General features: G+C 42.0%; 1 protein-coding gene and 1 long non-coding RNA gene across 2 annotated transcripts; both read left to right on the top strand.

Moving 5' to 3' along the window:
• Nucleotides 1–34725: 34725 nt before the first annotated feature.
• LOC132870504 (uncharacterized) lies at nucleotides 34726–50357 on the top strand. Its single transcript, XR_009651124.1, has 3 exons — nucleotides 34726–38557; nucleotides 41437–41715; nucleotides 42172–50357. It is a non-coding gene; the product is annotated as an uncharacterized LOC132870504 (long non-coding RNA).
• A 171-nt stretch (nucleotides 50358–50528) lies between these two features.
• On the top strand, nucleotides 50529–117791 carry LOC132885483 (E3 ubiquitin-protein ligase TRIM39-like). The gene is made up of 10 exons (XM_060920191.1): nucleotides 50529–50545; nucleotides 50666–50727; nucleotides 61177–61209; nucleotides 64227–64259; nucleotides 77477–77509; nucleotides 79833–79883; nucleotides 82455–82487; nucleotides 85599–85625; nucleotides 87018–87044; nucleotides 116898–117791. The coding sequence occupies exons 1-10, from the start codon at nucleotides 50529–50531 to the stop codon at nucleotides 117440–117442; spliced, it is 861 nt and encodes a 286-aa protein (XP_060776174.1). The 3' UTR covers nucleotides 117443–117791.
• The last annotated feature ends 20920 nt before the right edge of the window (nucleotides 117792–138711 follow it).

Genomic DNA, 138711 nt, shown 5'->3' with positions numbered 1-138711 from the left:
CACCTTTACCTCATAAACACCATTAACAAAAGGCTTGACTAAACAGATACCGTATGTTTTCAGCCTAGACTTAAACGCTGAGACTGTGTCTGATTCCCGAACACTACTTGGAAGGATGTTCCATAACTGTGGGGCTTTGTAAGAAAAGGCTCTGCCCCCTGATGTAGCCTTCACTATATGAGGTACCAGCAGATAGCCTGCACCTTTTGATCTAAGTAGGCGTGGTGGGTCATAGAAGACCAGAAGTTCACTCAGGTACTGTGGTGCGAGACCATTCAGTGCTTTAAATGTCAATAGTAGTATTTTATAATCAATACGAAATTCGATTGGGAGCCAATGCAGTATGGATAAGATAGGGGTGATGTGGTCATATTTTCTAGTTCTAGTAAGGACTCTTGCCGCTGCATTTTGAACTAACTGGAGCTTGTTTATGCACTTATTGGAACATCCAGACAGTAAGGCAATAATCCAACCTGGAGGTAATGAGGTAACGAAAGCATGAACTAGTTTTTCCGCATCATGTAGTAACATTACATTTCTTATCTTAGCAATATTTCTGAGATGAAAGAAAGCTATCCGGGTGATGTTATCAATGTGAGTTTCAAATGAAAGACTGGGTTCAATAATCACTCCGAGGTCTTTTACTGCTGCACATGAAGAAACAGAAAGGCCATCCAGAGTTACTGTGTAATCAGAAAACTTACTTCTAGCTGCATGTGGTCCTAGTACAAGCACTTCAGTCGTGTCAGAGTTAAGCAGAAGGAAATTAAAAGCATCCAGTGTCTAATGTCCTTTACACATTCCTCAATTCTATTAAGCTGGTGTCTCTCATCAGGTTTTGCAGAAACGTATGTGTCATCAGCATAACAGTGGAAACTAATACAATGTTTATGAATAATATCACCCAGAGGTAACATATATAAAGAAAAAAGCAGTGGACCCAAGACAGAACCTTGTGGAACACCAAACTTTACCTCAGTACATCTAGAAATATCACCATTTCCAACAACATACTGATAGCGATCAGTTAAATAAGACCTGAGCCAGGAGAGGGCCGTTCCCTTAACTCCCACAACATTTTCTAGTCTATCCAGAAGAATGGAATGATCAATGGTATCAAATGCTGCACTAAGGTCAAGCAACACAAGCAGCGAGACACAGCCCTGATCAAACACCAACAGTAGGTTGTTTACTACTTTAACGAAAGCTGTCTCTGTGCTATGATGAGGTCTAAATCCTGACTGATACATTTCATGGATGTTATTCCTATGTAAATATGAGCATAACTGCTGTGCCACAGCTTATTCAAGGATCTTGGAGATAAAGGAGAGGTTTGATATTGGCCGATAATTGGATAGCTGACAGGGATCAAGGTCAGGTTTTTTAATCGGGTTTGATAACTGCTAGTTTAAAGGATTTGGGTATATAGCCAATCCTAAGAGAAGAATTTATTTTTAGAAGCAGTTCAATTACTTGGATGATGGATGGATGGATTCTTAGTTTCATATACTGTAATATTTGACATGCTTATTACCTTGTTATTCTATCATTTGAGTTGTTTACTTACAATAAATGGTAAACCAGTCCATGTTATACAAATAAATGTCTGTTTATAGCCCTGTGATGACCTGGCGACTTGTCCAGGGTGTACCCCGCCTTTCGCCCATAGTTAGCTGGGATAGGCTCCAGCTTGCCTGCGACCCTGTAGAAGGATAAAGCGGCTAGAGATAATGAGATGAGATGAGACGTCTGTTTATCTCCTGATGTGATTTTTTTTATGATGCTTCTGGATTATGTAGCTTGAAGCGGCTTCTCCTTTGCTGGACGAGTTCTTGGGTTGGTGGAGGTGTCGATGGAGCTATGGTGGCCTTTATACATCTTGGGTCATCTTCACTTATTGTCACTTTTGAAGATAGTTCTGATGCCATGAGCAGTTTCCACATACCCTTTATCATTTCTGGTATATAAGTTTTGTTTTGTTTTTTTGGTGTCTTGCATGGCACAGCAATGCCAATGCTGAGCACTCTTTGAATACATTCTGTTCATCCTGGGGAAAAAAAAGAACAGTTAGCAGGAAATAATCACATTAGTATGTTTCATGTAATTGCTGACCTGTTTTTATTATATGCTGCATGCTAAATAGATTGTGAAATTATATTGGATAAATCATTTTGTTTACAGCAAAAAAAATAAAATGGTCAGATTTGTTCAAGTGATCACTGACTTTCCAGAAATTCATGTACTTTGGGAACTTTCTTTGTGGATTTTTCCAAAATTGTTTTCTATGTTTGCAGGAAGTGGAAAGAAAATTATAGATGTTTCATGTGCTGTCCCCATCTTCAGATTTGCCCAAGAACACACTGCTTCCATCAAGAGCTCTTCAAGATACCACCAAGACTGGAGGGAGATATATAGTTCCAAGGTTCATTTGTGTGCCTAAATTTACCAAGTTTCAGCCTGATCGAGTGAGCACAAGCGTGATTTCAGAAGATCTTGAAATTCAAGATGGCTGCCATGACCTTTTAGTCCTACATGAAAACAAATTCACACACTCCGAAAACTATATAAAACTGGTTTCAGCCTGATTGCTTAAGTGCAATTCCATGTAACATTGTAGTTATAATCATGAGGTTTCAGGTTCATTAGAACAGTCAGAATGTGAGAAACGCAAGAAAGAAAAGAAAATGCAAGATGGTCACTGTGACCCAATTACTTTTTCAAGGATTGTGCAACTCTTGCACCAAATTGAAAGTAACTGGACAAGTGTTTCCAGAGTTATTTCAGCAGTGAACTTATAGTTTGCTCCATAGTGTTGTGCCCTTGACACATAGCCACAAAGAGTCATTAAAAATTGTCACAGGTGCAAGTCATTACAATTTTGAAGTAGATCCCCCCCCAATGGTTTTTGAATGGTCACCATTAGAAAGTGTGGCAGGGTAAGGATGCCACATGGAATGACAACACTCCTCTGACCTGAAGGGCCAAGGGAAAAAACCAAGATGACTGTCAGAACCCAGTTTTTTTTTTTTTTGATTGATTGATTGCTACCACAAGTTAGTCTGCAACCTGGATACCAAATTTGAACACAACTGGACCAACAGTTGCATACATGCATTCACAGCAGCCATCATGGTGGGGACAGAAACCAACTGAAAGCATAAACTTAGCAGTGGCAGAGCTGCCAGTTTGCCTTGGTAAAAACATCTGGAAAGCTGTGCATCCTTGAAAAAAAAACCAAGCAAGACCAGGAATTTCCCTGTATTTTTGGAAGATCTGAATTCTGGAAAAGCTGAGAAATGAGCACCCCCATTTGGTTTCAAAAGGTAAATTCTCACAGTGCCTTGGTACTGCTGACAAATTTGACCTTACTGAACATATTAATGGAATACTTATGGAATACTTACACAACTTATCCCTTTTTGTTGTGCATGAGTGGTCTATTGAGGTGAGCGTTGTAGTCTATGGCTGGAAGAAGACGTATTGCCTTGTAGCCTGGATATCTGTACACAAAGTCAAATTATACAGTGGGGCAAAAAAGTATTTAGTCAGTCACCAATTGTGCAAGTTCTCCCACTTAAAAAGATGAGAGAGGCCTGTAATTTTCATCATAGGTATACCTCAACTATGAGAGACAAAATGAGTAAAAGAATCCAGAAAATCACATTGTCTGATTTTTAAATAATTTATTTGCAAATTATGGTGGAAAATAAGTATTTGGTCATTAACAAAAGTTCATCTCAATACTTTGTTATATACCCTTTGTTGGCAATTACAGAAGTAAAACGTTTTCTGTAAGTCTTCACAAGGTTTTCACACACTCAGTGCGTTTACATGCACATAGAGAGAATCGAATTCCTGCCATTACTCGACTGAAATCGAAGTTCAAAATGCCATGTATACACCTTAATTCGGCTGAAATTAAACCGAACTTGATTTCTCGGAATCGAGCTACACAACCTAGATTATGCGATTTCTGCCGAGCTACTTAGTGCATGTATACCCTATTGAGCTATGTATTCGAGCTACTTACTTCAGCACTGCCCCTTCCGGAAGTGACGAGACCACAAGGGAAACACAACAGCCTCAGTCGGCCTGACAACGAATCATGACAACGGCATGAATCTTTTCTTTTTGTGGCATTGTTTGCACTGTTAAAATTTAGCTCACTTACTGTATCACCAAATACATCTGTACACCTGTTGCATAGCTGTGAATTGTGTACATAAACAAGTCATTGTATTTGTGTGTGTGTGTATATACACACACAAATATATGTCCAACATCTGAAGAATGTCAATAAAAACAAAACAATTGAACTTTTTGTGTGTTTATTAAGACATAAGTTAAATTGTAAGCAAAAAAAAAAATTTTTTTTGTAAGCAAAAAATGGACTTTAGAAAAATATTATTGTGCAAAATAAGTTGTCTTACAAAACAGTGGTCTGCGCCGGACAGTTTGTAGCCATACAGTCTGTTAGAGCAAGCCTAACAGCTTGAACGCGGAACTGCCAGTGTTGCCAGATTGGGGGGTTTTAAGTGCATTTTAGCGGATTTGAACATGTTTTGGGTTGGAATACGTCAGCAGTATCTGGCAACACTATAGCTCTTCTTCATGACGACAACCGGAAGTGTACCAACACGATGGGGCGTGTAGCGCCACGTGTGGCTCGGGTGCACAATGCACCTTGCACAATAGCCCGATTTCACTTGTGCATGTAGGATTGGATTTCTCTGGCACCCCTGCTGGGACCTTTTGCTCGATTACCGACAGTAGCTCGATTTGGACGTGCATGTAAACGTACTGACTGTTGCTGGTATTTTGGCCCATTCCTCCATGCAGATCTCCTCTAGAGCAGTGATGTTTTGGGGCTGTCGCTGGGCAACATGGACTTTCAACTCCCTCCAAAGATTTTCTATGGGGTTGAGATCTGGAGACTGGCTAGGCCACTCCAGAACCTTGAAATGCTTCTTACGAAGCCACTCCTTTGTTGCCCAGGCAGTGTGTTTGGGATCATTGTCATGCTGAAAGACCCAGCCACATTTCATCTTCAATGCCCTTGCTGATGGAAGGAGGGTTTCACTCAAAATCTCACGATACATGGCCCCATTCATTCTTTCCTTTACACGGATCAGTCGTCCTGGTCCCTTTGCAGAAAAACAGCCCCAAAGCATGATGTTTCCACCCCCATGCTTCACAGTAGGTATGGTGTTCTTTGGATGCAACTCAGCATTCTTTCTCCTCCAAACACAACAAGTTGAGTTTTTACCAAAAAGTTCTATTTTGGTTTCATCTGACCATATGACATTCTCCCAATCCTCTTCTGGATCATCCAAATGCTCTCTAACAAACTTCAGACGGGCCTGGAGATGTACTGGCTTAAGCAGGGGGACACATCTGGCACTGCAGGATTTGAGTCCCTGGCGGCGTAGTGTGTTACTGATGGTAGCCTTTGTTACTTTGGTCCCAGCTCTCTGCAGGTCATTCACTAGGTCCCCCCGTGTGGTTCTGGGATTTTTGCTCACTGTTCTTGTGATCATTTTGACCCCACGGGGTGAGATCTTGCATGGAGCACCAGATCAAGGGAGATTATCAGTGGTCTTGTATGTCTTCCATTTTCTAATAATTGCTCCCACAGTTGATTTCTTCACACCAAGCTGCTTACCTATTGCAGATTCAGTCTTCCCAGCCTGGTGCAGGTCTACAATTTTGTTTCTGGTGTCCTTTGACAGCTCTTTGGTCTTGGCCATAGTGGAGTTTGGAGTGTGACTGTTTGAGGTTGTGGACAGGTGTCTTTTATACTGATAACGAGTTCAAACAGGTGCCATTAATACAGGTAACGAGCGGAGGACAGAGGAGCCTCTTAAAGAAGTTGTTACAGGTCTGTGAGAGCCAGAAATCTTGCTTGTTTCTAGGTGACCAAATACTTATTTTACCAAGGAATTTACCAATTAATTCATTAAAAATCCTACAATGTGATTTTCTGGATTCTTTCCCCCCATTCTGTCTCTCATAGTTGAAGTGTACCTATGATGAAAATTACAGGCCTCTCTCATCATTTTAAGTGGGAGAACTTGCAATAATTGACAAACAGATGAAGGAACAGTCAAAGCTAATACTACAAATAATATAAGCTTGGTCATGAAAATCTATGAAAAAGCTTACAGAAAGAAAATATTGTACCACTGGAACAAGACCACTGTGCAGGTTTTAGTCTATCACAAGGCATTTATTGTAAAATTCAGCCTGACTAACATACAGTGGTGCTTGAAAGTTTGTGAACCCTTTAGAATTTTCTATATTTCTGCATAAATATGACCTAAAACATCATCAGATTTTCACACAAGTCCTAAAAGTAGATAAAGAGAACCCAGTTAAACAAATGAGACAAAAATATTATACTTGGTCATATATTTATTGAGGAAATTGATCCAATATTACATATCTGTGAGGGGCAAAAGTATGTGAATCTTTGCTTTCAGTATCTGGTGTGACCCCCTTGGTCAGCAATAACTGCAACTAAACATTTCCAGGAATTTTAGCCCATTCCTTCATACAGAACAGCTTCAACTCTGGGATGTTGGTGGGTTTCCTCACATGAACTTCTCGCTTCAGGTCCTTCCACAACATTTCGATTGGATTAAGGTCAGGACTTTGACTTGGCCATTGCAAAACATTAACTTTATTCTTCTTAAACCATTCTTTGGTAGAACAACCTGTGTGCTTAGGGTCGTTGTCTTGCTGCATGACCCACCTTCTCTTGAGATTCAGTGCATGGACAGATGTCCTGACATTTTCCTTTGGAGTTCACTGGTATAATTCAGAATTCATTGTTCCATCAATGATGGCAAGCTGTCTTGGCCCAGATGCAGCAAAACAGGCCCAAACCATGATACTACCACCACTGTGTTTCACAGATGGGATAAGGTTCTTCTGTTGAAATGCAGTGTTTTCCTTTCTCCAAACATAACACTTCTCATTTAAACCAAAAAGTTCTATTTTGGTCTCATCCATCCACAAAACATTTTTCCAATAGCCTTCTAGCTTGTCCACATGATCTTTTGCAAACTGCAGATGAGAAGCAATGTTCTTTTTGGAGAGCAGTGGCTTTCTCCTTGCAACCCTGCCATGCACACCATTGTTGTTCAGTGTTCTCCTGATGGTAGACTCATGAACATTAACATCAGCCAATGTGAGAGAGGCCTTCAGTTGCTTAGAAGTTACCCTGGGATCCTTTGTGACCTCGCTGACTATTACACGCCTTGCTCTTGGAGTGATCTTTGTTGGTCGACCACTCCTGGGGAGGGTAACAATAGTCTTGAATTTCCTCCATTTGTACACAATCTGTCTGACTGTGGATTGGTTAAATAAATGACCAAGTCTAATATTTTTGTCTCATTTGTTTAACTGGGTTCTCTTTATCTACTTTTAGGACTTGTGTGAAAATCTGATGATGTTTTAGGTCATATTTACGCAGAAATATACAAAATTCTAAAGGGTTCACAAACTTTCAAGCACCACTGTAACTGCTGATAATAAACTGTCAATCAGTGGCAGCTGGTGAAAAAAATTCTTGGTGGGGCTGGTGTGCCAATAGATTTCCCTGCCTAGTCCAGTATAAGCATTCAAATAAACAGTCAGAAAATGACAACAATTCCACTTAAAATCAGCAGTTTCATAGATCAAGTAAATTAACAATTTACAGCTATATTAGGCTCCATTTATGCTTTGGAAAGGAACGGTATCAAATACAATACAATACTTAAGTTCTTGAGAGGAGTTTACAGCAAGGGTATGATTTCAGCTGAATATATACAAATCAACAGTGTGTGTGTGTGTGTGTGTGTGTGTGTGTGTGTTTGATTCTAAAGTGAGTGTAAGATTTCTGTGTGAGAGAGTGACTATGAAATGAGGTGTGTGTGTGTGTGTGTGTGTGTTCTGAGCTAGGTGTATTTCTGTGAAATGATAGAGAGAGGGGAAGTGAAACACAGTGTTGACACTCTTGTTGTGAATACACACTATGACAAGAAAGATGTGTGATTATTGTCCAGTATGAACCAAAAGTCTAGTTTTGAACATCACCTCTAACCAGAGAGAGAGATATTTTCTGTAGCAGGGGTGAAATTTCCAGCGCCCCAAAACCATTAAATTCGGCGATGCTGATTGGCCAAATATTTATTATTTTTCCCTAGCAACCATACACGATTATTTCGCTGCACTTCTGGGGCGCTTTGCTGACCGCCCAAGAAGAGAAATCATACGAGTCTGTCGGTGGAAACTCACTGTTGAATGAGAGTCAGTTGGTGGAAATGGTGTTTAAGTAATTCAGATTGCATGTAGGCACACACTCTCTCTCATTATCTCTAGCCGCTTTATCCTTCTACAGGGTTGCAGGCAAGCTGGAGCCTATCCCAGCTGACTACGGGCGAAAGGCGGGGTACACCCTGGACAAGTCGCCAGGTCATCACAGGGCTGACACATAGACACAGACAACCATTCACACTCACATTCACGCCTACGGTCAATTTAGAGTCACCAGTTAACCTAACCTGCATGTCTTTGGACTGTGGGGGAAACTGGAGCACCCAGAGGACACCCACGCGGACACGGGGAGAACATGCAATCTCCGCACAGAAAGGCCCTCGCCGGCCACGGGGCTCAAACCTGGACCTTCTTGCTGTGAGGCGACAGCGCTAACCACTACACCACCGTGCCGCCCCATCTTATTATCATTCTCTCATATTCTTCTCAGAAGCTTATTTTCAGAATGGTCACAGGTACATGTTTGCAGGTATACATACCTGAAATTTGCAAAGTAGGGGAGGGATTTCATGAATCTGCTGTCATAAACAATGCTTGCCACTGCCCTGTGCGGTGCAGATCCAAGTTCTCACCACTCTATCTCGCTCTTTATCCTCAAGCAAGCCATGTTCACATTCTCCAAGAGCCCAACTGTGTTGATTGGTAATGTGAGGGACCAATCCAATCCACTTTTTCTGACACAAAATAAATATGAAGTGAGCACAAAGTGAGTTCTTTGACAGTACCATGTCTTCGTGATTTTTTTGGAAAGCCTATGTAATATTTTATATATGATTTCATCTGCTGTGTGAGCCAGATAAAATCAAGGCGAGATGGAGACAGCACTTCAGTGATGTCTTAAATCGTGAGTCTGTAGTCAATCCTGCTATTGTTGAGAAACTTGCACGAGCACCTATCATCCACCAGCTCGATGAGCCACCCATGAATGATGAAATAATGGCCGCTGTAAAGTTGATGAATTCCGGAAAAGCACCTGGGGATGATGGAATACCTGCTGAACTACTTCAGCAAGGAGGCGACGTAATCTCTAGTCATTTGTATACAATATTTCATGATGTGTGGGTGAGAGGTGCAACTCCACAGCTATGGAGAGACGCCATTCTCATTCCACTTTATAAGAAGGGACCCAAAGATGTATGTGACAACTATCATGGGATCTCTCTACTGTCAGTTGTTGGAAAAGCGTTTGCCAGAGTACTGCTGCATCGTTTGCTGGATCATTTTGCACCAAACATTCTGCCTGAGTTGCAATGTGGCTTCAGACCGAATCGAGGAACAACTGACGTGATCTTCACAGCCTGACAGGTTCAAGAGAAGTGTAGAGAGCAACAACTGGATTTGTATCAGTGTTTCATCGACCTCACGAAGGCTTTTGACACTGTGCATAGGCCAAATCTTTGGGGTATTCTTCTTAAGCTTGGGTGTCCAGAGAAGTTCACGGGGCTCATTCACTCTCCTCATGACAATATAAAAGCGTGGGTCTGTGTCAATGGTGAGCTCTTAGAACCTATCCCAGTCGAATCTGGAGTGAAACAAGGTGATATTCTGGCACCCAGGGCCGTTGACAGCTTTGGCTGGGCCCGGGACTAAATAATCTGAGTGGGCCCCCCCCAAAATAATCTGAGTGCCCCCCCCCACACACACACACACACATACGCGCGCACGCACATCGCCACACAGCAACCACCCACACCCAACCCCTCTTTTCACAGTCTCCATTCACTCCAACCCTTAAATAACAGGTATTCCAAGCCCATTATAACAGTCAACCATTTTATTTCAACATTTCAACATATTTACAGTTTGAACATTTCCTTAGTCTGCAACTATTCAGGTGCAAAATGCAATGCGCCGGACTTTTGCTGTGGCAAAGTCGTCAATAAGGTAATTGAAGTCCAGCTTCTTTGCAAGTTCGCGCTCTATAGAGAGCATAGCCAGCCCATTGAGCCTCTCCTGTGACATGTTTGAGCGCAGGTAGTTGATAAACCAAAATGATTGTTTACGGGATGGAACTGGGCCTCAATGAGAACGGAGTTATGGCTTTCCCAAAATCTGAACATAGAAGCATCACCACTAGTGATGTGTACAGTGAGTTTTTCAGTGTATTTTTTTGTCTTGTTTTTCATAAACATCCTTTCCATACTCGATTTAGAATGTTACAAAAAAAATTGACACCCTCCCAAGCACGTAACATTAGCCTATCTGACCTGGGGGCTGACACGTTTATTACGGATAAACCAAAAGGATTACAACGTCCCCTGGATATAGAACTGGACCGAGAAGATTTCAAAATCTTAACGTGTAAGCAACAACAATAAAACAGAGGTTGTTTTATTCATTTAGGGCTTATTAGGCTACTTTCATTAATTGCGCTTTTCATACAGGCCTATCATTTTTCACTTGAGCAAGGGAATTGTTTGAAGAGTATCCAGTCTAAGCGAAAGTTTAATGTTTTGCAACAGACTAACCTCAAAACACCCCATTTATAGCCCATTCGTTACATTAAACTCTATCTAGCTGGCAATTTCACATGCCGTCGTATCTACACGGGATGATTTCCAACAAAATAAGGTTTAATTAACAAGAGGCAGCGTTCCACGGGCTTTCAGCTAACCGGAGTCCAGCTCAGCGCAGCTCAGCAAGCGTGCCTAAAACATTTGGATATGATTGCGGGCCAATGTGCTATTCTTTGCTTCATTGAGATATATGCAACACAGTGTTATTAAACCGATATGTTTATGAAATAATTCAATGCCCTGTGCATTTCAGTGTTCACTCAGTGTACCTTGCTATCCCCTACTTTATAATTATGAATGGCGCGTCGCACGTGCTGGGGTTACATTACGGGGCTGGAAAAAAGTTATCTGTGTCTTACCTGGCTCAGCTCTAAAATATCTATGCAGTGAGCCCCTGAGGCTCTTGGCTTCTTCATCTCTTTTTCTCTTTTCTTTTCTTTGCTCCTGACTTGTGCATGTTGGCAAACGGGCTCGCACGCTTATTGTCGAAGCGTTATGATGGAATAGTGCCGTGTTATTTGGCGCCTTAATCAAAGACCAAACCATTTCTGCATTAGGGCTGGTAGGTGGGTTCTTGAATCTATTTTTGAAGACAATAAAGGCAAAAGACCCAGAAATCATTCATTGAATGCAAATATAGCACATTTTTCTCCCCCAAATCAACACATTTTGAAATGAAACAGAATGATTAATGGCATCTTCATGAGGGACCAGTTCTGGGCCCCCCCTCATGCCTGGGCCCGGGACAAAATACCCGGTTGTCCCCCCCTGTCGACGGCCCTGCTGGCACCTACGCTATTTGCTATCTTTTTTGCCATCGTGATTATGCAGGCTTTTTCACAAAGCGATGCTGGTATATACATTCGATATCGCACAACAGGAAGGCTTTTCAACATCCATCGATTCGCTGCTGTAAATAAGACATCCGTGGCTCTGATTCGGGATCTCCTTTATGCTGACGACTGTGACCTTATTACCCACAGTCAGTGCGTTTACATGCACATAGAGAAAATCGAATTTCTGCCGTTGCTCGACTGAAATCGAAGTTCTAAATGCCATGGAAACACCTTAGCTAGGCTGAAATTGAACTGAACTTGATTTCTTGTAATCGAGCTACACGACCTAGATTATGCGATTGTAGCCGAGCTACTTAGTGCATGTAAACCCTATCGAGCTACGTAGTCGAGCTGCTTACTTCAGCACTGCCCCTTCCGGAAGTGACGAGACCACAAGCGGGAAACACAACAGCCTCGGTCGGCATGACACTTCACCTTAGCCGCCACTTTATTAGGAACACTTGTGTCTGGGCATGCACGCACCAATTTTCAATTAGTTGGTAAGTTATTAGCATGTTAGCAGGCTAACAGTTAATATGTTCACCATTACAGATCAACTTCAACTTCGTGGCCATTTTATTAGGAACACTTCTGTTCGTACATACAAACACTCTTCTTGTGAACACGGAACTGATAACTTTGTTTATACTCTTGAATAGCTCTTCTTCATGATGACAACCGGAAGTGTACCAACACAATGGGGCGTGTAGCGCCACCTGTGGCTCGGGTGCACAATGTACCTCACACAATAGCTCGATTTCCTTGTGTGCATGTAGGATTGGATTTCTCTGGCACCCCTGCTGGGACCCTTAGCTCGATTACCAACAGCAGCTCGATTTGGATGTGCATTTAAACGCACTCAGTGAGAGAGATTTGCAGATCCTTATGGACTGCTTTTCAATCACCTGTGATGAATTCAGACTTACTATCAGTCTCAAAAAAACAGTTGTCATGCTGCAACCAGCACCAGGCAAGCCATACACCCCGCCATCGATATACGTCAAGGGTAAACGACTAGAAGTCGTAGACACATTTGCGTACCTCGGTAGCACATTATCTAGATCCAACACACTTGATGAAGAGATCTCTTATAGACTCTCGAAGGCATGCGATGCATTTGGTAAACTGGAATCAAGGCTCTGGTCACAATCAGACATCAAAGTAGCAACAAAAGTTGATGTGTATCATGCATGTGTGTTAACAACCATGCTGTACGGCTGTGAGACATGGACAACTTACCGCAGGCATATACAATGTCTTGAGCGTTTTCATCAGCGTTGTCTGTGTAATATTCTAAAGATCTCATGGTGATCTCATATGCCTGATACAAGAGTGCTGCAGTTGGCGAATACAACAAATATTGAGTCCATGGTTATGAAACATCAACTTAGATGGTCTGGTCACCTTGTCCGCCTAGAAGACACTCGCATGCCTAAGCAGTTATGTTTGGTGAGTTAGCACAAGGAAAATGACCGCAGTGCAAGCCCCACAAGCAGTTTAAAGACAATCTCAAAGACACACTCAATAAGACACATATCGATGTAGACACCTGGGAAGACCTTGCATCAGATCGGCAGGTGTGGAGAAATCTCATTGCTACTGGTGTCAAAGATTTCAAGAACAACAGAGTAGAGTATGCACAACAAAAACGTGCAGGCAGATATATGAGAGCAGGGCTCTACACTAACTTTTTTTTTCAGGAGGCACACGTGCTCCTAAGTCAGTGGCGATCCTAGAGTGATTTACTCCCCGGGCGAAACCCCCTGCTGGCCCGCCCCCCCCCCCCCCCCCCCCACCCCCCCCCCCCCCCCCCCCGGCCCGTCTTTTTTTTTCGGGGGGTTTTTTTGGGGGACCTTTTTTTTTGGGGACCGTTTTTTTTTTTCGCCCCCCCGCGTTGGGCTCTGTATTAGCCAACAGAATGTTAGCTTTACATGGTCATTTAAACATTTCTCGTCGTGTGTTGTACGTCGCGACACGGCCCATTATAAATTTGCTGTTACCAGAATGGCAATGATCAAGTCGTAATGTATTACTTAAGACTCTGTGTAATGTCCTAGTAGTGTAGTACTATGGTAGTAAAGTCTTTTTGATGACTAGTACAACGTTCTGCTGGCGGGATTGTGCATATTATGGGGCTACGACAAGTTAGGCACACACGCACACACACTGATGACGTCACCTGCGCAACTTTGGTATCGAGGGCTACCGCATGACGTCACTGCGCGCGAGATTTTGTTAAGCGCCATATTGGAAGACCAAGTACACATCTATGCAAGTACATACATTCATAAAACAAACTACACCTGAAATGTAGCCAGGGTCGGTTCTGCCCTAATCTGGACCCAGGTGCAACATCGCGCAACCCCCCCCCCCAAAAAAAACCCAGTCCTAAATCAGGACAACCATCACATAACTATAACTATAAACATTTTATATCAACTATTTTAACTAAATGGGCTATAATAAATAAGCCTGCAGGCAGCCACGGCGGCTGCCTCAGAAAAGTAACCATTCAATGACACAACTGAAAGCCTGCAGCCACGGCGGGCTGCCTCAGAAAAGTAACCATTTGTCCTACCTTAAAACTCGTTTTGCATTTTCTGCCTCCTTTTGTGTATTTTCGACCCTCCGTTTATTTTCTTTCTTTTTCTGAAAACCCGATTTGTGTCCAGACATTTTGTTTTGCTACCAACGAACTAACTCGTCAGGTCTCGTCTCTCGAGCCCGCGATGATTCCCGTGGGAAGGGCAACAATTGATACATTTTTACAAACAACCAATAAACAGCCAATAGGGAGGTTGCAACGTTCAGGGCTCTCGTTGCTCACAGACACTCAGTAATGCACTTTTTCTCTGTCTCCTGGCAGAAAGCTCCTTGGTTTGCTTGTGTCTCAAATCACAGCTGGTATTCTGAAGAACGACTTCTTTTCACCTTTCCCATCAGCTTTGTTTGGAACACCCGAACACAGCACAAAAGTTTACCATTGTAGGTTTATGATGAATCAAGTGCCTCATGGGTTTAAATTCCACGCGCTGCCGTTATTTCCCCCAGTCACGAGTTTGTTGGTCTTCCAATGTGGCGCAGGGTTTGTTTACTTCCGGTTTCCGGTGACGTCAGTGAAAAGGGTCTATTGGGCTTCCCCATCCAAAAATGTAAAATGTTCACACACACACACACACGCCCGTCTTGTTTTTTTTTTTCGAGGTTTTTTTTTGGGGGGGACCTTTTTTTTGGGGGGGGGACCGTTTTTTTTTTTTTTTTTCGCGCCCCGTGCTCGTGCCGCCCCCCTCCCCCCCCCGTGATGCCGCCCCCGGGCGGCTGCCCGGTCGGCCCGCCCCCCAGGACCGCCGCTGCCCTAAGTTAAAAATTTTAGGAGCACAGGGAAAAAAATGGGGGCACAAGCACAAGTAGGTTTTCATTTTAAAGGTTTATTGCAGCACAAACCTTCGCCACACCCAACACATAAAACGCAAAATCAATGAGAATGAATGAATGAATGAATGAATGAACAAACAAATGAATAACGAACAACTGAATGAATGAACAAACAGTAGCTAAACAGAGAGCAGAGCTCAGCAGAGATAACAACATCATCAAGGACAGCTCCCACCCTGGCTCTGAGTTCTTTGACTTGCTGCCCTCAGGCAGCGTTACAGGTACATCAAAGCAAGGACCAACAGACTCAAAAACAGTTTTTTCCCATAGGCCATAACCACCTTGAAACAATTAGCCTTTTTCACATTACGTCACTTGCAGGGGAACTCATATCCGTTTTCAGCCTTTTGAATGGAAGAAGAGGTATACGGCGGCAACATATGTTAACAAAACTGTGTCATTCACAGATAAGATTGATAATAATATTGCGCATTGTTGTTTATCATTACATATTGTTAGCGACCATTCCAGTCACCTATCTGCCTTGTTTTGGAAAGGAAGTGTGGCAGCGGGGGCATGGTCTAGCATCGGTCTGTGACAGGAGGGCGGAGTCAGGGAAGGTAAGTGGCAGAATCACTACACCTGTGGTTAATTAATGTGTTTGTGTGTCTTCCCAGTGACCGCGCCCTATTTAAGGAGAGAGAGCGAGAGCAGAGGGAGCTCTCTCCACAACCAGACGGCTGATGTGTGTGCGTGTGTCTGAGTGTGTGGGAATAGATATAAATGCTGAAAAGCTGAATAAAAGAGAGTTTTGTGAAATCAGTTCTGTCCTGCCATCCTTCTGTGCTCCACCCACCTACCTGAACTGCTACAGTGGTGCCAAAACCCGGGCACGCGCACAGAAGACAACAGCCCCATGGAGTCCTCCACCTTCGCCGACCTGATCCACGCCCTCGCCACAGCCCAACAGAGCCAGCACCAGGCGCTGCTCGCCCTCCGAAAGGAACAAGAACAACGGTTCGAGGCCCTGGTGCTGGCACAACAGGAAGATCGTCGGGCGTTCCAGCACCTCCTTGCGTCGGCGGGGTCCACCATCTCCACCGCCGCGGGCCCTTCCCCCCTCACCCTCACGAAGATGGGCCCGCGGGACGACCCTGAGGCATTCTTCACGTTCTTTGAGCAGGTAGCAGAGACCTCGGGGTGGCCGGTGGAACAGCGCGCGGCGCGCCTCCTCCCCCTGCTAACGGGAGAGGCGCAGCTGGCCGCGCTACAGCTCCCCGCCGACCGCCGGCTGGCCTATGCGGACCTTCGCCGGGCCGTCCTCCAGCAGGTGGGACACACCCCGGAGCAACAACATCAGCGTTTCTGCGCTCTGCGCTTGGAGGAAGTCGGCCGGCCGTTCGCGTTTGGCCAGCAACTCCGGGACACCTGCTGGCAGTGGTTGAGGGCCGACAGCTGCGACGCCAAGGGACTCATCGACCAGGTGGTACTGGAGCAGTTCGTCACGCGTTTACTAGTGGGAACCGCAGAGTGGGTCCAGTGCCACTGCCCGGCGTCGCTGGATCAGGCAATCGAGCTGGTGGAGGATCATCTGGCAGTTGTCCCGACAGCAGGACAGCAGACGACCTCTTCTCTTCTCTCCTCTCTCTCCCCTCCTCCTGTGTCTTCTCCTCACCCCATTCCCCCACCGCGGAGGCGGGGGCCGGCGCCACCTCAGCCGGCCCGCCACACCCGCGGTGCCCTTCCGTGTCTCCCTTCTGTGTCTGTTTCTCCTCCCCCCTCAGGTGAGTGAGCCGCAGAGCACTAGTGCAGAGAGGAAGCCTGAGCCGGTTTGCTGGCGCTGCAGGGAACCGGGCCACCTCCAACAGCAGTGCTCGGTAATGGAGGTGGGCGCGGTGGTTCGGATCCCCAATGCGCCAGGAGCCACCTTCGATCGGGCTGGAGTGTATTGCATACCGGTGAGTATCCAAGGAGATACTGTACATATCAGGCGTTGGTGGATTCTGGCTGTAATCAGACCTCAATCCACCAAAGCCTGGTGCAAGACGAGGCAGTGGGGGGAGCACAATTGGTGAAGGTGTTGTGTGTGCACGGGGATGTACACAACTACCCTTTAGTGTCAGTCCACATTTTTTTCTGAGGGGAAAAATTTATAGTGAAGGCGGCGGTTAATCCTCGCCTTACCCACTCTTTAATTTTGGGGACTGATTGGCCGGGATTTCGGGATTTAATGACACACTTAGTGAAGAGTGGGTCCTGCCATTTGACAGGGGGAGGTCCGGAGGTCCCGGTGTCGCTTTGGCGGGAGCAGCTGTCACAGAGCCGTCTACATCATCTCCACGTCAGAGTGAGGAGCCGCCGGCCCCTCCTCTCTCTATTGGGGAATCCCTCGCAAATTTCCCATTACAGCAATCGCCAGACGAGACTCTGCGGCATGCGTTTGACCAAGTGAGAGTAATCGATGGTCAAACGCTCCAGCCGAACGCCACCCCGTCCTTCCCCTACTTCGCGATTATGAAGGATAGATTATACCAAGTGACACAGGACACTCAAACTAAAGAGCGAGTCATGCAGCTTTTAATTCCGAAGAGCCGCCGGGAACTGGTATTCCAGGCAGCTCACTTTAATCCCATGGCTGGACACTTAGGGCAGGATAAGACACTAGCCCGAATCATGGCCCGATTCTATTGGCCGGGGATTCGTGGCGATGTCCATAGGTGGTGTACGGCATACCGCGAATGCCAGTTAGTAAATCCAGTGGCCATTCCAAAAGCGCCTTTGCGCCCTCTGCCGTTAATCGAGACCGCGTTCGAAAGAATTGGGATGGATCTCGTCAGGCCATTAGATCGGTCAACACGAGGGTACCGCTTTATATTAGTTCTGGTGGACTATGCAACGCGACACCCGGAAGCAGTGCCTCTTCGCAATATCTCAGCACGCAGTATTGCGGAGGCGCTCTTCCGCGTCATCTCCCGAGTTGGAATCCCGAAAGAGATTCTGACTGATCAAGGCACCTCGTTTATGTCACGAACACTGAACGAACTGTATGGGTTATTAGCACCCACGTGCAATGAACCGGTGCTATCGGTGCTCTAAGCCCTGCCCCTTTTCTGTTTGCTGTCCAAAGTGCCCTTTTCATAGGGACTGTTTTGTTGTTGTTTTTTTTAATATTTGTAAAAGATAAGTTAGCTCCAACATCAATATTCTCTACAATTTGACAATAATATATGAAATTATAGATTTATAAAATAACGTTTTTCTATGTAAATGCGGGCATCAATCCATGACGTCATGCATTCAGTGAGCCTCCGTGCAGAAAGCGCATGCAGGCGGTTGACAGTGGAAGACAGTGCGAGGAACGGCATGGTAAGGTCACACTGAAAGTCTCCTTTCATTTCTTATCTGAACATGCAATATTGTGCAGCTCAGAACACAACAGTAAATGCATAGGGTTGTTTATCATTTAATGAAGCTGCCTAGGCTATATTTAAACCGTTTGCTCCATCCATTTCATTAACGTGGCAGATTCGGAAACTTTTGTTTGAACGACGGCGTTAATAACATTCTAGCAGCTTCGAAAACTTAAGGCTGAATGACGACGTCCACAACATATTTCTGGGCTGTCAGACCTTCTTCTGATGGCAATTGAGAAAGATATTGAATACAGTGTTGTCATAGACATTTTCAAGAACATGGTAAACCGAAGACTGCTGCTTTGAAGAATACTGCAGCATTTAGATGGATCTCACACACACACACACACACACACACACACACACACACACACACACATCAGAATGTTCAGCTGCAATTGAAATTTAGTTTTGAATAAAGTTAACTCACTCATCTCATCTCATCTCATCTCATCATCTCTAGCCGCTTTATCCTTCTACAGGGCTGCAGGCAAGCTGGAGCCCATCCCAGCTGACTATGGGCGAAAGGCGGGGTACACCCTGGACAAGTCGCCAGGTCATCGCAGGGCTGACACATAGACACAGACAACCATTCACCACCCACATTCACACCCACGTCAATTTAGAATCACCAGTTAACCTAACTGCATGTCTTTGGACTGTGGGGAAACCCACACGGACACGGGGAGAACATGCAAACTCCGCACAGAAAGGCCCTCGCCGGCCACGGGGCTCGAACCCGGACCTTCTTGCTGTGAGGTGACGGCGCTAACCACTACACCACCATGCCGCCCATAAAGTTAACTTGTGTGAAAAATTTGTTCCAAGTGCCTTTTTTGAATGTTGAGCCCCTGCCCCTCCAAAGGTCTTTGCACGGCCCTGGTTATTAGGTATTAAGCTGATCCGCACCAGCGTGTATCACCCACAAATGGACGGTTTAGTGGAACGGTTTAATTGCACCCTTAAAAACATAATTAAAAAATTTTTAAGTGAGGACACGCGTAACTGGGATAAATGGCTCGAACCCTTGCTCTTTGCAGTGCGAGAGGTCCCCAAGCCTCCACGGGGTTCTCCCCGTTGGAATTATTATATGGGCGTAAGCCGCACGGCATTTTAGATGTGCTGCGAGAAAATTGGGAGGAGGGACCTTCACCAAGCAAAAATGAAATTCAATACGTTATTGACCTGCGTGCAAAACTCCACACACTCACACACCTAACCCAGGAGAATTTGCGGCAGGCCCAAGAACGGCAAACCCGCCTGTACGACAAGGGTACGCGCCTTAGAGAGTTCGCACCGGGAGAGAAAGTACTCGTACTGTTGCCCACATCGAGCCCTAAATTAGTCGCCAAGTGGCAAGGACCCTTTGAGGTCACACGGCGAGTCGGGGACGTCGACTATGAGGTGAAGCGAACGGACAGGGGTGGGGCGCTACAGATTTACCACCTCAACCTACTCAAACTCTGGAACAAGGAGGTCCCCGTGGCGTTGGTGTCGGTGGTTCCGGAGAAGGCGGAGCTTGGGCCGGAGGTTCAAAAAGGAACATTAGCATCACGTCCTTCTCCGGTCCCCTGTGGAGACCACCTCTCCCCGACCCAACTCGCGGAGGTTGCCCAGTTGCAGACCGAGTTTTCGGACGTGTTCTCGCCCCTGCCCGGCCGCACTAACCTCATAGAGCACCACATTGAGACGCCTCCAGGGGTGGTAGTGCGTAGCCGCCCTTACAGGTTACCCGAACACAAGAAAAAAGGTGGTTCGGGAAGAACTCGAGGCCATGCTCGAAATGGGCATCGTCGAGGAGTCCCACAGTGACTGGAGCAGCCCGGTGGTCTTGGTACCCAAGGCCGACGGGTCAGTCCGGTTCTAGAAAAGTCAACGCGGTGTCTAAATTCGATGCGTACCCAATGCCTCGTATTGATGAGTTGCTCGATCGGCTAGGCACAGCTCGTTTTTACTCGACACTGGATTTAACAAAGGGTTATTGGCAGATCCTCTTGACTCCATTATCCCGGGAAAAAACGGCCTTTTCCACACCGTTCGGCTTACACCAATTCGTCACACTTCCTTTTGGGCTGTTTGGGGCGCCCGCTACGTTTCAGCGGCTGATGGACAGGGTCCTCCGCCCCCACGCCACCTATGCTGCCGCGTACCTAGACGATATCATTATTTATAGTAATGACTGGCCGCGGCACCTACAACATCTGAGGGCCATCCTTAGGTCGCTGAGGCGGGCGGGTCTCACAGCCAACCCGAAGAAGTGTGCGATTGGACGGGTGGAAGTACAGTATCTGGGTTTCCACTTGGGCAATGGGCAGGTGCATCCCCAGATTAACAAGACTGCAGCGATTGCGGCCTGCCCGAGGCCCAAGACCAAAACGGGGGTGAGACAGTTCCTGGGGCTGGCTGGCTATTATCGTAGGTTTATACCTAATTATTCGGACGTCACCAGCCTGCTGACTGATCTGACTAAAAAGGGGGCACCAGATCCGGTCCAGTGGACGGAGCAATGCCAGCGGGCTTTCTCTAAGGTAAAGGCTGCACTGTGTGGGGGGCCACTTTTACACTCCCCTGACTTTTCTCTCCCCTTTATGTTGCAGACGGATGCGTCGGACAGAGGGCTGGGGGCTGTTTTGTCTCAGCAGGTGGAGGGGGAGGATCGCCCAGTCTTATACATTAGTCGGAAGCTGTCGGTGCGTGAGGGGCGCTACAGTACCATCGAGAAGGAGTGCCTGGCGATCAAGTGGGAGGTCCTCGCCCTCCGGTACTACCTGCTGGGACGCCCTTTAACCCACTGTTCGGACCACGCACCCCTCCAGTGGCTCCACCGCATGAAGGATGCCAACGCGCGGATCACCCGTTGGTATCTGGCACTCCAACCCTTTAACTTCAAGGTGATCCACAGGCCGGGGGCACAGATGGTCGTGGCGGACTTCCTCTCCCGTCAAGGGGGGGGGGGAGTCGGCTGCGGGCCGGACGGCTGCCCGGCCTGAGTCGGGCGGTGGGGGTATGTGGCAGCGGGGGCGTGGTCTAGTATCGGTCTGTGACAGGAGGGCGGAGTCGGGGAAGGTAAGTGGCAGAATCACTACACCTGTGGTTAATTAATGTGTTTGTGTGTCTTCCCAGTGACCGCACCCTATTTAAGGAGAGAGAGCAAGAGCAGAGGGAGCTCTCTCCACAACCAGACGGCTGATGTGTGTGCGTGTGTCTGAGTGTGTGGGAATAGATATAAACGCTGAAAAGCTGAATAAAAGAGAGTTTTGTGAAATCAGTTCTGTCCTGCCGTCCTTCTGTGCTCCACCCACCTACACGAACTGCTACAGGAAGTTTACTGACTTTCTATGGTTGCTACTTGTTAGCCAGCAGATTAGCATGCCGCCTCTTCTTCCATTCAAAAGGCTGAAAACGGATGTGAGGTTCTTCTGCAAGTGACGTGATGTGAAAAAGGCTAATTACATGCACTGACTGATACCACTTCTGGCAGGTGCAACAATGCACCAACAAGGACCTAAAAGGACAATATTCTCACACTTACCTGATACAGTGCAATACTTATTACAGTGCAACCTCACAGAGCCACTTTTTAGTTTTTATAGCTTTTGTATATTTTATATTAATATTTCTACACTTTTACATCCATACCCAATACAATGCAATACCAAATACAGTGCAATATCCTGAGTTTTGTAGCTGAACTGAGTTTCTATAACTAACTAGAGACAATAGACCCCTTCACATGTTTGTAAACAAACCGACCGTTGCTAGGATGCGCGCGCAGCCTGGACTCAGAAACAATGACACTGCCCATAGACCAGCATTATGAGCTGTCAGATTATGCAAAACAATTGTCATTACAAGATCGAGAATGCTACATAAATAAGTTAACTCTAACAAGTGGACATTGCCTACTGGATCCGTATTTAATTAAAGAGTAGACAGACGATGTTAGTAAGTTTTCCTCTGATACCTGAAGGCAGTCATACTATTTACAAAAAATGTCAAACTCAAAAAAAAAAAACCTATTTACAAAAGTAGCCTACCATAAACATTCTGGTTACAGCGAGACTACAACTTGATTAACAATGGGACATTCATATTCATTTTGTTTTAATCAAATTATGCCAGTGATGTGATGGCAATGTGGCTTTAGCTACAACAGCAAATACCAACACTAAACAGCATTTTGCAGGAGGTAATGGCATGAAAGGAATGATAGTGTAAAGAGTGCAGCTAAGAGAAATCAGAGCTGCGTAAAAAGTGAGAGGCAGAGACCAGAAATGAAACTGAACGGGGCGGGAGCTAGGTTAGAGCAGTCAACGTAAGTTGGCATTTAGAGTGAGGGCACACAATTTTACCTTTCCATCCTTGCTTTAAAATTGTGATTTTCGGCATACACAAATAATGATGGCACAAAATCTGGACTGCTTGAGTCAAGCGAGACCTCTCCTACAAACAAAATTGCATGCAAAGCTAAGTTAACATGCTAACAATATTCATTACATTGTGTAACTATGACCCAGCTAATCAAACAAACGTTACCAAAGTATTTTGCTACATCAATAAACGAAGACTAGAAAGAATAAAAAAGAAAGATTTAATAAATAGCCTGATCTTGCCTGTGATGAAGTGGGCGCTGCAAACCCGAGCATTTTTGATAGTGCTTTCATCCCAGTCTACACGGTTGATGGCTTGTAGCCATAGACGTCGGCGATTTTTTTGGAATGGGTGAGATCCTGCTGGAATTCTGTACATTTTAACCCCATCACTGCTACGATTCTGACACCCGACAACACAACAACTAGGCATTTGCTGAGTCTTTTTTGAGTCCAGGCTGCACGCGCAATTTCCTCTTACGTATGAATGACATTTACTGCGAAGGGGTCTATTCCCCTGGGGGAAATTGTGAGAGTGATGCAGTGCGCGTAGCAGTCACAGTTGCAGGAGCTGAGCTGTACTGTGTGAATGTGTGACTTGCCCTGATGCTACAAGCCTGTGTCTCTCTGAGAGGGAGCAGCCCTAGCCTGGGCCCGCCCATCCTAAGCGTGACGCAACACGAGGGCCTGTTCCGAGCTTAGTCTGGCCAGGCAGGCTATCTACAGCATTTCCAAGCTCCCAAAAAATCGGGAACCAATCAACTTTGAGCATCTCCAACAGCCCTGGGTAGAGGCGTGTTCAAGGCAGTGACGTAGTAGAACTGCGACCGGAAGCCATAGATTGTTTACAGAATCTATGCCGGAAGCGCTTCATTCACATCACGAACATGGAGCAGCGGCAAGCCTTTAACACAGCGGTAGATGCTGTATTGAAAGCATTCAACGGGAAGTTCTCATTGAAAATGGAGCAAAGAGCAGCCCTGGAGGTATTTATTGAAAGGAAGGACATTTTCGCCTTGCTCCCGACCGGCTTCGGTAAGAGTTTAATCTACCAGTTAGCCCCGTCGCGTCACATACGTCAGAGGAAAGAGTGATGTGATTGGTTTAAGCTTCATCACAGCCTTTTCTGGCTTCGACCAGTAGCAAACTGAGGCATTTCAGGGAGGCGGGTCAACCATGGGCTCTGGGAAATGGTTTGGCTTAATAGCTTGGCCAGACCAAATGCTCGGAGAGCTTTGAAGTCGTGTTAGCAAGGCTAGAGCAGCCCCTCCCTCATGTGTGTGTGTGTGTGTGTGAGAGAGCGAGCAGCCCCTCCCCCACCTGCGCGCTCAGAGCAGAGACACAAAGAGGCACACAGAAACAGTGTTGCCAGATACTGCTGACGTTTTCCAGCCCAAAATATGTTCAAAACCTGCCAAAATGTACTTAAAACCACAACAAATCTGGCAACACTGCACAGAAAGTGAAGGATTTTCTCAGAGTGCTCCCTCCAAACAACGGGGATAAACACGAAAATGGAAGGAGATATTCACAAAATTCTTTCACATTGAGCACTACAAGGCTCTCCTGAACACAGTGATGTAATTTTCTTGTCTCTAGTGTAAAAAATTATATTAGGTCGGCTATCCAGCACTGGATTTACATACTTTGCAGTTTAAAGGAACAGTCCACCGTACTTCCATAATGAAATATGCTCTTATCTGAATTGAGACAAGCTGCTCTGTACCTCTCCAAGCTTTGCGCGACCTCCCAGTCAGTCAGACGCAGTCAGACGCACTGTCACTCCTGTTAGCAATGTAGCTAGGCTCAGTATGGCCAATGGTATTTTTTGGGGCTGTAGTTAGATGCAACCAAACTCTTCCGCATTTTTCCTGTTTACATAGGTTTATATGACCAGTGATATGAAACAAGTTCAGTTACACAAATTGAAACGTAGCGATTTTCTATGCTATGGAAAGTCCGCACTATAATGACAGGCGTACTAACACCTTCTGCGCACTTCGGCAGCGCATTGATATCTGAGCTCCGTATCAATGCGCTGCCGAAGCGCGCAGAAGGTGTTAGTACACCTGTCATTATAGTGCGGACTTTCCATAGCATAGAAAATCGCTGCGTTTCAATTTGTGTAACTGAACTTGTTTCATGTCACTGGTCATATAAACCTATGTAGACAGGAAAAACGCAGAAGAGTTTGGTTGCATCTAACTACAGCCCCAAAAAATACCACTGGCCATACTGAGCCTAGCTACATTGCTAGATGTGGGATCCACATGTGTTTCCTGATGGGAAAAGCGAGGGTTGCCCCCTTAAAGCAACTCACAATACCGAGACTAGAATTAGCAGCGGTGGTGCTGTCTGTTAAGGTGGACAGGCTGTTGAGGGCTGAATTACATCTCCCCTTACAAAGCTCCACGTTTTGGGTTGACAGTCAAGCTGTATTGAAGTATATAGCCAGTGACAGTGCTAGGTTCCACACCTTTGTTGCAAATAGAGTTTCCTTTATCAGACAGAACACCAGCATTCAGCAGTGGAAGTTCATTGAAAGCAAGTACAACCCAGCAGACGATGCCTCCAGCGGGCTCAGTGTACAGAAATTCCTGGACAGCAAGAGATGGCTTTGCAGCCCTCAATTTCTCTGGGAACAAAAGCACACCTGGCCCACGGAAACTGCCAACTCAGAGTCTCTGCCACATGATGACCCAGAGGTCAGATGTTCCATTGCATGCAATGCTGTAGTTCAAGATCCATTCAGCCCAACTAATAAGCTTCTCTCTTTCTTCTCAGATTGGATCAGGTTGATGAAAGCTGTCACCTGGTACCAAAAACTCAGGGACAGCCTGTTGGCACTAGTTGCCAAAAGAAAACAACTTTCCACTGAGGTAACCACCCGTTCTCGCCAACAGAATGCAACATCTCTGCTGCACGCCTTCAAGTTGAAGCTTGGTGGACAGTGCATATCCCTAGATGACCTTGAAAGGGTTGAGAAAGGAGTTTTGTCATTTACTCAAAGACAGGCATTCCCTGTTGAATGTGAAAGGTTAGCAACAATGCCACCTTGTGTTCCTAAATGGAGCAAAATTTACAGGCTCGATCCTGTCCTCAAAGATGGGCTGCTCAAAGTAGGTGGACGGTTGTCCAGAGCAGCTATGTCCGAGACGATGAAGCATCCCATCATTCTCCCAAAACAGTCTCACATTTCCAGTCTCTTACTTTGCCATATCCATGAAAGGTATGGACACTGCGGCAGAAACTATGTCCTCAGCCAATTGCGAAAGAAGTACTGGATTGTTAGTGCAAACAGTGCAGCAAGAAGGGTCATCTCCAAATGCATAAACTGCAGGCGCTTAAAAACAAAAACAGCAGAACAAAAAATGGCAAATTTGCCATTTGAAAGAACTAGGCCTAACCTCCCTCCATTCACCAATGTTGGCATGGACTATTTTGGTCTAATAGTGACGAAGAGAGGTAGAAGTCTACTAAAAATATATGGTGTACTATTTACATGTTTGTCTTGCAGAGCCATCCATCTCAAAATGGCTTACTCTCTTGACACTGATTCCTGCATCCATGCTCTAAGATGATTTGTATGCAGACGAGGCCAGGTACGGCATATCTGGTCCGACAATGGCACCAATCTAGTTGGTGCTGAAAAGGAACTGAAACAGGCTCTGTCTAGTCTAAACAACGACAAGATCCAAGATACTTTGCTGAAGCGAGGAATAAGCTGGACCTTCAATCCACCAGGAGCATCTCACCATGGTGGGGTATGGGAGAGACTGATCAGGTCAGTGAGATGGGTCCTGAACATTCTCCTTCACCAACAACTCCTAACTGATGAAGGTCTCCAGACATTGTTTTGTGAAGTTGAGGCCATTCTTAACAACCGCCCAATCACCACAGCATCCTCTGACCCTTTTGATTTGGAACCACTTACCCCAAACCATATCCTTCTACTCAACACTCAACCCGTGCTCCCTCCTGGTGAGTTTTCCAAAACCGACTTGTACACCAGGTGCCGGTGGAAACAAGTACAGTATCTGGCAGATTTGTTTTGGAGACGATGGACACAAGAATACTTGACACTCATGCAAGAAAGACAGAAGTGGTCCAATGTAAGAGAAAACCTCAAGATTGGAGACATTGTGGTGATAGTTGACCCTACTTCCTCAAGATCTTCATGGCCTCTGGCAAGAATTCTTGAAACAAAGCCTGATTCCAGTGGACTGGTCCGGTCAGTCAAACTCAAAACCAAAATGGGTGTTATAGAGAGGCCAATTACTAAACTGTGCCTGCTCTTAGAAGATGCACATTAATGGCCAGATCAAAGAACATGTAATGTATGCATTTCCTTATCATTTCTATTTATAGGCTCCTTATATTATATTAAGTAATTGTTTTATGTTAAGCCTAAAACATTAGGGGCTGGATGTGTAGGAGCCAAAAACTTATTTTCTCTATTCTGTCTTGTGCAAGTCCCCTTCTCTCCTCCCTCTAGTGGCCAAGTGGCCATCTTTGCTTTAAATGCAGGTGATGCTACCTGAGTGGGTGTGGCTGGAGCAGGAAGTAATGGTCTTTGACCAGACAACCAAGAAGAAGCTGAACACAAACAATCTTTAGTTTATCTTGCTAATCCCAAGTTATATTGAAGTTTTATACCTTGTGAGCTTGATATACTCTTTTTTGTTTTCAATAAATTCTACAATACTTTTGGACTTTACTCATTTGGATCAGATTTTTAACTTGGACGTTTGAGTCAGACTCTCCAGCTTGGCCACCAGAGTGGTTATCAATAGGACAAAGAAATAACCACTACACATAGCCTTCTGAGAAAATGTAATTAAATAGCCTACATTACGTATCAAAATGTTGATGATTCCTTACATCTAAAATCTTTTGATGAATTAATTAAAATAGTTCCATATGCCTATCTACTGGCTACAGTTTCATATGTAACCTACCCTTCAAAACCCTGTTTGACTGAGGGTTTTTATTTTTTTATTTTTTATTTTTTTTATTTTTTGGGGGGGGGGGGGGTTGTTTTGTTTTTTGTTTTGTTTTTCATGTGCAAAAATTGTTTTCTATGCCTGCTGGGTTTTCATTTCTCAAAGGAGATGTCAACAAAACAGCCATAGAGGCAGACAAATTAGGATGTCTATTATGTCTATGTCTATTATGTCTATTTTCAGCCATTCCAAACTCTTTCTCTTTAACTGGATGAGATTTGTGTACAGGTTAGTTGAAGAAAACAGGTTTTTTTTTCTTTTGTTATGTCTGTGTAACATATCAGGACCCAAGTCACAATCAGGATATTTCACCATCTAATGTCTACAACCATGTATTCTTCATCTTTTTGCACTCTTTTTTGCATTTTCTCATGTATTAAGGTTTTCTTAAGGACTTAGATTTCATCAAATTGACATGCTAGAGGATGACATAGCAGGGCAGCTAGAGGATGACATCTGCATCCCTGACCAAGATGGCAAAAAAAATGTCAGAGAAGCTTGTGTGGTTGTGATGGAAAGACTGAGAAGGCGCACTGGACAATGTCTAGGTGGACGTAGGCAGTTCATCGTAATAGATGAGAGCCATTTCTGACATAAAAGAAAGGTAAGAGCAATAATTATTACATAAGTACTACTATTTAATAACAAATTATTCAATATATTTTATGTATTTTATATTGTACTATGATCTGTGAACATTAATTCAAATATGTGTTCTATGAATGGCTCATTTCCTTTTTCTTATAAATTTTTCACACAGTACAGGCGAGGTAGAGTGGCTGGTGCATGGAAAAGGAAGAAGTGGGTATTCGACATGCTGGGGGTTTTGTACAGTGGAGGCACCTCTCCAAAGCTGGTTCTCCACTTGGTTGAGAGGAGAACAAGAAGAAAACTGGTTCCTCTCATAGCTCACCATGCTAGGAGAGGAGCCATCATCCTCAGTGATGAGTGGTGGGCCTACAAACATGCTTTGCCCCAGCTAGGCTACAGGCATTATTCTGTAAATCACAGTGTAGCATTTGTTGATACCCAGACAGGAGCTCACACTCAACACTTAGAGAGGGCCTGGAGAACTTATAAAGAGACTGTGTGGAGGCTCAGGGGTAACCGGACAGAGGAACTACTGGTGGACCACCTTGCAGTGATTGAGTGGCATGGACAGCTGCCAAAAGACCACCGAAACGGACCCCTAGGCTGCTTCATTCATAACACTGCACAACTTCATAGATCAGTGTAACGTCTGGTGTACTGTAGCATGTTCAGTTAAGCACAAGAAGAAAAAAAAATGTTAAGCTTAGTATGATGTGGCCAGATTTTTGTGTATCACGTTAAGTTTGATTTGAATATGATTTAATTTCCCCTGTTAAAAAGTATAAGAAGTTGAGAGAATTAAAAGGAAAAACCATTTTTACTCTTTGTTTAAGTAAGGTTTTGGGTGGATGAGAAACCTACCTGTCTATTGACGAATAGCAGTAAGTAATCGTGATCACAACACATTTTTGGTGTAAAACGTGAGAGTAAAACATGGTCTTTGCATGGTAAAATGGGACAGAAAGGAATAAAGCAGTCAGAAACTGAAAAAAACTCCTGAAACCTATCCCTTTTGTCCAAACATCAAATTTATGATAACCAATTATGGACTGGACTTGTGTAAGCAACTTAAGATGTGGATAGAATGATGCGGATTTCCAGAAGGAGGTAGTTTAAGTCTATTACAGATACAGAATCTTTAGGAGAGGTTGAAATGAGTAAAGGAAGATAATGGAAGAAGAAGAAGAAAGAATGCAGGTTGATTGGGGTGCATTTAGAATGTGGCAAACGGAAGCTGTGGTAAGAGATAAATGGGCAAATTCACATACACACCAGGGTCAGGTAGAATGGCAGGGAACTAATCAGAATTCTAGTGCTTTTACAGCTTTAGCTCCACTCTCCCATGCGCCTGGAGCCTCGCAGAGGAATGCTGCCATTCATCCAAAACTCACCCCGATGCAGGATTCCTTTCCTCCCCCTCTTCCTCCATCTTCTTCTCAGCCTCCAGAAATGGCACCTATGCCAGTAGTTGCTGTGGCCAGGCCAGAAGGCCCAACTATGGTCTCCTGTGCCTGGAGTTCAGAGGAGATTATGCGAATGGCTGCAGAAATAAAGGATCCTAGGCAGTGCCAAGGAATTTGACAGCTTCTGTAAAACATACATCCCCACCAGCCATGAACTACGCTGAGTGTTTGCAAAGGAACTAGGTTTGGACTTCAGCAAGATTCAGGACAAGTTTCCTGCAGAAGAGAAGCATGCAAACCATCCAGATTGGATGCACGCCAGTAACAGGACCTACCGAGAGTTCGTTACTGGATTGCAGAATGCTGTCAGAACAAGGTTTCCAGTCCAGATGGACATCACACAAATAACTTGTAAGCCTCGGAAAGAGAAGATGCAGCAAAGACAGAGGGAAAGAGACAACACTCTGCACAAGGCCATTTTTACAATGGTCTTGGAGGTGCAAGTCACGCAAGTAAATCAGCAGCATGGAGTGGGACATGCAAGAGCATGTGGAAGAGATCGTGGGGGTGAAAGAGGTTGACAGTGCCAAGATCCCAACTTTCAGCGCCCCTGGTCCTACAACAAAATTTAGTCGAGGCATCATATTTTAAAGGTAGATGTAAATGTAGTAAAAAGTAACTGCCTGGATCATAATCCGTGGTTCAAAAGCCTGATGGAAATATAGAGGTAGATGGTGATTATAATCCATGGTTCAAAAGCCTGATGGCCAGGGGGTAAAAACTGTTTGTCAGTCTAGTAGTCCTTGCTTTCACACTCCTGTAGCGTCTGCCAGATGGTAGGAGTGTGAATAGTCTGTGTTGTGGGTGTGTTTGGTCCCTGATGATGCTCTGTGCCCTTTTTGTGACCTGGGTGTTGTAAATGTCCTGTAGTAGGGGGAGAACAGCTCCACAGATGAACTATGCCATTTTAATGACACGCTGGAGAGCCTTTCTGTCTTGAGTTGTGCAGTTCCCATACCATACAGTGATGGAATTTGTCAGGACACTCTCCACTGTGCACCTGTAGAAGTTGCTGAGGAGTTTGGTGGACAGTCCAAATTTCCTCAGCTTCCTCAGGAAGAAGAGTCTCTGTTGAGCCTTCTTGATGGTCTGCTGTGTGTTGTGTGTCCAGGTGAGATCCTCACTGATGTGAGTTCCAAGGAATTTAAATGTTTTCACCCTCTCCACCTGTGTCCCATTGATGTGCAGCGAGGCGTGCTGGTCTCTCCTCCTCTTCCTTGGGTCAATAATCATCTCCTTGGTCTTCTCAGCATTCAAGGAGAGGTTATTTTCCCGGCACCAGGAGACCAGCTGAGCTACCTCCTCTCTGTAGGCTCTCTCATCTCCGCTGGTGATCAGCCCAATGACAGTGGTGTCGTCAGCGAACTTGATGATGGAAGTGTTACTCTGGGTGGGGGTGCAGTCATAGGTGAAGAGGGTGTACAGGAGTGGACTGACCACACAGCCTTGGGGGGGTCCCTGTGCTCACTGTCTTGGTGCTGGATGTTCTGGTACCGACTCTGACAGCCTGGGGTCTGTTTGTGAGAAAGTCCAGGACCCAGCAGCAGAGGGAGGATATCAGTCCAAGGGTGGAGAGCTTCTCAGTCAGTCTGCTGGGGATGACGGTGTTGAAGGCTGAACTGTAGTCCATTTCGAGCAAACTCCAAACATTTTTTCTTAAGCAATTACTTTTTTTCTGGCTATTCTTCCATAAAGCCCCACTCTGTGGAGTGTACAGCTTAAAGTGGTCCTATGGACAGATACTCCCATCTCCACTGTGGATTTTTGCAGCTCCTTCAGTGTTATCTTTTGTGTCTTTGTTGCATCTCTGATTAATGCCCTCCTTGCCCGGTCTGTGAGTTTTGGTGGGTGGCCGCCTCTTGTCAGGTTTGTAGTGGTGCCATATTCTTTCCATTTTGCTATAATGGATTTAATGGTGCTCTGTGGGATATTCAAAGTTTGGGATATTTTTTATAACCCAACCCTGATGTATACTTCTCGACAACTTTGTCTCTGACATGTTTGGAGGCTCCTTGGTTTACATGTTGCTTGCTTAGTAGTGTTGCAGAGTCAGGGTCCTTCCAGAACAGTTTGATTTATACAGATATCATGTGATACTTTGATTACACACAGGTGGATTTTAATCAACTAATTATGTGATTTATGAAGTGAATTGGTTGGACCAGCTCTCATTTTAGGGGTTTCATATGAAAAGGGGTGAATACCTATGCACACTCCAGATTTGTGTTTTTTCATCTTAATTATTGTTTGTGTCACAATAAAACAATTTGCACCTCTTAAAGTGGTAATCATGTTGGGTAAATCAAATGGTGCTAACCCTCCAAAAATCCATTTTAATTCCAGTTTGTAATGTGACAAAACCAGACAAACACCGGGGGGATACTTTTGCAAGACACTGTATATCTACTTTTCAGCTGAGGGGATGCGTGAGGGGAGATAATCTCTTCTCTCTTCCTGCACCTTTCAGAGTCAAACTGTTTTTGGACCATTTATATAAAAATCATTGAAGGTGCTCTTGCACATCTGAGATCAGAATGAGGTTTATTACATTTATCATGTTTGCATCAAAATACCAATTTAATTTGTTTTTCTGTCTAAGTTGACATGAATGTTTTGATATTCTGTCTTTTGACAATACTTTTAATAAAGACAATAATGAGAAGCAAGACAGGTTTGGACAGAAGTTATGTTTATCTTTATGTTGACAGGTAGGGACTTGTATAAGGAATGACTCTAACAGCAGGATCAGTTCTATCTGAGCTGCTGTATGATACAGACTATGTGACTTATTTTATAAGATTCTTCAGCTCAAGTACAGATGCATGAAGATACATGTTCTCATGTGACATCAGTGCATTATATTCTTAAAGTCACAGTAAAACATTACACCCTTCATTTTCTTTGAATTGTGAATTCCCCTCTGGTACGAGTTCTACCTGGTCACCAAACTCAGGAAGTTCCTGGTGATTTTGTAATAACATTAATACATAATATGCTGAAGAGAGCATTTTATTTAGTTGTTCACTTTATCTCACAGTTTTCTGATGCCCAAGAAAAATAAGAAGACTATTGTGGGAAGAGAAAGGTTTTCAGCTGAGACAGAGAACTGACTTGTGAACATGTAGTGAGGATTTGTGTACAGTGATATTCACTCCTCAGACCTCACTAAGCACTTACTCAGATTGTTGCTCAGGAGTTATGCATGTGCAAATAGTTTCTACATGGCAGATCTTAGTGATGTGTTATTGTGACCCTGACAGTAAACCCATTTACCTTCTGTGATTTCATCTCGAGTGAGGAGCAGCGAGTCCAGCACCCTGTCTGACAGTTTGAATTAATCACAACATATCTCTCTGAAATTTACATTTCAGAAATTATAAAGACACTCAATAAACCTAGGTGATGCCAGTTGAGCCAACATTAGGTATGCAAAGACTTATTAAGTCTAAAAAGACCATTAATTAATTAATAATCAAAGTCCCTTTGAAGTCAAGAAAAACTACACAGGGAGATGGCATCAGAAACATCACTTATCACAGAGATTGTATTTTCTCTATAGAAAACTGCAAACAAAACTTAAATTTAACAATCAAGTTAAATATTTATACAATGTATTAAAGTTTATTAATTTAAAAAATTCATTGCTGTGTGAAAGCAGATGAGTGCTTCTCCTTTAAAGTGGGGCTTCACAGCAAACAGGTTCCAGGTTCAAACCTGGCAGTTGACCAAAGGCCTTTCGATGTAGAGTTTGTATGTTCACTTTGTGCTGACGTGGGTGTCCTCTGGGTGCTCTGGTTTGGCATAGGTGAGTGTGAATGGCTGTCTGTCTCCCTGTGTTTGCCCCGTGATAGCCTGGTGACCTGTCCAGGGTGAACCCCACCTCTCACCAGAAGTCAGCTGGGTTTGGCTCCAGCTCACCTACAACCTGCACTGGATAAGCAGGATAGAAAATGGATGGACTGACAAATGGATATAACATTTGAGAGAACAGAAAAAGCACTATTTACCAGTCAGTCCTCATTTTGTATTCCCCAATTGTTTTCAGGCGTAAAGGCAAGTTCTTGCCCTGGTGAAAAAAAAAAAGTACTTTATTGTATTTAAAGTATATTCATATTTTCAATAGTATATTGAAAATGTACTTACACAAATTGTACTTTTTGTAAATATATAAAAAGTATACTAACATCACGCTTTCACACTAACACTTTTAACACACTTTAAAATAATTATACTATATTACACTTTATAGAAATATATTATACTAAAATATACTTTAAGTGAAAGTTGTGTAATTTCTAAAGTGTACTTATTTGAAATTTGTTTTTACACATATTTTTGATATTTTAAAATGTATGCTCAAAATTATCAATGTAACATACACTGAAAGCATATTTTAAAAGTACACATTTTTAAAAGTACATATATAATACAAAGTACACTTTAATTTGACTAATTAAGCATATATTAGTACATATAAAGTCATATACTTAAAGTATACAAAATATACTTTAAGTTGTTCCACTTTAGCACATAAAAGTACACTAAATACGCTTCAAGTTGCACTTTTCTACAATTTAATTACAATTAAAATATATTTAGTACAAAATTAGTTGTTCCAAAATAGCATGCCTCAAGTTAACTAATCATAAACACACGAAGTATATTGATGATTAGTGTGGCTTCAAGTACACAAAAGTATGCTAAATTTTAGTACACTTAGCACATTTGTTTTTCACCAGGGTGTGTTTAATGATGGTGCTCTAGATGCTTGTGGAAAAATATGGGAAGCTATTACAGACGAAGTATCTCTCTCTCTCTTTCTGCGCATGTGCGGTGCGAGTGGGTGGAGTGGAGCGTGTGTGAGTGAGTGAGTGCTGAAAGTTTGGCCGCCGTGCCATAAACTTTTGTCCTTTTTTCTACCTTTTTTCTATCTTTCTATTTTTTTTTGTATACGGTTTGTTAGTTTATTGTTGTTTGAATTTTGTTAAAAGTGCACGCGCCAGGCGTCTGCTTCCTGTTGGAAGTATGGCGGCGCGAAGTGCATCTGAGCAGCGTTTTGGCTTTCTAACGAGGAAGCATGGGATTAAAATAGATTCACCTCTTTCAGTGGAGGAGATCAGTTTGGCTGTGGGAGGTTTAATTGGTCATGACAATGTTTTGTCTGCGTCTCGCATGAACAGGGCAGTGGTTTTATTCCTTGCTTCTGTTGATTTGGTAAACGAAATGGAGGAGACTGGGGTAGTGGTTGAGGAGGTTTTTCTCCCCGTTTTACCTTTGTCGAGCCCTTCAAGAAAAGTAATGCTTTCTAATGTGCCCCCCTTTATTAGCAATGATGTGCTTACAGAGGTCTTATCTCGTTACAGAAAAGTAGTATCTCCCCCAAAAATGATACCGATGGCAACCAAATCTCCGCTATTAAAGCATGTTGTCTCGTTCCGAAGGTTCGCTTATATAATTTTGAAAGAAGGGAGAACTTGAAATCTCTCTGAATATTAAGGTGGATGATTTTAAGTACATGATTTATGTGACCACAAATACAATGAAATGTTTTGGATGTGGACAGCTGGGGCACCTGGCGCGTAATTGTCCAGATAAGGTGAAACCAAATAATGTGAATTTAAAAGAGGGTATCCCCAGTGACGAAAGATCTCAGGAAACACCCAATACTGAGAATGATGAGGCACCTACGGGTGAGGAGAGTGAAGGTGCGGGTGATGGGAATGGTGAAGGAGAGGTAGCCCCTCCGGCTGAGACACCAGAAGATGGTGACTCAATGGATCTCGTTTCGGAATCTGAAATGCCCGCTGCTTCGCAGGGTAATTACACAGATCTAGTGGAATAAATCTTTAATGAAGTTATTAACGAACATAACCCTCCTATAGAAACTGAAAATGTTTTTTAAATGCCGTCTAAGAAAAGGGGTCATCCAGGCTCTAAAGGCAAAGCAAAGAAGAGTCTGACAGTTGATGTGCCCGATAGTGAGAGTGATTATGCATCTGACTGTAGTGTTACCTGCAGTCTACGCACAAGTGGCTTTTCTCAACAGAATTAGTGTCGAAGATATCAAAGCGTTTTTAACCAAAACCAAACATGCTAGGAATGTAAGGATTGATGATCATTTTGCAGATGTTGATCAGTTTATTGGGCGGCACGGTGGTGTAGTGGTTAGCGCTGTCGCCTCACAGCAAGAAGGTCCTGGGTTCGAGCCCTGGGGCCGGCGAGGGCCTTTCTGTGTGGAGTTTGCATGTTCTCCCCGTGTCCGCGTGGGTTTCCTCAGGGTGCTCCGGTTTCCCCCACAGTCCAAAGACATGCAGGTTAGGTTAACTGGTGACTCTAAATTGACCGTAGGTGTGAATGGTTGTCTGTGTCTATGTGTCAGCCCTGTGATGACCTGGCGGCTTGTCCAGGGTGTACCCCGCCTTTCACCCGTAGTCAGCTGGGATAGGCTCCAGCTTGCCTGCGACCCTGTAGAAGGATAAAGTGGCTAGAGATAATGAGGTGAGATCAGTTTATTGCAAAGACCAAACTGTTTGTCAGAAGGGGGATTTACCGATCAAGAGGGCTTCCGTTTAAAAAAGATACTGGGCAAGTTAAACGATAGTGATGTTAAAAATCAATTGTAATTCTTCTCTATGATCATTATGTATCTTAAGTTCTATATTTTATATTTCCTTTTGTGTGAATTTCTACGGAGCCGTAGAGGGGACATGGTGAATAAAAAAATAACAAAGCGTGGGAACGACTTATAAGGCGTGTGCACGAGATATTAATGCGCGCGCACGAGTTATAACCCGTGCGCACGCTTTGCGTTAAGGCGTGCGCTCGGGTAGTCAAAAGTGAGGGGACGAGTTACAAATCGTTCCCTCGCTTTCATTAAGGCGTGTGCACGAGATATTAAATCGTTCCCTCGCTTTCATTAAGGCGTGAGCACGAGATATTAATACGTGCGCTCGAGTTATAAAGGCGTGCGCACGGGTTATTAAAAAGTGAGGGAACGTCTTAAAACGCGTTCCCTCGGTTTATATCCAAGGCGTGGGAATGATATCCTATGTCGTTCCCTCGACTTATTAAAATATTCCCACAATATCCTTGTTTTCGTTGATCTCGTTGCCTACACACACACACATACACACAGGCTGTAGGTCACCATGGTAGCTCCGGAAATACTAGACGCTATTTTATTCTATTTTAATACTGGACTCAGATACACAGAAATCCTCGATGCACTTGCATCCCAATATGGCTTTATTATCAGAGGTGTCAAATAACGAAGTACAAATACTTCGTTACTTTACTTAAGTAGAAATTTTGTTACTTTCTACTTTACTGGAGTAATAATTTTTCAACCTACTTTTTATCTCTACTCGTTACATTTTCAAGCATTTACTTTAACTTCGTTACGTTTATAATAGTCTCGTTACTTACATTTCATTGCGCCAATCTTTATATTACTTATATTACTTTGTCCACCTAATAAACTGCCACTCAGGGCACTCCAAGCACACAGCAATCAGAGCTCTGACTTCAACACCGTTAGTAAATTGCGGGCTCTCGTTCGTTTGTCAGGAGTGGAATCCCCCCCACGAACCATGCGGCATTCTCTTTTCTGAGTCAGGTTAAGTTTACAAACGCAGTTATGGTATCTTGGTGGGGGTTAGTGAGTAAAGTGAGGTCTTAGCTTAGTAAACGTTATATTAGCTTGTAGTGTGTCGGCATTCCAGCGGCCGCCCTTTCTCTCCTCGCCTGTGTTCAGCCTCGCATTGCTGGAACACAAACATTCTGTTGACTTCTCTCGGTGAGCCAGTAACTAGTAGGGATGAGAAAGTGTTTTTCTTGCATTTTAACTGGAACCTGCTGCCTCTACTGTACGTCCCATATGAAAAAGAGAAAAACTGTAATTTTACAGTAGTGTTAGTGTAGCATTCATTCATTCATTCATTCATAGCATTCAAATACTGTATTATTACTGCTGTTTAGACAGTGAATGCAATGCAACTTTGGACACAAAATGATTGCCAGCATACTGCAAAAATATTGCGTTATACAATATTTTGGACATTACAATGCTGCAATCTTTTCAAATAAATCGTATTACTTTAGTTGTTTTTTCCATCTGTGTGGATCAGTAGGATGGGGTGATGTGGTCGAGACGTGTGTGTGTGTGTGTGTGTGTGTGTGTGTGTGTGTGTGTGTGTGTGTGTTTTAATATATACATTTTCAATAAAAATGTATTGATAACTTACTTCTGAGGTATGAAGTTTTACACCATTACAACACTTTCAGACAACAAGTCATTATTACTTGTGCTCCATGAAACACATTTTAATGGGTCAGAAGAATGTACTGTATGTGGACTTCTAGGCTGCGCCTTTGTCCTTAATAGCATTTTTTCCTCTTTCATTACTTTTACTTTTGTACTTTAAAGTAGTTTAGAAATCAGTATACTTTTTACTTTTACTTGAGTAAAAAGCTTCAGTTGATACTTTTAGGGGAAACCGGGTATGGTTGTAACACGGGGGGAGTTGTAACCACTAATTCCACCAATCAGGGATAAGATACAAGTCATGTGGCAATTAGAATCTCTTCATAGTTCCTTTTCGACCACGCATGGACATTTGGAAATCGTTGGCGCAAGTTCTCACGGAGAGAAGTGAAAAAAACAAAGTCTGAGGTAAGAAAGTAACTTTTTTTTATATTATTTTTTTTCTTAGTGCTTTGTATGAGTTATATCAGGTCAAACTACAGTCTCTAAGGTAAAGAATGGTGTACTTATCCCCTGCTAATGTCAAAGCACCATGCTAATACAGCTAGCTAAGCAATGGATGACAGTGGTGGGGTAGGTTGTAACATTAAACATTAAATGTAAACATTATGCTTTTTATATTTTGTTTATAACATTAATATGATATTAATTTTCAATATGGAGAGTGGATTGTATGTCATACAACATAGTTGGTGAATCTATTTTCCATGTTCATGCAATAAATCGGCATATGAAATGGACTTCTGTTGTTTTTTTTCTGTGTTTTAACTACCTGTTACAACCTACCCCAATACGTGTTGCAACCTACCCCAGTAGTGGGGTAGGTTGTAACAAAGGTACACTCTGTATTTGACATAATCAGACAAATTTTGTGATGTAGTTGAGGAGATTTAAATGGTTGCAAACTGCAGTAGACAAATGTGGGTACTTTGCCTAAAAGTTCTACAACTGTAGTTTAAAAAGAAATGAGTTTTTTATGTGCTGAAGAAAAATGTGTTACAACCATACCCGGTCTCCCCTACTTCATGAAAAGTATTTCTAAACCATAGTATCTATACTTCTATTTGAGTAATAAATGGTAATACTTTTGACACCTCTGTTTATTATAAGTCTGAGACACCTCAAGAGAGTTCTGAGAGAGAATGGGCTTCGCCGTCGTAGTTTTTCTGACCTAGGAACGACTATAGATTTCATCATCAGCCAACTAAATAGCCCAGGTCGCCTCCACGGGTACCGCTGGATGCACGCAAAGTGCCTGGAACATGGTATTCAGGAAAAAACAGAGGATGTACGGATTATCCTTCAACTACTGGACCCAGAGAGCGTTGCGCTACGCCGTCGTCGTACACTTCAGCGCAGACAGTACTTTTCCAAAGGACCCAATTTCATTTGGCATGTCGATTCTTATGACAAACTAAAACCGTTCGGAATCTGCATAAACGGATGCATAGACGGGTTTTCCCGTAGGATCGTCTGGCTGAAAGCCGCACACACAAGTAGTAACCCGCGAGTGATTGGCAGTTACTATGTGGATGCAGTGGAGAGGTTAGGTGGATGCCCGAGAATCGTACGAACTGATTTTGGAACTGAGAATGTGACTGTGCGAGACATCCAGAAGTTCTTCAGCTCTCCGAAGAACTCGATCCAGTATTCAGCCCCTTGTCTACGCAACTGGCCCCACCAAGATTCAATACGCTGATTTGCAGTGCTGGCCCCGGAGATGTAGCTTCGGTCCCCTGCCCTGTCGTCTTCTCCGTCACGCCTGAAGAACTTCTGGATGTCTCGCACAGTCACATTCTCAGTTCCAAAATCAGTTCGTACGATTCTCGGGCATCCACCTAACCTCTCCACTGCATCCACACAATCACTCGCGGGTTACTACTTGTGTGTGCGGCTTTCAGCCAGACGATCCTACGGGAAAACCCGTCTATGCATCCATTTATGCAGATTCCGAACAGTTTTAGTTTGTCATAAGAATCGACATGCCAAATGAAATTGGGTCCTTTGGAAAAGTACTGTCTGCGCTGAAGTGTACGACGACGGCGTAGCGCAACACTCTCTGGGTCCAGTAGTTGAAGGATAATCCGTACATCCTCTGTTTTTTCCTGAATGCCATGTTCCAGGCACTTTGCGTGCATCCAGCGGTATCCGTGGAGGCGACCTGGGCTATCTATAGTCGTTCCTAGGTCAGAAAAACTACGACGGTGAAGCCCATTCTCTCTCAGAACTCTCTTGAGGTGTCTCAGACTTATAATAAAGCCATATTGGGATGCAAGTGCATCGAGGATTTCTGTGTATCTGAGTCCAGTATTAAAATAGAATAAAATAGCGTCTAGTATTTCCGGAGCTACCATGGTGACCTACAGCCTGTGTGTACGTGTGTGTGTGTAGGCAACGAGATCAACGAAAACAAGGATATTGTGGGAATATTTTAATAAGTCGAGGGAACGACATAGGATATCATTCCCACGCCTTGGATATAAACCGAGGGAACGCGTTTTAAGACGTTCCCTCACTTTTTAATAACCCGTGCGCACGCCTTTATAACTCGAGCGCACGTATTAATATCTCGTGCTCACGCCTTAATGAAAGCGAGGGAACGATTTAATATCTCGTGCACACGCCTTAATGAAAGCGAGGGAACGATTTGTAACTCGTCCCCTCACTTTTAACTACCCGAGCGCACGCCTTAACGCAAAGCGTGCGCACGGGTTATAACTCGTGCGCGCGCATTAATATCTCGTGCACACGCCTTATAAGTCGTTCCCACGCTTTATTTTTTTATTCACCATGTCCCCTCTACGGCTCCGTAAAATCCTGACTGATACATTTCATGAATTTTTTTTCCTGTGAGCATAACTGCTGTGTCACAGCCTTTTCTAGGATCTTGGAGATAACTGAGAGGTTTGATATAGTTGGACAGCAGACGGGTTGAGTCAGGATTTTAAATCAGGGGTTTGATAACTGCTAGTTGAAAGGATTTAAGTCCATAGCCAGTGCTGAAGGAAGAACAGATTATTTTTAGAAGAGGTTTGACTGCTCCTGGTATTATCGGTTTGAAAAACATGTAGGTATGGGATCTGGTACGCAAGTTGGTGATTTTGATGAGGAAATTCGTGAAATTAGTAAAGTTTTATATTTAGTGTCACATTTCATAGTATTCTCTTTGACCATGTTAAGAACAGTCTTTAAACTGAAAATGAGCATAAAATAATCACCTCTATGGGGGTTAACAGTTGAACATGATGTCAGTATATTTAAAGCAATACTTTGTTGATTGCCTGTAGCTCAGGGAAGCCACCCAGTGATCATGATGGAGAGTTATGATCACTCAGGAGGGATTAATCTAGTGTGTGAGTCCAGAGGCTGGAAACCTGAACCTGAGGTTGTGTGGCTGGACAGAGAAGGAGCCGCTCTGCCTGCTGAAGATACACAGACACACAGAGACACCGAGACCTTCAGTGTGAAAAGCCGCACCACTGTTTATGATTATAGCGACTCCAACAGATATTATTGCAGACTTCTACAAGAACATCACATGATGGAGACAGAGGTCATCATTAATCGTAAGTGTCTATGATTAAAAGCTCTTATATTTATACTGTAAGATTCTACTGTCATCATCACAGATGAGGTGATTAAAGATGAAGCATGAGCATGATGAACACACGATTTTTGCATTATTTTTATTCCTGTATATCCATTGGATATTTTGTTACAATTCTGTCAGTAAGTGTGTATTTAGTAGTTATCAAATTCTTCACAAATTCTTGCACGGTTTCTTAAAAATATCTCTACACTGTAAAAAATGATTTGTTGTTTTAACTTAAAGTTAGTGTCTAGGCTGCCTTAAAATTTTGAGTTCATTGAAATTCATATAGTAAGTTAACTTGTTCGCCTTATTATGTTAACTTACTATATTAATTTCAATGAGCTCAAAATTTTAAGGCAGCCCGGACACTAACTTTTTTAAGTTAAAACAACAAATAATTTTTTACAGTGTATTCTTGCTCTCATTTTAGGTAAAGTCTTTGATGCTTGGAGGTGGGTTGTCGGTGTTTCAGTTTCAGCATGTCTTATTGCTGTCGGATCGATAGTAACTGCAGTTATCTGTTACAAGAAAGGTAATATTTCAATCATTTTCCATTGTAATGTCTCCAGCTTCAATCAGTTTATCCCGGAGCTTTAGTCCACAGATTCCCAGCCCTGGTCCCGGAGAAGCCCATGTCCTACACATTTCAGTGTTTTTCCTGCTCTAACACACTCACTTTAACTCAGGAAGAGCTGTTAATGAGCTGATCGTCTGGATCAGGTGTGTTAGAGCACAGAGAACACTAATATATGTGTCGGACAGTGGGTTCTCCAGGACCAAGGTAAAGAACCTGTGCTTTAGTCAGCAGTCCACAGGAGTCCAGTTGGCCGTGCTGTCTGTGAAGAGGATGATTTAATTCAGTCCTGTCTCAAACTCTCACCTCTATTTCTTAATCTATTCACTTCAATTACCACAAACCCTTTCTGCAAAAGTGAAAAGTAAAAGGACAAGGAGGTTTACAGCACATTTCACTTGAAAAAGTTATGTAGTTATACCTTAAATTTTGAAGTTAAAACAAAAGCTCTTAATTTAAAATGTCATCAGTGTTGTTTAACTTTAACTGAGCTTTGGTGAATTTAAAAAAAAAAAACTTGGCACTTCTAAGGTAAAGTCAAACTCTCAGATTATTGGTTTAAACATTGATGACCAGATCTGTTTTGATAAGACCAAGGTAGCAGAGAAATTCAATAACTTCTTTTCAACCACTGCATCATCTCTGGAACTGCAGTTACCATCCGGATGTGGAAAATACGGCCCTAATCATGTGTATAAGTGCTATGAACAGGTGCGTCTCTCTGGCTCTCAGTTCTCATTTGAACCAATCTCTGAGGAATTCATCCAAAAGACTCTCCTCAATCTAAATCCGAATAACTGGACTGGATCAGATTCCCACACATCTTTTAAAAGATGGAGCTGAGTTCATAACCTCTCCACTCACTCATCTTCTAAATCTGTCCCTTTCTACTGGTAAGATCCCTTCTGACATTAAGTCTGCTAAAATTTCCCCGATCTGTAAGAAACATAGCAAAGCTGAAGCTGGCAACTATCATCTGGTCTCAATCCTCAGTATTGTAAGTAAGGTTTTGGAAAAAGCTGTATCTGTACAACTTATTAATTATCTCACAGATCACAGGCTCAACAAGTTGTCTCTGCACCTTGGCAAGACAGAATCCATACAGTACTTTTTGGCTCCAAACACAGACTTAATAGTAACGAATCTCTGGACATCACATGTAATGGTCAAAAAATTACCAGTAAATCCTGTGTTAAATACTCAGGCGTTGATTTAGACCAGTCTCTTAGTGGTAACCGTATAGCTGAAAATATTATACGCAAGGCCAACGCCAAACTCAAGCTTCTATATAGGCAGGCCAGGAACCCCGATAAGGGGTGTGTGTGTGTGTGTGTGTGTGTGTGTGTGTGTATATCAAATACTCTGTGTGTGTGTGTGTGTGTGTGTGTGTATATCAAATATACTGTGTGTGTGTGTGTGTGTGTGTGTGTATCTCCAACCAAAAGTGGCTGCAGTGATTTAAAAAAATATATACAGGGGTCACCAAACACACACTGTTTGTCCATGAGCTAATATACGAGTGTACTAGTGAACTTCAGCTTACATTCAGCAAAATCCCCAGTGTTGAATTAACACCCAGAGTGTTTATATATGTCCAACTGGTCACAAATTAACTCTGAAAGTGATAATTCAACACTGGGGAGCAGTAATCAGGAGCTGGAACAACTGTGAGTTGAGAGCATGTTGTTGTGTCTGTCAGCACTGCATGCTACTGCTGCTGATCCTCCACATAGCCGAGCCACTGCCACAGTGGGCAGCTCTGAAGTTTCTCAGCACAGCAGTCACAGTGTTGCTGTCCAGTGCTTCTGTGGCTGACTGCATTATAGACGCAGCACTGCAGACTTATTAAAGAGCTGCAGACAGAGAAATCCAGAAAGCAGAATTTAAAGAGAATATGATCTTCAAAAACCATAAACTGATGGATAAACACAAAACAGTAGAACAGATGATATATCAGTAAATCCACAACTGAATTCACAGAGAATTTCAGCAAGGCTTCAGATCACTCACGGTATATGATATTATTTACTCTGGAATTAATTGACTAATGTTTGTTTCTTTGTTTGTTAAAATAATGAACCTGTTTTCTCCTCAGAGCTTCAGAAGCAAAAAGCAGGGAAGAGTGAGCTTTTTGTCCTTTTAAAATCACACTGATTAATTAATTGAAAGAAACTTAAAGGTGTTGACTGCAAAGTCATCTGAAATTTTCAGGTTTTTTTTTTTTTTTTAATCGTGCATGGCATTTTCCTGTGTCTTGCGAGAACAAGATCACGTGGATGAGATGTGATCATTCTGATGCGCTAAGGCGCTGTTTACACATACCCGGGTATTTTTAAAAACGCATATTTTCTAAACTCCGTTTTCCAAAATAACTTCGTGCACACAGCTGCGTTTTTTTTTTAATTCCGTTTATATTGATCCGCATAAATACGCTGTCAAGAGCTGTTAAACTACGCGAGTGTGTGTGTGTGTGAGAGAGAGAGAGGTGTTTGTGTGTGTGAGCAGGGGCACCGCTAGAAATCTTGGGCCCTATGAAAGATTACAATTTAGGGCCCCCCCGGTAAAATTTTCAAGCTCAAGCAACTGAATTTGAAGTCTGTTTTTGGCTGGCACTTCTACTTTACTATGCATGTGATCAGCTACCTATCAAGTTTAGGTGATACAATTATTTGGTATATGAACATTTTAAATGCAGAACTGTCAGAATTAGACTGAATAGACTGTTGCCTTAAAATGAAAATTCCATGATATATATGGAAGATATATATATTTTCCTTTTATGAGCAACTATTATTAGGCCACTCAGTAGCCTATGGAGTTCATTCAATCCAAATGTTTGTGTTGAGAGAAATTGCATGCATCACTGTATCAGTATGGATTTATAACATTCTGTATGCACATTATGGATACTCCAGAGCCCTCCAGCAAACATCATCAATAATCAGGATTACAAAATGTATTCCTTTGTTTCCTCCATTTATTGACTTATTGTATGTGATCAAATGTACGCCTTGATGAATAACTACACTAGTTTTTTGATACAATTACAGAGTGCACTGCAAGAAATCCACTAAGTGTTTTTGGTTTCTTTTAGGCATCACACATTTATTAGAAAACACAGCAAATGTTCAAATATTCAAGTTAAATACTTAGCAACAGTATCAATAAATCCACGCATGAACAATAGCAATGATCTCTATGACCACAGCTAATGTGCAAAATATTAAAGTTAAATACTTAACGATATCAACAAATCCACACATGAACAATGGCAAAACACCTAGACTTAATTATACCTAAGATACCTATGAAATATACCAAAGATACCTATGAAAAAAGGTGAATTTTTTTCACACACAGTGTGATATCCGGACTTCATAATTTATCACACCTGCTCCTGCTTCGCAACTTCTAGAATGTTCACCTCTGTTGCGCACGTAGAAAAACTGCCAGCTGCTGTGAGTTGCGCTAATAGCGGCGCTGCGCACACACGGAGCTACACATTTCACGCGTCCCGCGCCCAGAATCAGACTGTACCATTAGTAAAAAAGGGTGGAGGGGTGAAATGACAATATCATAAATAATTCAAGAAAAATGTTATAGCAAATCATAACCATGTATAATTTGCATATTTTAACAGATGAAATATTTTATTTCAAAAACTTACACAAGGCAATACTATTAAAATAATATTAATATCCCTCACAGGGCCCCCTGTCAGTGCCAGGCCCTTAGAATCGTCCTAACTTTCCCCCCCTAGCGGCGCCCCTGTGTGTGTGTGAGAGAGAGAGAGAGAGAGAGAGAGAGTGTGTGTGTGTTCTGGCTCTTTTGGTCACCAGAAGCTCCGCAATTGCTGCCCTCCGAGCCCTAATGCGTCTCTGCTGGTCAATGAGCTTTATTCTCAAAAGCAAACAGGCGAATATAGCTCTTAATAACAGAAATGCTGCTACTCTGAGTGTTTCCATGCTTGTCATATGTACAATGGTCGCTCTTTTGTGGCACGAAGATTGCCTAAAACTCCGTTTTGGTCTCTTTACACACAAACGCAAAACGGAGTTTTCAAAAAATCTCCACTTTTGCCGGGGTTTTTAGAAAGAATCGTTTTCAGAGGAAAAAACTCCGTTTGTGTATAAACGAAAGGCACAAACGAAGGCAAAGGTCTGCGTTTTTAAAAATACCCGGGTATGTGTAAACGGCGCCTAAGAGTCACTTTTCTCCATTTTGGAACTGTTTTCCTACTTCTTGAGGTAAACAGTACGACCCCACGGAAACAGCCGAATGTGAGGAGCTGTTTAATTAGCATAACTATGGAACTGCGTCACGCCAAGATCACACAGAAAACACTGAGGCTACATCCACATGACAGTGGCAACGAGATTTTTTTAAAAAAATATCGCGTCCACATGGGCAACGGATCAGTAAAATATCAGGTACATATGGCAATGCAGCGCTTGCTGAAAATGATGCAATACACATGCCACACCTCTACGTGCGCTGTAAGATGGTCCCATCGGAGACACCAGAACAATAGAAGAAGTACGGTGCATGCGCATAAACCCCTTCTTCTACCCGGCGTCATAGACATATAAACACAGACGCCGCATTGAGCCTGGTGGCCTGTTGTTGGGATACGTCAGAGTGTCCGCCATATTGGATGTGGCAAATCTTCCCCGTAAACCAATGCAAGTAAATGGACTGAACTTCATAAAGCCCCTTTCTATAATAATGTTTACCTCGATGCCTTTTATTCACCCATTAAGAGACACACGTATATATTTGGGAAACAAACAGGCATCAAAACAACATGTATAACTTTTAATGTGATGGTTATAAATAGTGTGCGAAATACCCGTCAATATTCCGTGGGAGGTGTGACCTAAATTTCCTCAACATGCAGCAGGCCTATACCGGAATCAAGCTATCAGAAACTTTTGTTTTTTTTTATTCCGCTGCTACTATCGTAGGCTACTAATGATAGCTACACATCAAGGCATGTTTTGGAGCTCAGCAGGGATCGTGTAGAATAATGTGCTGTGCTTACGCTGCTGAAGCCGTGCCGTCTCCGCATCACTTTCATTAAACGCCGTGCAGATAGGCTATAAAATGTCTCCAAAAACAATTTTTGCAATATACAGTGCTATATGGAAAAAATTCAATTAAACCATATTACAATGGGATTGCTCCATGTGATTGCTTCACAGTCTGACATGCTTCCAATCTCTTCTATTTTTGAGTGTGCCATCACCATCTGACAGCTGGTGGTGAAATTGGTTGGGTGGGCTATGAAATAAATTATAAATTTATTTATAAATTATAAATTGTTTGGAGACAAGTTTCACCGAGCGGCTATTATGCGCGAGACTTCATATTAGCCACAAAGTCAGAAAAATCTGTTCGTAAAATTACGTTATAATGACCAAATACAATGAAAAGTATTTTTCCAGTCTCACCTGTGAAAGGTAATCCCATGTGATCTCGTTTGGACGGTAAACCTGTTGGTACAGTTAAACGCAGCACATGAATGAGGCATCTTTATTCTCCGCTTTGCCCCATCCAATATGGTGGCGAGGATGACGTATGATTCTACGCGGAAGGCGGCGTCTATGTTTATATGTCTATGCCCGGCGTGAAGCACTCACAGTCATGTGGTTGTGACGTCATCGTAAACAAATCCGTTCTACTCATCCAGACGACTTCGCAACGGCGCCGTTGCCAGATCTTTCCACTCTGGAACCCGTTCTCAAAAGATTTCGTTTTGGGGCACCCAAAACGCCGGTGCCGTGTGGATGCCAGGCCAAAACGATAAACAATTTTATCAGATTCACCTGAATCCGTTGCCGTGTGGACAGGGCCTCAGTCTACATCGACCTCAGAGAGTTTTGAGTAACAGGGATGTAATTTGTGGTTGAATAGAAGCTATTCGCGAATGTCAGTCACATGACTTTTGCTTGTGAGTTTACTTCGGGGTGAATGAAGTGGTGGTCAGACAAACCAATTTGGCTGCCATTTTGTAAAGAGCTAGTGAAGCCGTCTCTGATTATTTTTGCAGTTCAGAGGCCAATACACGGTCAAGATACCTTCAGAAAGTTGCTGTTTGCAATGGGATAGATCCTAACTCGCAAGTAAAGAAGGATTTTTCCTCTGAGTTGGAAAATTATCCATCCATTGAGTTCCCCAACATCTCAAACACCCTGGTGCTGCAGACATCGTTCTACACAGACAAACCGATGAAAACCTGGAAGAGCATGGAGGAGAACAACTTTTTATATGTTGTTGGGTTAAGGATCTGGGGATCAGGACACTACAGTATAAATCCTGTATCATTTATGCCCGGGTAAGGAGGAATTTTGTGGCTTTTTGTACCCATCTTTGCGATGGTTGCTAGGACGCTACAAGTTTTAGTATGGGGTGTAAACAAACCACAGCCACTTGATTCTCAATCCTCCCTGCTCTTCTCTTCCAGCAAACAATACATTTTTTTTTATTAAAACAGAGAAAGTGCAATGAGAATAAATAAATGCTGCATATTGTCAAGATTGTGAGGACATCCTGATAAATAAAGTGGAAACATATGTATTAGTTTACAATATGGAGACCACGATCAAACAGTAACCAAAAACACACCTGAGGACTGAAGCATCTCCTCAACTTCAGAACACCAAGAAATAACAGAAAATGGTGAGAAGAGTCATTTGCGAATCCAAACAAAATAAATCCGAGGAATTTACCAACCTTTCCCAAAGTGATCACTGCAAACTGGAGCGTTCTTCGTCTCTGTTCCCATCGATTGCAATGAAACATTAAAGAGCCGCCTCTCTCATCGTCTTTTGATAAAATCCTTTGCTCTTTCACCCTTTATCACTTCACGGGGAACCCAGAAGAAATTTATCAGTTGCATGGTTTGTTCGATTTGAGCAGCCCAAAACAATGCAAGTGTCGGGCATTTTAACGACTCGCAAGGTGCCCCAGTGATAGTAACGCTTTGTAAACAGTGAGCTTCGCTGACCACCACTTCATGTCTTGCATATCTAATGAGGCGGATGTGATGTCGGATGCAAGCAACCTATAGATCCGTGAAACAAAAGAGGAATCTCTCTTTTCTCTGTTACTGTTTTCCTCATTTCTTTCTCTGTAAGACCAAAACATTAGGTGTATAACTCCATATTCGCTACCATGGAGTCGAGCCCACTCATTCTAAGGCTAAGATCGCTAAGCGCTAGCTAGAATAATTTAGTTATCTGTCCAGAAAAATGATGTCATCTAATCTTGCTCTATCTTGCAGTTGCACTCACTAGGCAGAATTTCCTTTTCTTTTCCGCTGGCTTTTAGCTGGAGGGAGAGTCGAGTCCACCATGTTTGCCCACACTGACTTGTTTTGGTTAAAAGTAGGTCAGACACACCCCACAGTGGTCACGTGATATTGTTGCTCACTTGCGTTGGCAGTCTCTGGAATCATAAAATGCGGGACACTTTTTATCTCGGCAAAACATTTACATACAGGATACACGGCGTGTGCAGCAGCGAAACATCTCCAAACTCCAACAGCAGCAGAAATAAAACATTTTAGCCAGAATTCAACTTTGTAGTCAGAGCCTTGAACAGACCACATTATCCTGATCAAATATAATCACAAAGGTAACTGGGAGGTTGTTACACTGTTTGGGCCTCTGACTTAGAGACACAGTTTAACATGGTGAAGGTTCATGAGAAGGTGCAGATCAGAGCAGAGGGCAGAAATTACAGCTGCTTCTCGTGATTAATGAAATGAATGCTACCAGATTATGGGCAGCTCAGGTCATGTATCCAGATTTGGACAACAGGAAGTAAACAGGAAGCAAACAGGAAGGAGGTTTATGGAGTGAAATCAGCGTTAGCAGAACCCGATATTATACTACATCATTTTATTACGACCTGAATTCTTGAAACCAGAATTTCTGAAACCTTGAATTTTGTAACCTAAATTTTCAGTGTCAGAATTTCAGATGGTTTAATTTAGGACAAATATATTCAAATATCTTAAGATTCACACTCTCACTTTTCAATCATCACATTTACACATTTCTTTTCAAGCATTACAAATTCAGGTTGAGTTTCTACTGACTCTGATTTCACTCCATCGAGGGTTCTGTAAGAAGAGCAGAGACACAAACACATCACTCACAATACATTAAATGACTTGTTTTCTGTTGGAGTCATAACTGACCTGTAACATCATGTTCCACTGTGTGAAGTGTGCTTCATCATTTAACAAATATAGAACATCAGAGGACACTTACGTTTCATAACCGCAATCTGATGTGTTGTTCATTTACTTTATCACTATATTACACTGCTTCATCGATTTATACAGAATACTCAAAACTATTTTCTCTGTTTCAGCCTCAGAGCTTCAAAAGGAGAAGCAAAATGCAGGTGAGAATAAACTGTGTGTGTGTGTGTGTGTGTGTGTGTGTGTGTGTGTGTGTGTGTGTGTGTGTGTATGTGGGGCCGGAAAGGAATTTCAGTAAATACACAAATTTCTGATATGAATGATCATTTTAACATACAACATTAGCTCTGCTGTGCACTACATGGCCAAAAGTATGTGGACACCCCTCCTAATTCAGCTGTTTCAGCTGCACTCATTACTAACAGGTGAATAAACTCAAGCCCATAGCTGTACAATCTCCACAGACAAACACTGGCAGTAGAATGGGTCGGACTAAAGAGCTCAGTGACTTTAAACACGGCTCTGTCAGAGGATGCCGCTTTTACCACAAGCCAGTTTGTGAAATTTCTGCTCTGCTAGATTTGCCTCAGTCAGCTGGAAAGATATGTTCACACTCACGAGCAACAAAGCAACAGGCAGCCATTCATGTTCTCTATACACACGTGACACAGAGCTGCGATTTCAGCGACAGTGACAACGCAACAAGCAACATGTGAGTTTACATTTTCTCAACTTTATGCAAATTAGGTATGAAGTGGTAAATCCAAACAACTGGCTCAAACGATTCCTCAGACTAATCGTTTGGGACACGTAGTACAATATTTTTTTTCTTTCCTGCCTCATTTTATTTCCGACCTGCAATTAGTTCCTATGTACTGCTTAACTAAACTAAAATGGGGGGGGACCTCTTCACAGTGGATTCAGGCTACATCCACACGACAACGGCAACGAGATGTTATTTAAAAATATATCGCGTCCAAATGGGCAACAATCAGTAAAATATCAGGTCCATATGGCAACGCAACGCTTGCTGAAAACGATGCAATACACATGCCACACCTCTAGGGGCGCTGTAAGACGGTCCCTTCGGAGACACCAGAACAATAGAAGTAAGGACGCATGCGCATAAACTATTATGCGCAAGACTTCATATTAGCCACAAAGTCAAGAAAATCTGTTTGTAAAATTACATTATAATGACCAAATACAATGAAAAGTATTTTTCCAGTCTCACCTGTGAAAGGTAATCCCATGTGATCTCATTTGGACAGCAAACCTGTTGGTACAGTTAAACGCAGCTAATCTTTATTCTCCGCTTTGACCTCTCCAAAATGGCGGCGAGGATGACACATGATTCTACGCGGAAGGCGGCGTCTTTAATGGTCCGGAATAAATTGAATGATACACGTTGATGGATTAATTTGTTGTTTCTCACCTGTGAAAGGTAAGCCCATATGATCTCGTTTGGACGGTAAACCTGTTGGTACAGTTAAAGGCAGCACATGAATCTTTATTCTCCGCTTTGACCTATCCAATATGGCGACGAGGATGACGTATGATTCTACGCGGAAGGCGGCGTCTTTAATGGTCTGGAATAAATTGAATGATACACGTTGATGGATTAATTTCTTCTACGCCCTTTTTGAGGAATGTATTGTAGGACTTAAACCCACATCTGAAGAGGTGAGATCGCTCCTTTTTTTTTCCTTATTTTTGCTGGCGGGATTGACTCTGCCCTAAGGGCTATTTTCTCTCTCTCTCTCTCACTCACTTTGCACCATTACACAATAAATATTCACAGTGAAAATATTTTGTAAGCGCGTTTCATGAACCAAGTTATAGGATTTGTTGACAACTCGCATCGAGTTCGTTACACTTCTACCTGGCGTGAAGCACTCAGTCATGTGGTTGTGACGTCATCGTAAACAAATCCATTCTACTCATCCAGATGACTTCGCAACGGCAACGTTGCCAGATCTTTCCACTCTGGAACCTGTTCTCAAAAAGATTGCGTTTTGGGCACCCAAAACGCCGGTGCCGTGTGGACGCCAGACGATAAGCAATTGTATCGGAGTCACCTCAATCTGTTGCTGTGTGGACAGGGCCTCAGTTTAACCTGTCCTTTAGGATTTCTCATTAAACCTGTATCGAGACATTACAAACAAAACTAGCTGGTACAGTTAGCTTGTGTTGCTAATATGTGTGTGTGTGTGTGTGTGTATATATATATATATATATATATATATATATATATATATATATATATATATATATATATATATAATATTTCATACGGACAGATGGACATTGTACAGTCAAAAGCCATCAAAAATCAGGTCGATGCATTCCCATATTCTCTTAAGTATGGAGCTCTGTCCCGCTAATACAAAAATGCATGTTATACAGCGTACAACAAACACACAATTCTCACTTTTTCCACTTTGATAAAATGTTACAATTAAAAGTATATTTTCAATACAAGTAAATCATATCTTGGAGTAAATTGTGTGCTGGAGGCGACATTTTGTTCAGGACTCCTCCTCATTGGAGCTGAATGGACGGTACACACCCAACGGCGACAACAGTAGTGCTCGCTCCATCCCCACACGAGACAAACTACAAGTGACATGAGTGACTTGTGACATCAGGGGCCATAGGGCTAGTGTTATTATTGTGAATCGTCAAGGAGCAACAACAGTTCAAGCACGAAGTGACAGTCCACACAAACTCCCAGAGCAGGGCCGCTGAGTGCTGAAGCACGTAGTGCAGAAAAACCCTCTGCTGCATCACTCACTACAGAGATCCAAACTGCCTGTGGAAGCAACATCAACACAAGAAATGTGCATCAGGAGCTTCATGAAATAGGTTTCCATGGCCAACAGCTGCACACAAGCTTCAGATCACTATGCGCAATGCCAACCCCATATTAACACCCATGGTTTTGGAATGGGACGTCCAACAAGCTCAGATACAGGAGGTGTGATGGTCAGGGGTCCACATACTTTTGTCCATATAGTGTATATAATATTATCCATATGAACCCATTCATGTGTTCAACACCACATTTTTACTCTCTATAAAATGTATAATCATGAAGTAGAAAGCTCAAGTTCAGTCAAGTGAAATCTGGTTTTATTCAACACGGACAATGAACACCATGGGAAATAATAAAGGCTAAAGTCCTTTCCCGCACCATATGGCGCATAGGGCGGCGCCGATCTCTGTTTCTGTAGCCCTCGGCCTCTTGCCTGTTACATAGCTAGGGTTACAGTGGGAGGCTAGTCCTCTGGTAACCGCGAGAGTTTGGGGAAATAATAACAGTGTATTAAACAGGATCCTACAAGTGTGTCTTGTCTCGAATTTGAACTTTTGGTTTGTAGTGTAAATATTATTCACATGGTACACTACACACATTTTTGTTATTGAATCTAATTGTATTTGTTGAAAATAATTGCTGCCAGCTGAAACATATTAATGACCTCAGTAATTATCCGATCAAAGGCTCTTAAGCATTTACTAATTTAAATCCAAACTGTGACTTTTTTTTTTGTCCTGGTAGTGTATTTGATGATTTTCTATCATATTGTGCAGCAGTAAGGCACTGTGTGATATTAAATATGGTAGTGACTGTGCTGAACTCGCACTAACACTGACTCAGTAGTGTTTTATCAACCCCTTCCCCTCAGTACCCAGGACTTATAGAGACACAGTTTAACATGGTGAAGGTTCATGAGAAGGTGCAGATCGGGGCAGAGGGCAGAAATTACAGCTGCTTCTCATGTTTAATGAAATGAATGCTACCAGATTATGGGCAGCTCAGGTCATGTATCCAGATTTGGACAACAGGAAGTAAACAGGAAGCAAACAGGAAGGAGGTTTATGGAGTGAAATCAGAGTCAGCAGAACCCGATATTATACTACATCATTTTATTACGACCTGAATTCTTGAAACCAGAATTTCTGAAACCTTGAATTTCGTAACCTAAATTTTCAGTGTCAGAATTTCAGATGGTTTAATTTAGGACAAAAATATTCAAATATCTTAAGATTCACACTCTCAGTTTTCAATCATCACATTTACACATTTCTTTTCAAGCATTACAAATTCAGGTTGAGTTTCTACTGACTCTGATTTCACTCCATCGAGGGTTCTGTAAGAAGAGCAGAGACACAAACACATCACTCACAATACATTAAATGACTTTGTAACAGTCCATGTAGGTGGGTGGAGCACAGAAGGACGGCAGGACAGAACTGAGTTCCAAAACTCTTTTTATTTGCACTTTTCAGTCGCAAAACCACACTCTCCCAGCCACACGCATGCATACACACAAACACACATACACACACAAGTCATCCTGTTGGGGAGAGAGAGCCCCCCCTGCTCTCGCTCTCTCTCCTTAAATAGGGCGCGGTCACTGGGAAGACACACAAACACATTAATTATCAACAGGTGTAGTGATTCTGCCACTTAACTTCCCCGACTCCGCCCTCCTGTCACAGACCGATGCTAGACCACGCCCCCGCTGCCACATACCCCACCGCCCGACTCAGGCCGGGCAGCCGTCCGGCCCGCAGCCGACTCCCCCCCTTGACGAGAGAGGAAGTCCGCCACGATCCTCTGCGCCCCTGGCCTGTGGATCACCTTGAAGTTAAAGGGTTGGAGTGCCAGATACCAACGGGCAGGGGTGTCGCCAGAAATGTTGGGCCACATGAAAGATTAGAATTTTGGGCCCCCCAACTTTGCCCACCCTCGTCACAATTGCACTATTGTCATTATTTGACTTTTGATAGCCCATGGACCTTGAGTTTGTGACTTTGTTATTACATTTTATGTATTAACCTACCAGGGACTAGATGAAAACTGGTCAGTGACTAATTTTGGTGCATTTACAATCACAAATGAAAATTCAAGATTTTGCCACATGCCTTCTTGTGCTAGGACAATTGGTAGTGAAATGTGTGATGTGACTGCTCTATCCCTCTTTTATGTGTGCTGCTCTTTCTCCAGCTCCTCAATTTGAAACCAATGGTTTAGAGCGTGTGAACATTCCACACACATAACCATGTCAAACACTTGACTGGTGTCCGTTATTAGCAACACTTTAATCTAGCAAACTGTATATGGTGCTCGCTCATTAAAAACTTCAATCCTAAAGCATTTATGGGTTGTATTGCTGCTTACCTCCTTCTCCAAAGGGGGGGTTCAGTGGTTTGGTAGGGCGGAGGTCCCCCTGAGGCTGAATCTGTGCATATTTAGGGCACCCCATTAGTTATGAAACTGGTTATTAGCACTAGTTATTAGCACCAGCATAACGTAATATTTCATCTTGTTTATCACACAAGTCAGTTCAGTTATTAAAATGGAAAAAATGTCACTGTACAAACTGTAAAAGTGTTCTCTTGATAGGCTAATCCAACCTTGTTCATACTGTTCATTTACCATTCGCTAATATTTTGAACACACATGTGAGCGATAGCTAACTTTCTTTGGGAAAAACGGAGTGACCAGTTGCCTGCCTCTCCGGTCCCTCTCAGCTTTCAGCTGCCTTTCTTTACGTTTTTGACAGCCACTCTTCATATTTAGCGATCATAGACTGTACGCACTCCACTGCTGGCTGGCTGGCTGCTGCACCGCGACACAGCAGCAAGTAGCGTTGCACTGATCAGCACACAGATTTAACGCATCAGGCTTCTACCAGAACTGGACTGTACCATTTCGCAAAAGGGGGAGGGTTAAATGACAATATGTTGAAGAACTCAAGAAATAGACAACCTTGTTCAATTAGCTCATTTTACCAGATAGAATATTGCATTGTTGTTATTTCAAAAGTCTTATTAAAATCATTAAAAGCATATTATCAGCCCCTGAAAGGGCCCCATGGCAGTGCTGGGCCCCTAGAATTGTTCTAACCTTTCCCCCCCGGTGGCACCCATGCCAACGGGTGATCCGCGCATTGGCATCCTTCATGCGGTGGAGCCACTGGAGGGGTGCGTGGTCCGAACAGAGGGTGAAAGGGCGTCCCAGCAGGTAGTACCGGAGGGCGAGGACCACCCACTTGATCACCAGGCACTCCTTCTCTATGGTACTGTAGCGCCCCTCACGCACCGACAGCTTGCGACTAATGTACAAGACGGGGCGATCCTCCCCCTCCACCTGCTGGGACAAAACGGCCCCCAGCCCTCTGTCCGATGCATCCGTCTGCAACATAAACGAGAAAAAAGTCAGGGGAGTGTAAAAGTGGCCCCCCACACAGTGCAGCCTTAACCTTAGAAAAAGCCCGCTGGCATTGCTCCGTCCACTGGACCGGATCTGGTGCCCCCTTTTTAGTCAGATCAGTCAGCGGGCTGGTGACGTCCGAATAATTAGGTATAAACCTACGATAATAGCCAGCCAGCCCCAGGAACTGTCTCACCCCCTTTTTGGTCTTGGGCCTCGGGCAGGCCGCAATCGCTGCAGTCTTGTTAATTTGGGGACGCACCTGCCCGTTGCCCAAGTGGAAGCCCAGATACCGTACTTCCACCCGCCCAATCGCACACTTCTTCGGGTTGGCCGTGAGACCCGCCCGCCTCAGCGACCTAAGTACGGCCCTCAGGTGTTGTAGGTGCCGCGGCCAGTCATTACTATAAATAATGATATCGTCTAAGTACGCGGCCGCATAGGTGGCGTGGGGGCGGAGGACCTTGTCCATCAGCTGCTGAAACGTAGCGGGCGCCCCAAACAGCCCAAAAGGAAGTGTGACGAATTGATGTAAGCCGAACGGTGTGGAAAAGGCCGTTTTTTCACGGGATAATGGAGTCAAGGGGATCTGCCAATAACCCTTTGTTAAATCCAGTGTCGAGTAAAAACGAGCCGTGCCTAGCCGATCGAGCAACTCATCAATATGAGGCATTGGGTACGCATCGAATTTAGACACCGTGTTGACTTTTCTATAGTCGACACAGAACCGGACCAACCCGTCGGCCTTGGGTACCAAGACCACCGGGCTGCTCCAGTCACTGTGGGACTCCTCGACGATGCCCATTTCGAACATGGCCTCGAGTTCTTCCTGAACCACCTTTTTCTTGGAATTCAGGTAACCTGTAAGGGCGGCTACGCACTACCACCCCCGGGGGCATCTCAATGTGGTGCTCTATGAGGTTAGTGCGGCCGGACAGGGGTGAGAACACGTCCGAAAACTTGGCCTGCAACTGGGCAACCTCCGCGAGTTGGGTTGGGGAGTGGTGGTCTCCACAGGGGACCGGAGAGGGACGTGATGCTAATGTTCCTTTTTGAACCTCCGGCCCCAGCTCCGCCTTCTCCGGAACCACCGACACCAACGCCATGGGGACCTCCTCGTTCCAGAGTTTGAGTAGGTTGAGGTGGTAAATCTGTAGCGCCCCACCCCTGTCCGTTTGCTTCACCTCATAGTCGACGTCCCCGACTCGCCATGTGACCTCAAAGGGTCCTTGCCACTTGGCGACTAATTTAGAGCTCGATGTGGGCAACAGTACGAGTACTTTCTCTCCCGGTGCAAACTCTCTAAGGCGCGTACCCTTGTCGTACAGGCGGGTTTGCCGTTCTTGGGCCTGCCGCAAATTCTCCTGGGTTAGGTGTGTGAGTGTGTGGAGTTTTGCGCGCAAGTCAATAACGTATTGAATTTCATTTTTGCTTGGTGAAGGTCCCTCCTCCCAATTTTCTTGCAGCACGTCTAAAATGCCGCGCGGCTTACGCCCATATAATAATTCAAACGGGGAGAACCCTGTGGAGGCTTGGGGGACCTCTCGCACTGCAAAGAGCAAGGGTTCGAGCCATTTATCCCAGTTACGCGCGTCCTCACTTACAAATTTTTTAATTATGTTATTAAGGGTGCGATTAAACTGTTCCACTAAACCGTCCGTTTGTGGGTGATGCACGCTGGTGCGGATCGGCTTAATACCTAATAACCCATACAGTTCATTCAGTGTTCGTGACATGAACGAGGTGCCTTGATCAGTCAGAATCTTTTTCTGGATTCCAACTCGGGAGATGACGCGGAAGAGCGCCTCCGCAATACTGCGTGCTGAGATATTGCGAAGAGGCACGGCTTCCGGGTATCGCGTTGCATAGTCCACCAGAACTAACATAAAGCGGTACCCTCATGCTGACCGATCTAATGGCTCGACGAGATCCATCCCAATTCTTTCAAACGGGGTCTCGATTAATGGTAGAGGGCGCAAAGGTGCTTTTGGAATGGCCACTGGATTTACTAACTGGCATTTGCGGCACGCCATACACCACCTACGGACATCGCCGCGAATCCCCGGCCAATAGAATCGGGCCATTATTCGGGCTAGTCTTTTATCCTGCCCCAAGTGTCCAGCCATGGGATTAAAGTGAGCCGCCTGGAATACCAATTCCCGGCGGCTCTTCGGAATTAAAAGCTGCGTGACTCGCTCTTTAGTTTGAGTGTCCTGCGTCACTCGGTATAATCTATCCTTCATAATCGCGAAGTAAGGGAAGGACAGGGTGGCGTTCGGCTGGAGCGTTTGACCATCGATTACTCTCACTTGGTCAAACGCATGCCGCAGAGTCTCGTCTCGCGACTGCTCTAATGGGAAATCTGCGAGGGATTCCCCAATAGAGAGAGGAGGAGCCGGCGGCTCCTCACTCTGACGCGGAGATGACGTAGACGGCTCTGTGACAGCTGCTCCCGCCAAAGCAACACCGGGACCTCCCCCTGTCAAATGGCAGGACCCACTCTCTACTAGGCGTGTCATTAAACCCCGAAATCCCGGCCAATCAGTCCCCAAAATTAAAGAGTGGGTAAGGCGAGGATTAACCGCCGCCTTCACTATAAATTTTTCCCCTCTGAAAATAATGTGGACCGACACCAAAGGGTAGCGGTGAACATCCCCGTGCACACACAACACCTTCACCCCTTGTGCTCCCCCCAATGCCTCGTCTTGAACCAGGCTTTGGCGAATTGAGGTCTGATTACAACCAGAATCCACCAACGCCTGATATGTAGCCACTTGGATACTCACCGGTATGCGATACGCCCCGGCCCGATCGAGGGCGGCCTCTGGCGCATCGGGGATCCGAACCACCGCGCCCACCTCCATCGCCGTGCACTGCTGTTGAAGGTGGCCCGGCTCCCCGTGGCGCCAGCAAACCGGCCCGGGCTTTCCCTCTGCACCGGTGATCTGGGGCTCACTCACCTGAGATGGGGGAGAGACAGACACAGAAGGGAGACACGGGAGGGCACCGCGGGTGCGGCGGGCCGGCTGGGGTGGTGCCGGCCCCCGCCTCCGCGGTGGGGGAACGGGGAGAGGACGGGACACAGGAGGAGGGGGAGAGAGAGAGAGGAGAGAAGAGAAGATGCCATCTGCTGTCCTGCCGCCGGGACAGCCGCCAGATGATCCTCCGCCAGCTCGATTGCCTGATCCAGCGACGTCGGGCATTGGCACTGGACCCACTCTGCGGTTCCCGCTGGTAAACACGCGACAAACTGTTCCAGTACCACCTGGTCGATGAGTCCCTCGGCGTCGCAACTGTCGGCCCTCAACCACTGCCAGCAGGCTTCCCGGAGTTGCTGGCCAAACGCAAATGGCCGGCTGACTTCCTCCAAGCACAGAGCGCGGAAACGCTGATGTTGTTGCTCCGGGGTGCGTCCCACCCGCTGGAGGACGGCCCGGCGAAGGTCCGCGTAGGCCGGTTGGCGGGGAGCTGTAGCGCGGCCAGCTGCGCCTCTCCCGTTAGCAGGGGGAGGAGGCGCGCCGCGCGCTGTTCCACCGGCCACCCCGAGGTCTCTGCTACCTGCTCAAAGAGCGTGAAGAATGCTTCGGGGTTGTCCTGCGGGCCCATCTTTGTGAGGGTGAGGGGGGAAGGGCCCGCGGCGGTGGAGATGGTGGACCCCGCCGACGCGAGGAGGTGCCGGAACGCCCGACGATCTTCCTATTGCACCAGCACCAGGGCCTCGAACCGTTGTTCTTGCTCCTTTCGGAGGGCGAGCAGCGCCTGGTGCTGGCTCTGTTGGGCCGTGGAGAGGGCGTGGATCAGGTCGGCGAAGGTGGAGGACTCCATGGGGCTGTTGTCTTCTGTGCTCGGGTCCCGGGTTTCGGCACCACTGTAACAGTCCATGTAGGTGGGTGGAGCACAGAAGGACAGCAGGACAGAACTGAGTTCCAAAAACTCTTTTTTATTTGCAATTTTCAGTTGCAAAACCACACTCTCCCAGCCGCGCGCGTGCGCGCGCGCACACACACACACACACACACACACACACACATAAGTCATCTGGTTGGGGAGAGAGAGCCCCCTCTGCTTTCGCTCTCTCTCCTTAAATAGGGCGCGGTCACTGGGAAGACACACAAACACATTAATTAACAACAGGTGTAGTGATTCTGCCACTTAACTTCCCTGACTCCGCCCTCCTGTCACACACCGATGCTAGACCACGCCCCCGCTGCCACAGACTTGTTTTCTATCGGAGTCATAACTGACCTGTGACATCATGTTCCACTGTGTGAAGTGTGCTTCATCATTTAACAAATATAGAACATCAGAGGACACTTACATTTCATAACTGCAATCTGATGTGTTGTTCATTTACTTTATCATTATATTACACTGCTTCATCGATTTATACTGAATTTATACAGAATACTCAAAACTATTTTCTCTGTTTCAGCCTCCGAGCTTCAAAAGGTGAAGCAAAATGCAGGTGAGAATAAACTGTGTGTGTGTGGGGGGGGCCTGAAAGGAATTTCAGTAAATACACAAATTACTGATATGAATGATCATTTTAACATACAACATTAGCTCTGCTGTACACTACATGGCCAAAAGTATGTGGACACCCCTCCTAATTCAGCTGTTTCAGCCGCACTCATTATTAACAGGTGAATAAACTCAAGCCCATAGCTGTACAATCTCCACAGACAAACACTGGCAGTAGAATGGGTCGGACTAAAGAGCTCAGTGACTTTAAACATGGCTCTGTCAGAGGATGCCGCTTTCATCACAAGCCAGTTTGTGAAATTTCTGCTCTGCTAGATTTGCCTCAGTCAGCTGGAAAGATATGTTCACACTCACGAGCAACAAAGCAACAGGCAGCCATTCATGTTCTCTATACACACGTGACACAGAGCTGCGATTTCAGCGACAGGGACAACGCGACAAGCAACATGCGAGTTTACATTTTCTCAACGTTATGCAAATTAGGTATGAAGTGGTAAATCCAAACAACTGGCTCAAATGATTCCTCAGACTAATCGTTTGGGACACGTAGTACAATATTTTTTTCTTTCCTGCCTCATTTTATTTCCGACCTGCAATTAGTTCCTATGTACTGCTTAACTAAACTAAAATGGGGGGGGGACCTCTTCACAGTGGATTCAGTTTAACCTGTCCTTTAGGATTTCTCATTAAACCTGTATCGAGACAACACACACACGCACACTGTATATGGCACTGCCCAACAGCGGTGCTCCCGATTAGTGTAAAATATGATTGTAGAGTTATTTTTTCAAAATCAAATTAAAAATAAGCACTGGGAGGAAAAATCAGTCTTATGTAAATAAAGATACAAATCTCGTTGTCTGGTGGTCAAGTGTTCATGAGATGTTCATACGGACAGATGGACATTGTACAGTCAAAAGCCATCAAAAATCAGGTCGATGCATTCCCATATTCTCTTCAGTATGGAGCTCTGTTCCGCTAATACAAAATTGCATGTTATACAGCGTACAACAAACACACAATTCTCACTTTTTCCACTTTGATAAAATGTTACAATTAAAAGTATGTTTTCAGTACAAGTAAATCATATCTTGTTGTAAATTGTGTGCTGGAGGCGACATTTTGTTCAGGACTCCTCCTCATTGGAGCTGAATGGACGGTACACACCCACCGGCGACAACAGTCGTGCTCGCTCCACGCCCACAAGAGACAAACTACAAGCGACATGAGTGACTTGTGACATCAGGGGCCATAGGGCTAGTGTTATTATTGTGAATCGTCAAGGAGCAACAACAGTTCAAGCACGAAGTGACGGTCCACACAAACTCCCAGAGCAGGGCCGCTGAGTGCTGAAGCACGTAGTGCAGAAAAACCCTCTGCTGCATCACTCACTACAGAGATCCAAACTGCCTCTGGAAGCAACATCAGCACAAGAAATGTGCATCAGGAGCTTCATGAAATAGGTTTCCATGGCCAACAGCTGCACACAAGCTTCAGATCACTATGCGCAATGCCAACCCCATATTAACATCCATGGTTTTGGAATGGGACGTCCAAGAAGCTCAGATACAGGAGGTGTGATGGTCAGGGGTCAACATACTTTTGTCCATATAGTGTATATAATATTATCCATATGAAACAATTCATGTGTTCAACACCACATTTTTACTCTCTATAAAATGTATAATCATGAAGTAGAAATCTCAAGTTCAGTCAAGTGAAATCTGGTTTTATTCAACACGGACAATGAACACCATGGGAAATAATAAAGGCTAAAGTCCTTTCCCGCACCATATGGCGCATAGGGCGGCGCCGATCTCTGTTTCTGTAGCCCTCGGCCTCTTGCCTGTTACATAGCTAGGGTTACAGTGGGGGGCTAGTCCTCTGGTAACCGCGAGAGTTTGGGGAAATAATAACAGTGTATTAAACAGGATCCTACAAGTGTGTCTTGTCTCGAATTTGAACTTTTGGTTTGTAATGTAAATATTATTCACATGGTACACTACATACATTTTTGTTATTGAATCTAATTGTATTTGTTGAAAATAATTGCTGCCAGCTGAAACATATTAATGACCTCAGTAATTATCCGATCAAAGGCTCTTAAGCATTTACTAATTTAAATCCAAACTGTGACTTTTTTTGTCCTGGTAGTGTATTTGATGATTTTCTATCATATTGTGCAGCAGTAAGGCACTGTGTGATATTAAATGTGGTAGTGATTGTGCTGAACTCGCACTAACACTGACTCAGTAGTGTTTTATCAACCCCTTCCCCTCAGTACCCAGGACTTATAGAGACACAGTTTAACATGGTGAAGGTGCAGATCGGGGCAGAGGGCAGAAATTACAGCTCCTTCTCATGTTTAGTGAAATGAATGCTACCAGATTATGGGCAGCTCAGGTCATGTATCCAGATTTGGACAACAGGAAGTACGTAAAAAGGAAGGAGGTTTATGGAGTGAAATGAGCATTAGCAGAACCCGATATTATACTACATCATTTTATTACGACCTGAATTCTTGAAACCAGAATTTCTGAAACCTTGAATTTCGTAACCTAAATTTTCAGTGTCAGAATTTCAGATGGTTTAATTTAGGACAAATATATTCAAATATCTTAAGATTCACACACTCAGTTTTCAATCATCACATTTACACATTTCTTTTCAAGCATTACAAATTCAGGTTGAGTTTCTACTGACTATGATTTCACTCCATCGAGGGTTCTGTAAGAAGAGCAGAGACACAAACACATCACTCACAATACATGAAATGACTTGTTTTCTATCGGAGTCATAACTGACCTGTAACATCATGTTCCACTGTGTGAAGTGTGCTTCATCATTTAACAAATATAGAACATCAGAGGACACTTACATTTCATAACCGCAGTCTGATGTGTTGTTCATTTACTTTATCACTATATTACACTGCTTCATCTATTTATATTTTTATATAGAATTTACACAGAATACTTAAAACTATTTTCTCTGTTTCAGCCTCAGAGCTTCAAAAGGAGAAGCAAAATGCAGGTGAGAATAAGGGTCATTCCACGAAATCGTTATCTTTTCAACTTTGAAAAATTTAAATATAAAATCTCTTTTTTCTCAATTTTTAAAATACCTATGGAAAGAAGACATCTTAAAGTGACAATAAATTATATGGTGCCATCTCAGGCTATTTATTTTATTCATTTTATGACGTTATGTACTTCCTGATACGATTTATCTGTCAACCCTGTTATAGACAAAATGGTTACTATATAAAATATTTAGAATTTGAATTGTGTAATATTTTACACGTGTATGAGCAGCACATCAGTCCCTCTTTTCACTAGGATTATTGCAGATTTTGAATATAATTCTAAATATTATATTTTATCTTTCAAATGACCAAGAAAGTCTAAATTGAAAAAGTAGACCACATATAAATTAAGATATATAAGTATTTTTATGAGAGAGGTATTGAATCAAATGTATTTTCGAAAATGGTTTACAGTCTTAACTGGAATGATAATACCTGGCTGGCCCTTCTAATTGTCATTTTTACATTTTTATCAAATTAATGACAACAGGACTGACCTATGAAGTAACAGGACTGACAAGAGTAACAGGGATGATGAGACACAATCTTCAGCACATTGTACATATTTGTATCTTTTAAAAACATTACTGTATGTATTATTGTTATTATTATGCTTTATAAGTAACAGTATCTTTGAAATAGTATTTGCATGGAATTTGAATATTTATAATAGTGAAGCACATTGAATTCTAAGAAATGTAATGTTTTGAGGGATTTGTAGTTGGAATCATGACTTCTAGACAAAGTTCTTTTAGCTGATATTTGGTTTCATATTCTTTAACAGATAGAGGTGTGTCATTGCATTTACACATCATTAACAAGAGTTTTAGAAGAATGTTACTTTAATTGAAACTGATCTTCAGTAAAACCAGACCATAAAGACCGATCACACATCACAAATCTCTGAAGTATCAAAATTCACACTGAGTCGGGTAAAAACTCCACCAAATTGGTTAACATGGTGAACATGCAACATCACCAGACCGTTAACACTTATCACATGTTACATGCCTCATTGAAGATGTGTGAAACACTGAGAACAGCAATAGCAATCAGCACATATGAAAGTGTATCATCTTCACATCAAAACTGAAAACATAGACTTTAAGGGTAGAATGAAAGTAAATGCATAAAAATCTGAGAATGTATGGCAACTGTATTGTGTAGCAGTTTAGAGACTAACAGCTGTACAAACATAGTATTAGAAATGAAAACTTTCCTGCCATTGAGGGAGGTAGCACCATAGGAAAATGAGATTTAAAACTCAGAATGTAACCATACTATAATGTTAATAAGAAATGGAGCTCAGAGAAATGCAATGAATTATTCATAGATAACAATTTCTATGGTGCAGCAATATAGAATGAAATGCTGTCGGAGCCATCGTGGATTTTACAATGGCATAGAACGTGATTCAATCAATCACAATCAAGGACCGGAACTATCAGTTTTAGAAATACACATATATATAATGTACTTGTTCTGTGTCTGTTCTTGAATGCATTCTTCCATGCAGAATTGCACTGCTTCTAACACTCTTTATCTGTGTATATGTATACCTGCATGTACACCTGGCTTATAGTGACTTATTTTTTTATTGTTCTGACCTTGAAGGACCAGCTTCTTCTTGATTTGCCTGTTCTGGGCTCACTGGAGGAGTTGCTACACTACTGAGTGCAACTGAAACTGCCTTTTTTGGTGCTCTGCTCTTTGCCTGGGCTTGTCTCCATTTTCTCCACTGTAACCTCTGCTCTCTCTGACTGCACTCATGTATGGATTTCTTCTTTCCCTGTTCTCTGTCTCTCTTCCATTTCTTCCTCTCCCACTCAAGGTACTTGGCCCTTCTCTCAGGATCTTGGTCTCGGCGAGCGCGATAGCGCCTTTGCTTTTCTGCTGCACTTAATGGCATACTAATAGCATCTGTAAAAGTGTATCGAAGCATAAATATAAACAAATAATCAAAACAACAATATTACATTATCTTTAGCTAGCAAATAAGACAGCAACCTCAGTAAGTCATTAAATATTAAGCACTACTAGCAAATGTTACCAAGACTGTAATAAGCGCTCATAAGCAGCCACACTGCATAATATGGGCATCATCTCAGTGATACTTGAATGAAATTTTTAAAAATACACAATAAAACTTTTTAAAAATGATAGCAATTTAACTAAATAAACTTTTAAAACTGTGTGACTAGAGTGAAACCTAATCAATGTCACTCCTGTTACTTAGATGTCAAACCTGTTACTCTGGGGAGAGTAACAGGACTGACAGTAACAGGATTGATGATTTTAAGCTAATTTGCCCCTAGCTAGCTAATGTTCAAGGTCACAAGAGCAGATGTCATACAGTTTGAAAGGAGATTACTTGTAGATATGGTAAACATCAAGATATGAAAATTATAATTTTAATTAATATGTAAAAAATTGGTAACAGTAATGCTGTATGATGTCCTCACCCCCAACAATCTCATAAAACGATAAAATTTTACATTATAGAAGAGAGAAACTTATTTGTCTTTCAAAGATTGTTAAGCCTCTTCTTGTAAATGATGTAACTTCCTGTGAATGATGTCACTGCTGGAATGTGCCATTATTTTACAGGGGTGTTTTTGTGTCAGTAACAGTGTTGACTTGAAATCAGGGGACACTGATAAAATAGGGTGACCAGACGTCCCGATTTGGGGTTGTGTGTCCCGAGTCCCGACAAAAGTCTGTCGGGACACGGATATGTCCTGGTTTTTGCCACTCGCGACGTTTGCGACTGAGCAGCGTGGGAATCATTAGCGGAGAAATGTCTGCATTTACTATTTTGATGAATTGACAGGAATCGCAAACTTTCCTGGTTACTGCCTCCTGGCCCTGTGGCATGGGTGTTTATTTAGCCACATTATTCCAGACAACAGAAAGTGTTGCCATGCAACAATAAAATAAACATTAACTGGTGCGAATGTTCTTTGTCTAGCAGCTAGCAGCAGTAATGCCGCAGCAATTATGCCAAAAAGAAAATGTACCTTTTCCAAAGATTTACAGGGCACCTACCCCTTCCTCCGAGAGGTGCAGAACAATGCGCACGAAGCCTACTGCACACACTGTAAGTGTTCCTTCTCCGTTGCCCACGGTGGTAACGCCGATATACAGGATCACATTAAAACGCTTCTTGTAAATATACGTAGGCTAATGCATTTTGTTTAGGGTGGGTGGATTGACAGTCGCCTTAGCTTTGTTCCTGTGCTTTGTTCTTGTACTGAGTTGGGTAGCCTATGTTGCAAATGCTGTGCGCTCCTGTGGGGGCTTTCCTTGGGCTGTCGCCCCCTCCTCCTTTATTGCTGTTTTGTTTGAGTATATATTCTCAAATCACTTGTCTCTTTTTTGTTTCTGTTTAACATACCATTCAGACAGTTTGGCCATATTGCTGTGTTGAACAGCTTGCTGCACCTTCCATTAAAGTGTTCACTTTTGTACACATCTTGCTTTATTCATTCAGTTGTGGGGAATGGTTAGTAAGGTTGATTCTGACCTAGGCTATGTTGAGGTCACGTATCTACTTTTTAAGTTCATGCTATAGTGCATGCAATTTTAGAGATATAGCCTACATGTGCATATGCATTCTTCTTGGTGTTCTCACAAACAGGGGAAATAAATCAGTTTAAATTTGGCCTATGGACATAGCCTGGCCTATTCTCAGCCATTACAAAATCTGTTGTCTGACCATAATTTAACTGATCTGTATACCACTATGCTACTAGATAACAAAATGCCTGTTTGTTTTATTTCATGTGAAATGTTGATAAATGTGAGCTTCAGCAAAATGATAAGAGCACCTCTCTGAGTGTCACGTTTATGTAAAAAAAAGGTGTGCGTGCACGAGCATGGTCACGCGCAAAAGTGTCCCAGTTTCAGACTAGGGAAATCTGGTCACCCTAAATTAGACTGAATAGACTGTTGCCTTAAAATGAAAATTCCATGATATATATGGAAGATATATATATTTTCCTTTTATGAGCAACTATTATTAGGCCACTCAGTAGCCTATGGAGTTCATTCAATCCAAATGTTTGTGTTGAGAGAAATTGCATGTATCACTGTATCAGTATGGATTTATAACATTCTGTATGCACATTATGGATACTCCAGAGCCCTCCAGCAAACATCATCAATAATCAGGATTACAAAATGTATTCCTTTGTTTCCTCCATTTATTGACTTATTGTATGTGATCAAATGTATGCCTTGATGAATAACTACACTAGTTTTTTGATACAATTACAGAGTGCACTGCAAGAAATCCACTAAGTGTTTTTGGTTTCTTTTAGGCATCACACATTTATTAGAAAACACAGCAAATGTTCAAATATTCAAGTTAAATACTTAGCAACAGTATCAATAAATCCACACATGAACAATAGCAATGATCTCTATGACCACAGCTAATGTGCAAAATATTAAAGTTAAATACTTAACAATATCAACAAATCCACACATGAACAATGGCAAAACACCTAGACTTAATTATACAATAAAGATACCTATGAAAAAAGGTGATTTTTTTCACACACAGTGTGATATCCAGACTTCATAATTTATCACACCTGCTCCTGCTTCGCAGCTTCTAGAATGTTCACCTCTGTTGCGCACGTAGAAAAACTGCCAGGCTGCTGTGAGTTGCGCTAATAGCGGCGCTGCGCACACACAGAGCTACACATTTCACGCGTCCCGCGCCCAGAATCAGACTGTACCATTAGTAAAAAGGGTGGGGGGTGAAATGACAATATCATAAATAATTCAAGAAAAATGTTATAGCAAATCATAACCATGTATAATTTGCATATTTTAACAGATGGAATGAAATATTTTATTTCAAAAACTTACACAAGGCAATACTATTAAAATAATATTAATATCCCTCACAGGGCCCCCTGTCAGTGCCAGGCCCTTAGAATCGTCCTAACTTCCCCCCCTAGCAGCGCCCCTGTGTGTGAGAGAGAATGTGTGTGTGTGTGTGGGGGGGGGGGGGGGAGAGTGTGTGGGGGGGGGGGGAGAGAGAGAGTGTGGGGGGGGGGAGAGAGAGAGTGTGGGGGGGGGGAGAGAGAGAGTGTGTGTGTGGGGGGGGGGGGGAGAGTGTGTGGTGTGTGTGGGAGAGAGAGAGAGAGAGAGAGTGTGTGCAGGGGCGGACCGTAGGGGGGGGGGCTGAGAGGGCGAACCGCCCCTGGCCCGGGCCCGTGGGAGGGCCCGGAGATAAGCCCGATATATCGCTTACACTCAGTCCTTCGAGATTACATTCGTCGTGCTCATGCCCGGGCCCGTGTGAGGGCCCGGGGAGTTATCTGATGCACCCCTTAAAATCATTGCAATGTGTTGCAAACAGGGCTTTGAACCGGAATTTTTTTCTATTGGTTCGTTCCGAACAGAAACGGAATTTTAACGTTTCCGGTTTTGGGTTCCACCATTAAATAGACGTTCCCGAACCGGTTAGAACAAAAAAATTTCGTTCCCGGAACGGTAATTACGTTCCCTGTCAGCTGTTTAACAAATGGCTATAAAATTATGTCTCTGTCTCATCCAGCTTAAGCCAAATGTAGGCTAATTCTATTACAACCTTCATTAAATAAGACAAGAAATAATTCAAAACAATTATTATTTCAAATGTTGGCGATTTGGATTCTCAGTATGTCTTCCCAGCTACACAAACAGAAAAAGTGCCAAAAATGAAAGATAATTCGTTTAGTGTGTTACCAAAGGCTAGTCAGGCCCTATAGAGGGCTACCGCATGACGTCACCGCGCCGCGAGATTTTGTTAGGCGCCATATTGGAAGACCAAGTGCACATCTATGCAAGTACATACATACATAAAACAAACTACACCTGAAATGTAGCCAGGGCCGGTTCTGCCCTAATCTGGACCCGGGTGCAACATCGCGCAACCCCCCCCCCCCTCCCCCCCCCCCACCCCCCCCCCCCCCCCCCCCCCCCCCCACAAAAAAAAAAACCCACCAGTCTAAATCAGGACAACCATCACATAACTATAACTATAAACATTTTATATTAACTATTTTAACTAAATGGGCTATAATAAATAAGCCTGCAGGCAGCCACGGCGGGCTGCCTCAGAAAAGGAACCATTCAATGACAACTGAAAGCCTGCAGCCACGGCGGGCTGCCTTAAAAAGTAACCATTTGTCCTACCTTAAAACTCGTTTTGCATTTTCTGCCTCCTTTTTTGTATTTTCGACCCTCCGTTTATTTTCTTTCCTTTTCTGAAAACCCGATTTGTGTCCAGGCATTTTGTTCTGCTACCAACGAACTAACTCGTCAGGTCTCGTCTCTCGAGCCCGCGATGATTCCCGTGGGAAGGGCAACAATTGATTCATTTTTACAAACAGCCAATAGGGAGGTTGCATCGTTCAGACTCTTCTTTGCTCAGACACTCAGTAATTCACCTAGTATTCACTAGTAGTCCACCTTCCCGCTCTCTCCATTCAATCAGCGAACGTCACACAGGAAGTGAACCCCAGCGGGTCATAGAAACTTCCGCAGGAGAAGAATGACTATTTGTAGGCTACAGAAACTTTGAGGAACGAAATAAAAACCGGTATTAACCGGTTACCATTATTTTTAATAAGCGTTTCTGTTCCGGAACATAAAAAATAATAAAGTTTCTGGTTTCGTTTCTGTTCCATGTGAAATAGAAAAAGTTCCCGGTTTTCGTTTTCGTTCCTTGAACCGGTTCAAAGCCCTGGTTGCAAATAGTCGAGCGCGCGAGCGTGTACAATGTTGCGGATCTGGCAAAAATGCTCCTTGTCAACCACCCAGCAGTAATTTCTGCATTCAGTGAAATTTGCACCGCCCTCCTTTTATTTCTGACTCTTCCTGTCACCGTTGCAACCTCTGAGCGCTCATTCTCCAAATTAAAGCTGATTAAAAACCACTTGAGGAGCGCAATGGGACAGGAGAGACTGAGTGGACTTGCCATGTTGTCCATAGAGAATGAGAGAGCAAAGAAACTGGACATACAGAGCATCGTGGACGAGTTCGCGGAGCGCAAGGCTCGTCGTATGCCCTTCAAATAATGCGCGCAGTAGGCTATTGATGTTTTATTATGAGCCATGTACAGTATGTCGCCTAATGTTTTTTTGTTTCTGAGTTACATGTTCGTTTGAAGGACTTAATGTACAAAATAACATAGTTGCACCCCGTAGTGTTGAAATTGGTAAACACAGTGCATTCAGTGAGGTTTGCACCGCCCTCCTTTTATTTCTGACTCTTCCTGTCACCGTTGCAACCTCTGAGCGCTCATTCGTATGCCCTTCAAATAATGTGCGCAGTATAGGCTATTGATGTTTTATTATGAGCCATGTACAGTATCCTAATGTTTTTTGTTTCTGTTCGTTTGAAGGACTTGATGTACTAAATAACATAGTTGCACCCGGTAGTGTTGAAATTGGTAAACACCGCAGTTGCGGACATTTTGTAGCCTAAAATGATGTTATGATAAGCTTTAATAAAGGGCCCGGTCATTTGCCCCGCCCCCGGCCCGGCTCTGACTTGTTCCGCCACTGAGTGTGTGCGTGTGTGTGGGAGAGGGAGAGAGAGAGAGAGAGAGTGTGTGCGTGCGTGCGTGTGTGTGAGAGAGAGAGAGCGAGAGAGAGAGGTGTGTGTGTGAGAGAGAGAGAGCGCGAGAGAGTGTGTGTGTGTGTGTGTGTGTGTGTGAGAGAGAGAGAGCAAGAGAGAGAGGTGTGTGTGTGGGAGAGAGAGAGAGAGAGAGGTGTGTGTGTGGGAGAGAGAGAGAGAGGTGTGTGTGTGGGAGAGAGAGAGAGAGAGAGAGAGAGAGGTGTGTGTGGGGGAGAGAGAGAGAGAGAGGTGTGTGTGTGTGTGTGTTTGTGTGTGTGTGTGTGTGACGCTGACGGTGGTACGGTCGGGCTCTTTTGGTCACCAGAAGCTCCGCAATTGCTGCCCTCCGAGCCCTAATGCGTCTCTGCTGGTCAATGAGCTTTATTCTCAAAAGCAAACAGGCGAATATAGCTCTTAATAACAGAAATGCTGCTACTCTGAGTGTTTCCATGCTTGTCACATGTACAATGGTCGCTCTTTTGTGGCGCGAAGATTGCCTAAAACTCCGTTTTGGTCTCTTTACACACAAACGCAAAACGGAGTTTTCAAAAAATCTCCACTTTTGCCGGAGTTTTTAGAAAGAATCGTTTTCAGAGGAAAAAACTCCGTTTGTGTATAAACGAAAGGCACAAACGAAGGCAAAGGTCTGCGTTTTTAAAAATACCCGGGTATGTGTAAACAGCGCCTAAGGCTACATTTACATTAGACCGTATCTGTCTCGTTTTCTTCGCGGATGCACTGTCCGTTTACATTAAACCGCCTGGAAACACCGGGAAACGGGAATCCGTCAGCGTCCACGTATTCAATCCAGATCGTCAGCTCCAGTGTTGTGTAAACATTCAGAATACGCGGATACGCTGTGCTGAGCTCTAGCTGGCGTCTCATTGGACAACGTCACTGTGACATCCACCTTCCTGATTCGCTGGCGTTGGTCATGTGACGCGACTGCTGAAAAACGGCGTGGACTTCCGCCTTGTATCACCTTTCATTAAAGAGTATAAAAGTATGAAAATACTGCAAATACTGATGCAAATACTGCCCATTGTGTAGTTATGATGGTCTTTAGGCTTGCCATCAGTAAGTGATATGCGCTGGGATCACACACACAGCGGCTCAGTCCCGAATCGTGGCTTGTTCACTTCACTCGCGCGCTCTGTGAGGTGCGCAGGGCCGGAGTGCGCACCCTCCAGAGGGCACTCGCTGTTCAGGGCGGAGTGATTTGGAGCGCAGGATGCCTGCGGAGCCGAGCGTATCCGTGTATTGGCATTGCTGTGTGCACGCAAATCGTGTATTGGTGTTGCTGTGTGCACACTAATCGTTTTAAAAACATTAATCTGATGATCCGCTGATACGGTCTAATGTAAACATGGGCTAAGAGTCACTTTTCTCCATTTTGGAACCGTTTTCCTACTTCTTGAGGTAAACAGTACGGCCCCACGGAAACAGCCGAATGTGAGGAGCTGTTTAATTAGCATAATTATGGAACTGCATCACACCAAGATCACACAGAAAACACTGAGGCTACATCCACATGACAATGGCAACGAGATTTTAAAAAAAAAATATCGCATCCACATGGGCAACGGATCAGTAAAATATCAGGTACATATGGCAACGCAACGCTTGCTGAAAACGATGCAATACACATGCCACACCTCTACGTGCGCTGTAAGACAGTCCCATCGGAGACACCAGAACAATAGAAGAAGTACGGCGCATGCGCATAAACCCCTTCTTCTACCCGGCGTTATAGACATATAAACACAGACGCCGCATTGAGCCTGGTGGCCCGTTGCTGGGATACGTCAGAGTGTCCGCCATATTGGATGTGGCAAATCTTCCCTGTAAACCAATGCAAGTAAATGGACTGAACTTCATAAAGCCCCTTTCTATAATAATGTTTACCTCGATGCCTTTTATTCACCCATTAAGACACACACGTATATATTTGGGAAACAAACAGGCATCAAAACAACATATATAACTTTTAATGTGATGGTTATAAATAGTGTGCGAAATACCCGTCAATATTCCGTGGGAGGTGTGACCTAAATTTCCTCAACATGCAGCAGGCCTATACCGGAATCAAGCTATCGGAAACTTGTTTTTTTTTTTAAATTCCGCTGCTACTATCGTAGGCTACTAATGATAGCTACACATCAAGGCATGTTTTGGAGCTCAGCAGGGATCATGTAGAATAATGTGCTGTGCTTACGCTGCTGAAGCCGTGCCGTGCCATCTCCGCATCACTTTCATTAAACGCCGTGCAGATAGGCTATAAAATGTCTCCAAAAACAATTTTTGCAATATACAGTGCTATATGGAAAAAATTCAATTAAACCATATTACAATGGGATTGCTCCATGTGATTGCTTCACAGTCTGACATGCTTCCAATCTCTTCTATTTTTGAGTGTGCCATCACCATCTGACAGCTGGTGGTGAAATTGGTTGGGTGGGCTATGAAATAAATTATAAATTTATTTATAAATTATAAATTGTTTGGAGACAGGTTTCACCGAGCGGCCATTATGCGCGAGACTTCATATTAGCCACAAAGTCAGAAAAATCTGTTCGTAAAATTATGTTATAATTACCAAATACAATGAAAAGTATTTTTCCAGTCTCACCTGTGAAAGGTAATCCCATGTGATCTCGTTTGGACGGTAAACCTGTTGGTACAGTTAAACGCAGCACATGAATGAGGCATCTTTATTCTCCGCTTTGCCCCATCCAATATGGCGGCGAGGATGACGTATGATTCTACGCGGAAGGCGGCGTCTATGTTTATATGTCTGTGCCCGGCGTGAAGCACTCACAGTCATGTGGTTGTGACGTCATCGTAAACAAATCCGTTCTACTCATCCAGACGACTTCGCAACGGCGCCGTTGCCAGATCATTCCACTCTGGAACCCGTTCTCAAAAGATTTCATTTTGGTTCACCCAAAACGCCGGTGCCGTGTGGACGCCAGGCCGAAACGATAAACAATTTTATCAGATTCACCTGAATCCGTTGCCGTGTGGACAGAGCCTCAGTCTACATCGACCTCAGAGAGTTTTGAGTCACAGGGGTGTAATTTGTGGTTGAATAGAAGCTATTCGCGAATGTCAGTCACATGACGTTTGCTTGTGAGTTTACTTCGGGGTGAATGAAGTGGTGGTCAGACAAACCAATTTGGCTGCCATTTTGTAAAGAGCTAGTGAAGCCGTCTCTGATTATTTTTGCAGTTTAGAGGCCAATACACAGTCAAGATACCTTCAGAAAGTTGCTGTTTGCAATGGGATAGATCCTAACTTGCTAGTAAAGAAGGATTTTTCCTCCGAGTTGGAAAATTATCCATCCATTGAGTTCCCCAACATCTCAAACACCCTGGTGCTGCAGACATCGTTCTACACGGACAAACAGATGAAAACCTGGAAGAGCATGGAGGAGAACAACTTTTTATATGTTGTTGGGTTAAGGATCTGGGGATCAGGACACTACAGTATAAATCCTGTATCATTTATGCCCGGGTAAGGAGGAATTTTGTGGCTTTTTGTACCCATCTTTGCGATGGTTGCTAGGACGCTATAAGTTTTAGTATGGGGTGTAAACAAACCACAGCCACTTGATTCTCAATCCTCCCTGCTCTTCTCTTCCAGCAAACAATGCATTTTTTTATTAAAACAGAGAAAATGCAATGAGAATAAATAAATGCTGCATATTGTCAAGATTGTGAGGACATCCTGATAAATAAAGTGGAAACATATGTATTAGTTTACAATATGGAGACCACGATCAAACAGTAACCAAAAACACACCTGAGGACTGAAGCATCTCCTCAACTTCAGAACACCAAGAAATAACAGAAAATGGTGAGAAGAGTCATTTGCGAATCCAAACAAAATAAATCGGAGGAATTTACCAACCTTTCCCAAAGTGATCACTGCAAACTGGAGCGTTCTTCGACTCTGTTCCCATCGATTGCAATGAAACATTAAAGAGCCGCCTCTCTCATCGTCTTTTGATAAAATCCTTTGCTCTTTCACCCTTTATCACTTCATGGGGAACCCAGAAGAAATTTATCAGTTGCATGGTTTGTTCGATTTGAGCAGCCCAAAACAATGCAAGTGTCGGGCATTTTAACGACTCGCAAGGTGCCCCAGTGATAGTAACGCTTTGTAAACAGTGAGCTTCGCTGACCACCACTTCATGTCTTGCATATCTAATGAGGTGGATGTGATGTCGGATGCAAGCAACCTATAGATCCGTGAAACAAAAGAGGAATCTCTCTCTTCTGTTACTGTTTTCCTCATTTCTTTCTCTGTAAGACCAAAACATTAGGTGTATAACTCCATACTCGCTACCATGGAGTCGAGCCCACTCATTCTAAGGCTAAGATAGCTAAGCGCTAGCTAGAATAATTTAGTTATCTGTCCAGAAAAATGATGTCACCTAATCTTGCTCTATCTTGCAGTTGCACTCACTAGGCAGAATTTCCTTTCTTTTCCGCTGGCTTTTAGCTGGAGAGAGAGTCGAGTCCGCCATATTTGCCCACACTGACTTGTTTTGGTTAAAAGTAGGTCAGACACACCCCACAGTGGTCACGTGATATTGTTGCTCACTTGCGTTGGCAGTCTCTGGAATCGTAAAATGCGGGACACTTTTTATCTCTGCAAAACATTTACATACAGGATACACGGCGTGTGCAGCAGCGAAACGCCTACAAACTCCAACAGCAGCAGAAATAAAACATTTTAGCCAGAATTCAACTTTGTAGTCAGAACCTTGAACAGACCACATTATCCTGATCAAATATAATCACAAAGGTAACTGGGAGGTTGTTACACTGTTTGGGCCTCTGACTTAGAGACACAGTTTAACATGGTGAAGGTTCATGAGAAGGTGCAGATCGGGGCAGAGGGCAGAAATTACAGCTCCTTCTCATGTTTACTGAAATGAATGCTACCAGATTATGGGCAGCTCAGGTCATGTATCCAGATTTGGACAACAGGAAGCAAACAGGAAGCAAACAGGAAGGAGGTTTATGGAGTGAAATCAGCGTTAGCAGAACCCGATATTATACTACATCATTTTATTACGACCTGAATTCTTGAAACCAGAATTTCTGAAACCTTGAATTTTGTAACCTAAATTTTCAGTGTCAGAATTTCAGATGGTTTAATTTAGGACAAATACATTCAAATATCTTAAGATTCACACTTTGTTTTCAATCATCACGTTTACACATTTCTTTTCAAGCATTACAAATTCAGGTTGAGTTTCTACTGACTCTGATTTCACTCCATCGAGGGTTCTGTAAGAAGAGCAGAGACACAAACACATCACTCACAATACATTAAATGACTTGTTTTCTCCCGGAGTCATAACTGACCTGTAACATCATGTTCCACTGTGTGAAGTGTGCTTCATCATTTAACAAAAATAGAACATCAGAGGACACTTACATTTCATAACCGCAATCTGATGTGTTGTTCATTTACTTTATCATTATATTACACTGCTTCATCGATTTATACAGAATACTCAAAACTATTTTCTCTGTTTCAGCCTCCGAGCTTCAAAAGGAGAAGCAAAATGCAGGTGAGAATAAACTGTGTGTGTGTGTGGGGGGGGCCGGAAAGGAATTTCAGTAAATACACAAATTTCTGATATGAATGATCATTTTAACATACAACATTAGCTCTGCTGTACACTACATGGCCAAAAGTATGTGGACACCCCTCCTAATTCAGCTGTTTCAGCCGCACTCATTGCTAACAGGTGAATAAACTCAAGCCCATAGCTGTACAATCTCCACAGACAAACACTGGCAGTAGAATGGGTCGGACTAAAGAGCTCAGTGACTTTAAACACGGCTCTGTCAGAGGATGCCGCTTTTACCACAAGCCAGTTTGTGAAATTTCTGCTCTGCTAGATTTGCCTCAGTCAGCTGGAAAGATATGTTCACACTCACGAGCAACAAAGCAACAGGCAGCCATTCATGTTCTCTATACACACGTGACACAGAGCTGCTATTTCAGCGACAGTAACAACGCGACAAGCAACATGCGAGTTTACATTTTCTCAACTTTATGCAAATTAGGTATGAAGTGGTAAATCCAAACAACTGGCTCAAACGATTCCTCAGACTAATCGTATGCGGCATGTAGTACAATATTTTTTCTTTCCTGCCTCATTTTATTTCCGACCTGCAATTAGTTCCTATGGACTGCTTAACTAAAATAAAATGGGGGGGAAAAAACCTTCACAGTGGATTTCTCATTAAACCTGTATCGAGACATTACAATCAAAACTAGCTGGTACAGTTAGCTTGTGTTGCTTATATACAGGGTTCGAAATTCATATATTTTTTTTTACCAGCCAGCCGGACTAGTTACCTTCCAAAGTAACCAGCCAAACAGAAAATCAACTAGCCAAAATTTGTTCATGTATGAATTTTACTTCTGTCAAAAATAACACAAAACAGAGTAGTTACCATTGTTCATGACTAATGTGCATTTATTTCAAGACCCGAGTATTTTGATACTGGTTTTTTTTTTTTTGCACACTTTACAAATTGGCATTTGCTGTTCCACGTCCTCCTTGCGATATCCAAAAAAATGCCAGATGACTGACCCCTTACTAGTTCTTTTCGGAACCAATTTGTCCGCTTCCATTTTTAATTTGTCGCTGAAATTGACAGAGCTTACACGGTAGCCTATGCAGCACCAGCGATTGCACGAACTGAGTCAGCACTGTAAACCGAAACCAGTGTTGCCAGATACTGCTGACATTTTCCAGCCCAAAATATGTTCAAAACCCGCCAAAATGCACTTAAAACCACCCAAAATGTAAAATGTACGTGATGCCTATCTTGTAAAGTAAAAATGTGCAGCTAAAGTCCAGTATACTATTTGTAAATCAAACAAATAGCAACATGAGACCGTCAGTGCTGGAGGTGAAAAATCTGCTGTCTGGTACTCGGCTCTGTCTGGTTGAATCAGATTATAACTTTGCAATCATCTGCTGTGTTCTGAATCCTACATGCACCAGTAGGTGACGCACACGCATAATATTATGTAGGCTATGTTAGGCTACGATGCATATCTAACCTCTGCATTGCTGAGGTTATTTATTTTTTATTTGTCTTTTATTTATTTATCTTTTTATTTATCCTGATTGTTTTATTAATTGTATAGGCCTAGTTATTCTGCTTAATTTATTTTTGTCTACATCCATGTATTTTCTTCATCTGTTATCCTAATTTCTGTGGATTTGTTAGATTGTACCTGTTTTATATACTTCAATCAAAAAAAAAAAAGTTAGGCTCCGATGCATGGCTGAATGTAACATGAGAAGAGAAAATGGAGAATGGATTGCATCATTCTTATTTACTAGTTTATGAGTTCAGTTTCTGCACTACATTACACACATTCATATTAGTCTTACAGTTACATCGACATTTTTTTGTTTAAATAATACTTAATGAGATTAATGTTTATTGTTAATGATTAATTTAGGCCAATGCTCGATTTTGGTTGTTTAAAATACCTAAGGGGTGCTGGGTAAACTAGGTCTCTGACTTGCCTCAGTTGACCAAAGAGAGCTGTTTTTCCTGATTTCCTTCGCATATTCAAGAACATCATTCAGCTTAGGTGTTTATATTCTCTCCCATCTCTGCTTTCTAGTGGTAGTGAAACTATATAAACATCTGATAAAAACCCACCGAACTAATGTCAAACCCGCCCAGTTTTTGTCAACCAGCCCAAGCCATTTTTTTCCCGCAAAGTAGAATTCAAAACCGCCCAATCTGGCAGCACTGAGTCCGAAACTTGAAAATCTTCCCGCAAGTTCCTTTCAGCACCTAGATGTTGCCCGGGATTGGTTGGCGAGTGTGTGACGTTATTGTTTTTTTTACCCTTAGGCAGCCTCTCACGTTACTGCCTGAGGGACAGGGAGAAAACCACCGGAAAAGGTTTTAAACAAACGCAACAAACACAAGTCAGCAGATGACCATAAAATACTCGATAGTTACGATATAATAATTTTATGTATCTCACACAGAATTTTCGGAGATATATCAAGTATATTCAATATATCGCACAGCCCTAGTCTGAATCTTCGCTTTGTATGTATTTTTTATTTTCAACTAGCCAGCCGGGCTGCCTAGTGACAGGAATTACCCCCCAAATAACAAATTAAGTTGCCTCGGGCGACCGGACCACCGCGAATTTCGAGCCCTGATATATATATATATATTTATATATATGGCACTGCCCAACAGCGGTGCTCCCGATTAGTGTAAAATATGATTGTTGAGTTATTTTTTTCAAAATCAAATTAAAAATAAGCACTGGGAGGAAAAATCTGCCTTATGTAAATAAAGATACAAATCTCATTGTCTGGTGGTCAAGTGTTCATGAGATATGTTCATACAGATGGACATTGTACGGTTAAAAGCCATCAAAAATTAAGTCAATGCATTCCCGTATTCTCTTCAGTATGGAGCTCTGCTCCGCTAATACGAAAATGCATGTTATACAGCGTACAACAAACAAACAATTCTCACTTTTTCCACTTTGATAAAATGTTACAATTAAAAGTATATTTTCAATACAAGTAAATCATATCTTGGAGTAAATTGTGTGCTGGAGGCAACATTTTGTTCAGGACTCCTTCTCAATGGAGCTGAATGGACAGTACACACCCACCGGCGACAACAGTCGTGCTCGCTCCACGCCCACAAGAGACAAACTACAAGTGACATGAGTGACTTGTGACATCAGGGGCCATAGGATTAGTGCTATTATTGTGAATCGTTGAGGAGCAACAACAGTTCAAGCACAAAGTGACAGTCCACACAAACTCCCAGAGCAGGGCCGCTGAGTGCTGAAGCACGTAGTGCAGAAAAACCCTCTGCTGCATCACTCACTACAGAGATCCAAACTGCCTCTGGAAGCAACATCAGCACAAGAAATGTGCATCAGGAGCTTCATGAAATAGGTTTCCATGGCCAACAGCTGCACACAAGCTTCAGATCACTATGCACAATGCCAACCCCATATTAACACCCATGGTTTTGGAATGGGACGTCCAACAAGCTCAGATACAGGAGGTGTGATGGTCAGGGGTCCACATACTTTTGTCCATATAGTGTATATAATATTATCCATATGAACCCATTCATGTGTTCAACACCACATTTTTACTCTCTATAAAATGTATAATCATGAAGTAGAAATCTCAAGTTCAGTCAAGTGAATTCTGGTTTTATTCAACACGTACAACGAACACCATGGGAAATAATAAAGGCTAAAGTACTTTCCCGCACCATATGGCGCATAGGGCGGCGCCGATCTCCGTTTCTGTAGCCCTCGGCCTCTTGCCTGTTACATAGCTAGGGTTACAGTGGGGGGCTAGTCCTCTGGTAACCGCGAGAGTTTGGGGAAATAATAACAGTATATTAAACAGGATCCTACAAGTATGTCTTGTCTCGAATTTGAACTTTTGTTTGTAGTATAAATATTATTCACATGGTGCACTACACACATTTTTGTTATTGAATCTAATTGTATTTGTTGAAAATAATTGCTGCCAGCTGAAACATATTAATGACCTCAATAATTATCCAATCAAAGGCTCTTAAGCATTTACTAATTTAAATCCAAACTGTGACTTTTTTTTGTCCTGGTAGTGTATTTGATGATTTTCTATCATATTGTGCAGCAGTAAGGCACTGTGTGATATTAAATGTGGTAGTGATTGTGCTGAACTCGCACTAACACTGACTCAGTAGTGTTTTATCAACCCCTTCCCCTCAGTACCCAGGACTTATAGAGACACAGTTTAACATGGTGAAGGTTCATGAGAAGGTGCAGATCGGGGCAGAGGGCAGAAATTACAGCTCCTTCTCATGTTTAGTGAAATGAATGCTACCAGATTATGGGCAGCTCAGGTCATGTATCCAGATTTGGACAACAGGAAGTAAACAGGAAGGAGGTTTATGGAGTGAAATCAGCGTTAGCAGAACCCGATATTATACTACATCATTTTATTACGACCTGAATTTTTGAAACCAGAATTTCTGAAACCTTGAATTTCATAACCTAAATTTTGAGTATCTGAATTTCAGATAGTTTAATTTCGGACAATTATCTTCAAATATCTTGAGATTAACACTCTCAGTTTTCAATCATCATGTTTACACATTTCTTTTCAAGCATTACAAATTCAGGTTGAGTTTCTACTGACTCTGATTTCACTCCATCGAGGGTTCTGTAAGAAGAGCAGAGACACAAACACATCACTCACAATACATTAAATCATTGAAATGACTTGTTTTCTATCGGAGTCATAACTGACCTGTAACATGTTCCACTGTGTGAAGTGTGCTTCATCATTTAACAAATATAGAACATCAGAGGACACTTACATTTCATAACCGCAATCTCATGTGTTGTTCATTTACTTTATCATTATATTACACTGCTTCATCGATTTATACTGAATTTATACAGAATACTCAAAACTATTTTCTCTGTTTCAGCCTCAGAGCTTCAAAAGGAGAAGGAATTTGCAGGTGAGAATAAATTTTGTGCTTTAAAATTAAAGTGAATAATCAACTGTAAGATAATAAAGCACTCTAAAAGGTCTACACATAAAAAGAAATGGTGTGTGTGTGTGTGTGTGTGTGTGTGTGTGTGTGGTCTGAAAGGAATTTCCGTAAATGCACAAATTACTGAATGATCATTTTGACATAACATTAGCTCTGCTGTACACTACATGGCCAAAAGTATGTGGACATCCCTCCTAATTCAGCTGTTTCAGCCGCACTCATTACTAACAGGTGAATAAACTCAAGCCCATAGCTGTACAATCTCCACAGACAAACACTGGCAGTAGAATGGGTCGGACTAAAGAGCTCAGTGACTTTAAACACGGCTCTGTCAGAGGATGCCGCTTTTACCACAAGCCAGTTTGTGAAATTTCTGCTCTGCTAGATTTGCCTCAGTCAGCTGGAAAGATATGTTCACACTCATGAGCAACAAAGCAACAGGCAGCCATTCATGTTCTCTGGGAGCGTCATGAAATGGTCACGTGATGTTTTGGTTGGCAAGAAGCTATTTATAAATGGCCGATCGGAGTTATCGGGTCATTAATTAATTAATTATGGTAGTGTCGTGTTATCGGCTGTACATACAGATTTGATAAGAATGATCCCAAGAGCTTTTACCGCATACCAAAGAAACCTGAAGCTCACCGAAAGCTTTGGATCGCAGCAATTAAGCGTGACAAGTGGGAACCTACTGACAACGACCGGGTTTGCTTTCAACACTTTATATCTGGTAAGATACATGATTTTTTTATTATTTTGTTTTGCAGTTTAATATGATGATATTAGATAAAATTTCCTCATCAGAAATAATTTGTTGTGTTATGACATTGCTTAGATATCAACCAAAAGATGAGTAAAAACGCACGAGCAGCTGATTTGTATGCAGTACACAAGTAAGATTTCCGCAAACGCACTCGCGGTAAACTTATGTACTTTTTTTCAGTATAAATATTTGATATTAAAAGATTGGTCGAGCTTTTCATGATATGTATTTGAAGATAAATAGCATAACCTGGATTTAAAACACTGCTTGTGCATTCTAAATGTAGAACTTGCTGAAGTTTAGTACTGTACTGTACATCTTTGGGGTGTGTGTGTGTGTGTGTGTGTGTGTGTGTGTGTGTGTGTGTGTGTGTGTGTGAAGCAACAACATTAACTTATGTTTCAAAGATTATATATTGTGCCTATTTAATCTTTGTCTTTTTATTATTCGGCACAAAAAGCAAATATAAATGAGTATTTCAATAAAACAACTGAATAATTAACATCAAGAGACTTGTAGGCTTTCATTGATTCTTTTGTGTATATTGAAGGCGTGTCAATCACATTCAGTAGATATCGCCGAAGGTCAGGCCAGGTGCTTGGATTTGGGTCCCATTTGTTCGTAACTGCGTAAGGATCAGGCAAAACTTTGGTGCCGCTGTTATACAGAAGCTTTGCTGCATGTCTTTGCTTAGCATCAGTTGGCAACGAACTTGCATACAGCGATAAATCGCCACGAAAACTAGGTGATGATGCTACTTTGGCGGCCACTGTGAATGGTTTAATTTTAACCGTCATATATGATTTCTCATTAAACCTGTTTTGAGACATTCCAAAGAAAACAAGGCAATCAGAGATAGCCGACATCGCCCCCGCAGCATAACGATGATTTCCTCTTGGTTAGAAGGGGGTCATTCAGATTATATTCATGCACTATTTTTTTTTTCTTATTTGTTTCTTCCATTTCTCCAACTGAATATAAGTTTTGTCGGGTTACAATACATTGCTTTATCAATTTTCAAGGGCATCATTAAAGACATGCAGTGTGGCGCTCGCATTATTAAACAGATCAAAACAAATCGTAGTTCATTCTTTTCTCAAGCAGAATTGTTTGGAAAATATGCATGTGAAAGTACTCTTTTTCTTTCTCTTCTTTTTTCTTCGCACCACAACATAATTAATTGAATGGGTTCCTATGATCATGATGCATCAGCCCAACAAATTTCATGTCAATCCGTCCAGTCGTTGCTGAGTTATGAGCGAAAATCTGGGGTGGGGGACACGGACACACACACACAGAGACTCTCTCTCTCACACACACACACACACACACACACACACACACACACACACACACACACACACACACAGACTCACAGGGTGATCACAATACCTTGCCATCCCACTAGGGGGCGAGGTAACGAAGTATTAGAGTTAGCGTGTGTTGCTAATAGCTAATACAAATATGCATGTTATGTAATGTACAATACACAACCAGATTTTCCTCACTTTTTCCACTTCAATACAATGTTTCAACTGAAAAAATATATTTTAAAGACAAGTAAATCATATCTTGTAGTAAATTGTGTGTTGTAGTCTACATTTTGTTCAGGACTCCTTCTCATTGGAGCTGAATGGACGGTACACACCCACCGGCGACAACAGTCGTGCTCGCTCCATGCACACGAGACAAACTACAAGCGACATGAGTGACTTCTGACACGCTAATGTAAACATAGGGCTAGCGCTATTATTGTGAAGCATCGAAGCAACAACAGCTCGACCACGAAGTGATAGTCCACACAAACTCCCAGAGCAGGGCCGCTGAGTGCTGAAGCACGTAGTGCAGAAAAACCCTCTGCTGCATCACTCACTACAGAGATCCAAACTGCCTCTGGAAGCAACATCAGCACAAGAAATGTGCATCAGGAGCTTCATGAAATAGGTTTCCATGGCCAACAGCTGCACACAAGCTTCAGATCACTATGCGCAATGCCAACCCCATATTAACACCCATGGTTTTGGAATGGGACGTCCAACAAGCTCATATACAGGTGTGATGGTCAGGGGTCCACATACTTTTGTCCATATAGTGTATATAATATTTTACTTGTGAACACATTCATGTGTTCAACACCACATTTTTACTCTCTATAAAATGTATAATCATGAAGTAGAAATCTCAAGTTAAGTAAAGTGGACTCTGGTTTTATTCAACATGTACAACTAACACCATGGGAAGCAATAACAGTGTATTAAACAGGATCCTACAGGTATGTCTCGTCTCTAATTTGAACTTTTTCCTCTTTTTAGAGCTGCAGAGACAGAGAGTGGAAGATGGTAAGGACATCTGACTTTGTGAAAAGTAATTTGTTAAAAATTGTGAGTAGAGAAATTAGATACATAATATTTGGGACAAAGCATATTGTTTTTATTTGCCTCTGCATTCCATAATTTTAAATTTGTCCTCAAACCATTGTCATGCGGTTAGAGTGCACATCCTCAGATTTTCATAAAGGATATTTTTATCCTCCTGAGTTTTACCATGTGGACATTACAGCACTCAGAATTCATTGTGCTGCTGCCATCAGCAGTTCCATCATCAGTGAAGATGAGTGAGCCAGTACCTGAGGCAGCCATACAGGCCCATGTTTAACAGATGAGGTGGTGTGCTTTGGATCTTGGACAGTCCCTTTTCACCTCCACACTGCTCCTGCCATCACTCTAATACAAGTTCATCTTGCTCTTATCTGTCCACAAGACCTTTTTCCAGAACGCTGCAGGCTCCTTTAATCACTTTTTACTAAACTATCCTGACCCTCCTGTTTCTGTGGCGAACTCATGGTTTGCATCTTGCAGTGTCGCCTCTGTATTTCTGTTCATGACGTCTTCTGCAGACATTTTTCACTGACAAATCCACACCTACCTCCTGAAGAGTGTTTCTGATCTGTCAGACAGGTTTATGGGGATTTTCCTTCATTATGGTGAGAATTCTTCTGTTATCAGCTGTGGAGCTCTTCCTTGGCCTACCAGACCCTTTATGGTTACTAAGCTCACCCGTTTTCTCTTTCTTCTTAATAATGTTCCAAACAGTTGATTTTGGTGAGTCTAAAGTTTGGCCAATGTCTCTCACTGTTTTATTTTCGTCTCTCGACCTTTTAATGTGTCCTTGACTTTCACTGGCACAACTCTGTTCCTCGTGCTGACAAACAGTAAAAGACGACTCTAAAGGTGACGGCACTAATGAAGCAATTAAACACACCTGAATAATCACCAACACCTGTGAAGCCCCGTGTCCCAAATATTATGGTGCCTTGTGTGTGTATGGATAAAAAGTGCTGTAATTTCTACATGGTCAAACTATAATGGATAAACATTTGCTTTATTAAAATCTGAGGATGTACACTTTAACCACATGTGAATTGTTTGAGTACAAATTTAAAACTGTGGAGTTCAGGGGCAAATAAAACATCTGCCTTTATCCCAACCATTATGGAGGGAACTGTATATATTTAGTAAGAGGAACAGATTATGAAATGTATATTTCTCTCCTTTCTTTACATTCAGTGTTTTTAGAGAAAATCTACTGATGGCAATAAACTTTTTTTTTTTTGTACATTGTTTTGTACTTTTGGTCTGTAGTGTAAATATTATTCACATATTAATTTATTGTTTTTGTTGAATCTAATTGTATTTGGATAAATTAATACAAAATATTGTTTTGTATTTCAGAGTTTATAAAGAAATCATTGTGTGCAGGTAAGAACAATTTGAACTTTTTATCTTCAGGACAGTTAAATCACAGACTCTACTGTATGTGTGAGAGAGAGATAGAGAGAGAGATCCTTAAGAAAATAACACGGACATGATTTTGTTTTGAAACAAAAGTGCTGAGGGGAAAAAGACATTAAAAATTTTGGAATTCAAAATTAAACTTTTTGTCTGGAAAACTTCAGTGTAACCTGTGTTTAAATCCACAGTTCATTAATCATGGAGTAACAATAGTTGTTATTGGGTTGCTGTGGTTTCCATCACCTACACTGGGAGTTTACTGGGAGTCTGTTAGAAGAAAGAGAAAGTAAAGTCTGATCCTACAGGATTAAACTCACCGTTATACTGAACTACAGCTTCACACTTTAGCTCTATAATAGATTTATATGAACACAGTCTCATGATGATAGTTTTCTGTAAATAAGAAAACAATAAGAGATTTGTGTAAAATCTCTGGAGAGATTACAGCTCTCGGCTGGCCCGGGAATGGCTCGGTATTCCCCCGGAAGAGCTGGTGGAGGTGGCCGGGGAGGGAAGTCTGGGCTGCTCTGCTTCTGCTGCTACCCCCATGACCCGGATCCAGATAAGTGGTAGAAGATGGGTGGATGTTTGTGATTTTTTTTTAAACTCGCAGTCAGACAGAAAAACACACAGAATGATATAAAGCGCGAGTCTGTGGGTGAACTGTAACGAGCCCAGTGCTGTAGTCAGGGAGACGCTCTGCTGTAGGGTCATGCAGCCAATCAGCGGCAACCGCATGTGACTACAGTGTGACACGCCCCCCGAGTTTTGAGCTCCAATGGGTGAATATATTCTAACCCATTTTGGTGACGTTCCCGTATTACGTCACCAGTGGGCGTGTTCCAGACTCAGTCTCAGGTGAACTGAACATGAATGAAGTGGATTATTTATTCCATCATTATTTTTGCTTTCAAAGATGTTTGGAGGAGAAACTGAAAGTTGATGGACTGAGCACACATTTTCGAAACAAAGTATAAATTACACAAAAGGACAGATGACAAAACCGTAAGTTTGTTTGTTTTTAACAAAAGGATGAAAACTTTTCTGTGTACCGTGTTTGTTATTCAGATGAAACACAGTTCAGATTCAAAAGACAAAAAAGCTTTTATATAAACTTATTAATTATATATTAGTGATGTATGTTATTTACTGTGGCCCCCAAATAATTTACCACCAGCCACCATCAAGACGCTTATTCAAGTACATTTATGATTTAAAAATGTATTTATACTCCATTACATCAGACTACACACTTCTCACTACTTTTATTTAATTTATTAAATTGCTTTGCAGGCATCAGATTTTTCCGGTTTTTAGACATCTATACGGGTCATTCATGAGATCAGTGTAAATTCGATGAAAAAAGCTGGGGGGTGTTGGTTCAGGTCTGCGATTCGGTCCGCAGTATTACTGTTCAGTCCTTGCAATGTACGCTTTGAGACTGGCTGTGATTTTTAGCGGTTCCCGGCCCACAGTGTGTTTAAAGTGTTGACTTTTGGTCAGTTGGGATATCTTCGATCGGTGCTCGTGATATAGACCCCTTTCACTGACGTCACCCGAAACCGGAAGTAAACAGACCCTGCGCCATTTTGGAAGACCAACAAACTCGTGATTAGGGGGAAATAACGGCAGCGGTATGTGAACCCACGAGAATAAAGTGGAGTGGCAAACGACTTAAACAAACAAATCTGAGCTGTTTTATTTATGATTTATTGGCCCAACAGTAGACTTGAAAGAAACCTGTGTGAGACTTGGCAAAAAACTGTGGATATAATGGATAAGTCTGTGCATGATCTGCGGACACTTTGAGGTAAGCAAACGCAAGAAATTCAGATTTAAAACATGCTAAACTGGCCCCAAGTTGATAACTGTATGAGGAGCAAGCCTCCCAGACTTCTACAATTTAATAATAATAATTTAGGATGGTTTGGGGCTTGCTCGCTGCTGCCAGGTTGGTTGTTGAGTAGCCTGACTGTTTTGTTTTTTTTTTTCCTTGCGTGTGGTATCATTGTTGACGCGAGGTTGTTTTTTGAACATGCCAATGCGGACACGATTTCCCCTGATGAGTTATGACTTCAGACGCGATGCGTGTGTGGAGTCCGTGTGATGTGCATAAGATAGGCTTCTCATGTGTTTGGAGATCCGCGCTCCGAGACAAGCGCAAGCACACACACTCCCAAGGGAAAAAAAGGGGCCCCCCGAAAATATCGGCATAGTTCGAACACTGAGTGTAGGCACTGGGTGTAAACAACAAATAGTTTACAATGTCTGGGTAGCAAACAGATGGCAGAATTGGTGTCCGGTCCTCCTTATGTTTCCATTCTCCCTTGCCGCGAGTCTTATCATATGGGTCAAACCCATCAATCACAGCCAGTTTCTCCACATACCGTGCCCTTTCTGCAGCTGGTAATGTACTCACATAACCAGAATTATCATCCATCGTGTCACTTTACTCTCGCTCGCACTTTGTTTTATATTGTGAGTGCATGTACTTGGTCTTCCAATATGGCGCCTAACAAAATCTCGCGGCGCGGTGACGTCATGTGAAAGGGGTCTATTGGGGCGATTAAAGAGTTGGATTCTTCCATAAAAAATAAATGGTTGTGGTTAGAAGAAGAAATAAAGTGGCGGCTACAGTTATCAGCAGTCCATAATTATTGACACCTTTTCAAATGTACCAATAAAAAAACAATTTTACAAAGGTGAGTTTCAGTTCCAACAGTTATTTTTGGTTAATTAATCAACCGGAAGACCTGCCTCACCCTTTGATCTTGTCGTCTGATGACAGCTCGCTACCTGAGATGGAATTTTTTTTAGCACGATCAACAATTTGAGGAAAACCCGGGCATTATCATCGCAGGTAAGCATGGTGGAAAGATCATGGACATGTTTTTACTGATCAAATTCACTGATATTTCATGATCTCCTTGTCGAAACCTACTTGGTTTCTGACTTTTTCATTTGACAGCCACCATTTTGTATCTAAACGCGTGTTTGAGAGTCACGTGAGGTGTCGATAATAGCGATCACTTTCACTGATGTCCACCATTAGACACCCTGTGGAATTAAGGGACATTTACAACTGTTATGGATCGATCTTTGTGTAACATTTGTTGAAGTACATGAAGTACTTTTAAAAAAAATAAGTGCTATGATTTATAATCATTTTTTTCTGATTCATAACAGAGTGGAATGTTTAGAGTATTTGGAATCCAATTGAAATAAATAGAATTAGAACAGAATTGAAGTCCTAACGTAGAAAATTACATGCTTGAAATCGTCAGATTTTATTTCATTCAGAATTTTTTTTTTTTTTGCAGTTTGTTGTAAATATCGACCACATACTACAATATCAGTAGACATTTTATATTTTTAGATCTAAATTTAAAATCTCAATAAAAAAAAAAATCAGTTGCTTGAAAATACTGAAGGTTCACCAACCTGAGCATTGTCTGAATTATTGGTAAACTACAAAACTAGAAATTAATACAAACAACAATGAATGATTAACAAAGTGTGATCTACGAAAAACAGTTAGAAAGTGGAGCAAAAAGATTTTCTGACAGGTTAAACATTATCAGTTCATTTGTTTACAAACATTAGTACGGTGGCCGGGAAGTGCAAAACAAAATTACAAACTGTAAAACACTTTTACATTTATTAAAACAAAATTACATTGCCAAAACACTTTTACCAAGGACAAAACAAATTTAGATCTTAGAAAACAAACTGACAAGATGTGAAACACTTTTATGAGCGCTGAGACAAATCTACAAGTGGCAGAACACTTTTACGAGTCCCAAAACAAATTTACAAACACAAATCTTGATGGAAGGGGAATGTACCAAATGCCACAAGCGACCCGGAAGTACGGTGGCCGGGAAGTGATGAAGTGAGCGGTCAATTCATGTCGTCTTCTATGGAGTTTATGTTGAAAGAACTTCAACTATGACCTGAATGATGTTTTGCCCCTTTTGTGGAAAACACACGAACCACTTAACACTGCTTTGCTTTTTGTGTGGACGGTCTCTAGAGGTTTTAAAAGGATACGGACCAGACAGAAGGACCAGATATGCCTTGCCATTACATACAATATTTGAATGAGGGCCACTCGTATGATGTAATCATGGATATGATGTCAAGTTCCTGCAGTGTAAACATCAGCTTGAGGACTTTTAAAAGTAGTCAATGAAGCCGGGTTGTACTGCAGAAAGGATTATTCCTCTGCAAACGCGATAATTAACACCATCACTTTGTGGACCTGGACAACTGTTTGGCTGCTGCACGATGTGGCAGGTACTCGAGCAAAAGTACAATCTTCGAGTGAAGAGAGATGACGTGATGAATTTGCTCTGGGACCTTAATCCTCGAGGGTGTGAGAGGAGAGCACACAGAAGGTTCTTATAAGAAGAACCTACCACTCAGTGGAACCGAACTACATGTGGCACGCTGATGGTTATGTTGTTGGGTTTTCTTCTTGCATTTTTTTTTAAATGTATGCCAAGAGATGACCATGTTGTAATTTGATGCTCTATAAGTAAAATTTTCTAGCCTGAGAATCATGTACATTTGAAAATGCACTTTTGTTGTTTTAAAATGGATTGAGAAAATCTCATGACCAGTCTATCACAGAAATAATTAAAAGGCGATATCTGAATTTTTGTTGTTTATTAATGTAACATTTGGTGAAGAGGTATCCAAATCAGTTGGAAACATCACAGGGAAAAGTGAAAATGCATCTTGACAAACTATGAAACCAGACCGTGGTGAGCCCCGTCATCTGATTTGGAGTGAAACATTGCTGTCCAAGTGTCTGAATCTGTCACCCACAGCTGGACAGTGGTGTACGTTGTACAGTGAAAAACTGCAATGCTACAGTTAATAGCTGTTACTTTACATTGCTGTGTGTTTTTTGTAAATGTTTTCACACTGACTGCAGCCAGCTCCTCTTCCTCAACATCTGGTGCGTACAGGTCTGTGTATTTACTGTTGGGAAATTACCATTTTCATGTTAAAACATCTTACAAACACAAATTTCTTTCCCATGGAATCCATGAATTAAAATTGAGTTCTTATCATTTTTTTTACTTCCCTGTAGCAAGAAGTCTTGTCTGGATTTGTTTCAGGTGGATCCAGATCCTCAGTATCAGATCTTACTATCTGAAACACAATTTAAAATGTATGAAACAACACTGAAAGCAAGAAACATCAGGCTGCTACAGTCTGCCTTAATACCTGTCCAGGCTGATTTGTGGCTGAATGTCCCGGTCCATCTCGGAAACATGATAAAATTCAGAAAATTACTACGTTCATGAGACAGGCTACAGTAGAGCTCTGAGTAACATTTAGTAGTCGGAGGAACTGTAAGATTTATAAATAAGAGATTATTTTTTGTTATTAATCACATTACATGTATAGTGTTTTCTGCTACATGTTCATCAAAGCAAATGCTCTGGGATAATCACATCAACAATTTAAAGATAAATTACTGATTGTATAAAAGTGAGCACTTACCTTTCATCATCAGGTTTGTGTTGGGGAGTACTTTGGTTTTGTGATTGTTCCCTTCCCACATACAGTATATATCGATGGTGAAAGGTTGTCTGTGTTTCTGATAGTAACTGCAAAATAATCAAAACAAGCCTTGTTCTTCTAAAATATAGACCAGGACATAGGTTTTACACTTAAAATGTAGATCCAATAAATGAATGAATACATACATATTTTTAAAAAATTAAATCCATAATAAATGTATGTACCACACTGTCAGCTTGATTGAATTTACCTGTGCTCCTTGATGTGATGACAATCTCAGAATCAGAGTCTGACGTATCATCCACTGTTGTAAAAACAAAAAATCCAACAGATTATTATGTATCCTACAGTAGAGTATGTAATTATGTAAAAAATATTGAATCATGAGCTCCACAAACCTCCTTTAAAGTGTCTTTCTATGCAAATGAAAAAGTAATCCTGGAATATGCTTTTCCTGTTTCATTTTTATATTCTGGCAGTTTGAATGGCCTTTCTGACCCAGGCACATGGATCACCTCTGAGCAGTCTAGAGAAAAGAATATACAGTCCATCACGCATGTCCTTGTTGAAATTTCGCATTTTCTGGACAGCTTGTTTCAGTAGATCAGGTGCTGCTACCTCCGGGTCTGTAAATAACGGGAGTGTTTTCCCTCTTGGAGCTTTTAAATCAGTTCCATGTGGCACCATCAATTTTGTTTATCTAGTAAAATAATAGAAACATAAAATTAATTTCATATATCATGCACAGATAAAATATGATATACAGTTTTGCAATGCTATGTATAGAACAGCCAATACAGCTTACCTGGACACGTTTCCTTCCTTGTTTTGGCCGATATCTTCCTTTCGGCCCACAGTTACAGGACTGTCGTTCTTCTGTCTTTGAGCTTCTGTACTCCAGGAACTGTTTATATGATTGACACGGTTATTCTGCTGGAATGGACAGAGTTCCATTTTGTGGTTCATGTGTTTTCCACAAAAGGGGCAAAACATCGTTCAGTCACAGTTGAAGTTCTTTCACCATAAACTCCATAGAAGACGACACAGATTGACCGCTCACTCCATCACTTCCCGGCAACCGTACTTCCAAGTCGCTTGCGACATTTGGTACATTCCCCTTCTGTCAAGATTTTCATTTGTAAATTTGTTCCGGGGCTCGTAAAAGTGTTCTGCCACTTGTAGATTTGTCTCAGCGCTCGTAAAAGTGTTTCACATCTTGTCAGTTTGTTTTCTAAGACGTAAATTTGTTTTGTCCTTGGTAAAAGTGTTTTGGCAATGTAATTTTGTTTTAATAAATGTAAAAGTGTTTTACAGTTTGTAATTTTGTTTTGCACTTCCGGCCACCGTACATTAGAATTATTTCCTCATTTACATAAGCACCGACATTGATATATTTATATCAAATATATTTTGTACTAAATATAAGTCTATGTAAAACTAATTTTGAATAAAAAACTGTTTTGTTTTCACTTAATACCACATACCGGTTGTTTATTTAATTAAAAAAATATCATCTGGGTGTCGATAATTGTGGAACGGTGTCATGTGATCTGATACTCTAAGTCAGGGGTGTCAAACATGTGGCCCGCTAGATGGTTTAATCCGGCCCCAGACTTGTAGAGAAAAAAATTTCTAAGGATGTCAAAAAAAAGTAAATCTCTAGCCCATTCCTGTGACAACTTATGAATTTTTAAAGAAATAACCGAAATGCTCAATGCTTCTGATATGCCTGCTGACATCCAACTCGAGATAATTGTCTTGCAGTGTGATTCTGATAGGAAGCAGAAATTTGCGTCGGTGGGCTTAGGACACGTTTTCTCAATATCTCTTGCCAGGGTACCCCAAATTAACATCCCTGGCTGCAAAGGTTTTATCCATGTTTGGGACTACCTTTTTTTGTGAACAGGTGTTCTCTCTTATGAACCTCAACAAAACAAAGCACCGCTCAAGGTTATCAAACACACACTTGAATGACATTGTGAAATGTGCTGCTACTCAGGATTTGAAACCTGATATTGATGCCCTCGTGAAGGCTAAAAGATGCCAAGTGTCAGGAGCCAGCAGCAGCCGATAGACTTGGTGAGGGAAAGCGGGGAGGGAGGTTAATCAACATTAAGGCCTGGGCCTAATTCTTGTAATGTTCACAAATGTTTGCAGTCTGAAGAATGCAGTTCTTTGAAAATAAGCTTACTATGGTTTCACTTTAAAAGACAATGAATATTGTGCAGTGTATCATTCTCAGCTTCAGTAGGCCTAGCCTACAAAATAGTTTGATCTGATGTAGCCTAATCGTATTGCTCATGCACTGCTATAACTTTTATGTTTAATTTTATTTTATTTTTCATAAATTTGCACAGGGCGGCACGGTGGTGTAGTGGTTAGCGCTGTCGCCTCACAGCAAGAAGGTCCTGGGTTCGAGCCCCGGGGCCGGCGAGGGCCCTTCTGTGTGGAGTTTGCATGTTCTCCCCGTGTCTGCGTGGGTTTCCTCCGGGTGCTCCGGTTTCCCCCACAGTCCAAAGACATGCAGGTTAGGTTAACTGGTGACTCTAAATTGACCGTAGGTGTGAATGTGAGTGTGAATGGTTGTCTGTGTCTATGTGTCAGCCCTGTGATGACCTGGCGACTTGTCCAGGGTGTACCCCGCCTTTCGCCCATAGTCAGCTGGGATAGGCTCCAGCCTGCCTGCGACCCTGTAGAAGGATAAAGCGGCTAGAGATAATGAGATGAGATGAAATTTGCACATTTAGGCAGGATGTTTAGGCTACTTTCTTCATCGCTCCCACTTGAGTTTAGTGTGGGGAGTTGGTTCAGGTTGTCAGATGTAAAAATACTCAACTGTATAAAAATAAACCAGTTATTTGAGAGTGAAATGCATTTTATTTCAAATCCATTGGCCTCTCTGTGAATAAATGTGTAATAATCTCGATCCCTTGTGATCAGTGATTGTCGGCTACAAATGTAGGCTGAAGCATAAAGCATAGCCTACTGAAAAAACAATGCTAAAGATTTGGAGTTGATGGTTATTTTGCAATTATTTGACTGGTCCGGCCCACTTGAGATCAGATGGGCTGTATGTGGCCCCTGAACCAAAATGAGTTTGACACCCCTGCTCTAAGTAATCAGGAATCAACATTTTTTTCCCAGTGGAAGTTTGAGTAATTAGGCACAATTTACTTATAATTGCAGCTGCTGCTCTATTTAAAATACTGCTCCATGTTAAACTTGAAAAAAAAAAAAGACGTTCGCAGAGTAAAGAATATTCCCGAGGAAACATTCCTGGGATATTTAAATTAATTTAATATTAATTTAAGAATATTCCTGGGATTTTAATGGTCCCCCCTAATGTAAATTAAGCCATTTGTCAATGAGTGTGCGCTGATCACTGTGGTAGTGGAAGAGCGAGGCCTTGGGTTTTTAGTTTGGGGGGGTGTTAATAATTACAGACCTTGTATCCTAGCCATTTTAGCCGTTGCTAGGACATTAATAATATACATGTTTAATCAGCACGTAGACTAACTAGATCCACTGGGAAAGGGCCAGGCATAGGATCATTAAAAATATTTTGTAAAGGGGGTATTTTTAATTTTTTATAATTATAAAAATGTATGTAAAATTGTATAATGACCTCACTGAGCAGTCTTGTACAATAATGTAACCTGTGCAGAAAATACTTGAAAATACTGAACCAGGATAATGTTTGTGTTCACATTTAGCAGTGCATGTTGTGCCATCTTGATTACTCGAGGCAGTTGTGAATAAAAACGTGGAGGAGATGTTTTTAATTGTTATTACTGTGATACGTTACAATGATCTGTTCGTTTTAAAGTTTCATTGCAGTTAATGCTGCTGTTAGTGTTAAATTTAGTGGCAACCTGTTAGTCATTGTTAAAGCGAGACGGCCTTTCGATTTCATAAAACTGGTGAAATTTAGTTCCCTCTGAAATTTGGTGATTGTGATACGTTTATTTCTGGAATATCTCAAACAAACAAACAGGCCAGTCTGTGGCTGGGAAGTGATATAATTTGAGGGGATTTCCGAGCAAATAATGGACATGAAATCATTCGCTATTTTAAAAATGTATATCGTGAATCAAATTGTCAATTGAGTGAATCATTACCTGCCTAATAATTATTGCAGCATTAATCGCTGTTAAAACCCTGGCAACGGGTAATTCCTAAATTTATTATTTAAAAATAACCACTTGATAAATCTTCGAAATAATCGAGATAATCGCAGTTAGCGAGTATCTCTGATAAAAGCGGTGTGATTCTCTGAAGGCTAGTCTAGTTAGCTAACAGTTCACCTCACACAGTGAAACCACAGCAGAAAATCAGACTTTCATTCAGTTCTTTGACTCATGAGTGTCAGCGCCATTACAGTAACATACCTCCTGCTGGGAAGAGGCTTTTCTCTTTTTGTTGCACCAACAAGTTAAAGCTGTCGGTTGGTTTTTGTTGCTCCTCTTTTCATTTTGTATGACGGCTCGCTCCCGCTCGCACCAGCTACTGCTTGTGAGAAGATGCGAGGAGAGGAGGATGGGTTCCACAAACACGTCTTACACAGGGACGGGGGGCTGAAAGAAATGTCATTCTTTACTTCCTAATTACATCGAATCAAGAAAACCGACCACTTTATCATGTTTTATAACAGTTAATATTTTTCATTCATCATGACGATATGATTATTTGGGGCGTTGTATTGGCTGCTTTTGATTATTGGGGGGTTAAAACCCAAACCCCCTCGAATTTACACCCAGGAGTGAAATATATACAGTTGCAAACCTCATGTCTATTTATTTTGAATTAACATCCTTGAAATTCAAGTTATCGTTTTTAAGTGTTCAAAGATTCATGTTTTAAAATTCAGATTTAAAAAATCAAGTATGTTTTTTCAAATATATTTTTTCAGTGTTCACAAATTCAGACAGAATAACTGAGTTTTCAGATCTTCAGAAATCTGGATTCAGGTCGCTAATTTCAGTGTCGGATTCAACCAGTCAGATTCAGGCTGCAAAATTCAACACCATAAATATTCCAGTTGAACATCCGGGTTACTCTGGGCGAGGCAAAGGCCATCGAGTCTGGAGTGTGTCGTACCGTTTCACATCTCCTGCCATTAAACGTCTCCCCTCTCACGAGCGCGCACCTGTATCACTATAGCAACAGAACACGGTGAAGGTCATCGTGGATTTGAATCAGATCCATAAAGAAATGTGTTTTATAACTCTCAGGTTATTTCTTTCTCCGGAGTCTGCAGCAGGAGTGTGGGGGAGTTAGTGAGTTATAATGGAGCACCTGAGACCTGTTTGTACTTTTTATTCATTCATTCATAGGAGAGAAACACAGATTAGGCCATCCTTAAAAAAAAAATCCGTTTCCTGTCCACCGGGTGAGCAAAAAAAATTTCAGTCGGGAGGGAGGGATTTTTTGTTTTATATGGATGGATAAGAAATCGCAATGCTGTGTTTGCGTTTTCTTTCAATACTTTATTACAAAAGCAGACACATTTAATAAAATATGACAGTTTAATCAACTGAAACTTGTATAAAAACTTTGTTAGCATTTTAAATGCTGACTGCAACATTTGCAAAACTTTTACAAAGGTACTTAAAATGTCCGACAGACGGACTTTTTGTAGTTCTAAATCGAGCGTTAGGCCTAGTTCGGATGAAATTACACTTAAAATGATCACTGAATGATTTGTTTTTCTGAATCTTTACTATTTTCTTGTTTGCTAGAATACCATTTTGCGATTTCACACTTAAGCAAATGTTTGAAAACTCCGGATCTCCTTCCTTCATGATGGCTGCCATTTTTTTGTAACGTACGGCGCATGCACAGAGCTGATTCAGTTCAGAGTGTGCACGCACTCGGCGGAGGCAGTAGTGTGTCGGGGCCGTCGGAGGGAACAGAAGCAGAGATAACGCTTATTTTGTCTCCGGTAAACCAGTCTTCTCTCGTTCAATTACGTGCTGGCATCAAAAGACACCGTTGGTTGTAAATGAAACCAAACTGAGTGGTTGGAGTGTATTTTCATACACAAATGGAGAAATGTTCGCTGAGTGTGTAATTGTGTAGCCACCACTGCAGACCGTTGTCGTTGTTAATTCATAGCATGCTCAGCTGCGTGAATGTGTCATGCACCGAAAATAAGAGATTTACAAGCCAGGAACGCCTCATGATGCAATACGCAAGAAAAGAAAGAAGATTTACTGCCATTTTACTTTGTATTTGAGTAAAGTGAATAAATAAATGGTCTGTGGAAGATACATTTAATCCTGGGAACTGCGTGCACAGGAGTTTATTTTGTGTTTACTCTCCCCCCCGGCTGGCTACTTATTTGTCATGGCTGGCTAGTATGAGCCTTAGGTGGTGTTTACATTAGAACGTATCAGCGGATCATCAGATTAACGTTTTTAAAACGATTCGCGTGCACACAGCAACGCCAATACACGGATACGCTAATCACATGACTAATTAGACGGCACGTCACATGATCCCAGTGCATATCGGGCATGCGCAAGTCACTCACCACTTGCAAGTGGAAGGATGGCAAGCGAACACCTTCTCCAGCAGATAAACACACCTGGCTGTGTTGTTCATGTTCTCACTGAAGCGCCTGAAGGAGGTAAATAAGTTGAAATGTGTAAATAAACCTCAGTGCGGCTCAGCGCTTCCTCCTGCGCTCCAAATCACTCCGCCCTGAACAGCGAGTGCCCTCTGGAGGGTGCGCACTCCGGCCCTGCGCAGCTCACAGAGCGCGCGAGTGAAGCGCACGAGCAGTGATTCGGGACTGAGCCGCTGTGTGTGTGATCCCAATGCCAGCGAATCAGGAAGGTGGATGTCACAGTGACGTTGTCCAATGACGACGTCAGAGCTCAGCACAGCGTTTCCTCGTTCCTCAATGTTTACACAGCACCGGATCAGATACGAACTGGGTTGAATACGTGGGCCCTGGCGGATTCAAGTTGTTCCGTCTGTGGAGTCGTTTCCCGGCGTTTTAATGTGCACGGACAGTGCATCCGCGACGAAAACGAGACGGATATGGTCTAATGTAAACACCACCTTAGTGGAAAGCCCTGAGAATGCGTAAATGTCAAGTTCGATTTTAGATTTATGAACCTGAAAAAATGTCGAAAAACTGGCGTTAAAAAAAAATTTTCAACCGCGCAAACGGCACTCACCCGGCCGGTGGACCGGAAACAGAACATTTTTTTAATAATGGCTTTAGCATCAACTTTGGACATCGTTATAGATCAATGGTTCTTAACCTGGGGTGCGCTGGAGATCGCAGGGGGTGCACAGAATTTTGTTTGCGGCGAGGTTGTGACGTCACATTACCAAAATTATATTTAGTTTAAGTCAATGATTACAGAATCCTAACAACACATCCTGGTCCACAAAACATTGCAAATATTATTTAAAACAAGTTGTGTCCCCAACATGTCATTTCTGAAAGTAGCCCTTTGTTTCGAGCACGAGCCAGTTGTAGGCATGCGTGTATTGTTGCCATGACGATTATTGACTCAGTACCCACACGCGCAGCTGTTTTCACTTGTTTTGTAATAATAAAAAAAAATGTCCGAGAAGCGTAAAAGTTCTGCCGATGATTCGTCTGAATCAAAGAAGAAAACACGACAATACCACGATGGTTACCTTGAATATGGTTTCATTGAAGGCCAGGATCGTACTCGGCCAGAATGTGTATTTTGTGGAGAGAAACTTGCCAACGATAGCATGAAGCCGAGCAGGCTAAAGAGGCACCAGGAGACCAGGCACAGCCATAGCATTGGTCAAAGTCGAGAATATTTCCAGAAAAAGAAACAGGTGGCAATCTCAAAACGATCTCAGGATATCAGGAAAGCGTTTGGAAGAGTAGGTAGTGATTTACTCGCAGTCACTGAAGCGTCATTTGACTGTTCGCTGTTAATAGCACAGACCAAAAAGCCGCACAATATCGGAGAGCAGCTAATCAAACCTTCGTGTCTGAAAATTGTGCAGAGGTTGTTTGGAGCTCATGCTGTTGACAAAGTGAAAACTCTACCCCTCTCGGACAGCACAGTCAAAGACAGGATTGACAAAATGGCTGGTGATTGCCAAAACCAGCTGCTTGATAAACTGAGAAATGTTGATTTCGCAATACAGCTGGATGAGACCACAACAGTCGCAGGTGAGTCCGTCCTCATTGTGTATGTGCAATATGTTGATGGTGAGGACTTGAAACAAGACATTTCTTATGTCTAAAAATCTCGAGACAACAACAACTGGCAAGGATGCCTTCATGGCTGTGGACTCATACCTATCATCCAACAATCTGTCCTATGAAAACCTGGTGGCTTGTTGCTCTGACGGGGCCGCGGCTATGATGGGCAAAAACAAGGGATTTAACAGCCGTCTGAAGGAAAAAGCACCCCATTGTTTGATTTTCCATTGCATGCTACATAGGCAAGCACTGGCGAGTAAAAAACTGTCAGAAGACCTCAGCGAGACCCTGTCAACTGTTGTTAAAGTTGTCAACTTCATTAAAACTCGTCCAGGCAACAAGTGACTCTTCGCCCAGCTGTGCGAGGATGAAGCGCATCAAACACTGCTGCTACACACAGAGGTGCGGTGGCTATCGCGAGGAAAGGTGCTTGTGCGTTTTATGGAGCTACAAGAAAAAATAAAGGAGTTCCTGAAAGATCACAATCGTCGACTGTGTGAACAGTTGACTGAAGAGTTTTGGATCAAAACGGCATACCTGGCGGACATGTTCTCGCTTTACAACGAGACGAACAAGCGAATGCAAGGACCGGAATCAAACATAGTGCATTGCAAAGACGCCCTGGACGCTTATGTGCGCAAACTGAATTACAGAGTGGAAAAAATGTCATCTGGTGAATTGCAGCACTTCCCACTGTTGCAGAAGCAGTCCGCTGGGACTGTGCGTGCGTCTTTACGCACCGAGTTCACGAGGCACATGAACATGCTTCGAGAGGAGATAAACAGCTGATTCGCGGACGTCAGTGAGTACCTAACCAAGGAATCGTGGGTGCTAGACCCTTACAATTCGAGCCTCGGGGACGTGGAATACCTCGGCTGTGAAGATGAGCTGTGTGACCTTCAAGCTGATTCTTTGGCCAAAAAATATCTACAAGAGATGGGGTACAAAAGGTTTTGGATTGTCAAAGGACAGTCTGTTGCTCCCAGATTGGCAAAACATGCACTAAGAAGGGTTATTCTCCCATTTAGCACTACATACCTATCTGAGACGGCATTCAGTGCCCTTGTGGCAATAAAAACAAAAGCCAGAAATAGGCTTGATGTTCATCAGGACTTCAGGCTGGCTGTCACAAGCATTACACCAGATATCGAGTCCCTGGCCAAAAGTATGCAAGCCCAAGGTGGCCATTAGCTCATCACTGAATGACCTGAAGAGACTAATAATTTGTTTATAGGCTTACTAATTTGTTTGTCAATAGGCCTATTATCAGTGTTTTTGAATCATTCCAATATATCAGCAGCATTCTATTATTATTTCAATTAGCATGATCAGCAGATTCTTGTTCTTACAGTTATAATTTCTTGAAACATTTCAAAATGATAATAGGGCCTACTAATTTGTTTATTGTCAATAGGCCTCTATCAGTGTTTTTTAATCATTCCAATATATCAGCAGCATTCTATTATTATTTCAATCAGCATGATCAGCAGATTCTTGTTAACATTTTAATGAAAAACAGCACTGTTCTTATAGTTATAATTTCTTGCAACATGTCATCATTAGGCCTACAATGCATACAGCTCCTTTTTGTTACCGTCTCAGTGTTAGTTTAACAAAGTCACAAAATGGCATTTAAAAAACTGAATAGGCCTACACCTCAATAAAGGAAGTTTTTGCAAATAACAGTTTGTAGGTCATGTCTTAATTATATAAGGACGTACGTTGGTAGGATTTTTTTTTTTTTGGGGGGGGGGGGTGCGCGGCTTTTCTTAGGCACAGCCAAGGGGTGCTTTGGGGAAAAAAGGTTAAGAACCACTGTTATAGATCATACAAACTATTTATCCGCTGGTAGCAGGGCTCGAAATTAACTTTTTTTCTTTGTGTCCCCCAGTGGTCCCGAATTCTGTGTTGTATTGTCCTGAATGGAAGCAATAGTGTCCCCATTTTTTTCCTCTCTGAAATAACCAGTGGTTAATATTATCATATGAAGTTACTATTATATTTGTAACTATGCGATTTTGAACCCTTTATATCATTTTTACAATAAGTCACAAGACACAAGCGACACATGTCCTATACATCATCTACTTCAAAATTACAGTTATTGCATTTTCAGTTTATTAAACTTTGGCGATCTCACTGTATGAATAGATACCCGTTTATTTAAAGGGGCCAACTAGCTCATTCAGAAAATGTTTCAACTCCCTACATCTGCAGTACACTTTAGTTGAAAATAAGACCCCTTTTATGTTCATTTCATCTACTTATACCTTGAATATCTGTTGGCACTTATAAGGCCAACTTATAATTGTCACCATTACCGTTATCCATAGCCCTGTGATGACCTGGCGACTTGTCCAGGGTGTACCCCGCCTTTCGCCCGTAGTCAGCTGGGATAGGCTCCAGCTTGCCTGCGACCCTGTAGAACAGGATAAAGCGGCTACAGATAATGAGATGAGATGAGACCGTTATCCATTTTTATGAACTTTCTGTTATCCATTACCGTTACCCATTTTTATGTACTTTCCCATTTTTATGAACTTTCCGTTATCCATTTTTATGAACTTTCCCATTTTTATGAACTTTCCGTTATCCATTTTTATGAACTTTCCCATTTTTATGAACTTTCCGTTATCCATTTTTATGAACTTTCCCATTTTTATGAACTTTCCGTTATCCATTTTATGAACTTTCGCTGCCGAAAGGTGGGTGGAACATCAGCATAGTGCCAGGTCCGAGCCTAGTTGTGCTGCTGACTGACTAAACTTTCTGAACTAGAAAGACACCAAGAAAACTCACTTATTCTGTTGAACGGTATCTTCCGTCAATATCATCCACATCATTCCTGTTGTATTTTATAACGTGTCTAACAGTGTTCATTAAGTTCATTCAGTTACTAGCGTTGCCTGCAGACCAGGCGATGACACTTTGGATCCTGAAGGTCCCGGAGATGTTATGTCTGGGCTTTCAGTTTCTTCCCCGCGGTCGGTCCGCTTCAACCACTTAAGCATTTTTGTTCTGGCAAGAGTCGGCGCAGCGTGTGCGGTAGCAATTCCATTCCAAGTCCATATAATGCGGACACCGGCCGAAGATTCTAGAACAGAGTGCGCTGCTCTGTAGCCTACGGATGCAGGTGCATCGAAAGTGTAGCTACTATGTATTTTTCGCTGTTAACGTTTTAAAATTAAAATTGACAAATTAGGTGAATGTCTACGTATGTGTTACGGCTTTGTAAATAATAATAATGTAGAACTTTTTTTCTAGATCTATTTTTTTCCATTGTCCCGGGATTGTCCCAGATATGATACTTTTGTGTCCCGATGACATTTTTTATGGTCCCCGGGACACCGTTAGTTTCGAGCGCTGGCTGGTAGATCAGACTGGAAGGGGTGGAGTCCAAATCCCCAGACTCTGAGTAAACCACTGTTCTTTAGCCTTCACTGTTCAGCTTTATGATTTGATTGAATTCAGCTTCACTTGTAAAAATGAAAGATTATAAATGCGAGTAAAATACTGTGTGGAAAAAACGGATTATTCTGAAAGAATGATTTGTTCCACCATGTGTGTGGAAAAGTGACGAGTATAAAACTCTTTCCCTTTCAGAGGTGAATGTTGTTGTTGTGCTGGACGAAGAAGTCGAAGAGTTTTATAATCATGCAGTTAAAGGTTCTGACTGCAAAGTTGAATTCTGGGTAAAATGTTTTATTTCTGTTGCTGTTGGAGTTTGGAGATGTTTCGCTGCTGCACACACCGTGTATCCTGTGTGTAAATGTTTTGCCGAGATAAAAAGCGTCCTGCATTTTACAATTCTGGAGATTGCCGAAGCAAGTGAGCAACAATATCACGTGACCACCGTGGGGTATCTGACCTACTTTTCACCAAAACACATCGGCGTGGGCAAACATGGCGGACTCGACTCTCCCTCCAGCGGAAAAGAAAAGGAAAACCTGACTAGTGAGTGCAGCTGGAAGAGAGAGCAGGATTAGATGACATCATTTTTCTGGACAGATTGTTCAAATTGTTCTAGCTAGCGCTTAGCGATCTTAGCCTGAGAACGCATGGGCTCGACTCCACAGTAGTGAGTATGGAGTTATACACCTAATGTTTTGATCTTACAGAGAAAGAAACGAGAACACAAAAGCAGGAACAGAGAAAAGAGAGTCCTCTTTTCTTTTGTTTTCTGACAGCTCGCTCAGTTTCCCACAGAGGTTTAAACACTGACAGACTAATCGATCGTCTCTTCAGCCGCATTTTCAGATAAAAATTAAGCCCTTCACCCCACTGTAAGTGGTTTAACTGTTCAATTCAACCTTTAGTTCTGATTACAAAACTGCTCGATAATTGTAAAATCCATCAATTTTTACATAAACAGAAGCTTAGATGGTCATATATATATATATATATATATATATATATATATATATATATATATATATATATAGGCACTTGTCCAGGGTGTACCCCGCCTTTCGCCCGTAGTCAGCTGGGATAGGCTCCAGCTTGCCTGCGACCCTGTAGAAGGATAAAGCAGCTAGAGATAATGAGATGAGATGTATATATTGGCGTGAGCTCAAATAATCTGATGTGAACCTGCACCTCGTGAGTTTATTAGCTCGAGTCTCCTCACTGCCGACATCGACTCTGCGATAGAAACATGGCGGATCCGGCGCACGTGGAATATCAACAAGTGACACAAACACTCAAAGAAGTTGATGTTTCCTCTCAAATATACAAAGAATTGTGTCAGTCATCGCTTTCTAAAACCATATTATTTCCCCGACATGAATCTTGGAGCTTAAATTTGCATGGATATTATGAAATCACTGCTGACGTTTCTGCGCATCTCTGAGGCTGATTCATGTTTTAAAATCCTGATCTACAGTAAATAAATGTCAGGAGTCAAGTCAACTTTATTGTCAAATATGCTATACATGCTCGACATACAGCACAGATGAAATTTCAGTCCTCTCTGACCCATGGTGCAAACAGGTTGGGACAAAGTACAAATTGTAATTAAACGTAATGCAATAATTTACAAATCTCAAAAACTGATATTGTATTCACAATAGAACATAGACAACATATCAAATGTCGAAAGTGAGACATTTTGAAATTTCATGCCAAATATTGGCTCATTTGAAATTTCATGACAGCAACACATCTCAAAAAAGTTGGGACAGGGGCAATAAGAGGCTGGAAAAGTTAAAGGTACAAAAAAGGAACAGCTGGAGGACCAAACTGCAACTCATTAGGTCAATTGGCAATAGGTCATTAACATGACTGGGTATAAAAAGAGCACTTTGGAGTGGCAGCGGCTCTCAGAAGTAAAGATGGGAAGAGGATCACCAATCCCCCTAATTCTGTGCCGACAAATAGAGGAGCAATATCAGAAAGGAGTTCGACAGTGTAAAATTGCAAAGAGTTTGAACATATCATCATCTACAGTGCATAATATCAAAAGATTCAGAGAATCTGGAAGTATCTCTGTGTGTAAGGGTCAAGGCCAGAAAACCATACTGGGTGCCCGTGATCTTCGGGCCCTTAGACGGCACTGCATCACATACAGTGGGGCAAAAAAGTATTTAGTCAGCCACCAATTGTGCAAGTTCTCCCACTTAAAAAGATGAGAGAGGCCTGTAATTTTCATCATAGGTACACTTAAACTATGAGAAACAGAATGGGGGGAAAGAATCTAGGAAATCACATTGTAGGATTTTTAATGAATTAATTGGTAAATTCCTCGGTAAAATAAGTATTTGGTCACCTACAAACAAGCAAGATTTCTGGCTCTCACAGACCTGTAACAACTTCTTTAAGAGGCTCCTCTGTCCTCCACTCGTTACCTGTGTTAATGGCACCTGTTTGAACTCGTTATCAGTATAAAAGACACCTGTCCACAACCTCAAACAGTCACACTCCAAACTCCACTATGGCCAAGACCAAAGAGCTGTCAAAGGACACCAGAAACAAAATTGTAGACCTGCACCAGGCTGGGAAGACTGAATCTGCAATAGGTAAGCAGCTTGGTGTGAAGAAATCAACTGTGGGAGCAATTATTAGAAAATAGAAGACATACAAGACCAATGATAATCTCCCTCGATCTGGGGCTCCACGCAAGATCTCACCCCGTGGGGTCAAAATGATCACAAGAACGGTGAGCAAAAATCCCAGAACCACACAGGGGGACCTAGTGAATGACCTGCAGAGAGCTGGGACCAACGTAACAAAGGCTACCATCAGTAACACACTATGCCACCAGGGACTCAAATCCTGCAGTGCCAGACGTGTCCCCCTGCTTAAGCTAGTACATGTCCAGGCCCATCTGAAGTTTGCTAGAGAGCATTTGGATGATCCAGAAGAGGATTGGGAGAATGTCATATGGTCAGATGAAACCAAAATAGAACTTTTTGGTAAAAACTCAATTTGTCATGTTTGGAGGAGAAAGAATGCTGAGTTGCATCCAAAGAACACCATACCTACTGTGAAGCATGGGGGTGGAAACATCATGCTTTGGGGCTGTTTTTCTGCAAAAGGATCAGGACGACTGATCCGTGTAAAGGAAAGAATGAATGGGGCCATGTATCGTGAGATTTTGAGTGAAAACCTCCTTCCATCAGCAAGGGCATTGAAGATGAAACGTGGCTGGGTCTTTCAGCATGACAATGATCCCAAACACACCGCCCGGGCAACGAAGGAGTGGCTTCGTAAGAAGCATTTCAAGGTCCTGGAGTGGTCTAGCCAGTCTCCAGATCTCAACCCCATAGAAAATCTTTGGAGGGTGTTGAAAGTCCGTGTTGCACAGCGACAGCCCCAAAACATCACTGCTCTAGAGGAGATCTGCATGGAGGAATGGGCCAAAATACCAGCAACAGTGTGTGAAAACCTTGTGAAGACTTACAGAAAACGTTTAACCTCTGTCATTGCCAGCAAAGGGTATATAACAAAGTATTGAGATGAACTTTTGTTATTGACCAAATACTTATTTTCCACCATAATTTGCAAATAAATTATTTAAAAATCAGACAATGTGATTTTCTGGATTTTTTTTCTCATTTTGTCTCTCATAGTTGAGGTATACCTATGATGAAAATTACAGGCCTCTCTCATCTTTGTAAGTGGGAGAACTTGCACAATTGGTGACTAACTAAATACTTTTTTGCCCCACTGTACAGGCATGCTTCTGTATCGGAAATCACAAAATGGGTTCTGGAATATTTCCAGAGAACGTTATCTGTGAACACAATTCACCATGCCATCCGCCATTGCCAGCTAAAACTCTATAGTTGAAAGAAGAAGCTGTATCTAAACATGATCCAGAAGCGCAGACGTCTTCTCTGGGCCAAGGCTCATTTAAAATGGGCTGTGGCAAAGTGGAAAACTGTTCTGTGATCAGACAAATCAGAATTTGAAGTTCTTTATGGAAATCAGGGACGCCGTGTCATTCGGACTAAAGAGAAGGACAACCCAAGTTGTTATCAGCACTCAGTTCAGAAGCCTGCATCTCTGATGGTATGGGGTTGCATTAGTGCGTGTGGCATGGGCAGCTTGCACATCTGGAAAGACACCATCAATGCTGAAAGGTATATCCAGGTTCTAGAGCAACATATGCTCCCATCCAGACGACGTCTCTTTCAGGGAAGACCTTGCATTTTCCAACATGACAATGCCAAACCACATACTGCATCAATTACAGCATCATGGCTGCGTAGAAGAAGGGTCCGGGTACTGAACTGGCCAGCCTGCAGTCCAGATCTTTCACCCATAGAAAACATCTGGCGCATCATAAAACGGAAGATACGACAAAAAAAACCTAAGACAGTTGAGCAACTAGAATCCTACATTAGACAAGAATGGGTTAACATTCCTATCCCTAAACTTGAGCAACTTGTCTCCTCAGTCCCCAGACGTTTACAGACTGTTGTAAAGAGAAAAGGGGATGTCTCACAGTGGGAAACATGGCCTTGTCCCAACTTTTTTGAGATGTGTTGTTGTCATGAAATTTTAAAATCACCTAATTTTTCTCTTTAAATGATACATTTTCTCAGTTTAAACATTTGATATGTCATCTATGTTCTATTCTGAATAAAATATGGAATTTTGAAACTTCCACATCATTGCATTCCGTTTTTATTTACAATTTGTACTTTGTCCCACCTTTTTTGGACTCGGGGTTGTACAAAAAAAAAACATGATTCAAACCAAGGTGCAAAAAGGCCCAGTTAGCTTATAATTTAGCTATACTGTATGTGTGAGCTTTAACTCCCATGTTTCGTACTTACTCAGATATGGCCCTTTAATGTTCCACATAAATCAGATCTTGCAGTGAAATGGCTTACATCACTATTTAACACGAATCACTCTCATACACACACATTGATTGCAAAAATATCACAGTATTTATTTCAACCCCCCCCCCCCTCCAAAAAAAACCCAAATAAAATAAACAAATGAAAATAATAATATTACCCGGGATTTTCTAACTCAGTCTATGGTACCATGTTCGTCGGCGCGCTGTTGGAGCTCATATGTAACCCTCAGCTGGAGAAGAGTTAGTACTCTCAGTCCCTTGGAAACTCAGAAAGATGGTAGTAACAGTCCATTCAAACCTTCCACACACAGCGAGCAGGAGGAAGAAGAAAAACTCGGTCCACGTGCAGAAAGTCCCTGGCAGCTGCAAGTCCTGAGCACCTCTACTGCAGCAGCATGAGTGGCAATGTCTGAAGCACACTAACATTGAAAGTCAAAATCTCAAATGAATACACTGATGAACAACCATGTGCATAATTTTAGCATCCACAATACCTATACTCACTCAGAAACTTGTAAATAATCCCAGGCTTCCTACACGCAGCCCAACGCAGGTCTCCTTCGCTCCTGTGAAGGCGCACGCTACTCAGTTAACTCCATTTACATGCTAACAGTAGTAGCTTAGCAACTAACGGTAAGAACTGGCTCAGTCACCATACTCACTAAAACAGGGCTAGGCAATTATTTTTTCCATGGGGCCACATGAGAAACAGAAAATTTTGTGGAGGGCCGGACCAAAAGGCTGAACTAAATTCTGCATAATATTAATTGTATTTCTTTATATAAAGCAGTAAATAACATTGTTTTTACAAGCTGCTAAGACTGGTAAGAGTATGGAAAAAACGAGGTTGCCTTACAAAAAATGTCATTTATTCAATCAAATTTCCCAAAACAATGGTTAACAAAATGTGAACGTTTGTACCATTTTTTTTTTCAGTCACATTCACCCCAAAACACAATAAAGACATCACAATATTGTCTTTCTACTCCAAATATCAAGCAAGATACATCATATTATAATAATGATGCCCACATTTGTAGTTTAATCACCTCATTTGGTGTTTTTCAGTTTTTTATTTGTTCAGTGAGAGAAATCTCGTCTCTGTTGGTCTTTAACGAGTGCATCAGAGTCAGGTTGAATGTCTGAGGTGGAGATGCGAAGCACAGCTGGCAGATGATCATCAGTCAATTCGGTGTAGGAATCAGATCTTTTTTTATTAAATTCAAACATAACAGAATTATTTTATATTACAACATAAAATCAGGCGGCATGGTGGTGTAGTGGTTAGCGCTGTCGCCTCACAGCAAGAAGGTCCTGGGTTCGAGCCCCGGGGCCGGCGAGGGCCTTTCTGTGTGGAGTTTGCATGTTCTCCCCGTGTCCGCGTGGGTTTCCTCCGGGTGCTCCGGTTTCCCCCACAGTCCAAAGACATGCAGGTTAGGTTAACTGGTGACTCTAAATTGACCGTAGGTGTGAATGTGAGTGTGAATGGTTGTCTGTGTCTATGTGTCAGCCCTGTGATGACCTGGCGACTTGTCCAGGGTGTACCCCGCCTTTCGCCCGTAGTCAGCTGGGATAGGCTCCAGCTTGCCTGCGACCCTGTAGAAGGATAAAGCGGCTAGAGATAATGAGATGAGATGAACATAAAATCACACCTCCTCTGAAAATATAATCTAAAAAGAAAACTTATCAAATACATATATATACAGTATATGTAAAATGGGAAAAAAACGAGGTGTTTATGAAAGATTAACTTCTGCTATGAATGTGTACAGTATATTTGCATGGGGATTCTTTATATATTTCAGACATTTTTGTAACAAGGACAGTTCATTCTTAAGAGCAGGCCATGAAGGGGGGGATTTGGCATATCGACACTTGTGTATGTAATATTTTGTAAAAAATAATGAGATTATTCACCAAAAAGTAGGAATCAGATCTACAGATCGGCTCGGGCTCTGGCGCCTGCTGGTGACGTCACACTATGTGATTGGCTGGACCGTTTGAAGGATGACGTACAAGTTTGTGGTTGGTCTGGACAAATTACGGAAGTAGTTATCGCGGGATTAGGTTTCGTGGGATTTCATGTCATGTTCATGTCACGCGCATTGCGTTTTTGTTGAACACACCTTCAAAATAAAAGCAATGCACATTCAGTCCATGCATGAGGTAAAATTAGAAAATACGTTTATTTTGTAATTTCTAATTAACCTTACGTGGGCAGGTCAGAATGAACCAAAGGGCCGGATGCGGCCCGCGGGCCGTAAAATGCCCAGGTTTGCACTAAAACGTCTCCCAACGCAGCCCACACTCCGCTGGTTAGAGTTACACAAAGTCGCAATCCCACTGGGTTTTTAATTCTTCCAAAAAAAAAGTATTTCCAAAGAATAAAATGAACTTAAAACAGGTATTATCCTTTTTTTCTCTCCTCGCTCCGTATCGTCGTGTCTGAACTAAGTCCCGCCCCTCACAAAATCCAACAGCGCAAAAGTCTATCCCAACTTGTTTGATTGACACCTGTCTATCCCCCACAGAAAACAGACATGAGAAGTTCAAGGTCTGCTCTAAACGTGGGATATTTGAACACTTTAACAAAAATACACAGTTTCCTCTTTTAATGCATAAAATAAATCACATGAGTAATAAATGAGGTGATATTTTATAAACCAGGGCAACCCTACATTGCAGATAACAACAAAAAAAATACAAAAGGATGAACTAAAATTAGTAGGGGGCTACATTATGATCCCAAAATACCACATTTATAACTTTTAAAGTGATGTGGGCCGAGGGACATTAAAGGGCGTATTATAGGGATTAAATGAATAATTTAAACACATTGTACCAGGGCTTTGAACCGGTTCAAGGAACGAAAACGAAAACCGGGAACAACTTCTATTTCACATGGAACAGAAACGAAACCAGAAACTTTATTATTTTTTATGTTCCGGAACAGAAACGCTTATAAAAATAATGGTAACCGGTTAATACTGGTTTTTATTTCGTTCCTCAAAGTTTCTGTAGCCTACAAATAAAAGCCATTCTTCTCCTGCACAAGTTTCTATGACCCGCTGGGGTTCACTTCCTGTGTGACGTTCGCTGATTGAATGGAGAGAGCGGGAAGGTGGACTGCTATCACATCTCCATTACTGAGTGTCTGAGCAAAGAAGAGCCTGAACGTTGCAACCTCCCTATTGGCTGTTTGTAAAAATGTATCAGTTGTTGCCCTTCCCACGGGAATCATCGCGGGCTTGAGAGACGAGACCTGACGAGTTAGTTCGTTGGTAGCAGAACAAAATGTCTGGACACAAATCGGGTTTTCAGAAAAGGAAAGAAAATAAACGGAGGGTCGAAAATACAAAAAAGGAGGCAAAAAATGCAAAACGAGTTTTAAGGTAGGACAAATGGTTACTAACTTTTTAAGGCAGCCCTCCGTGGCTGCAGGCTTTCAGTTGTCATTGAATGGTTACTTTTCTGAGGCAGCCCGCCGTGGCTGCCTGCAGGCTTATTTATTATAGCCCATTTAGTTAAAATAGTTCATATAAAAATGTTTATAGTTATGTGATGGTTGTCCTGATTTAGACTGGGTTTTTTTTTTTTTTTTGGGGGGGGGGTTTGCGCGATGTTGCACCCGGGTCCAGATTAGGGCAGAACCGGCCCTGGCTACATTTCAGGTGTAGTTTGTTTTATGTATGTATGTACTTGCATAGATGTGTACTTGGTCTTCCAATATGGCGCCTAACAAAATCTCGCGGCGCGGTGACGTCATGCGGTAGCCCTCTATAGGGCCTGACTAGCCTTTGGTAACACACTAAACGAATTCTCTTTCATTTTTGGCACTTTTTCTGTTTGTGTAGATGGGAAGACATACTGAGAATCCAAATCGCCAACATTTGAAATAATTGTTTTGAATTATTTCTTGTCTTATTTAATGAAGGTTGTAATAGAATTAGCCTACATTTGGCTTAAGCTGGATGAGACAGAGACATAATTTTATAGCCATTTGTTAAACAGCTGACAGGGAACGTAATTAACCGTTCCGGGAACGAAATTTTTTTGTTCTAACCGGTTCGGGAATGTCTATTTAATGGTGGAACCCAAAACCGGAAACGTTAAAATTCCGTTTCTGTTCGGAACGAACCAATAGGAAAAAAATTCTGGTTCAAAGCCCTGCATTGTACACACATTACAGATATGCAGATATTGACGCTGCTTCTTTATTGACTTTATTGATCATAGAATTGTTTTAATAAGAATTAACACTTCATTAGTAAGGTCACATGACCATATAAATACATGTACATATTCATTTGAAAGATAAAGGACTTACCCAGTGAATCTGTGAGCAGTAACTAGTGAATGGTGATGTCAAAGAAATAAGATTTCATTAACTAACTTATTAACCAATATTTTTTAGATTTCATCATTTAATGATTTTCACAAAGCTGATGTTAATAGCAACAATATTCAGAAAATTATGGCAGATTTACCTTCGAAAATCAACAAATCTGTCGACTCGGCCGTTTTGACAAGGAGAAAAAACTGGACAAGTTATTTATGGAGTTGGTGAGAAAAATGACAAGAAAAATGTCTGCATGTGTAGCAGTGAACTGTACAAACCGTCAGGTCAAAGGTTGTGGACGGACATTTCACCTGCGAGTGTTGATAGTGTGATCATTTTTACACGTGTGTGCACAGCGCTGTTTGTGCGGATAAAAGTCGCATTTGTTTGTCACATCATTTGCCAAGTTCTATTTCTCATTGCATTTGTTTCACACATTAAAGGTTACACCATTTACTAAACACTGTGCGGTCTTAAAAAGAAAAAGCATCAAAATTGAGTTGTTTGTGTCTAAAATGACGGTGAATTATGTGACCAATAAACACTGTTAAGACATGACTGTGAGAATGAAGTGAAAATGGCAAATAACACGAGAAAATAATCCTGTTTCAGCAACTGTCCAAAATAGAAAGGAAATATTGTACATCCTTTGTGTTTGTGTAAAAATAATAGATAGATAGATAGATAGATAGATAGATAGATAGATAGATAGATAGATAGATAGATAGATAGATAGAGCGACGGCTACAATTATCGACACCTTAACGATCTTTTGGCCGTTGCAAAAGTAGAAAAGATTTTCAATATGTAAATTGTGCATGAATAATTACTCAAACTTCCACTGGGAAAAAAAGAGTTGATTCCTGATTACTGAGCGTATCAGATCACGTGACACCGTTCCACAATTATCGACATCCAGATGATTATTTACATTAAAAAATAGTCGGTATGTGGTATTAAGTTAACAAAACAGTTTTTATTTCAAATTAGTTTTACATAGACATACATATACATACATTTACATATTTAGTTCAAAAGATCTTTTATATAAATATATGGATGTTGGTGTTTATGTAAATGAGGAAGTAATTCTAATGTTTGTAAGCAAATGAACTGATAATGTTGAACCTGTCAGAAAATCTTTTTGTTCCACTTTCTAAGTATTCTCATCGATCACATTTTGTTCGCCATTCATTGTTTGTATTAATTTCTAGTTTTGTAGTTTACCAATAAATCTCAACAAGCAATTGACATTGTAACCACATGGACATCCGGGTCAAAGGTCGCATGTCATTCCTCGAACCAAAATATAAAATGTCTCCTGATATTGTAATATGTGGTCGATATTTACAACAAACTGCAAAAAAAAAATTCTGAATGAAATAGAAAAATCTGAATATTTCAAGCATGTAATTTTTTATATGTTAGGAATTTAATTCTGCTCTAATTCTATTTCTTGCAATTGGATTCCAAATACTCGATAAACATTCCATTCTGTTATCAATCAGAAAAAAATTATTACAAATCACAGCACTTTTATATTTTTTTAAGTCCTTCATCTACTTCAACAATGTTACACAAAGATCGATCCATAACAGTTGTAAATGTCCCTTAATTCCACAGGGTGTCGATAATGGTGGACACCGGTGAAAGTGATCACTATTCAAATCATTAGTTTTCTTTTGTTTCAGACATGTAAAAGTTTTTTTTTCCTTTACCTGACATGTTTCGACGGTGTAACTTCCGTCTTCATCAGAGGGTCAGTATTGACAGGGAGGTCACACCGTCGAAACATGTCAGGTAAAGGGAAAAAAAACTTTTACATGTCTGAAACAAAAGAAAACTAATGATTTGATTTAATAAGAAGACATAATGAACGTAACATATCTACTAAACGAAAGTGATCACTATTATCGACACCTCACGTGACTCAAACGCTCGTTTAGATACAAAATGGCGACTGTCAAATGAAAGAGTCAGAAACAAAGTAGGTTTCGACAAGGAGATCATGAAATATTGGTGAATTTGATCAGTAAAAACATGTCCATGATCTTTCCACCATGCTTACCTGTGATGAAAACGTCCGGGTTTTCCTCAAATTGCTGATTGTGCTAAAAAAAAATTTCATCGCAGGTAACGAGCTGCGTCATCAGACGACAAGATCAAAGGGTGAGGCGGGTCTTCCGGTTGATTAACCAATAATAACTGTTATAACTGAAACTCACCTTTGTAAAATTGTTTTTTATTGGTAAATCTGAAAAGGTATCGATAATTATGGACTGTCGATAATTGTAGCTGCTGCTCTAGATAGATAGAAAGGAAGAAGAAATATACGAAAGAGAAATATCGACTGTATAAGAGAAACTGAAATAATCTCCATAAAAATAATTATAGGAGTAAAAGAGCCGTTCAAAAAAAAAGATCAGAGACTGAACTGGAAAAGGGAAAAACCAATAACAGTGAAGCGGAGTACGATAAAGATCTGTAAGGAATGGGGGGATAAAGTGGAGAAAATAAGAGGAGGGAATGAAAGAGGAAAAAGTCAGGAGATACTTTTCTTGGGGCAAATTTGATGGGATACGACGCTTTAACACATAAACCAAATACACGCGATGTGAGCGGTAAGATGGCGGCCAGGTGGCTTCACTCGTCTCTACAGCAGGGGATGGGCTCTGAGCCCTCCAGATTTTACACAGAGCTCAGTCTCTCTCACACACACACACGATTCCACTTTCGCTTTTATCCAATAATGTTACTTGAACCTCAAACTGATGACGTCATCAACTAAATGCCTCCAGATAATAAAATCTCTCACAATGCTGTGTGTAAATAGTTTATTTTGGGAATATTATACACACTCACCTACGAGCTAATGAAGGTGTGTCTCTCTCCTTCTCTCTCCCAGTGCGCTTTTAAACTTACACACACAGGGAACCTGAAAACTGATCAATTACCGTACAATAGTAAAATAATGAGCTCAGTGACCTTACTGAAGTCAAAGGCTGGAGAAATTGTGGAATCTTATCAGTAAACTCTGACAACAAAACCGTCTGGAGAAAAGCAGGTGAAAAAGATCCTGCTAAAAAAAATCCCTCTCAAAATGACGGTGTTGTATTTCACAGGAAAAATCTATTGAGTGTGGAATTCACCCAGCAGAGAGTTTAGACCATGATGCTTTCCAGATCTACAGCAACATGCTGTCTACAGGTTCGACAGTCAGCATTTGTTCATTATTCAGTAAAAATGCTGTGAAAACGACAGACATTTGGAACAGTGTGGACAAGTTTTCTCTTTTTACAAGAGATCATTTAAAAATGTTGAATTATTTGATCTTCTACAAATCCTCTCATAAATCCGAATGAATCTGAGCCACTGGATGATGATTTAATCTTTTTTACCTGCAAACTCACATCACACACTGTGTGTTTCTCTCAGTGGATGTGACTCTGGATCCTGATACAGCTCATCCCAGACTCATCCTGTCTGCTGATGGAAAACAATTGACACATGGAGACGAGGAGCAGAAACTCACTGATACACCACAGAGGTTTACTGAGTATGGCTGTGTTGTGGGAAAGCAGAGTTTCTCAGGGAGATTTTATTATGAGGTGCAGGTCAGAGGGAAAACACGGTGGGTATTAGGAGTTGTGAGAGAGAACATTAACAGGAAGGAGGACATTACACTGAAACCTCAGTATGGATTCTGGACTGTGGGACTGTGTGATGAAAATCAGTACTGGGCTTATGCTGGTCCCCGTGTCCCCCTCACACTGAGAGAGAAGGTGGAGACGGTGGGGGTGTTTGTGGATTATGACGAGGGTCTGGTCTCCTTTTATGATGTGAAGTCCAGATCTCATATCTACTCTTTCACTGCTCAGTCTTTCACTCAGAAACTCTATCCATACTTCGATACTTGGGAAACTTATGGAGGTAAAATCGCAGCCCCACTGATCATCTCTCCTGTATTTAAATCTGAATGAATTTTCACCTCACAGATTTAATCATCTATTAAATGGTGAGAATCAAAAGAAATATTTTACTTTTTCTGGTGAATGTTAGAAAGACATTTTCCCTTTTAAAGTGCTGTACAGTTTATTTTAATGCCTGGGGTTTGTTTTCTCATCAATAAATCATTTGAATCCTCCAGTCTGTTTTTTACACATTATGATTGTGGAAGTTTGTCGTTCCGAATCAAATCTGAATAAAGCTGATTTACAGTTCACACTGTGATTTACTGCAGAATTGAATCTGATCAATAAAATGGATGAAGTTCAGCTGCTGATGTCTGTGTAGATAAAACCCAACACCACTGTGTTTCTCCTTCACACTTCATCACACACAAACACCAACTTCAGCTTTTATTTACAAACAAACACTGCATTCTCTTCTTTACATAAATAAATAAACTACATGAATAAATATTTTTGTGATCACTTGGCGCACTCACGTTAGCATTTCAGACCGTTTTTGTTAAATGCTAGCACGCTAATGCTAGTGTCTGAAAGCGTTTCTGTTAACAGTTAGCACACTAATGCTAATGTTTGACAGTGTTTTTGTTAAGTTAGCATGCTAACGCTAGTGTTTGAAAATGTTTTTCTAACAGCGTGCTAACGCTAGTGTTTGAAAGCGTTTTTGTTAACAGTTGGCGTGCTCACACTAGAGTTTGACAGCATTTTGTGAACAGTTAATGCACTATCATGTTTGACAGTGTTTGTTAAGTTAGCACACTAACGTTAAAGTTTCACAGCATTTTTGTTCACAGTTAGAGCGCTAATTGTTTTTGAAACCGTTTTTGTTAAGTTAGCGCACTAATGTTCGTGTTTGAAAGCGTTTTTGTTAAGCTAGCACATTAACGCTAGAGATTGACATTTTTGTTCAGTAAGCATGCTCACGTGAGAGTTTGATAGTGTTTTTGTGGAGATGCTCATTTCTGTTCAGTTAGCGCACTGATGCTCATTTTTGTTCACAGCGTGCTAATGTTAGTTTGACAGCGTGTTTGTTTACAGTTAGCATGCTGATGCTCGTTTTTTGAAAGTGTTTTTATTCACAGTTAGCGCGCTAATACTAGAGTTTGACAACATTTTTAAGTTAGCACACTAATGCTAGTGTTTGAAAGCATTTTTGTTAAACGTTAGCATGCTAATGGTCGAGTTTGACAGCGTTTTAACAGTTAGCATTCTAATGTTAAAGTTTGACAGCATTTTTGTTAAACGTTAGTGCACTAATATTATTGTTTGACAGTTTTTGTTGTTAGTGCGCTGACACTTGTATTTGTCTTTTTTTAACATTTAGCAGATTCACGCTAGAGTTTGACAGTGTTTTTAAGTTTGTGCATTAACGTTAGTTTGACATTTTTATTTACAGTTAGCGTGCTGATGCTTGTTTTTGAAAGCATTTTTGTTAATAGCACGCTAACACTCGTGCTTGACAGCGTTTTTGTTAACAGTTAGCCCGCTGATGCTCATTTTTGAAAGTGAGTTTAAGTTAGCATGCTAAGGCTAGAGTTTGAAAGTCTTTTTGTGAAGTTAGTGCACTAACACTGGATTTGACAGCATTTTGTTAAGTTAGTGCGTTAACAGAGTTTGTGAATGTTTTTGTTTAGCATTATCGCACTAATGCTAATGTTTGATGGTTTTTGTTAAGTTAGCGCACTTTAACAAACGTTAAAGTGTGACAGTGTTTTTGTTAACATTAAGCCCGCTGATGCTCGTTTTTGAAAGCATTTTTTGTTAATAGTTACCATGCTAGAGTTTGTGAATGCTTTTGTTCGTGTTTGGTGGTTTTTGTTAAGTTAGTGTGCTGACGCTCGTTTCTGACAGTGTTTTTTTTAACAGTTACTGTGTTGATGCTAGAGTTTGACAGCATTTTTGTTAACACGCTGATGCTCGTTTTTGAAAGTGCTTTTGTTGAAAGTTAGCGTCCTAACGCTTTTTTCACAGGGTTTTTGTTAACAGTTAGCGTGCTAACACTAGAGTTTGAGAGCGTTTTTGTTAAGAGCAATTCCAGCGTTATGGACGTGACACTTGAACTCAAAATGGCAACAAATGACCCAGTGCATGTTTTATTGTCTCCCAGTATTTAAACAGGTGTTGCATATTTTAAGGCTGTACCATACTGGAGAAGTGATAGAACAAGAACAATTCCCATAGTACATCTAGGGCATGCCAGAAAATGCCAATAAAAGATGTGTTATGGATGTGACAGAAAAAGTATCACTTTTCTTGGGTGACTGTACATTTTTATCAAACTCTGTGAAATTGTAAACCTAATGTCGAAATGGAGATATCCATTTGATAGAGGGGTCCAAGGTGAATATTAAAAAATCTTTGTTTAAAATATTTTGTATTTCATGCAGAGTTTCGGAAGGAAAAGTCAGCGTTATGGATGTGACGAAATTCCGTTATGGATGTGACGCGTCTGAAATAGACATGGCATATGTTTAGAAAATCAGCAATTTAACCACCATAACCCTTTGAAAAACTCTCTAAATATCAGCTAAAACTATCAAAGTTCTTAAATAATATTTAGGATGGCTATTGTTTTGCTGTTTTGTGGATTTTAGCATACATTTCTGTGGCTTGTGGCAATAATATAGAATTGTACATGATCAAAGTTGATTTTAGCTTGGGGTTTACATTATAAGAAAGAAAGACTGACAGTGACATAATAGGTTGGTTACAAATTGGTTCAACTTATTCACATCTGTAAAATACAGGCCTAGGTGATATCTCTGGGAGTGGTTTTGATGTATTACATGTTGCTTTATTTTTGCATGGTGAGGTTGACATTTACATGGAATTGCCCTTAAAACATTAGCGCACTAATGCTAGAGTTTGACAGCATTTTTGTTAAGTTAGTGCGCTAACATTCATTTTTGACAGGTTTGCTAAACTAGCATGCTAATGCTAGAGTTTGACAGCATTTTTGTTTAGTGTGCTAACATTCATTTTTGACAGGTTTGCTAAACTAGCATGCTAATGCTAGAGTTTGACAGCATTTTTGTTAACACGCTGATGCTCATTTTTGAAAGCGTTTTTATTAAAAGTTACCATCCTAACGCTTATTTTTCACAGGGTTTTTGTTAACAGTTAGCGTGCTAACACTAGAGTTTGAGAGCGTTTTTGTTAAATGTTAGCGCACTAATGCTCGTGTTTGACAGCATTTTTGTTAACAGTTAGTGCGCTAACATTAGTGTTTGAGTGTTTTTGTTAAATGTTAGCACACTAATGCTGGTCTTTCACAGTTTTTGTTAAGTTAACGTGCTGATGCTCATTTTTGACAGCATTTTTAAATTAGTGCTAATGCTAAAGTTTGACAGCGTTTAACAGTTAACACGCAAACACTTGTATTTGACTTTTTTAACAGTTAGTGGGCAATTCCATGTAAATGTCAACCTCACCATGCAAAAATAAAGCAACATGTAATACATCAAAACCACTCCCAGAGATATCACCTAGGCCTGTATTTTACAGATGTGAATAAGTTGAACCAATTTGTCACAAGAATTGTTCCCTTCGCCTTAATATGTCAGTCTTTCTTTCTTATAATGTAAAACCCAAGCTAAAATAAACTTTGATCATGTACAATTCTATATTATTGCCACAAGCCACAGAAATGTATGCTAAAATCCACCAAACAGCAAAACAATAGCCATCCTAAATATTATTTAAGAACTTTGATAGTTTTAGCTGATATTTAGAGAGTTTTTCAAAGGGTTATGGTGATTAAATTGCTGATTTTCTAAACATATGCCATGTCTATTTCAGACGCGTCACATCCATAACGGAATTTCGTCACATCCATAACGCTGACTTTTCCTTCCGAAACTCTGCATGAAATACAAAATATTTTAAACAAAGATTTTTTAATATTCACCTTGGACCCCTCTATCAAATGGATATCTCCATTTCGACATTAGGTTTACAATTTCACAGAGTTTGATAAAAACGTACAGTCACCCAAGAAAAGTGATACTTTTTCTGTCACATCCATAACGCATCTTTTATTGGCGTTTTCTGGCATGCCCTAGATGTACTATGGGAATTGTTCTTGTTCTATCACTTCTCCAGTATGGTACAGCCTTAAAATATGCAACACCTGTTTAAATACTGGGAGACAATAAAACATGCACTGGGTCATTTGTTGCCATTTTGAGTTCAAGTGTCACGTCCATAACGCTGGAATTGCTCTAGTGTGCTAATGCTAGAGTTTGACAGCGTTTTTGTTAATGCACTAATGCTCATTTTTGAAAGCATTTTTTTTGTTAATTTAGCGCGCTAACGTTAGAGTTTGACACTATTTTTGTTAAGTTAGCACGGTAATGCTCATTTGTGACAAATTAGCATGCTAACGTTAGAGTTTGACAGCATTTTTCTTAAGTTAGTGCGCTAACACTCATTTTTGACAGGTTTGTTAAAGTAGCATGCTAATGCTAGAGTTTGACAGCATTTTTGTTGATGCTCGTTTTTGAAAGCGTTTTTGTTAAAAGTTAGCGTCCTAATGTTAATTTTTCAGAGTTTTTGTTAACAGTTAGCATGCTAACACTAGACTTTGAGAGTGTTTTTGTTAAACATTAGCGCACTAATGCTCGTGCTTGACAGCATTTTTGTTAACAGTTCGTGCGCTAACATTAGTGTTTGAGTGTTTTTGTTAAATGTTAGCATGCTAATACTCATCCTTCACAGTTTTTAAGTTAGCATGCTGACGCTCATTTTTGACAGCATTTTTAAATTAGCGCTAATGCTAAGGTTTGACAGCGTTTAACAGTTAACATGCTAACACTTGTATTTGACTTTAACAGTTAGTGTGCTAATGATGGTTAGTGAGTTCTGTTCCTTATTGGATTCTTTTGGCCTTATCCAACACATCAATCAGCCAACCCATGTTCATGGCCACACTTTGGATCTCATTTTATCCTGTGGGTTTTCCATTGATTCCATGTGCATCGAGGATGCATCTATCTGCGATCATATGCCTATTGTGTTCAGCGTAAAATTATTTCACCACCTGTTTACAACCAGATCTTCTGGTCACTACTCCCGTCATATTAACTCTTTCACTGCAAAGAAGTTCTCTCGATGTTATTTAATAAATGACATTACCACCTCTATTTCCACTGCACATCAGCACCTCTCCAGTCCAGAGGAGTTAATGCTCCTTTTCAATACCTCCTGTGTTGCCATCTTAGACACTGTGGCTCCTCTTAAATTCAGACGTCCCAATTTTAAATCCCAACAGTGGCTTGATGAGTCTACCCGCCTCCTCAGGCAGGTCTGTCGTAGAGCCGAGTGGAAATGGAAGAAGGACCACCTCATGGGGTCCCGAGAAATGTTCCGAACTTCTCTGTCAAATTTCCAGGCTGCTGCTAAGAAAGCTAGAGCCTCGCCGGGTTACGCGCACATCCTCACTGGGTTACGCGCACGTTCATGTCCTGGATGTGTTTGTGTGCTTTTGTGTCTCTAATATTTTTATGGTTTTTAACATAATTTTCCTACTTATGGCTAGCAAGTTTGTTTCATGTCCAAGTCAAACTTCAGATACAACACCCAGGAACGTTATTGTCGCATCAAATTTTCGCTGCTTGTCATTTAACGCTCAGAGTCTTCACAGCCTAAATAAGTCATCTGATGGGACTCAAATTAGCAATCTGAAAGCCTTTCAAGATCTGGTTTATGCAGAAGAGCTGGACATCATTGCCATCACTGAATCATGGCTTAATGACAGTATCTCTGACATTGAAATCATTCCAACTGGATAGAACATAATTTGAAAAGATCACCCGGCTGATAAGCGAGGAGAAGGTGTACTTTTAGCCCTAAAGGATACCTTAATTTTCAATAGAATCATTTTAGGGGACTGGTCTAACCATTTGGAGATCGTTGCTATTGAACTTGAATGTTTTAAATCTAAAAACTGTCTTCTCTGCGTTTGCTACCGGCCTCCGAATTGTGATCTTAATGAATGGCTGTCACTGTTTACTTTGCTACTCGAACTCACTTCAAAGTACGATAAAATACTGATTACTGGTGACTTTAATTTTCCTGACTTAACTTGGAACTCTGATTTTATTTCAACGTCTATTGGGAGGAATATCTCTTCTGGTTCTTTGGATTTTCATGAACTGACTTTTGACTTTTTTTTACAGCAATTAAATATGCATCCAACAAGACAAGATAACATTTTAGATCTCATTTTTGTCAACTCCCCAGAGATGGTTTCAAACATAACATGCATTGAACCTGGAACAGTGGGTATCTTCACTGATCATTCCCTATTGTTCTTCGACCTCACAACACACGCGACTATTTCTTCACGCGATTAAAGAACTGTTTTTGACTATAAAAACATTGACTGGGACAGTCTCTTTGCTTCTTTAACATTCGCTGATCTTTCGCCATCACCGACATCTAATATCGACATTGACTCAGATTGGCAGTGCTGGAGTGATATCTTTTTAGCTGCTGCTTTAGAATACATTCCATCGAAGACGATCAAAAGGTGCTGCTCTCCCCCGTGGATTGACAGTGAAGTCAAGCATCTATTAAAGAAAAAAGAGACTGCTAGGAGAAAAGCCAAAGCTAAAACTACTTCAACTAACCTACGTGAAAGATTTTGCACACTACGTCGACAATCTAAGGCACTTATCACTCTTAAGCGTAAGGAATTCTTTGAAACTCTACCAACTCTGTTAAAATCAAGCACTAAGAAGTTCTGGTCTATCTTTAAATCAACATCTAAACAGTCAAGCGTACCTTGCAAAATGTTCTTGAAAAGCGACGACGGAACAATCAAAGAAGCTGCTAATAATCCTATCGAAGTGGCTAATTTGTTCAACAACTACTTCTATTCTACACTCAAGCCTCCGCTGAATCCTGAAGATTATCAAAGCCATACACCATCTGAAGCTGTAAAAACTCCTTTGGTTGACACTATAGATGATCTACAACTTTCTTCAAATGATGTAAAAGACGCCCTACTATCGCTGAATGTAACAAAAGCTACTGGTCCTGACAAGATACCAGCTCGATTGTTGAGGAGTTGTGCACTATACATATGCAGGGTTCTCCACGGATTGAAAATATAGGGGGGTGGGGGTCAATCGGATGACCTTGAAACAAATTTGCCTAAGTTTGCATGTCATTTGCATAGAATTTGCATAAAATACTCTCAAATAGTAATCATTTAAAATAGAGGAATCAATTGGACTGGTACAAAACACATCATACATTACACACTTACACATCATATTCAGACACATTGTTTGAAATGGAACTGGAAAAATATTTTTTTATTTAGCAAACTACAAAAAAAGAACAGAAAAGTACAGAAAAGTTTTTGTATTAACTATATTCACACTGCTCCACAAAAGCTGACATTGTTTGAAATGGAAATGTAATTGCAGGCACCACTGGAAAAAAATATTTTTTTTTTTTAGAGAGTAAAGTACATTGAAAAGATTTTGTTTTAACTATATTTACACTGCTCCGCACCAACTTTGAACTTTTTGTTTTTATCCTTTATTTCTCTGCCGACAATAACAATCAGTTATCTCGAACTTGGTGTCGATTCACACGTTATTATAAAGGCATGTGTGGCAGCGGGGGCGTGGTCAAGCATCGGTCTGCGACAGGAGGGCGGAGTCAGGGAAGGTAAGTGGCAGAATCACTACACCTGTCATTAATTAATGTGTTTGTGTGTCTTCCCAGTGACCGCGCCCTATTTAAGGAGAGAGAGCGAGAGCAGAGGGAGCGCTCTCCACAACCAGACGGCTGATGTGTGTGCGTGTGTGAGAGTATATATGAACGCTGAAAAGTTGAATAAAAGAGAGTTTTGTGAACTCAGTTCTGGCCTGCCGTCCTTTTGTGCTCCACCCACCTACATGAACTGTCACAGTGGTGCTGAAACCCGGGAGAGCACAGAAGGACGGCAGGCCAGAACTGAGTTCACAAAACTCTCTTTTATTCAGCTTTTCAGTGTTCATATATACTCTCACACACGCTCAGACACACGCACACACATCAGCCATCTGGTTCGGGAGAGAGCTCCCTCTGCTCTCGCTCTCTCTCCTTAAATAGGGCGCGGTCACTGGGAAGACACACAAACACATTAATTAACGACAGGTGTAGTGATTCTGCCACTTACCTTCCCTGACTCCGCCCTCCTGTCACAGACTGATGCTTGACCACGCCCCCGCTGCCACAGCGTGTTATCTCCTGGCGCAAGAACAATGTGTCAAAAACACCGAAGTGTGAAACGCTTTTCTTAGACTATAATCGTCAGACTGACTAAACTAATTACTGGTAAATGAGTTTCACACTCGGGTGTTGTCGCGTTGTCGGTACTCCAACAGAGAAAGGCTATCTGTCACAAAGAAAACAAAGGGACGTCTCTACCTTTTGTAAAGGGGCAGCAGAAATTAAACGGGGGCGAGAATCACAGAAAGGGGGGCGGCCCGCCCCTCTAAAACCTCTCATGGAGAACCCTGATATGTACATCACTATGTTCCCTCTTCAATAAATGTCTAACATTAGGCAAGTTACCAGCCAAATGGAAACTTTCGAACATCGTCCCGATATTAAAGAATGGCCCAGCTAATGAAGTCTCTAACTACGGGCCAATTTCCTTACTACCGCTTGTCTCAAAGGTAATGGAACACTGTGTTTACAACAAAATCATCGATCATATCTCTTTTAAGCTACATCAACTCCAACATGGATTCTTAAAGGAACAGTCCACCTTACTTCCATAATGAAATATGCTCTTCTCTGAATTGAGACGAGCTGCTCCGTACCTCTCCGAGCTTTGCGCGACCTCCCAGTCAGTCAGACGTGCTGTCACTCCTGTTTAGCAATGTAGCTAGGCTCAGCATGGCCAATGGTATTTTTGGGGGCTGTAGTTACATGCGACCAAACTCTTCCGCGTTTTTCCTGTTTACATAGGTTTATATGACCAGTGACATGAAACAAAGTTCAGTTACACAAATTGAAACGTGGCGATTTTCTATGCTATGGAAAGTCCGCACTATAATGACAGGCGTACTAACACCTTCTGCGCGCTTTGACAGCGCATTGATACTGAGCTCCGTATCAATGCGCTGTCAAAGCGCGCAGAAGGTGTTAGTACGCCTGTCATTATAGTGCGGACTTTCCATAGCATAGAAAATCGCTACATTTCAATTTGTCTAACTGAACTTGTTTCATGTCACTGGTCATATAAACCTATGTAAACAGGAAAAACGCGGAAGAGTTTGGTCGCATCTAACTACAGCCCCCAAAAATACCATTGGCCATGCTGAGCCTAGCTACATTGCTAACAGGAGTGACAGCGCGTCTGACTGACTGGGAGATCGCACAAAGCTCGGAGAGGTACGGAGCAGCTCGTCTCAATTCAGAGAAGAGCATATTTCATTATGGAAGTACGGTGGACTGTTCCTTTAAAGTGGAAATCCACGACAACTCAGCTTCTCTCAGTTCTGCATGAAATTGGCAAATTGCTTGACAAAAGAGTGCAGACTGATGCCATCTATCTTGACTTTGCCAAGGCCTTCAACAGGGTAGACCACCATCTACTTCTTTGGAAACTCCAACGTTTTGGGATCTGTGGTAATCTGAAGTGGTTTGAGAACTCTCTCTCAGATCATTACCAAAGGGTTACAGTTCTTGGTGTTACATCTCCACCACTTAAAGTCGCATCTGGAGTTCCTCAAGGCTCAATACTTGGGCCTCTCCTCTTCCTTGTCTACGTTAATGACCTTCCTCAAGTTGTCTCCTCGACATCTGTTGCATTGTTTGCCGACGACACCAAGTGCTATCGGGTCATTAAGACCTTAGAACATGAAGTGATCCTTCAGCGGGACCTCGATTGTATATGTGAGTGGTGCAAACAGTGGCGTATGGATTTAAATATCTCTAAGAGTTGCCTTCTTTCCATTACAAGGAACACTGAGCCTGTCAATTCATCTCATCATCTAAATGATGATCAGGTAAAATCTATAAATGCTCATAAGGACCTTGGGATCCTTGTGTCATCTGACCTCAAGTGGACAACCCATGTACACACAGTAACTGCCAAAGCAAATAAAATGCTCGGGTTTGTAAGAAGATCATCAATTGGTATCCACGACTCTTTTGTTCGTTTTATCCTCTACACCACCCTGATCCGGAGCATATTTGCTTATTGTTCTCAAGTCTGGGCCCCTCAAACTGTCTCGCTCATCACCACCATGGAAAGAGTTCAACGATGGGCAACCAAATACATCCTATCCCTGCCTTTTAGAACGGAGGTCAGCGATAAAGATCAACTCCTCAAGCTTGGACTACTTCCAATAACTTATTGGCTCGAGTATTTGGATCTAGTTTATCTTTTCAAACGTCTAGCAGTTGATAGCGACCCTAACATCTCCATTAACATCTCGAGAAGGACAACAAGGAATACTGTCAAAGGACCTTTGTTAAAGGTTCCTACATCACGAACTGTAAGGTTTCAAAACAGTTACTATATCAGAGTTGCAAGAGTATGGAACATCTTAACTGCACATATTAGAACTATAATCAAACTAAGCCAGTTCAAGAAGGAACTATACGAGTACTATATGAATATTATTGAACAATTTTACAATGTAAACGTCCCTCAGTCCTTTAAATCTATATGTATTAAGTGTCACACGTGTCGTCAAATTAGTGATCGCCTTTGTTGTTAATTATTACTATTACTATCGTCTTTGTTGTTAATTACTACAATTACAATCGTCTTTGTTGTTAATTATTAGTATTACCATTGTCTTGTTGTAATTATTATTATTTTCTTTTACTTTTGTTGTAAATTTTCTATTATTATTATCGTCATTGTTGTCAATTACTATTATCATTTTTTTTTAATTTTTTTTTAGATTGGGTTCCCATAGTGGAGCTATGCTCTGTGGGGTCGCCCTGCCTTTGTGGTGAAACTTATAAATAAATAAATAAATAAGCATTACTCTGACATCATAGAAAAACATTCCCACCGGCCAAAGATTTTATTTAGTTGCATCAACTCAATTATTAACCCTCAAGTGTCCCCAGAGGTCAAGGCATCCACCGACCGCTGTGAGAAATTCCTGAAGTTTTTCACTGAGAAAATTGACCACATTGGGGCACAGTTTTCTCCTGTTGTATCTGAAACCCCCCCATACCTCCCCAGTGCCACAGCTACCTTTGACCACTTTCAGGCAGTTTCATACACTGAGCTGTGGGACACTGTAAAACACATGAAAACTTCAGCAGCCCCTGAGTCACGACCCTATCCCTTCCCTGATTATTAAAGATGTATTTGATGTTATTGGTCCAAGCATTCAAATCATTCTAAATTCCTGCCTTACCACCGGTAGTGTTCCCACCTGTTTTAAGCACGCGGTAGTCCAGCCTCCCCTTAAAAAGCATAACCTTGATCCAAAATGTTTAAAAAATGTCAGGCCCATCTCTAAACTCCCATTCATTTCAAAAATTATGGAAAAGGTTGTGTTAACACAGTTGCTTCCCTTCCTTAATTCAGCAGAAATCCTCGAGCCATTTCAATCTGGTTTTAAGGCCTGTCATAGCACTGAGACAGCCCTGTTAAAGGTAACAAACGACCTGCTGCTCACCCTCGACTTTGGTGATAATGCCATTCTTGTCCCGTTGGACCTTAGTGCTGCATTTGACCCTGTAGACCACACAACACTGCTGGCCTGGCTTCAGAGCCGGCCCGTGGCATAGGCAATATAGGCAAATGCTAAGGGCGCTGCGTCCATCCAGGGGCGCAGAAACGGGGGGAGAAAAATTATGACTTCCACTATTCTGAAAACGAGTCAGCATTATAATGTCTTAGCCTAATTTAATTGTACAGCAAAGCATGTAGTCAGGGTGCGATTTGTCAAAAAAAGCGGGGTGGGGTGCGGTGGTGGTTGTTAATCATGAAACAATGTTTTGGCCATAGCCGGCGATTGCTATAGGCGACCTAGGCAATTGCCTAGAGCGCAAAGTGTGCCCAGGGGCACCAAGGGCGACCAAAACCCCACCAAAAGGGATGGAGTTATTGAATGGAGATGTTACCAAGTGCATCGGTGGTGTACAGTGTTTTCAACCACTGTGCTGCCGAACTCTAGTGCCGTGGAACACTAGTGTGCCATGAGAGATCACCAAGTGTACCATGGAAAATTATAGAATGACTGTATATTGTAAATATTGGCAACAGCGTTTTAGTTTCAGTCAACATTTTCTATTGGTGATGTGCCTTGAGACTTTTTCATTGAAAAAAGTGCGCCCTGGCTCATGAAAGGTTGAAAAACAAGTGTAGCCTACGCAGTAGTGGTCGGTGATCTCCTTATGCCTACTAAAAATGCACAATGATAGGTTATAAGGGGGGCGGGGGGAGCGGTGTTCCACTGCAAAAAGTAGCCCAGACTACAAGTGCTTAAATGAAGAAATCCAAACTCTCGGGTGCGCAAGGGCGCAAATGAAGGCTACAGGAAGAAACAAATAGAGCCAAGTATAGAGGTAAGTCTGATCTAATCTCTCATATCAACCATTATAGTGGCAAATTAATATTTTAGACGCCTGAATCAATGTCTGCCTAGCTAACTAGATGCAAACAGCAATAGACTTCAATAACAAAGTACCCATAATAGCATTTTGTTTGAAAATACAGCCCATTGATGCCCTAACAGGGTGCTTAAGTTTGCACAATTTAGAATTGTAGAATTTTTTATTCATTTAATTTGTTAATTCTTCAGAGATGACTTAACTTTTAATAGCAAAAAAGAAACTAAAAATAATTTCTTGTTTATTGTCCATGCACTACACTTTGAACAGGGTGTGGAAGAGTTTTTGCCCATTATATGGAGATATGTATTGAATTTGTGTGGTCATTTTACTTTGTGACACTTTATGTTAATAATGATAACAATAATAACAATAATGAAAAAGATAAAAATGACTTGTTTATTGTCCATGCACCGTACATTGTTTAATAGTAATAGAATAGAGTGATTAGATTAAAGTGTTATTTAGATGTTATTAGAGGGTTTTTTTATTGGGGGGGGGGGGGGGGGGGCGCCAAAACTCAATCTCGCCTAGGGCAGCCAAAGACCTTGAGCCGGCCCTGCCCGGCTTGAACAGTGGGTTGGGATTAAGGGTTCTGCTCTAAAATGGTTCCACTCATACCTCCAGCAAAGAACCTTTTCAGTGTCCATAGGCCAATACTCCTCACCCCCTGCATCTTGCGGTGTCCCCCAGGGGTCCATCCTGGGTCCTGTTCTTTTTTGCCTATATATGCTCCCACTGGGTAACATCATTAGAAAATGTAATATTACATTCCACTTTTATGCTGACGATTCCCAATTGTACCTCCCTCTAAAATCTGGAAATTCCTTGTAGCCTCTTCTGGACTGCCTTAAAGAAATTCAAAACTGGATGGCCAATAACTTCCTCCAGTTAAATGAAGACAAAACTGAGGTCATAATCTTCGGCCCCCCAAAATCCAGAAATTCCATCTCTGGCAACCTTGGCTCTCTTACTCCATTTGTCAAAACCCATGCAAGAAACCTGGGTGTTATTCTAGACTCCCAACTCCAGCCTTGACAAACAAATCTCTTCTGTTGTTAAGACTAGTTTCTACCAATTAAGGATAATTGCAAAACTTAAATCTGTTCTGTCATATAATGACCTGGAAAAAGTCATCCATGCCTTTACACGGCTCGAAATTTGCGGTGGTCCGGTTGCCCGAGGCGACTTAATTTGTCATTTGGCGGGTAATTCCTGTCACTAGCCAGCCCGGCTGGCTAGTTGAAAATAAAAAATATATATGAAGCGAAGATTCAGACACACCGTCAACTAAAGCCGCCACATATTAAGCGCGTGCCGTGTCTGTGTTCATCGATGTGTTTATCGGCAGGATGGAAAATACCGAAGAATTCCGAATCATATCGTGTACGAGTCAGGCTGTCGGTTTTTTCACTACTGCGCATGCATATAACGCCTCTCCTTGAATATCGCGGTAATTACTTTATCAAATTCAATAGATGTGGCCACATTATCGGCCATTTAAACGTGTTTTTGTTGTTGTTTACATCTACATCTGCCAAAGCTATGTTGTGATGTGGAATTTTCTGAAAGGTGTACAGAAACCACCAGAGACGGGGACAAAGTGACCTCGGTCTGAAGAGGAGAAAAAGGCCGCCGATAAAGCGTACAAGAAGGAGAAACGACAAAGGACTTATAAGCAAACGTGGGAGCAGGGTAGGCCTTGGCTGCGATACGATTTTTATGGAATAATTAATTTTTTTCAAGTTGATTCCTAGTCAATATGAAGCTCCTAATGCTTTCTCTCTCATAAATGGTTAAATACAGAAAGCATGTTGGACATATTTTGGGTGCTATAGTCATGATAGTAAGTATATTTGTTTTCAATACTCATACACCAAGTTGGCAAGTTTTCCAATATATTATTATTTGTTGATATTATATTATGGTGCTCTGTGTTGTTCTCATTTATGTATTTAACAACAGTATCAAAATACTCGGGTCTTGAAATAAATGCACATTAGTCATGAACAGTGGTACCTACTCTGTTTTGCGTTATTTTTGACAGAAGTAAAATTCATACATGAACAAATTTTGGCTAGTTGATTTTCTGTTTCGCTAGTTACTTTGGAAGGTAACTAGTCCGGCTGGCTGGTGAAAAAATATGAATTTCTAGGCCTGCTTTATAACTTCATGCTTAGATTACTGTAACTCCCTCCATTTTGGTCTCCCTCAAACACTGGTGTCACGGCTTCAAATTGTCCAAAATGTGGCTGCTAGGTTGCTTACTAACACAAAAAAGCATGAGCACATCACACCTGTCCTAGCCTCATTGCACTGGCTTCCTGTCCAGTCTAGGATTCAATTTAAGATCCTGTGAATGGTTTTTAAAGCTCTTCATGGTCTGGCCCCCAACTACTTAGCTGCTGCTATTCATCCCCCTGAGGCTCCCATGTCCCTGAGATCTTCCAGCAGAGGTCTCCACCATGTCCCCCGAACTCACCTGAAGCTAAAAGGTGACAGAGCTTTTGCGGTCGCCGGTCCTCGGCTGTGGAACCTTCTGCCTCCTGACATCAGAAATGCCCCTTTATTACTGTTTTTAAATCCAAGCTCAAAACACACCTTTTCACATCAGCATTCCCTACATTTTAACTGTTTTTTCTTTTGTCATGTCAGTAATTAAGAGTTTGTCTTTTGTTGCTGATGTTTAAATCAGTTGTTTTTGTTTCTTTATATATTTTATATCTATTTATTTTTACACTCTGTACAGCACTTTGGTCAGTGTAAACTGTGTTTAAATGTGCTTTAGAAATAGATTTTACTTACTCACTTCATATTCAGGATAAGTAAGTGCTCCCAGGTGAGGTTTGTTTTGCCTGGCAACACTTGTTTTAAAACATGTTTCTGATACTTCAGTATGTGTATATTTACTTACTAAATTATTTAGAATTGCTATAATTTACACAGAATATCCTCTGAGGAAATCTATCTGCTCAAAAACACATTCACATTTCTGAGGAGGACTGTTTTGTGTATGCGCATGCGCGCCCCGTTCGCGTTGGCTGGACGTATGCGGAAGTTCCCATGATCCTCTGCGCCAGATCTGTGTGAATGTGTTGTGTGCAACGCGCTGTGTGCAAATAAGAAAATAAAGATGGCGGCTGATGGAATCCCGGGCACAGAGCCAAACCCGGACCTGAACTAGGGTGACCAGACGTCCCGGTTTTACCGGGACAGTCCCGATTTGGGGTTGTGTGTCCCGAGTCCCGACAAAAGTCTATCGGGACACGGATATGTCCCGGTTTTCGCCACTCGCGACGTTTGCGACTGAGCAGCATGGGAATCATTAGCGGAGAAATGTCTGCATTTACTATTTTGATGAATTGACAGGAATCGCAAACTTTCCTGGTTACTGCCCCCTGGCCCTGTGGCATGGGTGTTTATTTAGCCACATTATTCCAGACAACAGAACGTGTTGCCATGCAACAATAAAATAAACATTAACTGGCGCGAATGTTCTTTGTCTAGCAGCCAGCAGCAGTAATGCCGCAGCAATTATGCCGAAAAGAAAATTTACCTTTTCCAAAGATTTACAGGGCACCTAACCATGGATTAAAGTTTTCCATCGTGTGACGGATTTCCGTCAACTGAACTCTCCCAAGGCCAAATGCAAGGTCGGTGCTGATCCGAGGAGAATTAAAATGATGGGTGGTTGGGTAGAGATTGGGTTATAACACTGATGTGTTGCAACACCATCAACTATCAGCAGGGTTTATTTAACTTTTTTGTTTTTGAGCCATGCTTTGTGTCGTTCATTTCCTATGTTTGATCATGTTTAAACGTTCGCTGTCTACAGTGCGGCATTAAAAAAACATGCGCTGTCAAAATTGGCAAAATACATTCCCATGTGCTTGGCGTGCTTGTGTCTGACCATTTCTGTTTTGTATTAAATTAAATCTTGCCAAAATGACTTAGTTCAAACCTGGACATATAGAAATAGAGCATGTAAAAAAAAAAAAATCGAAAAAATAAACCCCGGAAAGCCCGCTCCTCTGCTTCAGCCAGACTTGAAGACCCGACGGTGCAATGCTTGCAGACTGTCAGAAGTAATTAGACCTAAATTTATAACTAACAAATCAGCAGACGCCCCAACAATTATTTTCGTTAGGCCAATGTGTAAGGTATGTTAGAACCATGCCTTATAGCCTACGTTATATCACAATTTAAAGGACGTTTGAGAAGTTGGAGGCTGCGAGCGCAATGATGTTCCGACATGCGTTAAACTTTATTCCCTGAAATGCATACACCAGCGTTCAATGCCCCAAACAGTCAAAATGTCTAGAAGACTACGGTTAAATAATAATCATAGCCTACTAAGTTAAATTACGTCAAAACATCTGTTTCTGGCCTATGAAATGATGGAGGAAAATGAGAACGAACGCAAAGTAGATAGCAGCCAACTTCACGCGATCTTTTAGGTAACTTAACACTTGTGTTGGCCACAATGTTTCTCTTAAAAAAATCTTGAATTGTTTTTGAAGTCGTATTCAACACAAAGTAAGGTCAAATTATAATTTTAATTTTAATGTAAGCGAAGATCCAAACTTTTTTCTATATTGACGTCGAGCACAGAGGAGCATGTCATTCGGCTTTCGGTTTCGGCAGCATGGATGCGCTTTACATGAAAGAAAGCACTGATGTGTCTGCCATCAATAAAGGTGTAAAACAAGTGGAGGTGGGCTTGGCTGTATGAAATAGGTGAAAACGGAAAGCCATTTAGTTCATGGTGCAAAAAACTAAACATTCCAGGCGCTTGCATTTGTGTGGTTTGCCACAAAAAATAATATACAGAAGCAATAGAAAGAAAGTGCAATAAATTGAATATATTAATCGATAATAAAGTTATCAGTTCTAAGTTAATCATTCTCAGAATTTCATCGAAAGCCCCCCATAACCCCCCCCCCCGTAGAATTTCATCAAAATCCACCCATAACCTCCCCCCCGTAGAATTTCATCGAAATCCACCCATAACACCCCCCGTAAATTTTCAGTCAAATAATTTTTTTTTTGCTTTAATCCATGCACCTACCCCTTCCTCCGAGAGGTGCAGAACAATGCGCACGAAGCCTACTACACACACTGTGTGTTCCTTCTCCGTAGCCCACGGTGGTAACGCCGATATACAGGATCACATTAAAACTGGAAAAGATTCACTCTTCTTGTAAATAAACGTAGGCTAATGCATTTTGTTTAGGGTGGGTGGATTGACAGTCGCCTTAGCTTTGTTCCTGTGCTTTGTTCTTGTACTGAGTTGGGTAGCCTATGTTGCAAATGCTGTGCGCTCCTGTGGGGGCTTTCCTCGGGCTGTCGCCCCTCTCCTCCTTTATTGCTGTTTTGTTTGAGTGTATATTCTCAAATCACTTGTCTCTTTTTTGTTTCTGTTTAACATACCATTCTGACAGTTTGGCCATATTGCTGTGTTGAACAGCTTGTTGCACCTTCCATTAAAGTGTTCACTTTTGTACACATCTTCTTGCTTTATTCATTCAGTTGTGGGGAATGATTAGTAAGGTTGATTCTGACCTAGGCTATGTTGAGGTCACATATCTACTTTTTAAGTTCATGCTATAGTGCATACAATTTTAGAGATATAGCCTACATGTGTATATGCATTCTTCTTGGTGTTCTCACAAACGGGTGGAATAAATCAGTTTAAATTTGGCCTATGGACATAGCCTGGCCTATTCTCAGCCATTACAAAATCTGTTGTCTGACCATAATTTAACTGATCTGTATACCACTATGCTACTAGATAACAAAATGCCTGTTTGTTTTATTTCATGTGAGATGTTGATAAATGTGAGCTTCAACAAAATGATAAGAGCACCTCTCTGAGTGTCACGTTTACGTAAAAAAAAAGGTGTGCGTGCATGAGCATGGTCGCGCGCAAAAGTGTCCCGGTTTCAGACTAGGGAAATCTGGTCACCCTAACCTGAACTCATGGAGCATCCCCGAGTTACAGGCCAAACTGATGGAGATCGGAGCGCCTGTTATGGGTGAGAAAAACAAGCTCATCTACAAATAAATAAATAAACAAACAAACAACCCCCGAGTTAGTGCACCGGTTAGCTAGCTCAGCTAACGTCAAGCAGCACTGTACGTTAGCGTTAGCTTTAGAAAAACAAAACCGGCTATAGCTTGGTGTGATTTCATAAAATGCCTTGTTGCAAAATGTTTTGTCTCTATCTGTATTTTATTCTGTGCGCCTGTGTAAGGCCGTGTTTTATTCCTAATGGTGCCTGAGCCTGGTGTAAATGAATGAGGCGGTCCGCCATGTTTGTGTGGAAAAGCGCTAACGGTGAGCTCCAGCACAGTTTACTCAGTCCCTCAAGGCTTAAACCTCCCTTTTTCACTCACTTTCGTTTCTAATATATTCATTTCCGCTGGAGTTTTCTTCTTTTTAAACTTTGACTGTGTAAATGCTGAAAGTGTGCTGTGCTCTGTTCTGTCTTTAGGCCTGAGAGAAGAGTTAATAGACAGACTGAAATCCTACATGATGCAGGTAACATTTCACAAAGCCCACTTCCCACCATTTGTACTGTGCAAAAGTCTTGGGCACTTTTTTTTTTTTAAGTACAAACTTTGTTATATTACATTAATGGCATTTAGCAGATGCTCTCATCCACATACACAGAGCAGCCTGGGGTTCGGGTCAAGTTTATTTGTATAGCGCTTTTAACAATAAACACTGTCGCAAAGCAGCTTTACAGAATTTGAACGACTTAAAACATGAGCTAATTTTATCCCAAATCTATCTGCAATGAGCAAGCCTGTGGCGACAGTGGCAAGGAAAAACTCCCTCAGATGACATGAGGAAGAAACCTCGAGAGGAACCAGACTCAAAAGGGAACCCATCCTCATTTGGGCAACAACATGACTATAACATTAACAGTCCGAACATAAAGTCAGCTTCGTTGATGCTATAAACCCCCCACTGACGGAAACCCGAGCGCAAAACCGTTCATGACAACTGCAGTCCTAAAGTCAGCAAGTCAACCGCAGCCCCCAGCCACAAAAGCACCACTGCTGCCCCTTTTCCACCAAATCAGTTCCAGGGCTGGTTCGGGGCCAGTGCTTAGTTTGCAACCGGGTTTTCTGTTTCCACTGACAAAGAACTGGCTCTGGGGCCAGAAAAACCAGTTCCAGGGTAGCACCAGCTCTTTGCTGGGCCAGAGGAAAGAACCGCTTACGTCAGCGGGGCGGGGGGGGGCAGAGTTGTTAAGACCAACAATAGCAAGACCGTGATAGGTCACCATTTTTAAGCGACGAGAAGCAGCAGCTGTACAAAAGCGAAGTCATCCATTATTGTCGTTGTTGCTGTTTCTTCTTCTCCGTGTTGTTGTTGCTTCGATGTTCGCGCCAAGGTTTATGCAAACGCAGCGACGTAACTGACGTATACAGCGACATAATGACGTGGCTCCCCTTAGCACCCCGAGCTATGGAAAAGCAAACTGGTTCTCAGCTGGCTTGCAAGTTGAACGAGTTGTGAACCAGCACCAACACTGGCCCCGAACCAGCCCTGGAACTGATTTGATGGAAAAGGGGTATGCAAGAGTCCAGAGCGTCCTCCAGGCGCGACCCCCAACTGTCCACATGGGGCCGTCCTCCACAGGAGCGATGTGATGAGACTGCAACCAGAGACAGGGCACCAGGATGGATCAGGCAGGTCTGAGGAGCAGAAGAGATCAGCATCTCGATCCCAGGATCGACATGTAACTCAGAGGGACAGATTTGGGGAGGAGAAGAGAGAGAAAATGCAGGTTGTTAGGTATGCCCAATGTCACCTGAATAAGTAGGAACAGTATACATATTGCACTGAGTACAAGCAGGGACTCCGGGATCTAACTATGACTTCATAACTAAAAGGGGAGAGCCAGAAGGTAACACAGGCATGAGGGAGCCCCAGGACATAAAGCAGCCAGCCACTACACCGTCCACAAACTCGAGTGAGCAAGCGAGTCGGGGACTGACAGCATCCATACATCCCAGTTTACCAAAACACACTGTCTGAGGACCCTCTAGATCTACTCCTTTACCTCATAAACACCATTAACAAATGGCTTGACTAAACAGATATGTTCAACATCCTGCTGGTACAGGGACTCGAACCAGCAACCTTTGGATTCCAAAGCTGCTTCTCTATCCATTCAGCTATGGCTTACGGATATAGAATTTTATGATATCTACATTATCGAGTCAGTTCAAAGACGTGTGGTGAGGTTAACATGAGGCAGCCATGGGCTGAAGCGGCCTTGAGCAAGGCACCTAACTGCTCCCCGGGCGCTGTAGCATGGCCACCCACTGCTCCGAGTGTGCACGCGCTCATTGCTCACTGTTAAATGCAGAGGATAAATTTCACTGTGCTTGAGTGTGCATGTGACAAACAAAGGTGGCTTCTCAAAAACATTAGATTTCTAAACCTTAGTGCATTAGTTTTCCAGCACAGAAATAAATGTTCGAGGAAAATGTTTGCATCGAAAGAACATACTCAAGGCTGCTGCTAATTTCATTATAAAACTGCACAAATTGTACCTGAGACTTTTTAATCCCCTGCTGGCTGAAAGGCCCGAAAGGGGATTATGTCGTGTCCGTCTGTCCCGGGAAGGGTGCTCACCTTCTGAAATCATCTCCTCTCACAATTTGTGTAGGAATTT

The sequence above is a fragment of the Neoarius graeffei genome, chromosome 1, assembly GCF_027579695.1.
Source record: "Neoarius graeffei isolate fNeoGra1 chromosome 1, fNeoGra1.pri, whole genome shotgun sequence".
NCBI classification, from domain to species: Eukaryota; Metazoa; Chordata; class Actinopteri; order Siluriformes; family Ariidae; genus Neoarius; species Neoarius graeffei.
This window is presented reverse-complemented; position numbering and strand designations above follow the sequence as displayed.

Coding starts and splice junctions, on each gene's coding strand:
- LOC132885483 (XM_060920191.1), top strand. Junction 50,728..61,176: donor AAAGGAGAAGCAAAATGCAG/GTGAGAATAAAC, acceptor TCTCTGTTTCAG/CCTCCGAGCTTCAAAAGGTG. Junction 79,884..82,454: donor GGAGAAAACCACCGGAAAAG/GTTTTAAACAAA, acceptor TCTCTGTTTCAG/CCTCAGAGCTTCAAAAGGAG.